Source organism: Pinus tabuliformis, chromosome 8 (assembly GCF_031772625.1).
Source record: "Pinus tabuliformis cultivar Carrire ecotype Pingquan chromosome 8, CPIR1, whole genome shotgun sequence".
Lineage (NCBI taxonomy): Eukaryota > Viridiplantae > Streptophyta > Pinopsida > Pinales > Pinaceae > Pinus > Pinus tabuliformis.
Window position 1 is genome coordinate 2051983818 of NC_142294.1, and position 144179 is coordinate 2052127996.

The 144179-nt window shown below is 38.0% G+C and overlaps 2 pseudogenes; both read right to left on the bottom strand.

Moving 5' to 3' along the window:
* Nucleotides 1–57236: 57236 nt before the first annotated feature.
* On the bottom strand, nt 57237–75915 carry LOC149244705 (calreticulin-like; annotated as a pseudogene).
* Nucleotides 71760–73855, bottom strand: LOC149244706 (putative glycosyltransferase 7; annotated as a pseudogene).
* Nucleotides 75916–144179: the final 68264 nt, after the last annotated feature.

Genomic DNA, 144179 nt, shown 5'->3' on the forward strand with positions numbered 1-144179 from the left:
AACTCCTCTCACTACTTCAACGGATCAACCAGGGGAAAAGCGACAGAGGCTAAATCCCTTCTCTGAGGAGGAAATTCCTGAAAGACCAATTGATACTATGCTCCCTCCTAGCATCGAAACATCGGCCAGCTCCTTACAGCAAGAGCAAGGAATGCAAGGAGGAGCAGAAATAAGTTCTTCAAGGCAGCGAACCAAGGCATAATCTAGTATCAAAAAGTAGTTCACATACATAAAAGCAAGAAATGAGCCGGTTAGATACCAGCTCTATAACCAACTGCTCAGAATGGCACCAACCAATCAGGAGAGACTCATGTCAGCCTATGATATTCAAGAAGGGAAAATGACTCTCAGTCATTTTAGACCTACCATGCAGCATCCTCAGTCAGCAGCGGACTACATCAGAACTAACTTGGAAGTTTTTGCCAAAGACATCCACCCCATGGATCAGATTGAGCTACACAAGCAAACCGGGGAGATGGTCTACTCAACCTTGGCTAATAAAAATTTGTTGGCACACAGGTTACAAAATTCTCTATGCAATACTGCTGCTCAACTAGAACTAGAAAAGGCATCATCTCAAGCCAAGGACAACAGAATCAAGTCCTTGGAAGAAATTATTATAGAACTAGGACATGATCCAAATGATCCTAAGGGTGTGCAGGCCTTGATGAAGAAAAAAGATGAGGATATAGCAGCTTTGAGAAAGCAGATCAAGCTACCACCTACCCATCACCCTCAGACTGAAGGGGTTGCAGAACAAAAGAAAGATCAAGATGTGGTTGCTCTACTCTTGACCTTACATAAGAGATTGGTGGAAACAGAGAGTGCTTTGGAGGCGACCCTAAAGCAAAGACAAGAAGAGCAAGCACCTCGGCCACCACCAGCAATCATAAATATTGAAGATACTCCTCAAATAATAACTCCACCAGCTCCTCCCACTGGGCAAACATCAGAGGCAGGCCCTTCAGGCTCAACACCAGCATCAGAAGTGACAACACAGGTAGCAACATCAGAACAGGTACCCAGCCTCAGCATGCAGAATATGATGAAGGAGCTTGAAGCTCTAGAAGTACAGATGGCTGAACTGAAAGAGGCTAAAGAAAAGTTAGCCAAGCTTGAAGAAAAATATGACAAATCCAAGCAGAATTTGGCTGAAAGGGTAAGAGAGATAAGAGCTCTTGAGAAAAGGATAAAGGAGTTAGAAAAAGAACTTACTCTGGATAAAACTATAGGTGAAATCAAGAAGATTCTATGGGCTAACATTGGTCAATCCATTACAGACCAATGGCAGTCCATTGAAACTATCCATGAGCAAATGGATCTCCTAAGCAGGGCAAAAGCAGAAAATCAAAGAGCCCGGGCATCCCTGGGGAATATGCCTGAAATAGCCAACAGAATGATTCAAGTCCTCAACAATCGCACTGGCCTTCAGCTAGCAGGGATGGGTATTAGAGATAGAACTGATACCATTTTACTAATAAAGAGGGTGCTCACCTTGAGAAATTATGTGCAGACGTTGGACAAAAGATGTCAAGAAATGCAGATAGAGGTAAATGAATTTATTGCAAAAATCATAGCATTGCATAACAGAGGTCTTTCCATCTTGGTAACTAGTGCAGGAAGATTACTATCACATTAACGTTATGCCAAGAGGGTCAAAAATTATGCAACAAATCAAATAACAACATCCACAAGCATTTCAGAGGAAACAGGGCCTCCATCTGGGCAAACTCTCTATGAAAAGTTGGAAAATTTGTTTTTTATTGAGCATGAGATCAAGCACCTTTTTGAAGTGCCTCCAAATTACTACAAATATACTGAAGCTAATGAGACTCTAATTAAAATACAGAGACACCAATTGCCTACTGAAGATTGGTGGAGAGGCATGATAGAAACATTACTTTGATAAATCAAATTTTGGTTAAAGTTTGTTCTTTTTTGATCATTTTCGAGTCAGCATTTTCAAATGACTCACATGTTCAATCTACCTGGGCGGCAATAGGAAGAGCAGCTGGATAACAAGGATAATGACTTGGCACAAATAAACGAGTGCAGGTGACGAGGAAAAAGAAGTCACACCGTGGCAAAGCAGCAAAAGGCGAAGTTCATCGAAATGGATGCAAGCACTCGGCCGACCCAGTTGGTTGCAAAGTCAAAGAACTCTGACAAAAATGAACAGTTGTTGTTTGTCTATTTTAATGGCAATAACTGTTGTATCTACTATTTTTGAAAGTTGGTAAGAAAGTTATGAGTTAATGGCTCATCTTTCAGATATTTTGTGAAACACTTTTGTATATATATCCCCACACATAACTTATTTGGGGTTGTTGATTTTATTCTGGAGAGCTCCGATGTATCTTCTCAAAGTTGAATATAAGAAGTTGTTGGTCTTTTCAATTTGGCTTTGCTTGGAGATGTTGTGATGAGATTGTTGGCTACTGCAGGATTCCCGTGTTATCTCATGACACAATAAGTTTCTTCTGAACTGTGTTTTGTATTTTCTCTATTTGCAGAAACCATCTATGTTATATGTTTAATAATCTTAGTAGCAAGGAAAAAGAATAGTTTAGGATTTTTCCATTGACGCACACTAAACTCAATCTTTGTTGATAATTATGTTTTCTTTAGAACTAGTTATAAATGTGGAATTCTTAAATGCTCCCATTTTCTCTAAGTTTACATGATGAAATCTATTCAGGAATTCTTAACTGCTCTTGAATAAATATTCAACCCTTCATTCTCGTCTTAGCAGTGAAGGAAATCTTCATTGCCTTTCATTGTGTTAGTTCTTACTGTTTTTTCTTTAAATCAAAAGTTTGTTTCATGAATACCTGTCTGGCTCTGCAGTGACACTATCCTTATCACATACTCCAAACAACATACAATCATGGACTCCCATTTCCCAATGGAATAAAACTCTCTGAATATTGCATGCCCCTCTTTAGAACATATCATTCAACCAAACTTCAAACAAAATTCAGTGTTTCATAGCTAGCCTAAAATTCCCAAAACAAAGCTAAATCAGAAAGAGAGAGCCCTCTCTGATTGCGGGTAGGCTAGGACCTGCAATCCAAAGATTGGTTTGTGGTTACCTCGGCCGTATTCCCTTAGGAGTCAAAGGGAACAACCTGAGTGATAACAGATAACATGGATGTTGTTTTGGGATATCCTTGGATGGAATCCGTGGGTACTATCAATATTATTGTGCAAAAGAAATTCCTGAAGCTCTGGTATAAAAAGAAGAAAATTACATTGCAGGATATTTCCATTAAGACCCAACTAGAGACTATGGAGGCAGAAGCACAAAGCTTTAAGGACACTTACACATTAGATGATGAGCAATCGATGGTTGACAATCAAGCATAAACATAGGCTGAAGCAGAAAAGGTTACAGGTGCTGCCACATTAGATGAGGGCTCAATGGTTGAAGTAATATTGGAAGATAAGACACCACATCAAGCACCACAACATGCACTAGATAATAGTCAGGCTCTAGTAAGGGGTGAATTAAGGAAAAAGACAACGTGGGTTAGTTGAACATATCATCACCCACATCAGCCCGCAAGAAAACAACCAACAAGATGGCATCCAATTAGCCACAAGGACAACAACCCTTGAATGACAGATAGAGTGGAGCAAAGATCTACCTACTACACATCAACACATAAGAGCTGCCAAGGTAAAATTCCATCTCAAGCGAGCAAGGCACTAGCGAGATCGAGGGTTCACCTTTCTCTTAGATGGCTAGATGCGCGTGCATGGTACCAGTGGACTACTCTTTTGAGTATATCTCATTACTTGTGTTCTTCCCATGTTTCGGGGATGAAACATGCTAAGGGTAGTGGAATGTTATATACCTAGGGGCAATAATATGGGGTACAAAGGAAGGTACCCAAGGGAATAATATAATAATGGGATGGGCCATAGTAATAAATAAGGTGGTTAACCCGTATCAGATAAGGGACCACAAGTAGTTAGTAATAATGTAATGGGCCCATGGTATTTGATAGATGGCATTGAGGGAACCATGGTAATGACCCATGGTATTGCATGTATGAGGACTATATAAAGGCTAGAGACCCCACATTGAGAGGTGTCAAGGATTATTGTATGAACAAGCATATGGCTTGTGGAGAGTTCTCCTTCCTTAAGGAGTGGATGTATGGTGTTGCCCTACCTTAAGGGTTTGATCAATAAAGTGAATCATTTCTATCTATATTCATATCTTGTTATTTCTTCGGTTGATTTCTATTTCTCATATATTTTTAGGTTAGATCTATAACAAATTTGTACTACTTTTGTTTAGTTCGCCTTTGTGTAACAATATCCTTTAAGAAATTAAGATTTGATTTACTAAAAGCATCATCAATCATTAATACATTCATTGTGTAAGAATATTGTGTGGACAAGGTCAAAACAGAAAACACTCTCACTCTCTTTGTATGAGTTTGAATAAACAAATGCCTTGCAAATGATATTGAGGAAGAAAATCTCTGCTTATGGGAATAAAGGAAGAAAGCAAATGACTACTAGAACCATGACCTTCCAACTTTAAGTATGATATAGATTTCATCCATCCATAAATTCTCTCAACCATGATTATAAATGATCAATAATAGAAATATGAGACTTATGTCCCTAATGCATTGAACAAATAGATAGGGAGCTTCAAAGTTGTTTAGAATTCAATGCACCCTCTTTCAATGATTTAGTTCAGAGAGAGATTATATCATAAAATGTATAAAACAAAACCTAGCATGAAGTAATTTGATTAATCTTTGAAATTTAAGTCTTTACATGGTGCAAACAAAGATCACACTCCAAGAAAGAGAGGCAGCAATCCATAGGTTGACCATACTCATGTGATACTACATTGGGATCTCCTCTCTCCCTTTGGCTCAAAGGAATATTCCAGTTTATATAGATACTTACATTACAAATCGGGCTATTAAGAAGCCAATCGAATACAGAAGTAACAGATTAGAAATTGTAATAATTTTCCATGGATACAAGTCGGATCTAGTTCTCGTGTAACTCAATGTTTAATAAAGGAGTTGAATCTAGTATATGAGAGACTGTTTTGGTAAATGGCTCCTCCCTTCTCGGTCTACGACTAATGGTGTAAAATAAGTGCAATGTTGATCTAAAAATCTTTCCCAAATATCCTCGAACTTATATTCAAACTGCTAGGGAAGTAATGTCCTCCAAATTTGACTATTTGAAGTAGTTTATGCATTCTTTGGCTCTTTTGTAGGAACTTAATACGTGGTGCAAGAACCAAATAGCATTATAATAAATTGGTGCGGGAATCTTCATGAGTGCAAGAATTTCATGCATAGTGCATGATCGAAGCAAACCGATGCAAGAATCCTCATGAGTGCAGGAATTTGATGCGTGTCATAGAAACCAGGAAAACTGGCGTGTGATGCAGGAAAGCGTTCCCTCTGCGGACAGAGGCAAACCCTCTAGCCCTAGAGTGCGTCTAGTCACAAACATGGACAGATCAACAATAGCTTTCCTTAAATAGTCATAGTTGGAGGCCTACCTCAACCGATGGTTGATGGAGTTCTGTTGCGTTGCTCCAGCTTCCGCTTCTCCTAATGAGTGATCAACCTGAAACAATGCAAAGGAAATACAACAAAGCATGTAACCAGAAAACAACAATGATCTATTTAATCACAAAGTCAAGAAGTCATGAGGTATCAAGTAAATTACATAGAATACATAGGAAAACATCATTGATTGTATTAATATTGAAATAAGAGTAAGCTTACAACCAAAGTCTTGACATCACAAACCTTCTCAGAGGGGTCTAGCCATCATGTTCCTCAAGCATTTACTCTTTGGAGATGAATCTCCCAACATACAAGATCTCTCTCACTCATAAGTTTTACACAAGATTAAGGGCACTTCACAACCTTCCACAAGCTATCAACAATCCCACACTTGTCACACTGTTATGAAACCAGCTCAATAAAAGATAGAAAAGATAGATCAACGCCTTAGAATTCAGCCTCTTCGAGGGGGAAACCTCCTTTACATTACATAAATGAACAATTCTTGGATGATACAAATTACAAAGCCTCCTTTCTATATATAAGAGTCTAAGGAGTCACAATATAATCCAGCCGACCTAACAATACTAATATAAAGCCACAAAAATAACAATAGAGGGATTCTAAGGGGCACAAAAATAACAATATGGGGGTAATAGGGGCACAACAATATAAATAAGGGGTATAACTACAATAGTAATGGGGTAATCACTAGTATTATAGGGACCCAACATGCCCCTCTCCTTCAAAAAAGTGTTGTCCTCAACGCTTGAGCAGTTCTGGATACTTCTGCATAAAATTCTCATCCTCCCATGTGGAATCTTCAGCGGATAAGTTCTTCCACTTGATAAGATACTCTGAAATTGATCGATTTCGTAGTTGTTGAGTTCTTGTTTCTGTGACTGCTTCCAGTTCCAATATAATTTTTCCTTCCTCGTCAAGTTCTGGCAATATTGTTTGAACTAGGAGCTTGTCACCTATAACCTTCTTTAAACATGAAACATGGAAAACTGGGTGCAATCGAGAAGCTGCAGGAAGCTCCAATTTGTATGCCATAGTACCAATCTTTTCTAACACCTTGTACGGACCATAATACTTTGGTGATAATTTATTATCCTTCTTAGCTTGCTTTAGGGACATTTTCTTATATGGTTGTAGCCGTAGGAATACCCAATCACCTACATCAAAACTTCTTTCACTGCGATGTTGATCTGCCTGTTGTTTCATTCTATTTTGTGCCAACACGAGGTTATCCTTTAAGAGTTGGAGGACTTGTTGTTGATGTTCGATGTGATGTTCCACTGCCTGAACCTTAGAATTTTCTCTTAAATATGATGTGATTGATGGTGGTTGGTACCCATAAAGTGCCATAAATGGGGTCATTTTTGTTGTTGTATGGAAGGAAGTGTTATACCACCATTCAGCTAGAGGCAACCATTTGACCCATTGTGTCTATTTATCAGATACAAAGCAACGAAGATATCCTTCCAAACATTTGTTTACTATCTTAGTTTGCCCATCAGATTGAGGATGATAAGATGAGCTATGAGCTAACTGAGTACCAAGACAAGAAAATAATTCTGTCCAAAAATTTCCAGTGAAAATGGGATCTCTGTCACTTACAATAATCTTTGGGTTTCCATGTAGCTTTTGAATTGTTTCCATAAATGCAGTAGAAACTGTACTGGCTTTAAATGGATGTGATAATGCACAAAAGTGTGCATACTTGGTAAGTCTGTCAACTACCACCATGATGACACTCTTTCCCTCAAACTTGCATAAACCTGTGATAAAATCCATTGAAACCTCCTCCCAACGTTGGCTTGGAATGGATAAAGGTTGTAATAGACCCGGTGTCTTAATTGTTTCAACTTTATTTTTTTGGCAAACCAAACATTCCGCCACAAACTTTTGAATATCTGATTTAAGGCCATCCCAAAAAAATTCCTTCTTAACCCTGTGGTAAGTTTTTAAAAATCCTGAGTGCCCTCCTAAGGGAGAAGTGTGCAATTCCATAAGAATCTTTTGTTTTAGCTGGGAATTCTTACAGAGGTATAAGCGATCTTTGTACCATAACGAATCATTTTGCCAGCTAAATGTATCAGAAGTACTGGAATCTTGTTGTAGCTTTCGAATAAGTGCCCACACTTCTTCGTCATTCTTCCATTCCTCCTTTGCTTCGTTTATCCAATCTGGTTGGATAATAGAAATGGCACACAACAATGCTTCCATATCCTCATCCTTTCTTGAGAGTGCATCTGCCACCACATTTTGCTTCCCTTTTTTGTAGATGATTTCAAAGTCATAACCCAACATCTTTGTGACCCACTTTTGTTGCTCTTCAGAGGATAATCTTTGTTCTAAAAAGTATTTAAGGCTATCATGATCCATTTTTACCTTGAAGTGTCTTCCCATTAGGTAGGGTCGCCATTTCTTAAGTGCATGGAGTATTGCCAACATTTCCTTCTCATAAATAGCTTTGCTTAAAAACTTTCCCTTGATTGGACGACTTTCAAAAGCAATGGGTCTTTCATCTTGCATTAGAACAGCACCAATTCCATTTCCTGAAGCATCACATTCCACAATAAAGGTTTTTGTGAAGTCCGGTGTAGCTAAGACTGGTGCTTGGCACATTGCCTCTTTAAGATGTTTAAAGGCCTTTGTTGCTTCCGGAGTCCATGAAAATGAATCTTTCTTCAATAATGTCGTTAGAGGTGCTGCTATTCTCCCATAATTCTTAACGAACTTGCGATAATACCCTGTCAACCCAAGAAATCCTCGCAGATGCTTTATGGATGTGGGGATTTTCCATTCCTTAATGGCTTTAATTTTGCTAGGGTCTACCTTAACTCCTTCATGAGATACAATATGACCCAAATATTCCACCTCCTAGACTCCAAAGAAACATTTGGATCTTTTTGCATATAATTGTTTCTCCTCCAATAGTTGTAGCACCTTGTCAACATGTTCAACATGATCCTTCCAAGACTTGCTGTAGATTAGTATATCATCAAAAAATACTAACACAAATTTTCTAAGGAATGGTTTGAAAATTGAATTCATCAAACCTTGAAATGTTGAAGGTGCATTGGTAAGGCCAAAAGGCATGACCAAAAATTCATAATGACCCTCATGAGTTCTAAATGCCGTTTTCGGAATGTCTTCAATCCTCATTCTGATTTGATGATATCCCGAACGAAGATCCAACTTGGTGAAGTAAATTGATCCATGCAATTCATCCAGTAATTCATCAATGACAGGAATGGGGAACTTATCTTTAATAGTGAGGTTGTTGAGCTCCCTTTAATCTGGACACACGCACCATGATCCATCCTTCTTGTGCACCAATACTACTGGAGCTGAGAAAGAACTTTGACTTGGTTGAATTATACCAGCCTCTAGCATTTTTGCAACCATACGTTCAATTTCACTTTTTTGGACATATGGATATCTGTACGGCCTGATGTTTGGAGGAACACTTCCTGGAATCAGATGAATAGCATGATCATGATCACGCATAGGTGGGAGACCTTTGGGAGTCTCAAATACCTTGGAATGATTGTCCAGGACTTTTTGGAGATCTGGAGAAATAGATGATTCCAATGTGGAAACATCTAGCGAACATAATTGTGCAATTACACCTCTTTGCTCCTTTTTTAGAAGCTTTGTCATGCCATTAGAGCTGATTATCTTTCCTGGTTTCCCTGCAATACCCCTTAATTCAACTTCCTTTCCTTCCACAGAAAATTTCATGAAAAGTTCTTGAAAATTAAAAGCTATTGTACCCAAGGATTGTAGCCATTGGACTCCTAGTACAACATCAGCACCTCCCATTGGAATGGAAAGCATTGGGCTAGTCAATACATATTCTCCCATGGATAGCTTGATATTATGGCACTTTCCAGAACAATTTATTGTTCCTCCATTTGCAATCATCACTTGACACTCTGGTGCTGGATATAGGAAGCAATTCAATTCTTTTGCTACCCTACAATGAATAAAATTGTGGGTGCTTCCTGAATCAATCAACACTATTACCTTTTTCTTCTTGATTTGTCCTTCTATCTTGATGGTTTGAGGAGTGGTAATTCCCGCCAATGCATTACAAGATATGGTTGGATTTATTTGTTCTTCATCTAGGCTTTGTTCCTGGAATATATCCTCTTCTTTTGACCTTTCTTGCTCCTTTTCTTCTTCCTCTTCACAATCTATGTAGAATAATTTCTTCTCAGCACACTTATGACCTTTTGTGTATTTGCTATCACAATTGTAACAAAGCCCTTTTGCTCTTTTTTCTTCCAATTGTTGTGGTGTCAACCTTGTAGGTTGTGGAAGACTATGGGCAACAACACTTCCGTCTTTATAGTTGTGAATGGTATGCTTCCTAGTTGCCATAATTTTGCTTTCCATTTTTCTTGCTAACCTGAATGCCTTCTCTAATGAATCAGGTTCCCAAAGGCGCACATCATGTTGGATATTATCCTTTAAAGAACCTATGAACACATCAATCCTATGCTCCTCTGGAATATCTTTTACCCTTATGTTCAATTTTTGGAACTCCTCAATGTGCTCCATTATTGAACCCTTTTGTTGAGACTTATCAATTGGCTAAAAAAAGTGTTGCTTTTTGTATCCTCATAATGTGCTATCAATTCTTCCGTAAAAATTGCCCAAGTGATAAATTGCTTACGAGAGCAAAGCCATTGATACCATACAAACTGATTTGGTTCCAAATATAAAGTTGCCATACGTACCTTTTGTGTGTTTTGCACATTATTGAGATCGAAGAATTGCTCCATCTGTAATATCCATGTGGCGGGATCCTTGCCATCAAACTTCCTCATATTGATTTTTAGAACATGGTGGGTCTTCGATCCAACATTAGAATCTATGGAATCATGATTAACATTTATTTTGTTCCCATCATGAGTTTCCTTTACAACCTTTTCACCATTAGTAAGTATTTCTTGTAGAAAATTTGTCAAATCTGTCTTCAAATCTGCCATGTCTGTCTTCAAATCTGTCCTCAAATCTATCTTCAGATCATCCATCTTAGATTCCATGCCCTTTATCTTAGATTCCACGCCATTTATCTTAGATTCCACGCCATTTATCTTAGCATCTGTTAGCTTTTGTGAGCGTGAAATTTGTTGCACTTGTTCTTGTAATTTTGATATATCATGTAGCATTTCTTCCTCTTCTTCATGAGTCATGCTAGAGCTTTCAGGTTCCTTACTAGGTGTTTGCATTTTCTTTTCTCGGGGCATTAGTTATCAATAATAATTCTTTACTACGCCCTTTGAATTCCTTCAAACCAAGCTTATGCAAAAATTAAAAAAAAACTACACACCTTTTTTTTACTTTGTAGAAGCCTGATATTGAATCTGATGTATATCTATAATTTCGAATCATCCAGTTCTGAAACTGTGACCTGTAGTAGCCTTCTATGTACTCTTTCCAATGCCACTAGTCCGATCCAAATTTAATTCTCCAGGAAAGACTTATGCACAATCTCCCGCAGTGACCTGATTATAGACTAGTTCAGTAGAGAGAACTTGTATGAAGTTCCACGTGTCACTGTTCCAACCTTTGACTCTGAAAAATATATACAAGAAAACTACAGTCCGTCCTCTTTCTATACCTTCTTACGAAATTTCAATCCGATGCTCAGAAAGAAAGTTATGACAATTTTCCCCAGGTCACCTATTTTGAATGTAATTCAGGAGTCTGCAAAAAGACCAACTTCTTCAGATCATATCTCCGAAAATATCGTGCAAAATAATCTGAAATTCGGACCCAAGGTTCAGCACGATGTCTTCTCAAATGAGTTTTTTTTGCGACTTCTGAAACGTCACAGAAAAAAGTTATAGCGAAAATGCCACGATGACCTGTTTGGAGCAGCGAAACCCTAGAATACAAAGCTCTGATACCAAATGTTATGAAACCAGCTCAAGAAAAGATAGAAAAGATAGATCAACGCCTTAGAATTCAGCCTCTTCTAAATGAAAAATTCTTGGATGATACAAATGACAAAACCTCCTTTCTATATATAGGAGTCCAAGGAGTCACAATATAATCCAGCTAACCTAACAATAATAATATAAAGCCACAAAAATAACAATAGAGGGATTCTAAGGGGCACAGAAATAACAATATGGGGGTAATAGGGGCACAACAATATAAATAAGGGGTATAACTACAATAGTAATAGGGTAATCACTAGTATTATAGGGACCCAACACACAGTCACACCAGCTATCTAGCAAACTCACAAACACTAACAGCATTGCTCAACTAGCCAACTATCAGAAACTAGCAATGCATAGCAATGGTGAGAGTTTAAATAGGAGAAGGAGTCTCCATGAAAGGTGGAAGAGTGAGCCTATTCCAAAGGAAGGTAGCACAAATGATGGAACTGCCATGCCAGAGAAAGGAGGGCGATACAAACTACGCCAACAATCAGGTCTGGAGTCATTCAGAAAGCTGACTGTTGGAACAAATTCGCCCAATCTGGATCATCGCGGGTGGATAACTGAGATTTAGCGCTGACATCGCTAGTGAGTAGTGTAGCTAGTCAGATCATCGCTAAAGATAATAATTAACCTCGTGCTAGAGTGTAAAATCAGACCATCGCGGGAATCAGATGTACTTTCGTGCTGGGAGCGCATCTAGACTGTTCATGAGTGCCCTTCAGTGCGTATATTTAGTCCATAGTCGTGATGAGACAGATAACTTAGGAAAAGTGGGTCATTTGGCAGCACAAGAGAGCATTTGTTCAATATGAGCATGTTTGACTTGGAAATATGACACAACAGAAGGATTGGAGTGAAGACAGTGACAAATTACTATGTAACAGATGCCCCATAAAGTATGAAGCTCGAGAGAGTGCGAGGGGTGAAATGCTTTACAAAACTGACTGAGCTAGAAGACCATATGGAAGAACCTGCATGCAAGTACAACTGATATATCTGATAATGAAGTACATGTAGTCTAGGCATGGGCGTAGCCATCCAAAAGATATACGAACTAGTTCTGTGGTATGGACACAACTATCCAACTAACGAGACCATGATAATGATAAAGGTATGGTCGCAGCCATCCATGGAGACTCAGGTATGGTCGCAACCATCCATCATCTGAGTTCGAGGTCTTGAACCTAACTGACCGTAGTACAAATTCTAGCGTGCAAATAGATATGTTGAGGTTGAGCATGATAGAAAGTCACTGGATTACCGGTCAATGATGAAAACCATTAAAAAGTGAGAAAGAAACCACCAATAATGCCAATGGTTCTCAAGGTACTAGGGGGCACAATCCACGAAGTGTGGAAAAGGAGCTGGAGTCGAACACTCGTGGTTTCACCCAATTGACGACCAATTATGAAAGTCGACTGTCAGGTGCGAAGAACTTGCCATTGAGGCATGCAAGCTCTAAGGTACCAAAGGGGATATCTAGATCAATCTCCTCGATAATAAGCTGATGTCGACAGGAGATGACCCGTCGTAGGAGGGCCATAATGCTTCCCCCATCAACGACACGAGATAAGGAACAAGCAGTATATCGTGAAATAGAGCATTAGAGAGAAGGCGAGGGTGTAAAATGTAAAAGGATTATACTCTTGAACATGTCGACGACATGACTTTGAATGGTGGCAGCATTCAGATACCTAGGGATCAGAGGCACGATGAAAATGCTGCGAATCAAATGGAATGAGGCTAAATGACAACCCAAACCGGAGGAAGGCCAAATGACAATGTATGGATGTCCCAACCCAACAAGAAGCAAAAGTGTCGGTGTTCAAGAGGGACTAGCTGCCAATGATGCTTTCCAAATTTTCCCCACCATTGCTGGTGAGTACCCCTATTATTTTTTAAGACAAGCTTGAAGGGGATAACATATGCATGTAAAAGAAGTTCGACCGTTGGTCGAATCCAACCTAGTAATGGTTTAACGAGCCCTAGGAAGGAGTAGCTCGAGTCTCGTCATGGTGACGAGTCCAATGTCATCGGGGTTTAATGAGTCCAACATAGGTAAAACTAGGAGTCTTTTTCATGTTTAGAGAGTTTAAAAAGACACGAAAAGAAAAATCCAGGGGGGTGCGTTTTTGTAGATTTGTGTCTCTCGAGCTTGAAAAAGTATAAAACGATACTTGGAAGAACCAGCCGACCGTTACGACTGATGAGTACTTTTTGTGATTAGTGAATTCGACCCGAAAAAGTAGAAAAGTGATCGAGATCACGTTGTTTCATAACCATTAACGAGCTTGAAACGACAAGGCCCCGGCAACCTTTTCGTGTTTATATGGTCACAAAAGAGCTTAAAGGTGACCGCCTCTTATTTCGTTTAATGGGTCAAGAGGAACAACTCAGCTATATTTTCACTTTTCATGTTGGAAAAGAGCGTTAAAGACGACTTTACGGATCAAGTGTACACGAAGCTGACATAACTCCACTACCTGTAGCTTTGCAAAAAGCACATCAAACGTAAACCCATTCGACATAAAATGAACAATATATGTAGAAACATAGTTAAAAAGCCAAATTTTTAATTAACCATGTGATAAAACTGAGGAAAAAACCACATTTATAAAATATAATTTTTTAATTTCCAAAAATTACTATAAAAGGGGGGTAATTCATTCATTTTAACCATTGGCACTGTTTAGTTCACCTTGGAGCATTTTGGAGCACCAAAGTTGGCAAGAAAATTTCAGCTTCATTCATTCACCGTTCATATTGAAACTTCTTCCAGGTAGATAGACTTCTTCCCACGCTTCAATTCAATGTCTTTTTTACACATTTTGATGTTAGATGTGTTAGTTTAGGCAGATTTTTTGAGTCGGGCTCCGTCGCTCGGTCATCGCAGGTATACCACTCGGGTCCGTGATGACCGAAAACATTTATACATAACATTCTCCGATCATCGTGGGAAAGTGATGTACTTCCACGATGATCGCGAGAAAATTGAACTGGCAACCTCGGGTCGTCGTGTCTGTTTGGCGATGCAAAATTATGTTTTATGAAAATTATGAATTAAAATTTACAAATGAAGTGCTAATTCGTTTCCTCTCGTTATGCAGGCCATAATGGAATTTCTCTGAAAAGAATGAACGCATGATGATAATGATGTGGAAGCCTTTTCTGATGTTGGGTGCCGAAATGCATTACGTGCATGTGGATCGCTAAAGTTCTTCTTTACTCTGCATCTTTGGTCTCAACTCGATTTACTGGAGCTACTGATTCGAGCCTCGAATCCAACAGATGGGAAGTTCATAATCTAAGGCCGAGACATCGAGTTCGATGCCACAGACATATAATTTGTGACCGGGCTGTCCCGTCATGGTGAGAGGCCCATTCTAGAGGGGCAGCAACCCTGGGGCGATTCTCTAGAGATGCTGATGGCTCAAGTGTGCCCACGGCACGCAAAATGAGGAGCAGGAAGGTGGCAATCCCGACAATGGAAGACGTGGTTCTTCGCGCTATGCTTTTTATGGTGACACGGGCAACGAGCTCCCAAACCCAACACAAGGCCTCGAAGACCCATCTTGGGTTGTCTCTCGAATGTCTCAATCCAACCATGCGTAACTGGGAAGAAGTAGTGACGGCCAATATGAAGAGACAACTTACCAACTGCCATCGATGAGAGACAAAGCAGTTTGGCTACGGGTCGATCTTATTCCTACTCATGCTGGAGCAGGTGCCAGCATCGCAATTATAGGACATTGTTTTGTATTTGCCTGTACCACGTGAGACTAGGGCCACACGGTGGGCACACATCATGCCACGAGGAGGTGGCGGATGACCATTGTCATGGGGGACACTATTTCAAGAGTGGCTGGAGTGCCAGACGATCTTGATTGAGGATTAGCCATATGCTGGCATGGACTTCCGCGGAGATCCTGACATGCAGCTACCCACTGGAGAGTAGTGGGATGATGGTGGTAAAACACTTGATCACATTATTTTTGCATTTTATTTTTTATGATGTTTTTTATATTTTTTCATGTATATGTACTAATAACAAACTCTATAGTATTGCCGATGTGGGACCAGTGAGACCTGTTGGGTTGGCTCCAGAGGCACGGAGGGATGCACAGGGCATTGCAGCAATAGCCTTGGCTCCCCTAGCTGATGATCCAGTGGAGACAGTGGCCCGAAATCTTGAGGGCCTGACAACAGGGATCCCAGATTACATGGGGATCGAGGAGGTCCCCATAGCGTTCCAGATCCACACAATAGGATTGGTACCCAGAGTGCACCATTTGTTGAGGCAAGTGGCACAAGCGATGGTGTGCTATAGGGAGCATAACCCATTGCAGTAGACACCTAGGTTTTAGTTCCTGCTGATGATTTTTGAGAGACATGTGTCTCGGATGTATGGAGAACACAGACTCTATTTCTCAATATACACTTATTTTTTGAGCGCCTTGGTGCACCACAGGAGATATATATATATATATATATATATATATATATATATATATATATATATATATATATATACATATATATATACATATTCCCATGGTTTATTATTGCGTTTTACATGCTTCTTATATGCTATTTTGATTACATGTTACGTAAATGTCTGTCTAATACATGGTTTGCCAATGCATCAGTTAATGTGTTTAATCTTCGTGGAATATGCTGATATGTGATAAAATCAAAATTCCTTTCTGACAACTTGACACATAAATACAACCTTAAAATCCAATGGTCTCTAACGGAATATCGCCCTTTGGGCTGGTGGACGACAAGCTAAGAATCCAGGTTCACAACCAATGTATGAATACCAAGATTGATTGCCTCGGCCAGTAACTCAATAACAACACTATGTGCAGTGACATTGTTCGTGGTACAACCTAGACAAACACCTTGAAGGTCCACCAACTCACCATGAGGATCGTAGATCACCCATGCTGTAGAAGACAGATTGCGGGTACTACAGCAGGCACCATCAGCGAAACTAATGTAAGGTGCACTAGACATCTGCACAAGAAGCAAAAGACACAATAAGCGGAAATATGCCTACACAGCAAGCCAAAACATGAAAACACACACACAACACACCTGCTAAAAACACACGTATGTACAAATCAGAGTGGATGAAGTTCACGCATAATATTTTTTCAAGTAAACCCCATTTTGGGGCTTATCTAGAGGATTCCCTTCATAATCAATTAGCTCGTAGGCCCCTTTTTGCAAAACTCGCTTTACAATATAAGGCCCATGCCACATGGGCTCGAATTTGCCTACCCCCAGCTTATCATTCGCTTGATCATAAAGCAGGACTAAATCTCCTTCAACAAAAGAACGAGGATGGACAGTATGATCGAAGTGAGTTTTCACTCTCTTCTTCTATGCTTCAATAGCTAGAGAGGCTAGTCAACGAGTCTCATCCAACCGTTCTAGGTAAAGAAGGCGTTCTTCTACCAGAGTAGTGTTGGGGAGTAATTCGACGGCTAATTTCAAAAGGATCTCACACTCGATGGGAAGGGTAACCTCCAATCCGTAAACTAATTGGAATGGGGTGAAACCGGTGGCATCCTTTACAGAAGTTCAGTAGGCCCATAAGGTAGAGAACAACATCAAGTGCCAGTTAGACTTGTGCATGAAAATGGTGCGTTGAAGCATCGTAACTAAAACCTTGTTGACAGCTTCTACTTGACCATTGGCCTGAGGATAGTATGGAGTCGAGCTATCATGCCACAAGCCTAGCTGGGTTGTTAGCTCAGTCATCATATGATTACGGAAATGCTTACCTTGATCAGTGACGATAACTTGAGGGACTCCGAACCCTGAGATAACATGATTAAACAAAAATTGCGTCGTTGTGTGACTGTCTTCAGATAGTGTAGGCCTCTCCTCGACCCATTTTATGAAGTAATCAGTGGCAACGATGATATAACCATGCCCCCCGGCCGAGCGATGGTTACAGGTCATATAATTAATGCCCCTTTTAGCAAAAGAGCCGACAGTAACAAGAGAGTGCAATGGAGCAAGGGGCGCGCACATCTTCTGCTGGTAGATTTGGCACTCGTGATAGGAGCGGATGACAAGAATGCAATCCTTGAAGATGGAGGGCCGAAAGTAACCAGCATGGAGGATTTTTTGAGCAGTATCATATCCAAACATGTGACTACCACAGGCACTAGAATGACAGTCATTTAAAACTTGCTAAGCTTCCTCGAATGTCAACCATTAGCGAAGAAGAAAGTCGGTGCCGAGATGGTACATGGTGTCCCAAATAAGACAGTAGGGCTGCGATTGATGGCGAATCTATCACCGAACATCCCCAGACACATCGGGACGAAAAGAGGACGTCTGTAGATAGACAATGATATCCCCGTATCAGGGATCGAGGGTGCTAATTAAGAACAGAGTGTCGTCTGGAATATGGTCCTCTAACCGAGAGGGCGTGGTAAGAGATGGCAAAGAGCAAAGCAACTCAGCAAATATAAGGGATTTCTTAGACTTGGCAGTGGTGAATTCCAAGTCGAACTCTTGGAGGATAACAATCCACTTCGAGTACTTGCCCACCAACAACTGACGTGACAGGATGTATGTCATCGGGTTGCAATCAGAAACCACTATCGTGGTGCACAATAAGATATAATGGTGGAAACATTGGACGACACTAACGGTGGCTAATGCCAACTTCTCGACATAAGCATATCGAGTTTTTGTATCTAGTAGATTGCGACTAAGATAATAAATGACATGCTCAGTGTCATCGTCATCATCTTGAATGAGGACCATGCCAATAGTGGTATCAGCGGTGGCCAGATACAGAGTGTAGTCATGATGATAATTAGGAGGATGCAACAATAGAGCAGAAACAAGGAGAACCTTGACGTGCTCGAAGGACTCTTGAGAAGTGGCATCCCAAAGAAAAGGGGTATCTCGCTTCTATAACCGTGTATAGCCTTTGGCCACTTCGGCATAGTTCGGAATGAATCGTCATAAAAAACTCGCTTTGCCCTGTAAACTCTACAATTACTGCAAAGAAGAAGGGGGAGAGAGATTCAGAATGGCCTCGAATTTAAGGGGATCCAAATGGATACCCTCTCAGGAGAGGATGAACTCTAGAGGTCTTCTTGATTCAACGCAGAAGACATACTTATGTGGATTAAGCCGGATGCGGTAGTGTCGACAATGGAGAAAGATTTCGTGAAGGTGAGCGGGATGGTCTTGGCATTCTGCTGAATGAGTTGGTAGATCATCCAGGTAAGGTTTCACAATGTGTTGAATATCATGGAATGCATAAGACATTGTGCACTGGAAGGTGGCACCGACGTTTTTGAAACTGAAAGGGAGCTTTTTATAAGTGAAAGTGCCCCATGGACAGATATAGGCGATCTTGTGCTGATCTGCCAGCACGATATTAATCTCGTTATAACCAGAAAAATCATCCATGAATGAATACATTTCACTCCCGGCACACTCATCAATGAGCTGGTCAATGAAGGGTGTGGGGTAGTTATCTTTGGGACAGACATGATTAATATCATGGTAATCAACACAAACCACGATAGTGCCCTGTCTTTTAGTCACAAGGATGATATTGGAGACCCAATTTGTGAGTGGGATGGGGTAAACAAAACCAACCTTAAGAATCTTTTCAACTTCTTCTTTAATAGCCGCAGTCTTTTGGGGGTGCACGAGGCGTAGAGACTGTCGAACAGGCTTAGCACCCGGATACATAGGTATCTCATGCACCACGATGCTAGGATCAATGCCAGGAATCTCTTCATAAGACCAAGAAAAAACGTCACAAAATTCGCGAAAAATATCAGTATAGAGCTGAATCTCCTCCGGAGTACAAGTTACTCCAACATGGATATGCTCGATAATCCCTGATTTAACAGAGATGTTGACTGGCTGGGTTTGCATGATGTTTCCCATGTTCCCTTCAGAAGACACTTGATAAACTTAAATGGGTGTCTGAAGGGGTTGGGATGGGAGATAGGGAGCACACCACTTGAGGTAGGTAAGCATTTCCCGGTGGGCAGGGAGAAACGAGGAACAATGGTGATGATCAGACCAAGGGGGTTCCTCGAGAGACATGGTCTTGATAATGGCTTCATTAGAAGGAAATATTTCCTTTAGAGGGTCTAAAGAAGCATCGTCTCCAAGCCAAGGGGAATGAGCGTACGAGTCGAGAGATCTACTCGAAGGAGCAGATTCAGGGGGGGAGCTGATGTAGCAAAAATTTCGACGTAGTTGAGCTCAATAGGACTCAACGGCACCTCATCGCCCCAAGATTCTATTTGATCAGCAGGGGGAAGAACCCAAGGATCAGAGAAAATAGAAATCATATTAATAGGAGCGACTTTGGGAGGTGGGAGTGAAGAAACACCCATAAGGGCAGGATATTTAAAGAGTCCAGCTCCCACACTCTCACATGGGATGGAGGTATGCTCCATAAAGGGCACATTGCCATTGGAAGAGGAGGCGAAAAAAGACAGCTGGTCTACTGTGACGATCTTCCATTGATGAGGGAAACAAATGACACGAAATAGAGATGAAGCCACGGCTCGCATGGCATATGTCCATCTTCGTCTCAAAAGGAGGTTGTAAGTGAGATTGGCATCAACGACTTCAACTTCCACTTCAACCGTCTTCCCTTCCAAAGTAATAGGCAAGCATTGGAGTATACCATAAGGGCTCCCATCAAAGGCTTCCAAGGTCGTAGGAGACTGGCTCAGAGTCGGAGAACTGATAACCTTCCAACAAGCAACAAACATTATGCAAGTCGAAGCACCTTCATCAATGATGGTATGTTGAATTGTTTTAGAATTAATGATGACTTGGATAAGGAAGGCAATTTGGTGAGGCAGTCTCAGTATATGGCTGTCGAGGTCAAAAGTGATCAAATCTGAGTCGGCTGGGTCAGTGCCACCGATGGCCGATAGCAAGGACTTCCTTTGAGAGGGGTAACTCTGGAGAACTTCTAAAGCAGACATAGCTGACGGAGCCTAGGCTAAGTCCTCAACGATGCTATAGTGATGAGAAGCACAAGCATTACGGTTGTAAGAAGATTTGTGAAGTACACCTTTAGGAGGGGGTCGGGTGGGCGTCTCAGTGCTAGGTCTCTCAATATGGAGCAGACCAGAACTGGATGGAGGAGCACTAGAGGGGACCTTAGGCTCTTTTCCGATAGGCAACAAATACTCTTTTTCTCGAGTACTAATGTGGATGTAAATCATCCCAGCCATAAACACTTGGGAACCAAATAGAGAAGAGGATTGAGATGGATCAGCCACCATTTGTGTTTGCTGCAAGGGAAAAGGCTCTTTGAGCATGGCAGGAGTCCCGGGAGCACCTTTCAACAAATGACTAACTTCAGACCGCCTTGGGCAGTCTTTGGTATAGTGATCCTCGTCACAAATAAGGCAAGGATACTTGGGCTTACGTTTGGCACCTTCCTCGGGTGGAGGTTTAGGGGAATCCTGCTTGGGTTGATCAACTTTATTCTTTCCTTTTCCCTTCTTCTTTCCTTTCAAGGCTTTGTCTGCCGTGGTGGACTAGACGGTGTTAACCTCAGAAGTATTACTAGAATTGGATAGAGCCTGAGAAGTATTTTCATTCGGGGCATTCGACTTTTGCTTCCCAGGGTTCGCGGAAGATTTCTTAGAGGGCAGATTAACAAAACCAACGACTCCGTCAACAGATGGTGTTGGCAGGGCTTTGGAAGTTCTGGGCCTCGGGGCATCAGGCAAATAATCATATAGTGTACCGGACTGGGAGTAAACCAAGTCAAGGTACTAAGCATGCGCAATAGCCTTCTCTTCAGTTACAGATGCCCCATAGCAACGTCCTGTGCTATCGAACTGACAAATGAGGTCGTGAACCAGTCAGTCAAAAGTTGATCGGGAATCCAAAACTTAATCAAATGGTGACGACATCTCCATTCATGGATATGATCAGAGATATGCGTAGCCGTTGTTTGTTTTAAGGATGTTAGGAGATGTGTGCCCGTTTCATATCAAATCAGCAAATGAAAATGAGTTAAAAATGCCATAGCCAACGAGTTAAAATCCTGAAAAGATCCACAAGCTAACTCAATATACCATTTAGCATCAGAGACAGTGAGGGTCCTTTGAAAAAGGCAGAGCCGAATTGAATCATCAAGCCACGAATTTGATGAACACCATAGATGATAAGTCATAACGTGGGCTTGGGGATCTTCTCCAGCTTTACCATCAAATTTGGGACAATCACTAGGAATCTTAGTTGGAACCAGTGGCCAATACATTATGAACAATAGGATCATTAGTTAGTTTGGAGACATCCAATAATTCTAACGTTGCTAAAAAGGGTAATTGAGGGTTAAAGTACATCTGAGGCCGCGAGTAGGAGGTAGCACCAGAGTTCTAGCTAGCTGCTTGTTGCCCCCATTGATTCTGTCCGGACGGATTGGGCCCTACAGGGTTCTATCCGTAGGGATTTTATCCATAGGGGTTATAGATATAACTGGATGGCTGACCCTGGATTTTCCCCCAGGCATTCCATTGATTACCAACTTGGTCTGCAGGAGCAACATACGGTTGCTGATAATTCTAATAAGGACTCACCTGCAGTTGTTGATAATATTGGTATGGGGCAAATTGGGTTTTCCTTTGGGATTGTTGGAAACCATAAGGTGTCTGGGCTCCAAACTGAGCCTTGGAGCCAGGCTGTGTTTGATAAGCAGGCTGAGATTGGGATCCAGCCTGCATTTGAAGACCAGATTGGGTCTGGAGCCCAGACTGGGGCTGAAAACCGGGTGGTGCTTGAGAAGCGACAATTGTTTGAGTGCCCAGTTGAGCAGGCCCAGATGGATGTCCTTGAGAGAACTGAGGCTTGGCCACCTGGCCAGAAGGTTGACCTAGTTGAGATTGAGATTAACCCATTTGCCTAGAAGGTTGAGCTTGCTGGGTATTGGGTTGTCCTTGCACAACTAAGGGTTGTCCTGATGGACCGGATGGCTGAGAAGACTGGACAGTTGGTTGACCTAATTGGATTTGAGGCTGACCAACTTGTCCAGATGGTTGACCAGACTTGACAGTAGGTTGGCCTTGCTAAACGTAAGGCTGATCGGCCTTCCCAGAAGGGTAGCCCTACTAGACACCAGGTTGACCTTGTTGCATGTAAGGTTGTCCCAGATTACCAGAAGGTTGCATGAAATAGGTAAAAGAGGAACCACCAGAGGCCGAAGGTTGTCCCAGGAAGGGTTCTCCTTGTGGGTCTCCAGGTTGCCCTTGATAAGGCTGTCTGTAATACTACTACCCATAGGAGGGCTGCGTGTAAGATGGCTGACCTTGATAAGGTGGTCCTTGAAAATTGGTAGGGGGTACATGGCCAACATGATAACTGGTGGTACCCCAAGGAACGGATAACGGGTCTGTGACCTCAACCACAGGATGAGATGGCAAAGGTCCGGTGTAATAAATATGAGCTCCTCGAGAATCATAATAATGAAACGGATCTTGGGCATCCAGATTCTGAAGAGTGTGCATCGTATGACCCTTGCTGGAATGGAACCAGAAGAAGGTGGAGAATTTAGTGTAGGACCCACAACTCTGAGTGTAGATGCTAACGGGCCGCTATTTACCGATCTGGATGAAGGTCCAGCAACAATGGTAACAACTGAGGATGCAGTGATGGCACCAACAACAGGGGCTGAAGAAGCCACACAGACAGTTGGGATAGTCGGGATTGAGGTGACAGACACATTGTGAATTTGAGGGATAAAAGACTCCGAAGTCAGAGTGATGGGATGAGACCACATAGAACTCATAAGGGAGGTCCTAGAACCCATAACATCCCTCAAAGCCTTATAGCGTAAAGGTAGCGTGACACCGAGAGGGGTGACACCGAAGGGTGTAGTCTCCGTTGAGATAGGAATTTCACCACTCGTCACAACAGATGCTTCACTCGTAATGGGGGATGTGTCATCCATGTTAGAAGAAGACATTGGGACCGAAACACTAGGAGGAGTAGCAGGAATATCTTCTTTGGAAGGCTCCCAAATGGGGTTCCAATTAATATCATAAGACTCATCTTCTGGAGCGTGAGAGTTAATCAGTTAGATACTCGGAATAATAGGGAGAGTATCACTAACAACTGGTATCTCAGGAGCAACAGAAGAGCGAGACCCTTGGTCACTTGGAACGAGAGATGAGATCGGTGATTCTGCCAGGATGACTTATTTCAAAAACCCTAGGAAAACTAGCAAGAAAGAACCCTACTCAAGCTAACACAAACAAGATCTAACAGGGTAAATGTGAATGTGGCCGAATAAATTTTAAGACATAGGAACAGAACTTGACCTTTTGATCTTTAAAGAGTCGAGAAAATGACAAAATGATGACTCTAGTCGCCTTGAAATATTCAATGAGCCTGAAGTGACAAGTGCTCAGATGGACCTTTTCTTTTAGGGAGTCTGAAAAGGAACGAAAGTGACTACTCTAGAGAACTAGGTAAAAGCTTTACTAGACAACCCATAAAACTGCATATACACGTTGGCATTCATATGAAAACCAAGGACTTTCCGTACGGCAGTCAATCTTCCCGAATGCTATGTTCGGTGTGTTACAGTTTGTAAGGCGGAAAAGACAGCTTCCTAGGGATAAAGGATGATAACCTAGTGGGGTCTCCCAACATATACTCAACGGTACATGGGAGCACAATTCCGTACTAGACCACTATTGAGTCAGAGAAGGAGGAATCACCCAACCTTGAGTGGAAACAAAAGTGACTAGGTTTAACAACGCCGAAGCACGCCTCTAGCCAAGACCTCTAAATAGTGTGCGATATGTTCCAATTGGTTGTTAGATTTATTTAATTCATTTTAGAGTTGATCTTGGATTATGTTTCAATTTTCAGGCCTTAACGTATGTATACAACAAATCCTAGGATGTAGCTAGAATGAATGAAAAATCCTTTTCCTTCAATGAACATCTACCTACGGAAGGGTAGAGAGATTACTCCCAAATGAAGAAAACCAAGACAACAAAGGTAGTCGCTCAATGCACACAAACATCAATTCCTAAAGCGCACAGATACTACTAATGAGAGATCTTATCATTCAATTTCCAATATGCAAACTTGAAATGCAAATTCACTTTCACTCTCGTACACTAAATGAATGCAATCCTTTTGATTTTGATGCCTTTAAATCTAGAAGAAACAAATAACCAACAAACAAGTGTGGAAAAACCCGGTTGATCCAAACAATTGTGATCTATGTTCGATAGTGACAAGAAATCGAATCAATGCCAAAGATTGGTTCAATAACAGTCACTGAACAATCAACCAAAGACAAGCAAAGGGGAAGGCTCAATCAAACCAACAAAAAGCTGCAAACGAACCTTGGGTAAACAAGCAATAAAGCCAACCGATTCAAGAAACTTGAAATAATGAACTAGGTCACATAGGAAAAAAACAAGATTCATTCAACAGAGCTGACAAAAGAGTGCCTCAACCATAAACAGCGAAAAACAAGCTACTAAGCAGGTGAGAAAAGCAAGGGACCAGCAGGATTGATGGAATCAAGAGGCAGAATTGAGAAAATCAATTCTACAACAATCAGCGTGGGTAATACACAAGCAACAAGCGCTGATAAAGAACTAGTGGCAACAATAGAGCGATGTCAGCGCGAAAGTACACGACTTTTCCGTGATGGTCAGATTTTCAGAACCGTCGCGACAGTGAGGCGTAATTACACGATGCACGGGATATTACAAAATGGTGAGTGCGATGACACCACGACTATTAAATTTAAATCTGTAATGATGTTCAAAACAATGACAGGCAAACCAAAAATCCCAAATCAAAAGCAGTCAATCCTTCAATCAAATAGAGGTACCTCCCATATCAAGCCAGGAAAATCAAAAGACTGGTAACTAATCCCCAAACTTCAAAAGAGACCAAATCAAAAATCAAAACAAGAGCAAACAAAGGAAGAACAAAGGCCAAACTCCCCAGCGGAGTCACCAATTTGTGATGTAGGAAAGTGTTCCCTCTGTGGACAAAGGCAACCCCTCTAGCCCTATAATGGGTCTAGTCACAAACAAGGATAGATCAACAATAGCTTTTCTTAAACAGTCATAGTTGGAGGCCTACCTCAACTGGTGGTCGATGGAGTTCCATTGCACTACTCCAGCTTCCGCTTCCTTCTCCTAATGAGTGATCAACCTGAAACAATGCAAAGGAAATACAACAAAGCATGTAACCGGAAAACAACAATGATCTATTTACTTACAAAGTCAAGAAGTCATGAGCTATCAAGCAAATTAAATAGAATAAATAGGAAAACATCATTGATTGTATTACTGATTAAATAAGAGTAAGCTTACAACCAAATTCTTGACGTCACAAGCCTTCTCAGAGGGGTCCAACCAACATGTTCCTCAAGCATTCACTCTTTGGGGATGAATCTCCCAACATACAAGATCTCTCTCACTCATAATTTTTACACAAGATTAATGGCACTTCACAACCTTCCACAAGATATCAACAATCCCACACTTGTCACACTCACACCAGCTATCTAGCAAACTCACAAACATTAACAACACTGCTCAACTAGCCAACTATCAGAAACTACCAATGCATAGCAATGGTGATAGTTTAAATAGGAGAAGGAGTCTCCATGAAAGGTGGAAGAGTGAGCTTATCCCAAAGGAAGGTAGCACAATTGATGGAACTGCCATTCCAGAGAAAGGAGGGCGATACAAACCATGCCAACAACCAGGTCTGGAGTCATCTGGAAGGCTGAATGTTGGAACAAATTCGCCCAATCTAGATCATCGCGGATGCATAACCGAGATTTAGCGTTGACATCGCCAGTGAGCAATGTAGCTAGTCAGGTCATTGCTAAAGATAATAGGTAACCTCGCGTTGGAGCGTACAATCGGACCATCGCGGGAATCAGATGTACTTCCACACTGGTAGTGCATCTGAGCTATTCATGAGCATCCTTCAGCGCGTATATTTAGTCGATAATCGTGATGAGGCAGATAACTTAGGAAAAACGAGTCATTTGGCAGCACAAGAGAGCGTTTCTTCAATATGAGCATGTTTGACTTGGACACATGACACAGTAGAAGGACTGGAGTGAAGACAGTGACAAATTACTGTGTAACATGGTGCAGGAGTCCTTGTGAGTGCAGGAATCTCAATTGGTACAGGAATTTAATGCATAATATAGGGGTGTGAGTGTAGGATCAATGCCTGTTGGCATATGCACAAAAATGTAATCAATTAAGTTTACACTTGTAAACACACAAACTATTATTAATGATGCGTTTAATTTTTAAATCACATTAAAATAGGGAATCATAACAGATAATAAATAATTACCTTATTGTCTCCAAGAATGCACAAAACTACCACGATAACCATTCAAACTAAACAAAAGCATGAGAGATTTCCGAGTAAAACATGGTATAAAGAAAGACAAAGTAGAGACCTCACATCCCCTCATGTTGATCATCTTGCATGTCCTCATGCAAGAAAAGAAATTGGTGTATTGTTACTCCCTTGCAAGAAAACATGATTAAAACATCTATGGATGACCTTTACACTCGTAATAGTGTTCCTGCAACATTGTGTAATCAAAATTTACTTTGCTAGGTAGAGCTTGTTCTAAAAACAGAGTGTCTGGTCAACACTTTATTGATCAAGACTGATTTTAAGAGAGTCTAACACAAGGGCTACCATAGGAACACTGAATTGCAAGGATGGTGTTATTACTCAATAAAATAGACAGCTATTATAATTTCCACAAGTATCTCAGGGGCGACCTTGATCAGAATTTTTACTTTAACACCCTCATTGTAAATGTAAGTGACATGATTTGAAATCCATGGTGTTAAGAATATACATAGTTATACCTTCCCACTGTGACCATCTTACGATTATCCAACATATAGTTGAAGCTCCTCTTGTCGGGGAAAAGTGGATCACCTGCACTAAGGTTCTCACTTCCATAAAAGAAAATTATTCCAAAAGTTAACTCAAAAGCATAATGTCGAAAGGATCTTGAAGCCATTCTCAGAGAGATATCAATGATCTTAGGGGAATGCAAAAATGACCAAGTAAATCATATTGTAAAATAAACTTTAATACCGTAAGCATGGCCTTGTTGCCAACAAGCGTCTATAGCTTCGATAGGGATGCCTTTTAGTCCCACGAAATTCCTATGTCCCATCTATAGGATATAGATTCAGATTCAACCAAAATCATTTACATTTGTCTACAAATTAATTTAAGTCCATTGTCCTTGCTTGGTAACCGGATAACGATCGTTCCATTGAGAAGAACTAATAAGAATGACCAAGTAAGCTCGTGATGAGACCTCTTGTCTTTCATATTTTGAATTGGAATTCATTACCGTAGCTTGATGACCACTAGTGATAATGTCATTCTCGTTAGGGCCCATGATCACGGTAGGTCAATTCATAATGAGACCTCCTATCCCTAAATTATTATTTTCTTTTATGAAAAAAATCTAATAATGATTAAAATTAGATAGGTTACTTAATAGGTGGGGAGGAAAATTTGCTTATTAAGAGCACAGGATGGCATGAAATTTTTTTAATTACTAATCTTTACTAGTTGGTCTTGCTACCCTAAAGACTCATTTTAAAGAAATCACCTCAAGTAATGAACGAAATATTCCTCAATTTAATCATGCTAGGTTTGTTACTAGCGATCGTTAGGGTTTTATGGCAGTGGTCCACCATAGGAGGATTTTCATAAATACCTTTGAAGAGAAACTTGAAAATATTCCTTGGATGATAGTTTGTTAAAATGAATAGGCCAGAAGTAGGTTTTTATTCTTATGAATGGAACAATACCCATAACTGACCAAATTAATAATATTGGTCAATAATTAAAGTCACTTTATAAAATATGAGGTATTAAGGATGAATCTCTTGTGACAATTCTTACCACAGGAGTGCTTAATGACATAAATTTCAATAGTTGTGCCTTAGGAATTGCAGTTTCAAGAGTGTTGTTGTAACAATTTTATTTCAAATGACATATTTATTCATTGCTCTTCAACCACCCTACCCTAATTTAGAGAGAGGAATATCTCCTTCAAGTGTCGAAGTACTTCCAATGTAACCATGTGTGTATCTAAATGCAAAATATACTCACACTTAATTTTAAAGAATAAACTTCAACACATACGAGAGTAAACCAATTGCTTTAATTGATATGGTACCAAGAGGTGTCGATTGATGAGGGAATGAGGTGTGCTGACCACTGCCTGAAACCAGGATTCAACAAAGTCCACATATTTATAATTTTCCAACTCGTAAAATTATTCCACAACTTGATGAACACTCTCTAGGAGGCATAAGCGATCTGGTGAAAGGAAAAAGAAATTTCCCTCAAGTTCAGACCCAAATATCTCCTTTTCATATTGACAAGAATGGTTGAGGGAGATTCTAGGGTTTTGAGTTTCACCAATAGTTTCAGAACATGTTCCAATTGAAGATTTCTCCTCCAATGGTATTTGAATTAGATCTTCAGTGGGTTAATGTTCTATAGTGATAGGAGACATTTCCAAACTCACCCCTTCTTCTAATATCAAAGATATATCATAGATTTTTTTATTACTATTATAGATTTATTTTATTTTCAACATGGCTCTAGAATGGATCAAATCTCTTCTAGTACAAACTTGCTTTAGAGTGCAAATTTTGAAAAGAAAATTTCACCCATCTCATTCCGTGATGGATGCCAATGAGTTTTTAATGCTTCTCTCTCTATATATAATACATAATTTCTCATCGTTTAAATTACATTTTTAAATTCCATATAGATTACATAATTTAAAATATATCTTAAAAACCTACCAAAAATGTAAAATAATAAGACTACAAGAATTTTAACCCTAAAAGCTTATTTTTTTATCTTATTTTGGATTCTTTCTATTGAGTAAAATGCTTTTACGACATTGAATTGTAATAGCAAATTTCCATAGTGAATTTGAAATTATTATAATACTATTTTTTTTGTAAGCTTGGTAAGACTACATCTTTAAAATGTCCCATATATCACTATAATTAACTTTTTAATACTCTCTTATTATAATCTCACTCTTGACTGACCAGTACTTTTGATTATATAGATTATCATTATCTATTTAATAATCAATTCAAATGCTAATTATTATTATTATTATTATTATTATTGATTTATTTTCAGTATGCATCTGGTTTGTATGGGGAGGAATCAAATCTCTTCCAGTGCAAACCTACTTTAGAGTGTAAATATCAAAAAGGCATTGTATCTATTTCATTCCTTGATAGATGGCAAGGAATTGTAATAGTTCTCCATATATAATAAGTAATTTTTCATAGCTTAATTTATATTTTTGAATTCTCTATAAATCACATAATTTAAAGTTGTAAGTCTAACCAAAAAAAATTATACTTAAAAGACCCACCAAAAATCTAAAATAATAAGACTACTTGAAAAAAAAAAAGGAACTATAAAAAATTATTTCTTTTTTCTTTTCATTTTTTTCTATTAAATAAAACATTTTTACCACATTCAATTGTAATATCAATCATAATAAAATTAAGATTTTTCATATTTTATTTTATTTTTAATTAATACTAATAAATATGAATACTCATTTTTATTATTTTATTTTAATTATAATTAAAAATTTGTTTTTATTTATAAATAAGATGAGAAACGAGTTAAACCGAGAGGAAATCAAACATCACAATCATAAGAGAACATGCTAGATTAGAATCTACTGTAAATTACTGTAAAATATACCTCTCCATACAATAAATATTTTTCATTAAAATTGACTTTTTAATACGCTCTTATATAATTTCACTCTAACGGAGCTTAGCCAATTTTTCTCCTCCTTTCTCGCTACACAAACAAAAAGGAACTTTCGATGAATATGTCCAAACTTGTATAGGAATTCGAAATTCTGAGAAGTTTCCGCGCTACGCACGGTAAATCCAATAAATGCTTTCAGAAAAGGTCAATCATATTTAATTCACATTTTACAGATCTTCTCCTATATAGGGGAGGGACGCCATTACCTGTGCGCCCTCCCCTCCACCTGGCGGACAAGCACGTGGATGGCATGTGGACTCGTACGACACATCGCCAACTTAACGAGCCACCTGTTAACATGCGTGTCAAGGGTTTAGGGTTTATTTAACGACCATGGATCTGCTCATTTCCGCCTTTACGCCGTGATGTATGCTCCGACTGTGGGTTTTTTGTTCGGGTCCGGTGTTTGTTCGAAGCCCTCCGCCGATGATGGCGCGGGAGGGCTCCATTACCTGTGCATGATGTCCTCCATGGTTGAGCTCATGTCCGCCAATTGCTGTTCAGTCTGGACCGCCGGTGGTTTAGGGTTTCCTGGGTGGTTGTTTAATTCGCGCTATTTGCCCGCCAATTGCTGTGCGAATTGCTGTTTAGTCTGGACCGCCGGTGGTTTAGGGTTTCCTGGGTGGTTGTTTAATTCGTGCTATTTGTTGTTTGGGGAGGAGCCAGTACCAATTTACAGGTAATTGCATATTTCGGTGGTATTTGTGTGGTTTTTTGGGTTTTTTTCTTCTGCATTTGCTCATTTGTTAATTTGTTCCAATTGTTGCAGCTGTGGCAGGTCCGGCGAGCACTAGAGAAGGTCCGCCGAATGTGTGGCGAGCTCTAGACTGATGGCTTCTATCCGGTAGGATTTTTATCCTAGCAGCCATTTTCTGAAGTGTTTTTCAACACCTCTCACCGTGTGTTTCTCAACACCTCACCTCGCTTATTGGAAGTTTTGTTAAATTTGGAGACAGGTTTTACCTTGCGTATTGATCTTAAGTGCTTTATAAGTCTCTATTCCCATCTCTATTGTAGCAGCCCTTTGGTTTTGTATGGCAGCTTTAAGTAGTAGCCCTTTGGTTTTGTTGAAGGTATAATTTATTAGCTGCTTTGTTGAAGGGTTTAGGGTTTTGGATTCTAATGGCAGCTTGGTTTTGGTTGCCATCTCCAAAGCTTGCAGCTAGAGTGAGACTCGAAACATAGGGAAATGATGTTGTAGCTTTTCGGTGTTCAGGTCTTGTGCTTTTTTCTGATATAATGGTAGCCCTCTGGTTTTGTTGAAGGTATAATTTATTAACTACTTTGTTGAAGGGTTTAGGGTTTTGGATTCTAATGGCAGCTTGGTTTTGGTTGCCATCTCCAAAGCTTGCAGCTAGTGTGAGACTCGGAACATACGGAAATGATGTTGTAGCTTTTCGGTGTTAAGGTCTTGTGCTTTTTTCTGATATAATGGTAGCCCTCTGGTTTTGTTGAAGGTATAATTTATTAGCTGCTTTGTTGAAGGGTTTAGGGTTTTGGATTCTCATGTGTATATTTCTTAATAGGAATTGTAAATGCTCTTCCGAGGCCAAGATATGCTATTTTTACTACACCTCTTCGCTTATCCACCAGGAGATTGTGAGGCTTCAGGTCCCTGCCATATTATAGGCTGCCTCTCAGTATTGGAGCATGAACAGAGAATGTTTCAACTGCCTTTCGAGCTTCTGTACCATTCCATATAATTTAGGCATACTTCATGAATTGTAAGACTCCTAATCCGGTGGTGTTCTAAATCCTTCTATGAGATGTAAGGTTGTTTGCTTGTAGGAAGTTTGTGAGACTGTCTTAAGGTGGCTAAGTTGTTTCTAGGGTTCTACTGCGTCTAGTCTTGTTCTGAGGGTTTGAAGGGAGTTATACAGATAAGAAGGTATGTGGATTCCTTCCTAAGCAGGTATTGTAAGGATTCAAGGTCTAGTGTTTCATTCCAAAGATCTAGCTTCCTCAGTCCTTCTAAGCTAATGTCTCAGACCATCTTCAGATTGTCTCTGTCCTTCGGAATGTTGGTTTGCTTCTTGAAGGATACTAGAGCCTATGGTGTAAGCAGCTTACGTATTATTCATATATTATGATAGCTTGTTTCTCTGTATTGGTTACTAGTAATCACAATGCATAACCTTATGGACAATGTTCACATAATCTACATGCCTTAATTACGATAAGCTCTTGTTCCTGTATTAGTATAGCTTGATTACAGTGATATCATAACTCTTACATATTACTGATATAAGCTCAATGTAAGGATATGGAATATGAAGCGTATAGTCTAATCACTTACACGGTATCAATTGATGTACCATATATAATTGACTAAGATTAAACTCCATATTAGTAGAAGCTGTAATACATTTATACCTATAACTATTTCACACATATGGCTCCGATTCCCATTGAATTGATTACAATGAGTACTCTTATTCAAGCATTGTGTTAGCTTCTCACTTCCATGGGACTAATCTGATGAATACCGATATAGTGCTTGCAGTAGTTTGGGTTAGGTTCCTAAAGACTATCTCCCATGTTTGCCTATGCCATTCAATTTTGTCTATCACATGCATTTTGTTCGTTTCCTTGGAACAATACTTAGCTCAATTATTTTAGAACTATATATGACTACATATTTGATTATATTAAAATCAGATTTGTTGGATTTATTTACTTATTTATGGTTGAGAATTTATTTGCAGCTCTGTGTCTTATTATCTCAGTGTTTCAGGTTTTCTTCAACAAATTTAAATAATAATTACTTCAAAAATGAAGAAAATGACTTCAAAGAGTCCAGTAGTTCCAATTGTAACTCTTTATGATCTTTGTGGAGTACATATGTTGTGTAGGCTTTAAGTTTAGTTCAGTTTTGGTTTTGAGCTATTGTTGTGTATTAACTTCTTTCTGTATTCAATAGAAGATGGATGTGTTTGAGAGTTAGGATATTTTACAGAAGTATGTGCTTGTAGGTAAGCTTACTTAGATCTAGGTTATTCTTTCAAAGTTGAAAAACTGCTTACAGTGGCCTGCTTTCTATGATACTTGTTGACTGCAATGAATAATTAGATCTAAAGCATATTGCTACAGTGACTGCATAAATACCATAAGACAATAATAATAAGCCCAAGACCACTGCACATTGACCATAAGAGACTAATAAAGTCATATGTTTTTCTGTTGGTGACTTTCCAAGTGTTTATCTAAGGTCTGGTATATGTTTTCTGATATCTGAAATATGCTTTTCGAGATCTGGTGTACTTGTTTTAGTAAGAAGAAATCAATTTGCTAAGGTTTAATATCCATAAGAAATCACTTATCAGTGTTGGGAGCATCATTTTGAAGCTAATGGTGAAGTATTAAGTGATTTATTTTGTGAAATATTGTTCATCTTTGCAGTGGAAAAAGATGCCCCAAGACATAATATGAATTGACATAACAATTTCAAAAGGGGAATAAGTATCTAAGTTATCATTGTAGCGTCATTTGTGGACTGATATCATTTGTGCTTAACTCGCAAATAAAACTGCTTTACAACCAACCAAGCTGCTGTTGGCTTTTCAATGTAGTGAATGCATAGCACCATAATGTTGTTAGTGTTTCAAAGAAATAAAACAACCTAGGTTGTAAGCCAGAATGTTTTTGTGACAAGAAAAAGACACAATCCATCCAAAATCCACATCATAATGTGGTTACAAACAAAAACATATGACACCCCTATTCTTTATGGCCCTGAGAATCTTGAGTGCCAAAACTCCCCGAGTTACCTTCTTGAGCCAAGTAGGTTGGCCTACCTGTCAAGGGTTGATTAGGAAATGGTTGATTTCTGCCATATGATTGACTCCAATTTGCAGCTTCCAACCATGGAGGTATTGAGTACCCATACCTCACATTTGCACTACTGGTCCCTGCATTAAGTGGAGGTGTGTAATGAGCATACATAGAATTGGAACCAACTCTGGTAGGAATAAGGCAAGTGGGTAAACCCTCAGTGGTATAGTGAGGCACTTGAATGTTTATGAGATCTTGGAATAATGGTGTATTATCTGCAATGGAGTCCAATGAGTTTGAAATAATTCTGGTTTCATTAGCTATTCTTGTATCATTGTCAACCATATTGATCATCCCTTGTTCCTTTTCAAGCATTTGTTGTGCCTTTCGTTTTTCCTTTTCCTGTCTTGCCATTTGCTTTTGTTGGTCCTTAATTTGCCTTGCTTTATCTCTTTCAATCTTTTCATCTGCTCGATGTTGTGCTGCAACAATCCTTGCTGCCTTCTTCTCCTTGACTAGATCCTTCTTTTTCTGTTTTAATTCTTGCATTTCAAATTTCTTTTTTTCAGACTCAACTAACAGGTTTATATAGTCCTCTGAGGTGAGTAACTGTGAGCTTCGGCCTAGACGAAGACTACCTGGTGCACCTTGCTTTTTTTTCATTGATACTCTCTGTACTGGTAGCTTTAGGAATCGTCCAAGTGTCTTCTCCACCCCTCCCACCTGCATGTCATTGCTTGGTACTTCCCTTCCAGTTTCTGTTGGAACTGATTGAACTATATCATTATCTTCATTTGATGCCTCATTATGTCCTTCATCTTCTTCCATTGATGTATTGGCCACAAAAAAATGAACAATTTCACTGTTCAATTCTGTTGGTTGTGAGGGCATGTTCATGCTTTCTTCATTGGTTGCTGAGACACTATGTGCATTCATATTGATCATTGCTTCTGCTAGCCATGAAGGTGGGGTTACTTGGCTTGGCAATGTCAATTGGTCATTGTCAACTGCATGTTCAGCAATAACATTAACAATATCAACAACAGGAATTTCATGTTCTTGACTTGGTGGAACAATCTCCATGTTACTGCGAATTTGTTCATTGTTATATTGTGTTTCACATACAGTTTCATCATCTTCAGCATATAAGTGTCCTTGAGACAAGGAAATCATATTACCAGCTGCAACAACATCATCTTGGTCATCTACTTCTTGCACTTCAACACATGTTTGGGCATTCCCTTCTTCCTTACCATCCACATGAAACGCTTGGCTACAACCAGTATCATGCATGAGAGCATCATAGTTCAGTGGCCAGATTCCTGTCCTCCTAAAGCCAGCCTTGATATTTGATGGTGTCAAAGCCCTTTTAAAAGCTTTACTTGCAAGCTCTGCTAGCTCAAACCTTTTCACCTCAACCCCTGGATTCTTTGCCATCCATGCAGCACGCTCCGACCTGAAATAGTTCTTGAAAGGGCCAAACACACTAACATCAAGGGGTTGCAGTCTATGAGTGGTATGAGCTGGAAATGTCAATAGGTCGATGCCTAAATTGTTTGCTTCCTCAATTGTTTGTACAGCCATGTGGCTCCCATGGCCATCTAATATCAAAAGGTGTCTGTTATTAGGCGAGACGCCGCCTGGTACCGATGCAGCAAAGTGAAAAATCCAACTTAGAAACAGTTCTTTAGTCATCCATGCATGGGGATGTGCAGCCATGCATGCACCTGGTTTGCAGTTCTGTATATAGTTTTTCAGTTGATTTTTACCTTTGAATAGATAAAATCCTGGGATTGAAGTACCAATTGCATTAACACAACAGAAAATAGTTATCCACTCCCTGCTCTTGGGCAAAATCTTTGGCACATTTCATCTCCCTCTCTTGGCAATTACCCGCATGCCACAATTCCTCCCTGCCTGTAAACCTGTTTCATCACAGTTCCATATATGGTCTGCTCCATAAGAATGTTTATCATAAGTACTAGAAAGTGTGTCATAGAATTTTTGCACAACTGCAGGGCGCAAATTTAATGCTCTGTCTTTGTCAAGGCCCTCAGCAGTACGCAATACAAGTTCTGGATGCCTTTTTTTAAACCCAAACCACCATGATTTACCAGGAAACCCATCTTTGAATGGGTTTGGCCTCCCTTGACAGATTTGAGCAACTGTTGATTTGAGTTGTATCAACTCTAGCCCATGTCCCAGTTGGGCCATCTCTTTACACCACTCAACCACCTCGGCCTCCTCATCCTCAGTCATAACTGTAAGAGGCCCTCTACGTTTTGTATGAGTCAGTCCATTTATCCAATAATGTATTGATGAGGGAGGAATACCATGTTTTTTTGCAGATGCCCGAACTGAGTATCCATTAAACTCTATGTCGTCAATTGCAACTAACATTTGTTCTTTTGTCCATCCTCTTATAGCACTAATTTTTTTAGTTGAGCTTGCTCCTTGGACTGTTGTTGATGGTGGTTCTGTGGCTGATGGTGTGTTAACATCAGCAGCTGTCACATGGTCATCTTCAACAATGTTCCCTGGTGCATTCCTGGCATCGACATCAGCTGGCCTGTCATCATCAGACGATGTGCATCGCAGCTGCGCACCCCTTGTCACTCTCCTGCCACTTCTCCTTGTACGAGCAGAGTAACTTCCTTTTGCCATAGATGCAACAACCTGTAAAATTATTGCATGCATTTAGACATTAGAATATATGTTAAATTATGCTTTATTACTTCTGCAAAAATTATCCCTATGAAGCTGATGATCGAATAATTCCTGTAAGGTAAGCAACAAATAAGGTCAACAAATTATTACAGTTTTAAAAATAAAATTAAACATAAATAGATAGCATTCTTAAATTTTCAAGGCTAACAAAAGACGTACACACATGAATACCATTTTGGAAGAATTCATACCATTTGTAACTTACAACACTAGGTAGATCTTGAGATTAAGATTTTTTCTCATCTGTGATGTCAGAACAAGTTTTTACCATGGTGGTAAACTTGTGCTTTTATTTACATTATTGGGACTTTCTTTCTCTGCTTAGCATATCTGACTACAAAAATTTAGGTAGATAAGATGTTTTCTCATCTGTGGTGTCAAAACAAGATTTTTACGATGGAGGTAAACTTGTGCTTTTATTTACATTATTGGGACATGTCTTCCTCTGCTTCGCATATCTGGTTACAAAAACTTAGAAATGCTTCCCACTTGACTGATATGGAATTTGTGAGTTTGATTTTAGTTTTTCATGTAATGTCTAAATGAGTCTTTTTCTCTATCTTTACATAATTTCAAAAGAGTTGAAATTATTGCTTCAGTGCTTAGTATTTTATTGGTGTTTACCATGCTTACTGGAAATTTGGATTCAGTGCCCTGTTTTGATTGTTTCCTTTACAGTTACTTTGTCTCTTCTTTCAATTAATTTGTCCTTAGGCTTTTTGAAACAAATGGCTTGCATCTCCTCATATTACTTCACCGATAGTTCACTAAAATCCTATTTAGTTTGTTCCATGTGCTTGTTGCATGAGCAAAAATAAGCGCAACCTTTGTAAAATGTGACTGAACTTAAAATTCGGCTGAGAGGTCTCACTTTTCATTATATTTTGATATATTTGTGAAATTTTCTCTCATAATCATGTAAGTTCACGGGTTTCTTCAGTATCTGTTTTTCCTGGTATACCACTTAAGCGCGACCTTTGTAAAATGTAACTGAACTTAAAATTCGGCTGAGAGGTCTCACTTTTCATTATATTTTGATATATTTGTGAAATTTTCTCTCATAATTATGTAAGTTCACGGGGTTTCTTCAGTATCTGTTTTTTTCTGGTATACCACTTTTGTTGCAGTTCCAAAATCTTTGCAATTCTAATATATATTCATAACATGACCAAGTGTGAAATAATAATTCTTACGCCAGGAGAACTTAAACTAGTATTTCTGAAATTGGCACCTTTAAAGTTTTGAGTTTTGTAGCTATGGCTTAATAGCGAGCTGGATTACTAATGTAGCCCAAGTATTTTTAAACTTAAAAACACCTGTTTTATTAAGCGGACTTAAAATCTAATAGCATCTTGTCCTCTTATTTGATTTGCTTTCTTTCTGAGCAAGATGTTTGATAGCTTACTGCACTAATTTGTTTGTAATCCTAGAAAAAATGATCTATTTTAGAAGTGTGAAAGTTGAGCTTACTGTATAGTGTATTGTTTCATATTGCTTTTGTTAAGTTGGTCCAATCAACATGGACACAGCGGGGCTTTCGTTGCGGAGACCCTACCGTGTATAAAGGGTTATCAGGAACGACAACAGGACGAGAAACGATGTTTAGAAGTTTCCCATTGAAGAAACTAGGAGAAACGATGTTTAGATGTTTAGAAGTTTCCCATTGTATTCAATAGGTTAACAATATAAGCTAGAACACATACATAAAATCTGTATAAAAAAGGTTAATTGTAACTGTATAGGTTAACTGTCACCACCCTATGGACAGAACTATAATGTAAGAAATCTGATAAATGAATGGACAGAACTGTAATGTAAGAAATCTGATAAATGAAAACAGAACTGTAATGTAAGAAAAATCTGATAAATGAAAACAGAACTGTAAGAAGAATGAGTTGTAATTCATATAACTAACTTGAATATATTGGCCACTGTTTTGTGATGTTGTCTTCAAGTTTGCTGAATAGTTTGAAAGCATAAGATGCAACTTCAACAGTGGGTGGACTTCTTTTATAGTTTTCGGGACTTGATTTTAATTGGTGGACATTGATGCACATGGATTGCAATGGCTTCATTTTGAATGTGTGGTATGGATTTAATTTGTTGTGATCTAATGGTTGGGAATTGTTTATTTGTTGATCCATGTGCTTTGATTTGTTTTAATGAGAAATAGAATGAGTTGGGTGTCATTTATTGCAGTTATTGGGTCTGGGTGTCATTTATTGAACAAAGTGGATTTAATTGTTATTGGGTTGGGTGTCATTTATTGAACAAATTGGATTTAATTGTTATTGGGTTGGGTGTCATTTATTGAACATAGGGTGCTTAGTTGTTGAACAACACAGCAGTTATGGCTGACATACATTCCTTTTGTTATGTGCAGGTAGGCATATTTATTTGGGATGCAAAGTTGGAGTTCTCATGAGTGGGGGTTGAAGTGACTATTGTTTTGTACTTCTGGAATAGACCAGTTTGGAAGCCTTTATGGCTCTAGCTGTTTTCTACTTGGGTCAATATGTTTTGCAATATTAAGTAGTAAAGTACTATTTATGGACAGTTGTGGGCCCAGTCAATGTATGGGTGATTTTTGGACATAATTTAAAACTTATTTATACACAATGTTATTTATTTCTGTTTAAAATTTGGTTTCAAAAGTCTTAATCACTGGTGGTTTGGTGGGACCAGTATTATATCAACTACTGGTCCCTGCACAAGAATAGGAATCCCTCCCCTATACACTCTGCAAACCATTCCAAACAAGTGAAGCCATACGGAGGACCATGCGAATTCAGTAGTTTTGTAAGTTGAGTTCTACTTTCCCTGCTTCTAGGATCAATTGATATTCCGTCCCTATCGCAGCGAATAAATTAATACGTTGCGGAAGGATATCAGTGGATGGCGATGCAGAAGAAATCGCTCTCTGGCGGAGGCCAAATCCCGACAGAAACGTGAGAAGACGCAGAATCATTATTCCACCAGAGGGTTTGACAAGTTCGAGAGCGTCTGTTCTGAGCTCTCTTCCAGAAGACAATATATTGCGAAGAAGACTGGTGTGCCAGAGGCCATGATCAGATTTGTGGATTCCAAGAACCGATGGATTCCGGTTGTTGTGAGAGACAGAGAGGGAATAGAGAAGAAAAACAACAGTGAGTGTGCTGCTAGGGTTTCGATCCCGAGACATGTGAAGAAAAGTAATGATGTCAATCATGAACACAAGCAACATCATAACTCTAAAGCCAGAGAGGTCAGAAGGGTTGCCTCTGTGGATAATAACCAGAGTATCGCACCCGTGAGACATGTACAGGGATTTGATAGTTTCTACAGGAGGACTAGTCCAGTAATAGGTTACAATGCCTGTGTGGGTGCAACTGTTATGATCCGCATGCTGTTCTGTTTTCTCTTCTATGGTTGGCTCTATGCAATCTTGCTATGGTTGTACCTACCCTAGTGGTCAAGAAAGTTGAGAAAGAATGAGAGGAATGAATAGTCAGTTGGAAATAATTAATTCCTACTTGTTTATGGTTGTAATTTTCTAATTGAGGAGTTTGTTCCTACATAATAGGAATAAGGTAGAATATAGTTTCTCCGAGTTTAGTGTGTGGTTGAGAGAATCTCTCAACCACACTACTGTAAGTCTAAGATAGAATTCCTAGCTTGAGACTATTTCTTGTATAAATATGTGTGTAAATTTCCTCATTAATAATATAGAACATATTTGAGTGTGTGTGCTATTTTATCTTGGTATCAGAGCCTGTGAGGGCCTGGCCCCTTCTGGGCTTGGCCCCTCCTGGGCTGAGGGAAAATAAAGAGTTTAGGATATGTTGTTTGTCCATCAATTATTTTTTTTTGTGATCTGTTCAAGTGCTCTCTCACTATGTGTGTTAGCGCTGCAAGGAGTGTGGTCGGTGGTGCACTGTAAGAGAGTAAGATCCCTGCAGGTGCCTGGTGCCTTCGATTGCTGCAGGTCGTGGTGTTGATACTGGTAGAACCTCCAAGATCGGCAGCCTTGGTGTGTCTACCAATCGGAGAGTGAGATCCGAGCAGTGTGGCAGCAGATCGGTTGATCAGGGCAGCCGAGCCGACGGACTGCAGATCGTAGGCTGAGTGGATCACTTGTGTGGTGGTTCGATCTGTCAGTGGATTGGATGGAAGACTGCATATGATGGCAGGAGGAATAATTTCCATCAGCAGGAATGCAATTGCTGTCACAGAAACGCGAGTAGATCGAACCTGTGTTCAGCATGCCCGATAAGCGTGGATCTAAATCTCTTTCTAGAAGTACTGCCCCAGCTGCTGATGAGTCAAGATTGGCATTAGATGGTTCAGGGGAAACCAGTGAAGGCAGGGAATTGCTAAACATAGTTTGCTCGTAGGTTCGAAGGAATTAGAACGGGATTCCATCTTCTCGCCTGATGGCTAGCAAGCCGAATGCAAAATTCGTGGATGCCGGATCGACCGTACGGGCGATGGATACTCGTGGAGGCGTGCCACAAGAAGATATTAATGACTCTTGCGTTGATCGATCGATCCGGGCGTTGCACATCCAAGTATTTAGGATTAAAAAGGAGGACAAGAATCTGGGCGAGGATCAATATCAGAGGGAGGGGCTGAGCCCCAGGGAACGTTTGGCGATCTTCAATTTAATGAGTTCTGATGCGATGATGAAGGACTTTTGCCTGAGCAATTCCAGGCCAGCTTTTCGGTCTCCTTTGGGAGCGGAAGCCGGAGCAGGCCGCCGTGCCGTCTCCCTCCGGGATTCGGGCAAATAGTGATCATAATATTATGGTTCTGTAAATTTGTGGGTCTCATCATGTATATGTACATGGACTAATCTGTTCAGGAAAATGTAGCGAGAGATGGTATCGTCTCAAATGAAACAAGTCGTTCAGTGCCAACAATGCCAGTATTGTCGGCAAGCTACCGGAGTTTTTGGGCGACGGAAAAATAGCAGGGTTGCAGACGCTAAAGCTGGCTTACAATAGTCTGAATGAGGATCGATTGCTGCATCTCTTATCAAAACACCTTGCGTTCGACTTTTGTAATCAGAGCGAGGGGAACACAAGACGAGTATTGAGATCCATCTCTTCTAGTGATTTGTTGGCGATCGATTGGCTTTTGCCGGTGGTCGTGGTCGTGGTGGTGCTGGTTGAAGGGTTAGGGTTTTTTCTGTTCTGTTATTTTTTGTAGGTGTGTCTGTTTTAGAATCAATGGCTGCCGCAGGCGGCAGTAGGAACCGTAACAACAACAATGGAGGGCGGAACCCTAATGCAGTTAATGATGAAAACCTAATATTCGAAACGAGTGCGGGAGTGGAAGCAGTCTCCAGTTTTGATCAGATGGGCATCCGTGACGACCTCCTTCGAGGTATTTACCAATATGGATTCGAGAAGCCTTCGGCCATTCAGCAGAGAGCAGTGATGCCTATCATCAATGGCAGAGATGTTATTGCGCAGGCCCAGTCTGGTACTGGAAAGACCTCCATGATTGCCCTCACCATCTGTCAGATAATCGACACCTCTATACGAGAGGTTCAAGCTTTAATTGTGTCGCCTACATGAGAACTTGCGGCTCAAACAGAGAATGAATGGGTCGATCCCGACATCATTCAATGCCTGAATGGGTCGATCCCGACATCATTCAATGCCTCGTCGAATTTACAGGTACTGTGGCTGAATAACCAGAAGGGCAATGGACTAGGCAGATCTATTGCATTGGTTGGCGCCATGAGTTAGCTCACGCAGGCCTGGTTACATGTGAATGCCTTCACTGGATCAGTACCCGACTTCAAGTCGGCGAGTCTTTTTTTTTTTTTAACTTGTCCCACTTACATAATAGCATAGCAATTGGCTTAAGAGGATTTGGGTGTATTGGCATGGCATGCACTAATTTGTGGTTCCTGTACATGAGGATGTGTCGAACCCTTGAAGAACTTGGCTGTAATTGAGATTTCCAGGGGTTGCCCATTGTTGAAAGAATGGAATCTCGCAGTCTCATTGTCAAAATGTATTTTTTTTTTAATTCTCTGATGATGTTGCAACATATTGATTAACTGTCATGACAATGAAACTAGTTGTAATTTAAGTGACAGTAGTATGACCAACTATTGTCACAATTTTGAGTGTGTGTTGGAACTGGTCATTTCAACACTAAGCAAATTTGCAGGGAATGGTGAACGCATGACAGTTAAAACGACATCGATTGAAGCTACATCAAAGATTGGAGGATGATCGAAATCGTGTTGCAGATTGTTATCGAGCATGAGGCAGTATGCTTGAAAACAGTGACTAGCCTTGATACTGTGAGTAGGGGAAGTTGCATTATGTTGCGACGCCAGGAGAATTGCATACTGAAATGCAATGGAGGATTGGACCGTGGAGTCCTGGATTACTGTTCTTGAAGGGAAAATTGGGTTCTCTTCGTGTGGCTGTGAGTGCCTATGTTCCGGTTTCTTTATCAGTGGACCCCTCACAGATGAGGTAAAGGAGCAGCGACAAAGTTTATGATGGACAGCAAAGTAGATTTTTTGTTTGAGTTAGTTTGGCTTATGGAATAGACTCCCTAGCATGTTATTATAGTCATTGTATGTACCGAGAAACTCCAAAATGTGGAATTAGATGTAAGTTTTTTAAGGCATCTGAAAGTTCGTGGTGATCTTAAAACCACTTTGTAATGGTTTATGGTCAGCCTGAAACCATCTTTTGTCACTGAATGTGAGGGTTGGTGGTGACCCAGAAACCATCTATATAGTCTTTGTGACTAAAGTGCCTTTGTGGCCAGCTTGCCTTTGTGGCTGAATGGTTGGTGGTGAGCCAGAAACCATCTATATGGTCTTTGAGGCTGAAGTGCCTTTTGAAGCTAGCTTGCCTGTGTGGCGGAATTGCCTGTGTGGCTTAAAGTGACGTTGTGGCTGTGTGTACACGAGAGCTTTGTGCTCGTAGGAGCAGGTGGACTGCAGAACACCTGGCTTAGACTCAGATGATTTTCTCTGAGTAGAAGGGAATTGGCGTTTTTCGCGCTAACAAAAATGCCAGGAAGGCCAACTGGTGCGTCTATTAGGCCATTAATCGCGCCAATGGGTGCAGGTTTTTTCATTCAGGATCACGCCAATTCACCTTCAAGGGGATCCGTGGGATCGGAGAAGTTGTGGATCTGTCCGAGGGCAGCAGATTGTGTTTTTGGAGGTTTTGTACATGCAATTCGTGTGATGATGGTGGATTTGACTATCATGACAAGTAGTCATTAGGGGGGGGAGTTGGAAATAATTAATTCCTACATGTCTATGGTTGTAATTTTCTAATTGAGGAGTTTGTTCCTACATAATAGGAATAAGCTAGAATATAGTTTCTCCTAGTTTAGTGTGTGGTTGAGAGAATCTCTCAACCATACTACTGTAAGTCTAAGATAGAATTCCTATCTTGAGACTATTTCTTGTATAAATATGTGTGTAAATTTCCTCATTAATAATATAGAACATATTTGAGTGTGTGTGCTATTTTATCTTCAATCCAATGAAGATGGTGGATCTTCAATCCAATGAAGATGGTGGATCTTCAATCCAATGAGTGCAAGAAGAAGGTGATAACAGAAGAACGCCCCTGCCATCAAAGTAATATTTGTCAGGAAAGGAACATCTGTTAAGCGTTATAATTCACCTCGGAATACATCGGTTGCTCTGATATTTCTGTAGCTTTCATAGAGTTGTGGTGTGAAAACTGGATGCGACTGAAGGCAGTAGGCATAAATGAAAACAAAGCGATCGATAACGGGAAATGGTGTGGACTTTATTTGGGAGCGAGAACAAAGGGCGGATTTCAACCTTGTTTATGACATGCACTGAGTTATTCAAATGTTATGCTTAATGGCCGTGTTTGTGTAGATGTGAATATTCAGCTAAAAAATCGGAAGGTGATATTTCAATTTGACAGATTATGATCCGTTGAATTCTCTTAGGCCGAAAAGGAAGTAGAAAACGATGCATGCAGAAAAATAGTTGTTATGAGAATGAATTATTGTGTTTATATCTTTAATAGGCTTGACATAATATAATGTTTAACTAGTTATATTTTCCAAAGTGTTCTCAGAGACTTTTTGGTTCTATCTAGTTAAAATTCAATGAAATATAAAATGATACGAAGCTACACTTTGATAGAATTGTTGGTGTGTTAGGTTTTATGATAAAATTTGATAGTGAAAACTATTTTGCTATTAATTAATCAAATATGATATTACATATATACACGAAGTGTTATCTCAAGATAGGAAAACTATCTTGGACACACAATTTGTTGGTTGAGAGAATATCTAAATCACACACAATTTTAGGAAACAAAATATTAACAGACTCCTCTAAATAGAAAGAATCACAACTGAGACAAGTAAGAATTACATATTCTAACACAACTCCTTAATAAGTACTTGTCTCGATATCAATTTGCAAAGTCTAGTTGTGGTCAAACATAACAAAAGAATATGTTGATGTCCATATAAATGACCAACCATCCACCGGAATGCATGGGTGCTACTGCTAGTCTTGTAGGATTTCCTTCACATACATGTTTCTGTCAACCATTATAACTGCATACATGTCCCTGTACTTACAAATCCCCCTCCATCATCATCATGGGTTTTTTCGGATTACCTGTAACGATGCTTTGGGTTTTATCTGATTACCCTCAACTATACCTTGTGGTCCGCTGGAGATACGCTGAGACTTGTGAGAAAATAAATTTCTTCTATGAGTAAGGTATGTCACTCCCGACCACCTAGACTCTGAAACTGTGAGCACTGAGGCTCCTATGTTGCCATTGGGGCACTGTAGCCATGAAGGATCTATAGCCACTAAGGCTGTGTAGCCACTAGGGCTCACCAAAGACCCGACTCAAAAAGGCAAAGGGTTTTCTTGGCTAAACTTAAAACATGCCAATAGGAATCTTTGTCCCACTTCACTCTTACATGTGGTTTCTAGCTTACGAGAAACCGACAATGCAAATACAAAGTGATTTTAGATTTTCATGAACTATATGTGGGTACACATGCCTTACAAAGCTTACAACTCAACTCCGACTTTTGGAGTTACCAGGTAGATATATTACAAAGACCACTACAAAACATCCTAGACATGCTTACAATTAATATGTGTGACTCATAATACATCATGGTAGTGAATCTATTCCACAAACTCACACATAAACTTTAACTTAATTTTCCATCACCACCTAATTTTCATTGTCATTGTTGAACAAAATCAATATTTGCTACACTTCAACCTTGACCACTGAGGTTCTTTGGTCTCTTATTTCTCTTTTTGGTTTAATTGTCTTGGATTCACCTACGTGATTGTTAGTGTAGCTAATTCTAACAAAAAAGCAGTTCATTGAGTTAGCTAGGCTCAATGCTCCTCATTCTAAAACATTTATAAATACCACATTTTACCATGGCAGAATATTACCAAGGAGACTCAAACCCAACTGCGATCCAAGTGTTATGGCTCATCCATCACCAAGATGACCAACCCACATTTCAAACTGATGGCTTCCATGAAGCCGCAGAATGTTCAGGCTAATGTTCTCATTCAAGCGATAAATTTCTATCATTTCTTCCATTATTTCCTAGCTTCCTAAAGCTCAAAACGGTTTGTTGGGACGATGAGGGCAGCTCATAATCTAATTTTTTCTAGGACTTTCGCTCATTTTTTCTTCTCTCTGCTGCTAAAGATCCTTATAGCCACTAGCCTAGAAAGTACCTAACTCAAAAAACGACTTGGCAGAACAATTGTATTCTATGTCATGATATGGGTTTTTCTCTCATAGAGCAGTCAAACTGGTGTGAGACAGTTGAGAAAGAAACTTATCGAATTTGGTTCCCCACTCATTCTTCCCAGATTTCAAACCCAGGAACCCCAAAAAATATAAAATTGAAAGGAAGGAAGCCACCCCATAATTGAAATTCTCAGCGTTTTCTTTATTTATTTGACTGTGAGAATACTAACATATTTTGATGCAAAACACTGAAAAGTAGAAATTTCCAAAAACATATTGGAAAAACAGGGGTATTAAGTTTTAACCCTCCAGTAAATTCAGATCCATGCTTCTTTCTCTGTCCATACTTGCCTTCGGTGAGCCTCGCTCCTGCTCCATCTCTCACTCAGTCCCCTTTAATTTTCCATCCCAGCCCTTGGAATCGACGTTGTGAGTTCCATTCTACCACGGCGCCTGACACACAACAGATTTCGCATCACCGACCTTCCCCTTCCCAACGCATTTTTGAGCAGGGTCTTGCCAACTAGTCTCACACCTCCTCAAATAGTGCCTCTTGGTGGCTTCTGCATGATTAATGGATTTCGTCTACACATGTCCTCTTTCAATGGAACTTTTACACCTAACTACCGCTTCTTTTGGACAACGAAAACTCAACCAAATCACTAGTAGAAATCGACTGTACTTTCACGTCAGGTTCGCCATGATCCGATTTCGCCCTCTATAGGTCACACAACCTAGTAGGTAGGCCACGAGACACGAAGGAGGAAGTGACCACTATCTACACCAAATCTGTAATACCACAGATCACCAGACCGCTAGATCTGTCGATTCTAGGGTCGATTTGCAGCGACGAATGTTGCCATTGTAGATTTAGCGATTTCACTAGCAAGCACTGACTCTGCAACACAACAACTCGACCTCAACTACCTATGTGAAAGCAGCACATCCAACAACGGAACCATGATGCACGATCACCATGATGCATCAGGAATTGAAGCACAATGCCTTCATTATGAGTTAGATCTGATACAATCCATGTGTCAGCAGAACTGGACTGTACTAGCTCTTCAATGGGTTCTGGAAAATCTCTCACAGCCTCGAAGGAAAGTCAGATTCCTTTCCAGTGCTTATCTTAGAAGTAATCATAACTAGCAGTTCCAACAACGCTTCCAAGAGTGTTTCCACTTGATCTTACAGTGCTTCCAAATCACTTCCAAGCCGCCTCTATATGCTTTCAGATCCTAGCAACCACACCACTGTCACATCTCGCATATATAGATGGACAAAAAAAAAATAAAAACAATATAAATATATTATGTTATTTCCTCAGCCCCTGACGTGCCATGCGCAGGAGGGGACAGGGCCTCAAGGCTCTAATACGATGATAAAATCTGATAGTTCAAACTATCTTGCGATTCATTAATCGAATATGATATTACATATATACAGGAAGTGTTGTCTCAAGATAGGAAAACTATCTTGGACACACAATCTGTTGGTTGTGAGAATATCTCAACCACACACAAATCTAGGAAACAAAATAGGAACAAACTCCTCTAGATAGAAATAATCACAACTAAGACAAGTAAGAATTATATATTCCAACATTTTATACATCACTGATTGATTGCTAAATGTCAAATGGTTTCCAACAAGATTTTAACATTGACAATTTGAGCAATGTATGAGTGATAATTTAAGGCTACAATCTCATGTAATAAGGATACAATACGACATAATAATTTGAGAAAATATAAAAATTAAATGTGTAATGTAGGTCAAACAAATACATCATTTTATTATGATGGCCAATAAGTCATTAAGTGTAACTCTGGGCTACCATGATTAAGTAACTAATTTTGTGAATAGAGATTTGTTGCACTTCCTTTTGTTTTTGAAATGCCTTTTCCTGAGGAACCAATTTAATCTAGTAGGTTTGAGGAAATGCTTGAGAGGAATTTTCAGTCGGTATGTATGCTAACTTTCTATTGGATAATGCCTACATGGGGTGCTTGACGACATACAGGTGGAGAGGTTCACATTGTCATCCCATTGTGAATTCATGGGAAAGGACCTAACAATGAGTGTGTAGATGCATAATTCCTGGCATTCATTGTTGGGTATTTTTGATGGGAAAATACCAAAACCAATCAAGAAAATACCACAGAGCCAATGCTCTGTTCCATTTCTTCCAGGACCTTTGGACAGGGAAGCTTTTAAAAACAAATTAACTCAGAACACAGCATTATGCAGACATAAAACATTTCTATTACTTTAAAACGAAAAGACTGATACATATTTCATCCTCGGTGCAGAGAAGGATTCACCGGGAGAACTCTGTCTCACTTGCTTCTGGTTCCACTGCTGTGGATATTACAAAAGGAATTTCCTACTATTCTCTGGTTTTGGAATGGCCAATAATCATTACAGTTCTCCTCTGTTCCGTTTTTACCGCACTGTTGTGCATTCAATACAGCAAAAAAAAACTCACTGCTATCCACCGTGTGCAGGCACAATACATAAAAACTACTACAACTCATAGGCCTTTTTTTGACAACGTATATAAAAAATATATATAAAAAAAACATAAAACGTATGCCCATAACCATATTAAAGGGCCTCCACCTAAATCTACGTAAAACATTAAAGACCATAAATTCAACTACGGCGGTCAACCTATAAGACTTTCAATCCACGCAAAAATGTGATTTGACGCAGGCCCGTGCACCTTCAGGAGATCGAGGGCGGAGATCGCGCGCCCAACTGATCCGACGTGGTTCACAAGCCAACCTCGGGCAAATGAAACAACCTTTAACGGTCGGGGAGCAGGCAGTATTGGCGTTTGTACAAGGGACGCATCGCGGAGTTTGATTGTGTCGGAGCCCTTCATACGGAAACAACCTTTTGCCAAAGGCGGTGCGGGGAGATCGGGGCGGTTTTACCAAAACTGCCGCGCTTTTTAAAATTACAAATTTAACACTCCCCTTTAATTTTAACAGCCGCACGTTCGGTCATTCCCAAGCATTTTCTCAAAAATTCGAAACTCTTCTAAACCAGTGGCTTTGTCAAGATGTCTGCAACCTGTTCCTGGGTCCTGCAATGTTCTAGGACGATTTCGCCATTGTTCACCAATTCTCTGATGTAGTGAAACCTTGTATCGATGTGTTTCGTTCTCTTATGAAACACTGAATTCTTTGACAAAGCAATAGCTGAGCTATTGTCACAAAAGACCACTGTTGCTTTTGCCTGCTCTTGGCCTAAGCTTCTCAACATTCTTCTCATCCATATTGCCTGACATGCTGCTGCTGTGTCTGCCACATATTCGGCCTCTGCTGTAGATAATGCTACAATGGATTGCTTCTTAGAAGCCCATGAAATGGCTCCTGAACCCATACTAAAAACATAACCGAAGGTGCTCTTTCGATCATCTACACTTCCAGCCCAATCGCTATCAGTGTATCCAACCAAATCTGAATGTTCTGAGACATTATATAATATGCCAAACATTTTGGTACCTTTGACATACCTTAAAATTCTTTTTGGTGCCTGCCAATGTGCCTCCTTTGGCCTCTCCATGAATCTGGAAATTAAACTAACAACATACATAATATCAGGTCTAGTTGTTGTTAAATACATAAGGCTGCCTACAACACTTTTTTACAAACTAGGATCAAAATCCTTGCTGTTGTCCTCTCTGCTGAGTTTTAATCCCATTACTGTGGGAGTGATCGCTACTTTACATTCTTGCATGTTAAATCTGCCGAAAACGTAATTTACATATCTTGCTTGAGATATAAAAATTCCTTTTTCATTTTGATCTACTTCTATGCCTAAGAAGTATCTCAACAAACCCATGTCAGCCATTTCAAATTCATCCTTCATGACTGATTTAAAATTCTCAATAAGATAAATATCATTTCCAGTGAAAATAACATCATCTACATACAAGACAACAATTAAAATTTTACCATCCTTTTCCTTGATGTAGACTGTGGGTTCTCCTTCACATTTGTCAAATTCATTATCCAATAGATATGAATCTATCCTGCTGTACCATGCTCTTGGTGCTTGCTTCAGCCCATAAAGAGCTTTCTTCAATCTGCACACTTTGTGCTCTTCACCTTTCTTCTCATATCCGAGAGGCTTTTCCACATAAACCTCTTCCATTAACACTCCATTTAGGAATGCTGACTTCACGTCCAATTGGTAGACTTTCCATTTGTTTTGTGCTGCTATGGACAACACTGCTCTCACTGTTTCCATTCTTGCAACCGGAGCGAAAGTCTCCTCATAATCTCTTCCATACTGCTGCTTGTAGCCTTTGACAACCAGCCTTACTTTATGCCTTTCAATCTTGCCTTCAGCATTGCTCTTGGTCTTGTAGACCCATTTCACACCAATGAATTCTTTGCCTTTTGGTAACTCAACCAAATCCCATGTTTTGTTTCTCTCTATGGCATTCATCTCCTCATCCATAGCTTATATCCATTTCCTATCTTTAATTGCTTCTTCGAAATGAATAGGATCATCAACATGAGAAAACAAGGCAAACAAGGAATTCATTCCTTCATCATAAATATCACTTAAATTTCTGAATTTCTTGCCTCTTTCATTTGGTGTGCAAGTGCTTGAAGATGCACTTGAATTTCCTCCTTGTGGTGTGCTTGGAGAAGCACTCTCATTGATTCTCAATGGTGTACCTTGCTGTTCTTGCGTTGGTGCTGTTGTTTGGGGATTCATTTCAGCCACCTCCTCTTCATTTTCATCATGAGGCAAACAACTTTTAATGTTCACTGTTTTCTCTATGCTTCCATCCCAAGCTTCCTCTTCAATGAATTGAACATCCCTGGTGACAAAAAATTTCTTGGTAGATGGGATATACAGCCTGTAGGCTTTGGATTCATCACTATATCCAACAAGGATACACTTCTCCCCTTTGTTGTCCAACTTCTTCCTTAGCTTATCTGGAATGTGTGCATAGGCCACACACCCAAAAATTCTCATGTGGGTGACTCCTTTCTTTCTCCCACTCCATGCCTCTTCTGGCACTTTGTTCATGACTGCTTTTGTAGGACACCTGTTCAAAATATAAACTGCGCAATGTACAGCTTCAGCCCAATACTCATTTGGCAAATGCTTTGCCTTCAACATGCTCCTTGCCATCTCCATGATGGTTCTGTTCTTCCTTTCAGCAACTCCATTTTGCTGTGGGGTGTACCGAGTTGTAAACTGTTTATGAATTCCATTTTCTCTACAAAACTTTAGGAATTCATTGGAGATATACTCACCTCCTCTATCAGTTCTCAAAACTTTTATATGCAGCCCGCTTTGGTTCTCCACAAGTGCTTTGAAATTTCAGAATTTTTCAAACACTTCACTTTTGTTTTTAAGGAAATATGCCCAAGTTTTTCTTGTAAAGTCATCAATGAATGTTAAGAAATATAGGTTGCCTGCTAATGACGGAGCTTGCATCGGTCCACATAAATCTGAATGGATGATCTCTAAGGGTGCCTTTGCCCTGATGCTTTTCCCTGATGGAAAACTTTCTCTATGTTGTTTTCCCAATATACAACCTTCACAAAGGCTGTCTGGTTTCTCTATCAATGGTAATCCTCTTACCATTCCTTTTCAGCTTAATAGGTTTAGACCTCCAAAATTTAGATGCCCGAATCTCAAGTGCCATAACCAATTTTCATCCTTTGGCACGCTTTGGAAGGCCTCTTGGGTGACTGCTGCCATTTCCTTCTTGTTCTTCAAGTCTGCCCTGATCCGGAGAGGGAACATCCTGTTCCTTGTGATCTTCACTTCAGCAATGCATCTTTTTTTGGGTGGTATATCCATGATGGTGCATACATCATTCACAAAAAAGACATTGTAACCTTTTTGAATAAGTTGTCCAATACTTAAGAGTTTACATCTCATTCCGGGGACATAGTAGACATCTGCTATGGTTTTCCTTTCTCCTTGTTTTGAAAATATTTTTACTTCTCATTTTCCCATAACAGACACTTTACTATCAGTTCCTAGTGTGACCTCTGACTTCAAGTTTTGATTTAAGGCTGAGAAGAGGGCAATGTTCCCTGTCATATGGTTGCTGCAGCCTGAGTCTAAAAACCATATGTCTTCACTATGTGTTTCAGCCATGTTACAAGCTAACAGGACATTTTCATGACTGTTGTTTTCTCTTGTAACATTTGCATTTTGTCTATTGTTCATATCATGCTGTTTCTTTCTACAATCACTTGCATAATGTCCATACTTTTTGCAATAATAGCATTGAACATTAGATTTATCATACCTTTGTCCTTGAGCATGATATTGTTCTCTTTGTTGGCTACTGCCTTGGCCTTCGTTCTGATTTGTATTGCTGCCTCTTCCTTGTGCATTTGATGGGCTGTTCCTTCCACCTCTGTTCTGGCTTCTGCCTCTTCCTCTTCGGTTTCCTCTTCCTTGACCTCTTCCTCTTCCAAAGGACATCTGGGTCTTGAAGGCTTGCTCAAGAGATGAGTTTTCATTCCTACTCAACCTCTGCTCATGTGTTATCAGTGATGCATGTAGCTCATCAATTGAATAGTTTGAGAGATCCTTTGTCTCTTCAATGGTGGTGACTATGGCATCAAACCTTGAGGGTAAGACCCTCAATATTTTCTCCACAATCCTTCTATCTTCAATGGTTTCTCCATGAGTTCTCATTTGTGTGATTATACCAATCACATGAGTGAAGAATGAGTCAATGTTATCTGACTCCTTCATGCACAGATTCTCAAAATCCTTCCTCAGCAATTGTAGTTTTGTTGTCTTCACTCTCTCCATGCCTTGATAGGTTGTCTTGAGGGTTTGCCATGCTTCATTGGCTGTCTTAGCTGCTGCTAACCTTGGAAACACACTCTGGTCTACTGCTAGATACAACAACATACGGGCTTTTGAATCCTTCTTCCTATTTCTCTTCAGTAGATCTCTCTCTCCCTGAGTTAATGCATTGAACTCATTTTCATCTGCTGGTTCTTCAAAACCATCTTCAACTATTTCCCATAAATCTTGAGAGGTAAACAGGGCTGTCATAGTTATTGACCAGTAGTCATATTTCTTCCCATTAAACTGTGGGAGCTGGGTGTTAAACATACCCATACCAGTGCTTGTGCTGGCCATTCCTTGCATCTTTAACTATGCTTTAAATTCTTGACTGTGTGTATAAACACTGACTGTTCCAACAGTAACAAAGAAGATAGCTATGAAGAATACCTGAATCCTTCGTTGTCTGAGTCTTTTATCTGCCTGAGAGGTTTTGCTGCAGCAACAACCTTCTCCCTTCAGCTTCTTTAACTTCTTTAAAGAGCCTGGACCCACTCTGATACCAATGTTGGGTATTTTTGATGGGAAAATACCAAAACCAATCAAGCAAATACCACAAAGCCAATGCTCTGTTCCATTTCTTCCAGGACCTTTGGACAGGGAAGCTTTTAAAAACAAATTAACTCAGAACACAGCATTACGCAGACATAAAACATTTCTATTACTTTAAGATGAAAAGACTGATACATATTTCATCCTCTGTGCAGAGAAGGATTCAACGGGAGAACTCTGTCTCACTTGCTTCTGGTTCCACTGCTGTGGATATTACAAAAGGAATTTCCTATTATTCTCTGGTTTTGGAATGGCCAATAATCATTACAGTTCTCCTCTGTTCCGTTTTTACCGCACTGCTGTGCGTTCAATACAACAAAAAAAAACTCACTGCTATCCACCGTGCGCAGGCACAATACATAAAAACTACTGCACATAGGCTTTTTTTTGACAACGTATATAAAAAAATATATAAAAAAAACATAAAACGTATGCCCATAACCATATTAAAGGGCCTCCACCTAAATCTACGTAAAACATTAAAGACCATAAATTCAACTACGGCGGTCAACCTATAAGACTTTCAATCCACGCAAAAATGTGATTTGACGCAGGCCCGTGCACCTTCAGGAGATCGACGGCGGAGATCGCGCGCCCAGCTGATCCGACGTGGTTCGCAAGCCAACCTCGGGCAAATGAAACGACCTTTAGCGGCCGGGGAGCAGGCGGTATTGGCGTTTGTACAAGGGACGCGTGGCGGAGTTTGATTGTGTCGGAGCCCTTCATACGGAAACAACCTTTTGCCAAAGGCGGTGCGGGGAGACCAGGGCGGTTTTACCAAAACTGCCGCGCTGTTTAAAATTACAAATTTAACATTCATATCTCTGGAATGGAAAGGCATGTCAGAGTATGATGATTGGATGGATTTCACTCTGTGGTTTAGTATCATGTTGGTTCAACTCTGATGGAAATTTTGAATATTAATAGATAAAATTCATGAAAGCTTCTAACCATGGGACAACCTAGTCCTTGGTGACCTTCCCATGCTTTCTTCCATTTGACGCAAATGTGGGCTCTCAAACAACGCATTAACTTCATTTCGCATTAGGGAAACTTGTATACACATACTTAAGGCATGTTGTGGAAATAATTATTTCACATCATGGCTTTGATAAACCTCATCCATATTTCTTTCTGAATGGCGTGACCTCTTTTGCTTTCTCTTTATTCTCTCCCATCTTGAGATTTTTTCTCCTTAACTCTTCAGATTCCTCAATACTATTTATGATTATTAAATAATTACACCAAAAGTGTTCCTTATATAGAATTGGCTGGGCAAGCACTATCCAACCCAACCAATCCCCTCACTCCATTTTCATCCTCCTAGCCAATACCCTCATTCTGTTTTTATCCTCCTTTGCTGAATGAAAATCTGACAAGTGGAAATGAAAATACTTTTGTATAGCCCATTTTTCTAGCTTTTGTATGACCCATTTTTCTCGACTATGTCCTGACTATCTATTTCTATTATGTGATGTAGTCATTCTGGTGAGACGATGCAAGGAAAGCGTTGTACGACCCAAATTTATCGACTATATCCCCACTATCAATTTTTGTTATGCGATGTAATTGTTTTAGTGAGCTGGTGTAAGGAAAACTTAGCCACGCTGTGGATCGAAGTACTAGATCTATAAATGTCCCAGTTCCTTCATAATCCCTCTTGATGTGTCTAAACCAAGGCAACAAATGAACCATCACTTCAGACCACTTCACACTTTAGACCGTTTCACATTCGAGACTTTGTGGCATGTTATCAAATCCATAAGCACAACTTCAAATTTTCATTCTGGCCTACTATCAACTGAGATCCATCAACAATTGTTATCAACTCCATAATCACAACTCCAAAATTTCATTCTGGCCTATTATCAACTAAGCTCCATATTAAAAAGTACCTTGTCTTCATACCGCTTCACATCCAAGTCCTTTTAGCCTATTATCAACTCCAGAATTACATTTTGGCTTGTTATTAGTTCAGATCCAGACCACAACTCAAAACTGTAAACATCTGATTTTTTAGTTACACATCGGCTAGTTGTAATAGATAAAAGAGAGTAAAAAGGACTTCCATAATTTTCCTAAAAAACAGACAGTCAAAGATACTACAATTAAAACTTGCCTTCATAACCTGGAGAAAAATATCCAAATGTGTTGGCCAATCTTGTTTCCACGGATGTTTTATCCTTAGGAGCAAGCTTTGCAAGATCAGAATCAGAGACTTTTGTTGGAAGCCTATGATAAAAAATATTCGAAAGCTTCAAGTTCCTGTGACTGGTAATTTTGTAAGCCGGGTTAATTAAGTATCATCAAAAGCAAGCGCTAAGTGGCCGATTGTTCAAATTGAGAGGCTCAATCCCATTCTACTACAAATAGAAAAGGTGTTGGCTCAGCATGCCATGAGGTATCAATTCATGAATTCGAGCAACATTTCATTGGATGGCAGACCTTTCCCGACATACTAATCTCTACCTAAAATTCTTGAGCCACATTTTCTTCACTGGAACCATCGAACCATCCTCGATTTTGGATTTATTAATCAAATCACTGCGAGCTCTAGTCAAGGGAGGCACAAATTCGAATTCACATTCACGCTCATTCTCAGTATCACAATAATCATCATAGAATTGTTAAACTATATGTTTACCCGACCTCTTTCCTTCTTTTCTCTTCTATTGAAACAAAAAGCCGAGTTACTTGCATGCAAAGAAACTAATTATATATACATAGAGACATAACACATACCTCTACCTTACCCTATTCTTCTCGTGACTTGAACACAACATCTACCAGAACTCTGTAGCTTTCGGCCTCTATGAGAGGCCACTAATTTTCATTGACCTTTGCCAGAACGCACAAAATCAAAATGCAATATACATTTAAAAAAAAAAGAATGGATATATTTTTTTTAACAAATATCAAATAGCTTTCCAAATTTCCTTTTAACAAATATTAAATAGCTTTCCAAATTTATTTCTATTGAAAATTTCTCAAAAGAGACAAGTTTTCTATGTAGGTTAACAGATTCATTTGACACTTAGTCATTAAAAAATTGATAAAATACCTGATAGAAATCAACCCAAATTTGTTCCAAATCATTTTGGAACATCAAATACGATTGTGCAGAATGTTATAATTTCTCGCTAAGCTAACAATATTTGAATTTATGTTAGAATCTCTACCCCAAATAACTTCCACCTAATGTGTATTACGTACAACTTGTTATGTTCAGTAGCCTCCTCATCTTCTTCTGGCTCTTCAACCTCGTCAGCTATCTCCCCATTATTAGAATCCTTATAGCCTTCCTCCTCATCATTGCTTTTCTCTTCTGCTTCAAAACCTTCTTTTTCAACATCTTTGTGTTATCCTCATGTCTCTTCTATCAACTTCTTCGCATATTCTAGATCATCAAACAATAAAAAACAATGTTCTTGATTTTACTTGACATGGCTCGATTCCTAAGTATTTTAGACTAGGGAAAACATATAATTACGGATCATCATTAAAATGTGGATTGTCAGTCATTGGCGCAAACCATTCTCCCCTGTACCTTGCATTCTTAATTTTATTTGGCTTCTATCATCCTTTGTACTCTGGATTTAGAGTGGTTGGTGCTTTCCACTCACCATCCTCCTCATCATCCCAATCCTCTGCCTTTGTGGCATCTGAACATAGAATTTCTTGTAGAATTTCGTCATATCCCTCAATTTTTTTGTCTTTTGTATATGGAATGTACTGTTTGTGTTCCCCGTCTTTTGTCCTTTTGGCATCAGGATCCTTAATTTGTTTTTGTGGGAAAATGGAAAAATATCCTAATCGGTGTATAAAGTGAAAGATTAATGAGAGTATAACATAGCGTACATAACTCAAAGATGCAACTTCGGTTGCTAACAAAAACTACTCATAACATTGAGATAGTAAACCAGCAGCTACAGCTGCATACCAGTACTTGGACTGTGTATCCAGATGATATATTCCTCTATCGCAGCTCAGTTATATTTATACAAAATGATTAAGTCGGTTAAGGCCTCTTCAGGCTGGAAGGGTCATGGCAGTGAGTATGGCAGTGGCACCTCTTCGATACTAGAAAAGTAAAGGCGGTGAAGTGGTGTAGGGGGCGTTCAGTGAATTGACAAATGATCGTAATTATTTCCAACACTCCCCCTTAATTACGATCGACAATATAACCATGACTCAACAAAACTTAAACATGAATGTTGGTCTAAATCTCATCTATGCTCACAATGGTTCAAAATTTTGACCTAAACTCTTGTGATCGATTTCCTTTTCCTTTTCTTCCAGATCCTGTATCCTCTGAATTGCTTCATCTTTGTCTTTTTGTTGTAGGCTTCAAATTTCAGTTTCTTCATTTGTTGTTGCAGCTCTTCCAAAACATAGAAAATCATTTCAGGGTGTCCATGGACGTCCTTTACCTCTTCAAAAATCTGTTCGTATGTGGACTGCTGCCACATGTCATCTTCTATAGTTTGTTCTTCATCATCAATCTTCTGATTATCAATTTGCTGCAACATAAGTTCATAATAGAATTTAATCTCTTCAGGGCTCCAATACATGAAAATTTCATTTTCATTTTCAATATCATCCATATTGTCTTCAATATTCATAGCTGCAATTTCTATGCAGGCATCATCAATACATGGTTTTTCAAGCCATGCTTCAAGTAACTTTAATTCTTCTTCATGTTTTGTTGCTTCATCTCGGTTGCTTCCACACACAAAATCATTTTTAAGTTTATATGAAAAAACATTTTGAGAACCATATTGGTTCTGTTCATTATGCTCTAGACTGAGAGATTTCTCCTCTTCTTCCTTCTTTAACTTTGTGGATGTCTCATAATCTTGAGTCTCCACCTTTGCTTCTACAAATAGGTTTTCTTCCACTTGGTTTTCAGACACAAGTGGGTTTCTCTCACCAAATAACAGTCTATCAATAAGATGTTTATGTTGCATCATCTGCAACCACTCGTCATGAGTTAATTGTTCTTCATCAAATTTAACATCAACAATTTCAATTGTTGGATCCACTAAACCAGATGCTTCTCCATTGGCAACATTATCTATGCCAAAATCAACATCTACTGATAACACACCATCAACATTGTGATCCACTTTCAAGTGAGATTCACAAAATCCTTCATCTCTCTGTAGATTCACTACTACAAATCCATCTTCATTCTCATCTTCAAGCACTACTACAATAGGCTGAACAACACTACTTTCTTCGACTTGATTACTCCCCCTTGCACCAAATTCTACTTTGAGGATATTCCATGCTTCATTGGAAGTTGTAGCTTCTGCTACCTTGCACAAAAACTTCTCATCCAATCCTTGTTTTATAAAATTTAATGCTAAATCATCACATACTTCATCATATGGCTTGTTAGACGAATGTTCAATTAAGTCTTTAGCTCGAAGAAATGTTAGCATTCTAATAACCCATAAATCAAAATATTTACCAGTAAACATAGGTGGTGGTAGCAGATCAAAGCTACACCAATCACCTTCGATTTCTTCTTTGTCTTCGGCTAGACTTCTCAGTTCCTTGGCTTCAGCCTAAACTTCTCTAAACATGGCAATGATATTTTCCTTTTGTTTTCAATTCATTTTCTTCATCTGCCTCAGTCGTGCTTTGCGACCCGCGACCATTGTCTTTCCTCTATCTTATAGCTGCTTTCATGATTGAATGAAGATATCTTCCATATCGCCCCCGAAAAAAATATGATTTTTAATATGCACCTCATAAGGCGCAATTTTCATCCAAAACACCTTTACGTGATTTTTGACTTACAACTTCATTCTGGTAACTTTCAGGGGACTTTTCACACTAAATTTATGCCTCCTCTTAATTTACACCAAACATACGTTGTTTATTTTAAGGAAAAAAAAACTTTCAATGATACGCTGACTCTTCAAGGCTAACAGCAACGTAGACATTCAACCACACAAAAACTGCAGCTGCCCTTTTCAGCTCAATCCACGACACCTCAATATGGCGAGTGGCTCTGCAATCTGGTGCAGAATTTACATATTCAACGACGGTTCCATTTACGCTTTTCCTTCTTCTTCCAGCGGTGCTAGTTGCAGGGTGAGGGACAATAATATCTTGAAGAATATGAGGTCGATGGAGAATATAAATATTCGATGGATTCTATTAAGAAATCGATACAAATCGTAGGCGCCTCCAAATTTGGAGCAGTCCTCCCCACACAAGGCAGTTATACGTGACCCTCACACAGGGCCATGCTACATAGAATTTACTTTTGAAATGCTGCAGAGCATAGTCAGTTATGCCATGATTTGCAAAAATCACACAACACGTTCTCCAAAAATTAGAGCATCAGCTTCATGCAAATTGCACTCATAACCAGACCTCCTTTCACCAAACCAGTGACTACAAACTTCACTGGCTCTTCAAACGAGTGATGGGTGACAGTATGAGCTTCTATAGTTTCTTTTCATAACATGGAAGCTTCAACTCTAATCAATCGATGGACTCTTATATACTCCACGTACAGAAATTACCAATTGCTCGTACCTCAGCCACTTCACACCACAATACTTTATGGTGTTCTCACACACTCACTGCAACTCAAACCCACGGGAAATCGACCTCAATGGTCACTGTATCACACGTTGACTCACGCACACAAGTAGCTCATTCCTTAGTTTCTACTTCATGCTAGCCGACACTGGCTTACACTCCAACCACACCATGACTTCACTACAACTCTACTACAACTGAGTAGGGGTGGCTTTATCTTCAGACAATCTTCTCTTCACAATAAGAACATGCTACGAACTTAATGTGGTTGGTGGTTGTTCACATAGCAATGACCATCTCTCTTTGCAAATGATTCCTTCAACAATTCCTTGCTCATTTGGCTTTGATACCAATTGAAAGATTAATGAGAGTATAACACAATGTACATAACTCAAACATGCAACTTCGATTGCTAACAAAAACTACTCATAACATTGAAACAGTAAACCAGCAACTACAGCTACATACCAATACTTGGACTGTGTGTCCGGACTATATATTCTTCTATCACAACTCAGCTATATTTATACAAAACTATGAAGTCGGTTAAGGCCTCTTCAGGCTAGAAGGGTCATGGTGGTGAGTATGGCGGTGGCGCCTCTTCAATACTGGAAAAGTAAAGGCAATGAGGTGGTGTAGGAGGTGTTCGGTGAATTGACAGACGATCGTAATTATTTCCAACATAAAGTTCCAGAATATTTCTCATTGTTATCAATGAGAACGATATAAGTAGCAGCAGGGTGAAGAATAAAATATAAACATGAGTAAATTGATTTGATTCATGCGATACATCCTTCTTAATAGGATGGTCCTTTCTAGCATAAGCAAGAATTGCATGAATCTTATTAGTCCCTGCCGTCCAAGCATGGACTATAGTAATCGGAAATGAGCACTTTAGCATTATTAGTGCTGCTTTTACTCCTCGCTTATCAACTATAAACCAAGTTTTGTAGACACATATTGATAAATCATGTTATTTGGCCTCTTCCTGAGGACCGAAGCTAATCCGAAGCTAAAGCATATGTTATAATTTTGTGTTTGCTTGATATTTTGAAACTGGTAAAAATACTACCTAATCTAATGCTGGCATTAGTCGACGACACTAAATGTTAGCTCCGCTATTTTGGATTTCCATGGACTACATGGTATAATAGAGGAAGCATCAACCCTACTTGTACGCCAGGGTATGCCTACCACCACTACTTATCACCGCTTGTACGCCTGCCACTCCTACCTGCCACAACTTCCAGGTGCCATCTCTTATGTTTGCATGTAACCAGGTGTAATCTTATTCCAAATCTTATTGCAGGACTGGCAGCACTGGAAACTCGCCATACAGGGGGAATGATTCATGAAGAAAGGAAAATGAATCATGAATAAAAAAATACAGAAGTAAAAATATAGAAGTTACTTCCTACTTCTACCCATCGCTAGCGCTCTATGATTGACCCTGCTCAACTGCTGAATGCAACCCTGCTCAACTGCTGAATGCTTTTACAATATTGTTGTATTATCCAGCCTACAGCCCTGGAATATTCCAGGGTTCATCTAATTGTGTCATTGACTAGTACAGGGTTGGCTCTGAAGGAGAAGGAAGGAGAAGGAAGGAATAAGCCTTTACCCAGGAGCCTTTCACCTTCTGCCTTCAACTTGGAACCACTTCTACAGACAAGAACCTGCATTTTCTTCGCATTTTGCCAATCTGAAATTGGTGATCTTTGCTCAAAAATTCTTGTCCAGAAAAATATTGTGGCTATTAAGGTCCTTGTGAACACAGGTGGGAGTTGATGCAGATACTCCAACCCCTCTGCGATGTCCAGAGCGATCTGCAGCCTCTGGTTCCATGACAAGTTCGAACCCCCTGCATGTGACCGTGCGCTATGGATATAGTTGCTAAGGGACCCATTTTCAGTGTACTCAAAGACAAGGTACGAGTCCTGGTCCGACGATTCTTCAATGCAGATGCCGAGCAGAGTGACGAGACTCGTGTGGTGGAATCTGTGAAGGGCATTGATCTCCTTTGATACCTGCCCTCTCATCTATTTGATCGCCACTCTGCTTCCATGCAGAACCGCTTGGAAGACGGAATTCTTGATTCTGTGCACCTCGCTGAAATTGTTTGTGGCCTCCTAAAGTTGTTTGAAGGAAAAGCCTATCAATCTGTCTAATGCCAGCAATTCCGACATGTTCGAAAGAATGCTTGATTCGATCTTAAAACCATCCACATCGCCTGCATCTAGCTTTATTATCTCTGGTTTTCTTCGCCTCTTTCTTGAAAATCAAATGGCTCCCAGAAGCCCTAGTCCAAGAAGTAGTTCTCATCCTACGGATGCAATAATTGGTACATAAATATGGCTGGAGCTCTTGTGGGAGGAAGGTGCGGGGTTATAAATGAAGGCAGGCACCTTTGCTATAGTAGGAGGAGGGGGTGGAGAGAATGGGGTAGAAGGGGGAATCACAGCGCTGTGGTCGAGGGGAATTAGCAGAGTTGTGTAGTAATGGCTGCGGGGGACATTGGGCTGATAGTTTATACTGTCAATGAAAAAGATGGAGGCAGTGGTGGTGGCGCTGGCAATGGCAATGGTAATAGCAACAGCAACAGCAACCCATCTGGGCTCAGACACTGGCGAAGTCTGTGCAGGAGAAGAAATTGGAAGTGAGGCATGCATTCGAGATAAGACAGGCAACACTTGATCTCCATACCTCCGACACCTGGGAAGCATGCTCTTGGCGTGGCAACGTCTCTTTTTAATTTAATTTAATTCACTTTATTATTTTTATTTTTTAACATTCTCATATCTAATGGCTTGGTTCAATCTTCATGGGGCTTGCTTATGGCTTCTTCTTCGGGCATGGCCTTGCTTCTGGTGGTCTTCATGCTCAGTGGGGTATGGACTTCGAATAGCCATGATTGAAAACTGGTGAGCTGCTGAATTCTGCTTTCTGTCACAAATGTAATGGCAACGGTATGGCTTAACTAGAGGGAATGAACCATTTCAGGTTTCACAATTTGTAGCATCTAATAATGCACAAATTCACATATCTGCACCGTCAAGGTCTGTGCAAACAAATGTTCCAATGCAGGTGGCATTGGAAACTTTGGAGGACATGTATTTGGCTTGCTGCAGGGGAGCAATTTCAGAGTGTCTCAGGCTGCAAGCTCACAAGATATCCAAGGCACCATAGATTTGATGCGCAGGTCCTCAGAAACACAAAATGATTCTCATGATCAACATGGTATGGTGCACCAGGGAAGTAGACAGTTTACTGATGCGCAGTTGTTGAGGTCTTTTGAATCATCTATTTACGACACTCATCAACTGTTGTAGCTCTGATCTGTTTGGTCATACGACAGTATTTTCTTTGCCGTCGGACTTGAAGCTAACTGTTAAAACTTCATTATGACAATTATCTATATTCTCTAGTTGCAAACAATTACTTTCAAGTTGCAGTTACTCTTGCTTAATTTGCTTGTTACCATGTGTGGTCCTGGTTGTTGTCTTTATCTAGAGTACAATATCATATTCGAATGGGTTTTGCTAATTTAGGTCAATATGGGTAACATCATCTATGCACATGGCATCAATTTGATGATTACATTGATAGGCTGAACTCAGGGAATGGGTTTATAAGTTGTCCCTCTATTTCTGTTGAATTTTTTAGCACTATTTTGTTTATGGATTTGATTCGACCTCATCATTTCATGGAGAGACAATGATACCAGGTAATTGACAGTAATTTGGAGTTGTGTAGGATCTTTTCCATTTTGTACGCAATTTCCAACCCAGCAATCGCCAAATCTCCTATTATTACAATATTTGGGTGCCTATTGCAGTAGTTATTGGTTATCAGTTTGGAGATTTATCCCAGCAGGCCATGATCTCTCTTCTTGATGTATGTGATGGTTTAAAATTGAGGAATATGGACTTGTGTGTATGGCATCTCATTAAATGATCAATGGTTGATCTCCCTTTAATCTTTATGTACATTCAACAATATCATATTTTGACTTGTTATACGTATATTTCATATTATAACTTGTTAATTTTCTTCTTAATCTTTATGTATATTCAACAGTATCATATTTTGTTTTGACCTGTTATATGTATATTTCATATTATAACTTGTTAATTTTCTTCTTAGATGTCCACTATGGCAAACACTATCCACCATGCAGACTCACCTGCCCGGCATTCGCAGGGCAAGTTGAAATCATTCATGGTTCATGGTGGTTCCAACCTATTTGGTGATACTTTGAGTCAGTTCCATTTAATTTTGTAGCAATCTTATCTTCCATTGTCGGAATCTGGTGATATAAGAATCGAAGTTTCTATTGATCCAAAACTTTAATTGACATTTTGATATAGGTTGGGGCAAAAGTTTAGCATAACTCAAAGTTTGGGTCAGTTCCGTCTAATTTTGTAGCAATCTTATCTTCCATTGTCGGAATCTGGTGATATAAGAAATCGAAGTTCCTATTGATCCAAAAATTGCATTCTTATTAAATTTGTGACTAGAAAAAGTTGGTATTGTCTATAATATTAACTTGTATTTGAACCTTAGTATAGCATTTAGTTAAATGATCAATTACTGATGTTTCTTAATTCATTAAGAAACCTAATTTCTTTCAATATATTTGATATATTTTAGCCTCTTGCAAATTTAGATACTAAGAGGATGAAGTATCTCATTACAGTCCATTACAACCAATTTCCTGGGAAGATGTTAAGTTTCTTTTATGGGGAAACCAGAGTTTAGAAGTCTAACTGTCATCTTCATATTCAGGGGCTCTACATGGTGAAGTAATCTTTATATTCAGGGGCTTACTTTGATGAACTATTTGCATGGTGATTCCCTGTTTGAATATTTCAATCAGATTCTTAATAAATACCTACTCCAAGATAGATTGTGTTGAACCATCTTCGAGAAGGTTTCAGCGATATCACTAGTCTATGCCATTCATGGTTTCAGCCCTGCTCAGTGATGATTCTGGCCCAGTGATGATTAATAATTGATGTCTTTTATATATTTTGATTTCTGGTTATTTAGCACCTAATTACTGGATGTTGAGAGGGACACACACTCTCAGCACATAGATGTTTAATAAATTTGGGATAAAACCAATGGTTATTTAGCACCTAATTACTGTATGTTGAGAGGGACCCACACTCTCAGCACATAGATGTTTAATCATCTCAGCCTCCTAATCCAGGTGGATATTGGTGGCCACCTGCCAAGTCCACCTGGACCCCCACCATTGTCTTTCTCAGCATTTTCAGTTTCCTTAATTGTAGCACAACATACTATTTTTAGCAGTTTTTTCGGGTCCTAAACTTCCGGAGCCAGTTTGAGGCCCTAAACGACGTTTTTTGGGGAATCCGGGGGCAACATGGGTCCATGGAATGGACCGATGTTGCCTGTTCCAACAATGATAGTGCTCGGATAGATCTTTCTAATGAGCTATTGTACGCGTCAAACAGAGATCATATGCCAAAGTTACGACCCCGGGAAGTTGATGTACCAATTTACCCCAAATGGGGCCCACAGTTTGGCGTTTCATCTCCTAGGGTTAGGTTTTGGAATGTTAAGGGTTTTTCCATTGTTTCTCAACAATAAATAGGCCTTCGAGCCTCATTGTAACACAGTTCAGAGGCATGTAGCCATCACATCTCTTCTCAGAGATAAGCTACCATCGCCCTAGCTGGTTTATTTCCATTTCTAGTTGTAAGCATATTTCAGTATTTTCCATTAATGAAATGAAGTATTATTTCCGTTGCATCTTTGTGTATATGGTTATCTCTGTAATTTGTTGCGTTCCTGTTTAAATCTGGATCAGTGGTATCAGAGCGATCTGCTTTTTCTTTGTTTTTCTTTGCATGTTCCCAACAAGGTCGGGATATAAAGCGTTAGGGCTTGAACTGGTTGAACCTTTGCAAGACCAGCCTCGCAAATCCCGACGGCCTCCCATGGCGGACGAGAAGAAAGACGAGGGGGCAGGAGATCCCATCAAAATCTTGCTCGAAGAAGTGCTCGAGCGACAACGGAACGCGATGATGGACAACTTTGCCCAGATCCTTCAGCGGCTACCCAGAAGCGGCGCATCGGCTTCCAGCAGCTCCTCTGGAAACGCCACACCCTTTAAGGTAAAAGTTAATTTTGAAATCCCCATATTCGAGGGTCAGATAGACGCCGATGCCATAGATAAATGGTTAAATCTGCTAGAGGGTTATTTTTCTTTTCATGAATTTTCGAGTCGGGAAAAGATTGTTTTTGCTCTTCTCAAAGAAGCCCCCCACGTCAAGGACTGGTGGGAAACCTACTGCAAGCAGAAGGATGAAAGTACTGGCTCACTATTTTCAGCCGCACCCACCCGGGATTCGTTCCGGGATGCCATCAAGGAGCAGTACTACCCTGTCGGAAGCTATGAGGATGAATACATAAAGTGGACCACGCTGTGGCAGGGAAGGGACCAAGACGTGCCGGAGTTCACCAATCTGTTCCATACCCTTCGCACAAAGTTGGGTATCAAGGATTCGGAGCAACATTTGATACTCAAATACCGTGGCTGCCTGCACAAGTACATCCAGGAAGAAATACAATTCCTAAACATCCCCTCGCTCGGCGCAGCATATCGGTATGCCATCAAGGTCGAGCAGAAGTTTAAACAAAAGAAGCGAGACTTTGGATCTGCGAATCCAAAGCAGGGGAAAGGTGACCCTAAACCACAGAACAAAGGACAGAGCCAAGGCGGGACAGCCCAAGACAACCAGCCGAAGCTGCAAGCAAAGAACAATGTCGCGAAGCCGAGAAAGGACACTGGAAAATGGTGCGAGTTCCATAAGAGCTCCATTCACAACACACGTGAGTGTCGGGCCAAGCAGTCATTGGTGGCTGAGCTAAAGCTTTCAGAATCAGATGCATGTTCTGACTCTGAGTCAGAACCCGATAAGGGGTGTGAAAAAGGGAAGCAGATCATTGATGCGGATCCCAGCGCCACTGTTGCTACCGCAAAGGTCCAGAAAATGAACCCGAAGATACAGAGGAGGAGGAGCGTCTCTTCCACTCCCAGATGTGGGTAAAGGGCTCCCTGATACAGTTCATTGTTGATAGCAGGAGTCAAAAGAACCTCATTTCGGCAGAGGTTGTGAAGCGGTTGGGCTTACCGACCACAGCACATCCACAACCATACACCATTGCGAGATCTTCGAGTGAGCCAACAGTGTCGCCTTCCATACAACATCAAGCCCTTCACGGATGAGGTATTGTGTGACATTGCTCCCCTTGAAGTTTGTGATGTATTACTAGGACAACCATACTTGTGGAAGCGACATGCTGTGTATGAATCAAGACCCCGTGCTGTTATTATTACATTACGAAACAAGTTGTTCAGGATACCAGAGGTAGCACCACCTGCCACCATCTCTTTGATTACTGCAAAACAATGCAGTAAGATCATTTCCAAAACTAGGAAATTTGTTTTCCTGATGATACGCCCTCAAGGGAAGAAGAAGACAGTGGCCGCGGCCTCCAAATGGGGTCCCTCTGCACGACAACTACAGATGGACAAGATTGTGGAGGAGTACGAAGACATCTTCACCTCCTCGGCAGGGGTTCCTTTGCACTGTCAAGTCAAGCACTCCATCGATCTGACCCCAGGTGCGCCGCTACCCAATGGACCAATTTATCGGCGCTCCATTCTGGAAAACAATGAAATCAAGAGGCAGATTCAGGAGCTCCTGCAGAAAGGTCACATCCATCCGAGTTCATCGCCCTGTGGGAGCCCGATCGTGTTGGTACAGAAGATGGATGGGACGTGGAGACTTTGTATTGATTACCGGGCGCTGAACAAGATCACTGTTCGTAATAGGTACCCGATCCCGCAGATTGATGACCTCCTAGACCAACTAAAGGGGGCGAAATATTTCAGCAAGATCAATCTGAAGTCAGGATATCACCAGGTACGAATCGAACCCTTAGATGTGTGGAAGACTGCCTTCAAATCCAAGGAGGGCCTCTTCGAATGGTTGGTCATGCCTTTCAGATTGACGAATGCTCCTGCAACCTTTATGAGGTTAATGGATGACATCTTGTGGCCATTCACCAACTCCTTTGTAGTAGTATACTTGGATGACATTCTGATCTTCAGCCAGAGTTGGGAAGAGCACCTCCACCACATCCGACAGGTTCTCCAAACACTGCGGCAACACAAGCTATGTGCCAATTTGGAGAAATGCACTTTTGGCATGACCGAGGTTCAGTATCTGGGATACATCATTGATGAACAGGGGGTGCATGTCGATCCAGCCAAGGTCCAAGTCATTCAGGATTAGCCCTCTCCAACCACTCTAACAGAGCTCCGCAGCTTTCTACGTCTTGCCAACTTCTACCGTAGGTTTGTGCTTGGGTTTTGTCATATTTCTTGGCCCTTGAGTCAAGTCACCAAGGGAGGGGCGAAAGCAAAATTCTTTTGGTCTGAATCTCAACAGAAGGCATTCAGGGAGTTGAAGGATCGCCTCTGCACGGCACCAGTGCTCGCGTTACCAGATTTACAACAACCATTTGAGGTCGAGACAGATGCCTCCGACTATGCTATTGGGGCAGTCCTTACTCAACATGGACATCCAGTGGCATATCACAGTGAAATGATTTCAGACACAGTCAGGAAGTACCCCACTTATGATAAGGAGATGTATTCCATTGTACATGCCTGCCGACAATGGAAGCATTACATTTTGGGGAAGGAAACGGTCATCTACACAAACCACTGACCCCTACAGTTCATACAGACCCAAGGGAAATTGCAGAATGATCGCCATCAGAAGTGGTCTACATACCTGCAACAGTTTCACTTGAATATCAAGTATAAAAAGGGCAACACCAATAATGTTGCAGATTTCCTCAGTCGACCACCGATCATGGCGCTGACCACCGTGCTCAACTCTTGTGGGCACGAGACTTCAGATTGGCCACTTCTCTACAAAAGCGACCCAGAATTCGGCCACACATACCAGGCACTCTTGGAGGGTCGGCATGTTGCAGATTTTCACCTCCAGGATGCCCTATTATGCCACCTCAGTCACCTTTGTGTTCCTTCAAGCGAGCGTGCCAAGATGATTTGGGAAGCACACTACAGTCGGGCTGCTGGGCATTTCAAGGTCGAGAAAACAGTGGCAGTACTGAAAAATTATTTCTATTGGCCGAATCTTGGACAGGATGTTGGGAAGTACATCTGATCATGTACTGCCTGTTCCATTGCCAAACCGACCATTAAGAAGCAAGGCCTCTATACCCCGTTGCCTACCCCTAGTCGACCTTGGGAATCCATCTCCATGGATTACATGTCAGGCCTTCCTTCCACTAAGCATGGAAATGACTGCGTTTTTGTGGTCGTCGACAGGTTCTCGAAGATGGCCATTATGATGGACTGCAAGAAGAATATCACAGCAGAAGCCACTGCTAAACTCTTCTTTGAACGAGTGTGGGTGCACTTTGGGATCCCACAGTCTATCATTTCAGATCGGGAGAGTCGGTTTCTCAGCACATTTTGGTCCAGTCTCTGGTCAATGCTGGCCACCAAACTCATGAAGTCCACAGCCTTCCATCCTCAAACTGATGGCCAGACAGAGGTTGTCAATAGGATGATTGTGCACATTCTGCGCATGTATAACTCAAAGCATCCCCGCACATGGGACGAGAGCCTCCCCTATGTTAAGCACAGCTACAACCGAGCTCTTCACAGCTCCACTGGCCATAGCCCTTTTCATGTGGGTTTGGGATTCCAGCCACTATGCCCCATTGATGTGGCCATGCCACTTGCAGCTACTCACATGAATTCAGCTCATGTCCAGTCCGAAACAGATAAGGCCACCAGCTTCATTGAGCGCATCCAACATATTCGCCAGTAGGTCCATGACATTCTTGAGAAATCAAATGCCAAGTACAAGCAGCGACATGATCAACATCGGGTGCCACACAAGTTTCAGGTGGGCGACAAAGTCTGGTTGCATTTGCAAAAGGAACGCCTTACTAGAGCCTATCGGAAATTGAGACCACTCCGATATGGTCCTTACACCAATACTAAGGCTATGGGAGACAATGCATTTGAGCTCAGCATTCCCCCATTCCTTGGCCTGCACCCAGTGTTCAATGTGGACCGCCTTCGGCCATACTTTCCACCATTGCTAGACACATCCGACATTGCAGAACAGCTCAAACCCACAGAATTAAATCTATATTGCATGGAACAAGCTGCAACTGATCGAATCATGGACACACAGATCAAGAACACGCGCTAACAGAATATCCAACTGTATCGAGTTGTCAAAGCAGGCCAACTCCTTCAGTAGGGCAAGTGGCTCACAAGGGAACAAGTTCAGCAGAAGTTTCCTCACCTCATGGAGGAGCTCAATGCAATGGGGACCATTGCTTCCTAAGGGGGGAGGAATGATCCAGGTGGATATTGGTGGCCACCTACCAAGTCCACCTGGACCCCCACCATTGTCTTTCTCAGCATTTTCAGTTTCCTTAATTGTAGCACAACTTACTATTTTTAGCAGTTTTTTTGGGTCCTGAACTTCCGGAGGCGTTTTGAGGCCTTAAACGACGTTTTTTGGGGAATCTGGGGGAAACATGGGTCCATGGAATGGACCGATGTTGATCGTTCCAACAATGATAGTGCTCGGATAGATCTTTCTAATGAGCTATTGTACGCGTCAAACGGAGATCATATGGCAAAGTTACGACCCCGGGAAGTTCATGTACCAATTTACCCCAAACGGGGCCCACAGTTTGGCGTTTCATCTCCTAGGGTTAGGTTTTGGAATGTTAAGGGTTTTTCCATTGTTTCTCAACAATAAATAGGCCTTCGAGCCTCATTGTAACATAGTTCAGAGGCATGTAGCCATCAAATCTCTTCTAAGAGATAAGCTACCATCGCCCTAGCTAGTTTATTTCCATTTCTGGTTGTAAGCATATTTCAGTATTTTCCATTAATGAAATGAAGTATTATTTCCGCTGCATCTTTGTGTATATGGTTATCTTTGTAATTTGTTGCGTTCCTGTTTAAATCCGAATCACCTCCTTTGGTGATAGATATGTCTGAGAGATTGAGTGCCACCACCGAGACATCCATGTTTTTGAATGGCTTAACTAGAGGGAATGAACCATTTCAGGTTTCACAATTTGTAGCATCTAATAATGCACAAATTCACATATCTGCACCGTCAAGGTCTGTGCAAACAAATGTTCCTGACCCTCTGTACCATGAGATGCTGAGGATACCGAAGGAACAGGAGTGAATTAGAAAGCCTCATGAAGAAGAGGTACTTCCAGAATATTTCCATATAACTTCTCTATTCTAAATTTGCTAAATTTGTTGTGCAAGATTTGGTAAGTTTGCTTTCTGCTATTGCTAGATTTGTTCAGCCAATATTTATTAGTTTACCTAGATCCTGATGTTAGCTTATTGGAAGCTGCCTAAGTATGTATATGAACTTGGAGCATCATTTTAAGCTCACTACATACATTTCTTTCTATTTATGACAGAATACACGAATCAGAGTTCAGTTTGAGAAGGAATTGGAAGAGCTGAAGAGATTTTATCTTTTTTTGGTGACTTGTATTATCTGCATTCTCAGTTAGCATTTGATTTCAATTTTATGTTGATTGCAAATTTGCAAACCATGTCTCAAAACTTCATCTCACATCATTCACTCCCTGGGAGGAGAGCTTGGTGAAATCCTAATCATATATTTGCCATTCCAAGCATAGTTTTCAAAACTGGCCGGTCTGAACTAGAAACCAGTCAAATCGGTCGGTTCATTAGCCCTAGCCATCAAACCAGTTGGAAACCCGGTTTTCTGAGCGGCTAGTGGATGAAAAACATGTAGGTAGTAAAGAAGCCCTAGAACTACTCAAAAGTCTAGATCTTCCTTTGGATTCTCCTTGCACTAAAAGTACCTGATCCTCAAGAAGCTGGAAAACAAAGAGAGCTATGAGGAGGTGGATGCCATTTTGACAAGGATACTTACATTCTCAAAATTTCCAACAATGTCCAACCAATAATACTGAAAAAAATAGTCATTCTCAATATAAATCTTGTTGGTCCATTTCTTCTTCTCTTTGATCATAAGATAAACAAGAGCAGACTGGTCATCAGAATCAGTTTAGGTTCTGTCAGGCAGCACATCAGTTAAAATCTTAGCAAAGGACTCATACAGAGGACTCTGAGGCCCCATCACAGCCCACCTCTCCATGAAATCCATGGACCATTCATAGTTTCTCATAAGAAAAACCCCCACATTGATTCCCAACCAGCTCCTTTTCTTATAAACATTTTCCTCCCATCCATGGACTATGAAATTGAAGTCCTTGTACTTCTCCAATGGGTGCTCAAATTCCATGTCTGTGATCACAGCATCTGAGTCCATCCACCATATCCACTCAGCTTCAGGGTGAGCCACCATGGCTGCCCTAATCAAAGGAATTTTGGCCCAGAAAGTGTACATTTTCTGATTAAGGAGGATTCTGTTGTAAAACATGTCCAAGCCATGGATCTTGCAGTAATCCTGCTTGTTTTTGAAGCACCTCAGAAGCAGATGATGATGGGCCTTCAACCATTTTTGTCTCTTGAGGTAAAGTCAGAATTAGCATAGAAATTATCAAAACTTTTCTCCCACTCATCCATTGACCGATACAAGGATTCCTCTTCTTTGCCATTCATTTCATGTTCATTGCTCTGATTCTGTTGAACAACAGAACTCACATTTTGATTTTCTTGAGTACCAGCAGTCACATTGGTATCATCAAACCTCTGGATCCTGAAATTCCATTGTGCTGAAGATTGTTGTGCTTCAATTGTGACAGCTCTATAAGCAATTCCATAAGAGAAAATTCTCCATAAACTCCAACAGAGTACCAGAGCAACAATGACCAGTGCCCAAAACATGAAAAAATCACAAAGTTTCCTCTTCTGCACCATATTGGCAGACATAATTTCAAACTGTGAAGCTTTCACCATGAACCCTCTATCTCTGTAATAGGGTTTTGCTTCACATCTGCCACAGCTCATCCACTCATCTGTTCTACTCTGTAATATAAACAAATACAACCATGGGATGAATCGAAAGCCTCATTATTCTCTCCCTTGTGTAAGTTCTCATATCAATGCCAAAGTAATCATGATGGGGACTTGTGGCCAAATTATGCAAGAATTAAAATGACAGTTAAGAGAAGAATCTTTCACTAACTTGAAACTCAGCTCTCTATATGGTAGTCGATACCTTCTGCTGTTCACCTGTAACATCCATTCACTATGTGGCCAAACGCAGCCCATCTGTAAAAGTGGCTGTGCTTTTTTTTGAGGTATGCTATTATATTTATTAAGGAATCATGACAAAACAAAAGTTCAGGTTGTGAAATCATTTTCACAGCAAGTTATGTAATGTTTCTGGCACTTTTTTATTCATTTCATCTGTTCTACTCTGTAATATAAACAAATACAACCATGGGATGAATAAAAAGCCTCATTATTCTCTCCCTTGTGTGAGTTCTCATATCAATGCCAAAGTAATCATGATGGGGACTTGTGGCCAAATTATGCAAGAATTAAAATGACAGTTAAGAGAAGAATCTTTCACCGACTTGAAACTCAGCTCTCTATATGGTAGTCGATACCTTCTGTTGTTCACCTGTAACATCCATTCACTATGTGGCCAAACGCAGCCCATCTGTAAAAGTGGTTGTGCTTTTTTTTGAGGTATGCTATTATATTTATTAAGGAATCATGACAAAACAAAAGTTCAGGTTGTGAAATCATTTTCACAGCAAGTTATGTAATGTTTCTGGCACTTTTTTATTCATTTACAAAGCGCGCTATTCGAATTAGTGCATTATTTGATATAAAGCAGTTTTGTGTTTGAAATTCATTTTATTTTAATTAGCTTCATGAGAGATTTTCAGGCCACTGACACCTACTTCTTTGTAGGTCATGACAACATTTATGCCATCCCCACCTGCAGAATAACAGACCTTATTAGCTTCTTGTTAAAATATTATGTTGTTCTTCTTAGTTTTAGCTTATTTCTATTTTAGTTATTGACTTCCTCTTTGAGTTTCCAGGAGACTGATATTGGTAGACAAGTGAATGGACTGCGAAAACATTCTTGTGCTGACATTTGAAAGCTAGTAAAAGAGCTCATAAGGTCAGTTCACTTTTGGTTCACGAAGGTTCTTGTTCGTTTTCTTGCATGACTTTGCAGAAGTGACAAATAGGAGCACCGATAATATTTCACTATATCTTAGTGGGTTTTGCAAATATTATTACATGGTCATCTGCTTTCATCATGAATGATCCAGGGTAGATACCTTGAGAGTTCATGATCTTCAAAATATCCAGTGCATATGGTCTCACCCCACTTCAGTACTAACAGCACAGCCAGTTTGTTGTCATGCCTTGTGGGCTGCCTTTGGCTTGGGTTTATTTGCTTCATCTTACTTTGTTTAAACTATAATTTTATTGTGTATGATTTCACTGACACCTACTTCTTTGCAGGTCATGACAACATTTATGCCATCCCCACCTGCAGAATAACAGAGTTTCCAGGAGACTGATATTGGTAGACAAGTGAATGGACTGCGAAAAAAGAGCTCATAAGGTCAGTTCACTTTTGGTTCACGAAGGTCTGCCGTCCCAGGGGCCATGAGAAGAATGTTGCTTCCGAAATCTCGAGGTCTATATGGGGAACGCTGCTTCAACAGCTACTTCTCTTATTGGCCCAGTCGCGCCAACGTGGAAAAGCATTCTACCCCACTCAATGCAGGGACTTGCTACCTCACAGCTTCCCTTGTTTATACAGTAACCACATATGTTTGGAAAAAACATGATGTCGTAAGGTGTATCTCCACCAAAATTATTTTGGTACACATCACCGCTCAATTACGTCAAATATCCACCATCGTAGTCAAGTTTCTGCTCATGCTTCATAGAAAATTGCAGAACATGTGTCTTAACCTTGTTGTTAAATTCTAGAAACTCATACAAAATGGCAAAGAAATGTGCATATGGATGAGATTGAATCCCTTTGTCATTGGGGTCATCGTTCCATCTTCTAGCAGTGTGAAGCTACTCCCTTGTTGCAACCTCATCCTTCTTCCAATTAGATATCACGAAACGATTTTCCCATCCATTGTTGAATCACTCTTATAGATAAACATGAGTAGAGGTTATCGTAGCACAACACACGAACAGGAGAGGGCCAGCTTCACCAATCCTCTAGATGCCATTTTGAAGGTCCAAATGTGGATATCTACAACTGAAATGCAAGTAAACATTTAGCAAACAAATCTATGAAACTGAAATATACAACTGAAATGCAAGTATACGTTTAGCGAAAAGATCTATGAAACTGAAATATACAACTAAGATGCAAGTAAACAATTAGCAAATAGATCTATGAAAATGAAATATACAACTTAAATGCAAGTATACCCATCTCCAACTTTATGAAGTTATACGCAGAGAGGTAAAATTCAAAGGAAAAATCAGACATACACATGTCACTCTCTCGCTAGATCTTGTTGCATGAAGAATGCAATGTGAAAGAGAAGAAGGTGATGAGTGTTCATTGTTCGACACAGTAGCATTGCCAATGAATCATAATATCATAGAAATAAATACAAGTATTTCATCTTATTAATTTTTAAGACGAGTTATGATTCTCAATTTACAATTTTTGTCATAAACACATCATTTTAATAATTTGTTATAAAAAACAATTAACAATTTTGAGCCAAAAAACTAATATTGAAGATTATACACCATGCTTGGATGATGTCACATCAAAATCTAGTCAATCTATGTGCCATGTATTATATGATTAGAAGTGAGAGTGACTTCATGTGAATTAAAATTAACCAAATAAAATATAATTATCCTTCCTTAAAATATATACAAGGAAAAGTATTGATCTAATTATTAAATATTTTTATCTATTTCATTAAAATTTTGAATACACCCACCCACTTGTGCGTGACAGCTTCAACAGTTAGTGCCCTTTCAGGGATACTTTTTTCCCCAATAAGTGCCTTAGGGGGATGCTGATAACTTGTTACCTTGATTTGATTTTACACAAATTATCTGAATTAAAATAAACTTTTATTTCGTGGCTACACGTATCAAAAGTTAGACCTAACATAGATATAATGAAAGTAGAAAATAACTAACATATTATCTTTGAGGGGAAAAATGTTTTGGGATAATTAGAAGGGGATACCCAAAGCATTGAAATGGTATTATTTCTTAAAGTAACTAGAACATAAACACTATAGACACTTAATTGATCACTTGTAGTGAGATCATGAACAAAGCACTAGAGATTGTTGTAGGGGAATTATGCATCTTGGTGAATAAACACTACACCATTATTTTTATCCTCTTGAATTCATATGGATATCTTTCTTAAATCGACTTGTTTCAGGTTCGATTAGGTCATTTCCCCTCCAACCCCTTATTTTTTTATCTTGAAGAGTTTGATAATTTAGATCCACATAAATATAATTTTTATATAGCCCAATATGAAAATTGTCTATGGATCCATTCTTTTTTGTCCCATCCTGCTATTGGTTGTGTTTAAAGGTATCCAATCACAAGTAGTAATATCTTAGTTTATTTTACCCTTTCAAATTGGGCTACAAAGAAATTGTGATGTTAAATCACAGCACAATCATTGGGTGTTGTGCTTTGTCATACATAAATCTTTTTTTCCTTTTTTCTTCCAAAGTGATTAGTGATAACATTATGTTATTATGTCTTACCTAACCACCAAGCCAAATGTAGGTCATTCATTGAAGCACTAATTTCATTTAACCCAGACCCCTAGTTTGGGGCCAAATAATAAAGCTAAGCATTTGTATTTCCATATCATTGTACATAGAACATCAACGCCGTGATGAGTAGTCTTATGCATAGGTTGCGGGTGGTGGGCTAGTCTAGTAACATTTGCATTTGAGAGTTTGGAAAATCTTATGTTTGTGCATTGAATAGTGGAATCTGTTCGTGGAAATATAGACTTCCCAATATTTTATTCCTTCGGTGTACGTTTGCACCTTTAGGGGCAATTGCTAGTTTTATTGCCTCTCTCTCTTTAGCTCTGTTCCTTGAAGGTGTCTCTCTTCACTTCCACTTTTCTAGGTTTCAATTGCTTCCCATATGTTCTCCTTCAATCCTTGCTACTCTCTCTGTCCTTGCCTCACTCGATTGGTCTCCAATCCTCAATCCCTTGCCTCTTATCATCTTCAACTCTAGCTTTGTCTATTCATTTATGCTTTTGATGCGTAAGTTTCAACTTGCTGTCAATCAGTGGACTTAATGTATTGACTTCTAGCTAGAATATCACATCAAAAGGTAGATAGTAGGAGAGGGACTTCCTATTTTCATGATTATTGTGGCTGTCACATCCAACAAATGGAAGGAAGCTTTACTCAAAGCTATTGTGAGCACACCCATTAGCCTATTAATGTGGAAATTGAAAAAGTGGAACATGAGATAACAAGGTAATTAAGGTGTCTCACTAAACTGAGACTATATTGGATATTGGATATCTAATATGGGTCATACCCATGGTATATAAAACTAGTACATGTAGGTAATGAATATATATTGGATACAATTAGCACATGAATACAATGAATATATATTACTCGGGAGAATCTTGTTGAACAAAAACAAAAGCAGAGAAGAATTTTATTGATGCTAGAAAAAAATAAATTACCACCACAATCTACTTTCTCTCTTATTAGTAGAAAACAACCCACTATAGTGGCAGCGTTAGGACCTAATTAGTCTAAACAATGGTGCCTCTCCAATACTCTATTTTAGGTTATGTATATCATTTTTTGTTTTTTAAGTTAAAGATGGCCTTAAAAGCCTAGGGTTGCAAACTAGTTTTTCCATTTCTATATTAGCCTTTTAAATAGATGCTCATAAAATGTGAGTTTTTTTAGTCTTAGTTTCTCTAGTAACAAATTAAGATGAATATTTCTATATTAAAAGAATTATTTTAATAACAATAATAATAATAAAACACAAAACATTTTATTAGATTATAAAATTAATTAATATTCTTCAATTGATTTTATCAACAGAGTGGATTTAGAGTAATTCTTTCTATCTCTTTTCAATCATTTGCAATATTCTACCATAACCCATCTTATTTCAAAACAAGATTTACATCTTAGGAGACTCTCACATAGTCCATTTTCTAAGTCTATGAAAAGTTATTATCCTATTAAATAATTAAATTATGTTGGGAATTATTTTTATCTCCATTTCTATATTTAAGTATAATTTAATATATTATGCTTTCATTTTCATAATTAATAATAATCCATTTCTAAATTTATCAATATTTATTTTCCTATTAAATTAGAAATATTTTTTATTTCCATATCTAGGCATAATTTGATATATTATGTTTTTCATTTTCATGAAACATTCTCATCGCAAACACAATGGCCTAAAGAGTGGCTAAGCCCAAAAAAATGCAATAGAAGATTTGAGAGTCTCACTCTAAAAAAATTTGAAGAAAGAATCTTATTAAAAAAGAGTAATGTTTCTTGAAAAAAAATTATAATTTTCCCTACATAAATGAAGAATAGGGTTCTTCTCTTCCTCAATGTCAAACACTACGGTTAAAACCCCTTACCTCACACGGTAGTAGAAGCAAGAGTGTGTTCCTTTCTATGGTATCAGTGGTGCGAATATTTTTAACCGCTGAAGCTTGCACCATATTGGCAATAAATCTCAATAATGGAGCGGACCTTGTCTACCCTCGATAGGAATACCTTGGCAGTAAAAAAAGGAAAACATATCCATTTCAAGTGTCTGCGTGAGGATCCTAAAAGTTCATCTACAGTAATTCGAGGCACAAAACAATAGGCATACCGTTTTAGAAGTTTCCTCCGGATAGTGTATCTCCATGACCATACGAAAGCCAACATGTTATAAATTTTATATTATACGATCTGGTAGTTAAAGGGAAGCGAAAGGGTGCAATTCTACAATATGACGAATTGTTGGAGGCCTTGTGTCGTTTGGACACATGTTGAAATATAATTTCAACTGCGTTCGTACAACGCCCAAAACCGCCGCAACGAAACCATAAATCCCCTGACGCATTTCGGACCGCCTTTTGGTGTGAAGTGGTTTCTAGACAGTCGACTCCGATGCAATGAAATCTTGACGCGCGTCCAAGGCATTTTTCTTTCCGTATAGTTTTATCGGAGCCTAACGTTCAGCATGAAGTGGGCTCCCGAAATCTTTGTCCAGCGTCTGATTGTCTTCATCCTTCTCCGTCGTCCATCAATCAAAGTTGCATACGAGCCTGCATTAAATCCATTGCGTGGAGTAAAATCAATTTTGGTTGACCGCAAGTTTTGTTATTAAGGCATTTAATAAAAATGTCATAGTGGTAGGTAGAAATTCTTAAGTTTTTTTTACGGCACGTAAAACATAATGTCTTCGCTGTAGGAGTCGTTGTTTTTTATATATGTTTTGTTTTGGGTTTATATGATATAACGAAGAAAAAAAAGTTTGTTGCTGCGAAAAACCTGTGTTGACTTTTGTGAAGAAAATCGAGGTGTTGCACAACAGTGCAAGGAGAAAACAAGGGGAATGCATATGTATTGGTAACGTTTTTTTATGAGTTGACCAGTGTGTGTGAAGCAAGCAGTGTAGAACGCACAGCAGTGCGATCGTAGAAGAAGCAGGGGAGATTTCTTTTAGAGGAGCATATAATGTTTTTTTGGAGCAGCATATGTAAAAATTGTTTTACAGCAGAATATGTAAAAAGATTTTTACACCAGTAAATGTAAAAGGGATTTTTACACACGAGCGGTGTAAAATCTCAAGAGGAGACAGAGTTTTTTGTTGATGGTTGAAATGTATTTTTGGTAAATCCCTCTGAGTGAAAGAGGATGAAATATGTATCAGGCATTTATTTTTAATGAATACAAATCTTTTATGGGTGTGTAATACTCTGTTCCCATAAAAAAAAATTAAGCTTCCCTCTGTTAAAGATCCTGGAGAGAAACAGAGCATTGTCTTTGTGTTGAGTTTGTTTGTTTTTGGGATTTTACCAGAAAAATTCCCCAACAACACAGAGAATATTGGTTGGAGTGCAAGCAGAGTGGTGGAATTCTGTAATCTGATGAACAATAAGGCAACGTTTATTTGTATTTGATTCTGAATCCAATGTTGTTGTCGATGCTTGTGTATTTTGTGCATAATAAGAGAGTTAACAGACGTCGTTGAAGCTACTTAACTGTGTGGGGATTCTTGTTTAGAGGCCGCTGCAGAAGACCTAGTGTGTTAAGCTTGGAGCGAAGATGTAATTTTGTACTTTGAAGTTGAAAATAGTTAAATATAATATCATATGGTTGATGTGTTGTTGTAGACGAAAATAATAAGCCAATGAGAATAAACGATTATAAATATATTTATTTATTGGTCGTTTATTGGATATTGCTTTATGAATCTTTTTGTGGAGGGTTGGAGTCGTCACCCATAGGGGCATCAACTATAGGAGTTGGTTGTTGGTGTTTGAGATTCTTTACTAGGACTAAGGAGTGTGACCATACAAATGAATAACTAAATGCCTTTCTATTGCAGATTGGTTGATGTGTGTGGAAATAGTGGAAAATGAGTTTTTTAAGAGGTGTTTATTTTCAAGTTTTGATTTTGATTTTGTTGAAGTTTATATCATAAATTTCCCGATATGAAATTAAGAAAGAATAAAAATGCATTGTTGTTAGAAAAAACCATACAATTACATTTGTCACATTAAATGTCACAAGTTCAAATCCTTGTGTTTAATAAATTTTACAAAACAAAAATGGAAGTTGATCCGAATTGGATCCATAAAGAACTGTCAAAGAACCATGACTGTATCAGGTCGGGACAAATTTCTAAGAATTCAAAACAGCGATCAAAAACACCCCTGAAGTAGTGGCAATGGCAGCCAGCGTTGAATGACGAAGACCTCGGTGAAAATGCACTGACCGAGGCCCATGGAGACTGCGCGAGAGGGAAAAATAGCCCCTAGGAGGCCTAGATCGTGAAATACAGGTGATTTTTGATGCGCGATATCGCTAGGAAAATAGGGCTAAAATGGAGAATCCCTGAGCACTCGGACGCATGGGGAGCAGAAGAACGACGGGCAAAAATCGAAAGAGCGCTAAAGGATAAAGGCGAGACCCACGCCCTGGAAACTAATGGTATTGATCGGGGTGCCCTCAAACGATAAGTGGTTTTGGAGAAATTGGAGTGATCCCATTCAACGATCGACGTGTGGAAAGCAAGTCAACCGTGTGAAATGAGTAAATGGCATTGGATCTGGGGGGCCTAGATCGAACGATTGAGATTGTGCCCGAAGGGGGAAGTGGAATCGACGCAGTAATGAGCCGCGATTTAGAAGGATTTGAAGTGTGCTTGACTGCCACGGTGGAGGAAGAACTCATTCCACGATGTAACTGAAGAAACAAACCGACAAAGTAGGTTGGCGCCGTTTAGAGGAGGACATGTGGCCACTCCTTGAGTGCTGATGATGACGCCGAATAGAGAACTCCAAGTGCTGCTACAGAAGGTAATTCAACGGAGGTGGAAGAGAAACCGAACAGTCTTGGCACGAATGGCCTAAACACAGAGAGACAGAAAATAGAGAAGAGGGCACTAAAGCAAAGCAGAAGAAGACAAAGGGGCTGAGCTGACCAAAGCCAACATTGAGCATCCGAGAGCCTGAGAGATTCAAGCCAACCCAGAGAGGATCTGTCCAAACTAAGCACCACATTGGGCTCTTTCCATTATAGACCAGAAGGTTACAGAGCTGGTAGGCAAGCGAGTCTATGCACTCCAGTGGCTTGGGGAATTCAAGAACCACCCTGCCAAACAAACCTGCTTCAGGAGAACTCACACTGAGTCCCTATATTGTAATTCTCTGCTTAAAGACACAATAAAACAAGGCCACCATTGAAAGCTGGACCGGAGATGTAGCCCTGGAGAATAGGGTGAATTCCTTATCAATTTCTTGTGTTCTTGTATTTGCTTACTATATTTCTCTGCTATCTTTCCATTTAATTGTCTATGTATTGGCAATCTAATCGATCGGTTGCTTCAGTAACATAGAACACACACCAACACATGAGTTTGTAATACCTTTATTCAACAAATCTTTAACCGAGGTCACTCATAGGGTAATTATCAGATCAAGTGGTATTAGAGCTTTAGGCTGTAAGGTTAGACAAGCTTGTGTTGGTTTAGCCGTTAATGCTCACTAAATCAAAGATTAGGAGAAGGAGAGTTTGTGGAAACTAATCTTGAAATTGGGAGAGTCTATCCTCGGAAGACAATGTTAGAGGAAGGTTTTGTGAGGCCAGACCCTCAATTCATAGAAAGTTTCCTAGTTATAAAGTCTATGGTAGAAGAAATGTATAGGGACTTTAGAAAGTATAAGACTGAAGACTCCTCATGTTCTAAACACGATAAAGAAGAATACGAGTCTCACTTCCATGACCACTCCAAAGGAAAAGGGAAAGAGGAAAGCTTTCTCACACCTCCTAATAGCCCTGTGCATAATAAGAAAACGTCTTTGATCAAGTTAGATGTTAAATTCGATTTTCCTATATATGATGGAGAGCTAAATGCTGAAAAGTTGGACAACTTGATTAGACAAATTGATGTGTATTACAGGGTACAGAACATAGACTCAGACAAGAGTAAGATTCAGCTGGCAAGCCTACGCCTAGGAGGCATTGCCTTGGTTTGGTGGGAAGGCAAAACCCAAGCTCATATGAAAAGACATGGTAAGACCATCTCTGTCTCGAGTGAATTTTTTGCTGCAATCAAAACACAGTTTTATCCATTGGCCTACATGCAACAAACCATGATGAGTTAGCAAACTCTTCGACAATTGAAAGGGCAAAGTGTGCAAGGGTATACTCAAGAATTTAAAAAGAGATCATTGATGTTGGGTATCTCATTAGACTAACCAGAGACTCTTTTGAAGTACATTGGTGGTCTACACAACGACATGAGGCATACCATCCTCATGTTTAATCCCACTAGTATAGATTAGGTATATGTACAAGCTACTCATCTAGAAGCTAGAGGAAAGAATGGAAATCCAAAAGTTGGGGTACCATCCCAACCCACTGTAAGAAAGAGCAAGGAGAAAAGAAACTAGAAGTGGAAAGCAAGGAAGGCTAACACTGCACAGAAAAGAAAAGCTTCATGCACTCACTCTAAAAAGTATGGGCATGATGATGAGTATTGTTAGATTCTGCATCCAGAGATGAGAACTAAGAAGTTCGAGGGCAAGAAGAAGAAGATTGCTACAGCTATTCAAAAAGATTTGGGGTTCAACTCACGAGATGAAACAACTATAGCAGCCACAGGTATAAAAGGTTGTCTGCTTTAGACAATACTAAAATCAAGAAGCAGGTGCAGGAGTTGCTCGAGAAAGGTTTCATCAGGCCTAGCACATCATCATGTGGGTCACCAATCGTTTTGGTGAGAAAGAAAGATGGCTCGTGGAGAATGTGAATTGATTACCGAGCACTAAATAAGATAACAGTCAAAAATCGTTATCCCCTTCCTCGCATAGATGGTCTTTTAGATCAATTAAAGGAAGTTGTTTATTTCACCAAACTGGATTTTCACAATGGATACCATCAGGCCAGAGTTGCAGAGCAAGATGCATGGAAGATTGCTTTCAAAACAAAGAAGGGATTGTATGAATGGCTGGTTATGCCTTTTGGCTTGACCAATGCTCCTGCTACTTTCATGAGGTTAATGAATGATGTACTTAGACCTTTTCTTGATGATTTTGTTATTGTGTACCTGGATGACATTCTGATTTTTATTAAAACGTGGGAAGAACATATAAAGCATGTTAAGCAGACACTAGATGTTTTGAAAAGAGAAAAACTCTATGTTAAACTCTCGAAATGTGAATTTGGCAAAACATCCCTAAACTACTTGGGTATTATAGTAGGGGGAGGTGAATTGAAAATAGATCCCTCTAAAGTGGCAATCATTGTAAACTGGCCTAAACCCAAGTCTGCTACAGAAGTGAGAAGCTTCTTAGGAGCATCAAAATATTGGAGGAAGTTCATTTCTAACTTCCCCTCAATTGCAGCTCCTTTAAATGCTTTAACAGGATTGAATAAGGTGTTTTAGTGGGGAGGCAAACATTATAAAGACTTTGACACCTTGAAAGAAAAGATTAGTACAACACATGTACTAGCACTGCCAGATCTACAAAGACCATTTGAGATCCAAACTAATGCCATTGACTGTGCCATGGGAGCAGTGTTGACACAACATGGTAAACCCATATGTTATCATTCTGAGACTTTTAACCCGCAGTAGTTAACTATCCTACATATGATAAATAATTGTATGCATTAGTTCAAAGTGTGAAAAAGTGGAAACATTACTTAATGGCCAAAGAGACAGTAATACATACTGATCATCAACCACTTCAATATCTACACTCCAAAACTAAGTTGCAGTAATCAAGACATTACAGATGGATGGGTTTTCTACAATAGTTTCATTTAGTCATCAGATATAGAAAGGGCATACATAACAAGGTTGCAGACATGTTATCTAAACCCATTATAAATGCATCTACCGTACTTAAGCATAATTTTGTGTTACATGAAAGCTACATTGAACAATATGCTCAAGATATGGAATTTAAAGATGTATATGCAACTTTGAGTTAAGGCAAAAGCATAGAAGAATTGGACTATCATGTGAAGGACTGACTCTTATATCATTGTGGGAAACTTTTCATTCCACAAACTCAGAGAGTAAAGATAATTAGGGAAGCACCCACTTCTCTGATATCAGGTCACCTTGGGGTAAGTAAAACAGTTGCACAACTGCAAAGGTTCTGATATTGGCCGAAAATGAATGAGACAGTTTCTTGATATGTAAAAGGGTGTACCATGTGCGCTAAAAGCAAGCCCAACAACAAAAAACTAGGCTTGTACACTCTATTGCTAGTTCCTTCTCACCCTTGGGAAAGTGTTTCCATGGATTTTGTTGGAGGACTTCCTAAATCCAGGAAAGGTCATGATTATCTATATGTTGTTGTGGATAGGTTCAGTAAAATGTGTATTTTGATACCTTGTAGTAAACAAATTATAGCTGAACAGACTGCAAAATTATTCTTTGAACATGTATGGGTTCATTTTGGATTACCCACTTCCATTGTATCTGATCGAGACACCCGATTTGTGGGAATGTTTTGGTCGAGTTTATGGGAACTGATGGACACCAAATTGAAGAAAAGCACAGCTTTTCATCCACAAACAAATGGCTAGAGAGAAGTAGTTAACAGGATAGTGATCCAGTTACTGAGAGGTTATTGCAGCAAACATCCTAGGCTTTGTGATGAACACTTATGTTATGTGCAGCATGCTTACAACAGAGCAAAACACTCTTCTACACATAGATCTCCTTTTGAGACTCGTTTTGGTTTCACACCAAGGTCTCCTTTGGATTTTGTCTTTGGTAAAGATACCATGGTTGATGGACATAGTGATGTGGACAGGGCAACTAGGTTCATTGAACAGATCTAGGAGATCCACCAGGCAATACAGGAACAACTGGAAAAGATCCAAGCGAAGTACAAGGCTAGGCATGACAAGCATCAGATGGAGCATAGTTTTCAAGTTGGTGACCAAGTCTGGCTATATATCAGCAAGGACATGATGCAAGGTGAAGGTAAAAAGCTAAAGCCTATCAGGTATGGACCCTTTAGGATACTTGATAAGATTGGTGAAAATGCTTTTCGCCTTGATCTACCAGCTTACATGCACATCTACTCAGTCGTAAATGCAGAGTGTTTGAGATTGTTTGAACCTTCAGTGATTGAGGACCCTGAAGAGCAAAGTCAATTGCCTTCTATTGATGACCTGCTACTTGAATATCTTAATGAGTTGCAACAAGATATAGTGCTGGACAGGAAGGTGAGGAAAACAAGCAAGGGAGATGTTGAGTACCTTAGGATTGGGCTCAAAGATTCAAAGCCAAGCTATGCAAAGTGGATTGAGATTGGGCAAGTGAGAAAACAAGACCCTCACTTATTCAATGCTTGAAAACCAGCTTTTGGTGGTCTAAAAGCTTTTTCAATGGGAAGGCCGTGATTCGAATTGGATCCATAAAGAACTTTCTAAGAACCATGACTGTATCAGGTCAAGAAAAACTTCTAAGAATTCAAAATAGCGATCAAAAACACCCCTGAACCAGTGACAATGGCAGCTAGCGTGGAACGACAAGGACCTCGGTCAAAGCGCACTGACCGAGGCCCATGGAGACTGTGCGGGAGGTCAAAATAGCCGCTGGGAGGCCCGAATCAGGAAATGGAGGTGATCTTTGATAATCGCGCATTATTGGGTGAATAGGGCCGAAATGGAGAAGCCCCAAGCACTCGGATGCATGGGGAGCCGGAGAATTGTGGGTGAAAATCGAAGGAGCACTAAAGGACAAAGGCGGGACCTGCGCTCTGGAAACTGGCAGTATTGATTGAGGCGCCCTCAAACGGTAAGCGGTTTTGGAGAAATTGGAGCAATCCCATTCAACGGTTGATGCATGGCAAGCGGAGAAGAGAGAAAACCGCTATTGATCGCGCGCTAATGGTCGAGCAAGTCAACCGCGTGAAATGAGCAGATTGCGTTGGATATGGGGGACCCAGATCAGACAATTGAGATTGTGCCCGATGGGGGAAACAAAATCGATGAAGGAATGGGCCATGATTTAGAAGGATGTGAAGTTTGTTTGACAGACACAGTGGAGGAAAAACTCATTACATGATGTAACCAAAGAAATGAACCGACGAAGCAGGCTCGTGCCGTTTAGAGGAGGACATGTGGTCACTCCCTGAGTGTTGATGATGATGCCGAACATGGAACTCCAAGCACAGCTGCAAAAGGTAATTCGTCGAAGGTGGAAGAGGCGCTGAACAGTCTTGGCACGAATGGCCTAAAATCCATAAACAGGGACAGAATACACAATCGGAGTCAGTCAGAGTCAACCCCGAGAGGAGGACTGAACACAAAGAGACAAAAAATAGAGAAGAAGGTAGTAAAGCAAAGGAGAAGAAGACAGAGGGCCAAGCTAACCAAAGGCAGCATCGAGCATCCGAGAGCTTGAGAGATTCAAGCCATCCCAGAGAGGATTTGTCTGGACTAAGCACCACATTGGGCTCTCTCCATTGTAGACCAAAAGGTCATAGAGCTTGTAGGCAAGTGAGTCTGTGCACTCTAGAGGCTTGGGGAATCCAAGAACCACCCTGCTAAGCAATCCTGCTTCAGGAGAACTCACATTGAGTCTCTGCACTGTAATTCTTTGCTTAAAGACACAATGAAACAAGGCCACCACTAAAAGTTGGATCAGAGATGTAGCCCTAGAGAATAGGGTGAACTACTTATTAATTTATTGTGTTCTCGTATTTGATTACTGTATTTCTCTGTTGTCTTTCCATTTAATTGTCTGTGTATTGGCAATCAAATTGATCCATTGCTTCAATAACACAGAACACACACCAAAAAATGAGTCTGTAATACCTTTATTCAACAAATCTTTAACTGTGGTCACTCATAGAGTGATTATCAGATCAGAAGTTAATTTTGGAGGTTTTGATACTCACTACAATAGTTGGGTAGCAAGAAGGTGACATTTTTTTGCAGCAATTCCACTTTTTTGAGTATGTCACTATTTTTTATTTGGTGTTTTTTTGTTTCTATTGTAAAATGGGTGCATTATTAGTTGAACCCGACACGTGAGACTAAAATTCAATTTAAAAATGTATTAGAAATCTTAAACGATATCATTAATTCCACTATTGATGAAACTGTAAATCTAAGAAAAATAAGTCTTATTGATATCAAAATATGTTTACATGATGCATTGGAGATAGTAAAATTTCTCCAAATTAAGTCTCATGTACAATGAGACGATCATAATTCTAAATAATAGTTGAATACTAATGAAGTCATTTCAAGAAAAAAATTAGATGCAGTTAAATTTTATGATGTCAAACTTGTTATAAAACCTTGGGAAGAAATTACACATAACAAAAAAGAACTGGTATTGGATACGATAAAGATGTTTCTTTCTATGTGCCTAATTTTTGAAACCTATACAATTTCTAGTGCTGGATTTATGGATGGTGTTATTAAAAAAGAAGTTGATCGACGCCAACATTGTGATAGAGTTGGACATGTGAAAGACCAATGTTTTGATCTTCACCCATGTGAATATTGTAGAAAGCATGATACCCATTATAACACATATTCCAAAAAGAAGACTACTACAAGAGACAGAATTAATTTTGGATGGATTTTCTTCTTGGGATTGACGCCGAGAAGATTTACATGTAATACGCAGGATACATTGAAGAGTATTGAATAGCCTTGCAGTGATGAAGAATACTTCATTTTCTCACCATGTATTCGACAAAGGGCGAATTGATAGAGTTGTGATGGCTTTCTACAAGTTTGAAGATTTGTCAAGAGAGCCTAAGTATGATATCAACAAGAGATCTTGAGTGAGAGACCCACAAGTGAGCCTAAGCCACAACCCATACCAGTTAGAGCCAAATTTGTAGCCAAAGAGACTTCAATTTTTGTGGAATGAATTGTTTGTGAATGAGCACTTCCGGATTTATAATTGTTCGAGGAACTACATTGATGGCTCCAAAGATGGTATTTTTGATTCGTTTTGAGAATTTCTATGAAGGTTCTAGACGTGGGTATCATTTGTGATTTTCTCTTACAAACCATCATCTTCAGTTTGTGGTTATCCTTGAAAACCATTTTGGAGAGACATTAAGCTCTTAGCTAAGATGCATTTTTGCATTTTGAGCTATCATTCTTGGACTTTGATACATGATTCCCTTTTTATTAAGTGGGGAATGTTAGAAAACTAACCCTCGGGATTATGGTTGTGTTATGGTGAGTGGTTATTAGAGTCCAAGAATACCAGGGAATTGATTCAATGGTTTCTTGTATGTATTTATATGTACACTATGTATATCGTTCATTGACATCAATAATTAATATAAGTTTTAGTTTGGTTTCCAATCTATGTGTTTTACAACTTAGTATGTGTCAGTGAAGTGGAAATTATGCTTTCATCAAAATTACAATTGATATATAAAGTGAAAAAATTAATTTCCTACTGAGGGGTAAGGACTTGCATAAATTTTAGTCAGTAGTAAGTATGCATGTTTACCATTTTAATCCTACTTATTAAAGTGTTAAAGAGCAAATAAATAATGGTGGGTGGTAACTCCAAGTAATTATATTTATTTATATCTTGTTCTTATCCCTTTTTTATGCAAATATTTGCTTAAATTATGGTGAGCATGGTAAATATTTTATTTACTTGAATATGGGATATTTACTCATGGAATTGTATTTGCAAAAGTTGCAATAAAACCTTCAATTTATGGTTTAATCAATTTTTTTTTCTCAGAAATATTGAAAAATACAACTTTTCAAAATTAAACATTATGAGTTGCATTACACAATTCTAAACCAATAGTGGTAAACATACAAATCGATTGCTAAATTCATACCATGACAAAGACTAATAATAATAATAATAATTTAATATACAATCATAACTTAGTTAAGTTTTTTTTTATATGGGCAATGTGAAATGTATCATTGGAGCTAAGTGTTATAACCATTTAATTTATATGGCTTCCAAAATATAATTAACTAACATGTAAAAACTATTTTTAAAAATTATAACCTAATTTTTTATGATTTTTTTAATGAATATGTATTATAGATTTGTTTCCTTACATAAATATTTTATATATTGGTTAAATTATTCATTTTAAATGACAAGTAGCTTAGATTTATTCTAAGTTTGGATCTACTAAGGGTTGAGAGTTATGAATCTCCAAAGGTATACATGTTTTTTGAGTATAAAATTTAAAAAAGTTAGCACTTTGTAAGCTTTGATTCCTCTTAATACTTAGTAAATCCAAATTTTACATAAATCTATGTTGATTCTCAACAATATTATTTATACTTTTATAAATTTCACATCTTACCAATATTCTTATTTTTATCTTTTATTAGAAAGATAATGGACTAAGCATTTTACTTTTTAATATAATATGCATAGGTTTAAAAAGGAAGATAACTCATGATTTTTTTTAATTAAAAGTATTATGTTAACTCAGGATTTTTTTTAATTAAAAGTATTATGTTTTTATATGTTGGTTAAATAAATTTAAATATGAAATATAATGACTTTAAATCTACATAATTGTTAATTTATATAGTAAATTAACACTTGATTTTTTTTATTTCACATTTATATATATAAAAATAGCATTTTTATATATACAAAGTATTCTTGTATCTAATTATAAATTTATTAATTTTTTATATAATAATTAATAATATATTTTGTAATATTTATATAATAATTAATAATATATTTTAAAATATTATAAAATCAGTTGATTATTATTATTATTTAATTCAGTTAACATTTAATTTAGTTAAGCAAGGGTTCCCTAAACCTTGGACTGAGAACATTATTATCCCTATTTATAAACGTGGGGATACAAATAGCCCCTCTAATTATTGGACAATTATTATCAGTCCTCTCTTAGCCAAGTTATATGGTAGTATTTTGGAAAAGAAGTTAAGCATATGGCTTGAAAGTGAAAGTAAGCGGGCTAAAGGCCAAGTAGGTTTCAGAAGGCATCACTCAACAACAGACCACCTCATTACACTTAGGATCATTGCGGAGGAATGTCGTAATGATAAATCCAATTTATTTTGTTGCTTTGTGGACTTTAGAAAGGCTTTCGATACAGTTCCTAGATACAACCTTTGGAATAGATTAGAAGAGCTAAAGGTTCCTCTCTAGTTGAGAATTGCCGCTATAAGGTTATACCAGAATGTAATTGCCAAGCTAAAGAGCAATGAGGGGTGGTCGAAAGATATTAAGTGTAGCATCGGAGTTAAACAAGGTTGCCCCCTCTCCCCTACCCTATTTGGCATTTACATTGATAAGCTCGAAGGCTATTTAGAGGAAGCAGGATGTGATGGCACGATCTTGGCTGGGATAGTCATCATCCTTCTTCTCTATGTTGATGATATTGTTGTTTTGGCAAGGTGCCCATCTGATCTTGATAAGCAACTCAGGCTTCTTAAGGATTTCTGCTCTACCGTGGGTATGACTGTTAACAATGACAAAACAAAAGTTACGATTATCAAATCCAAGAAGGACACTTACGCTAATTTTATGTATGACAATAATAACTTGGAGGAAGTGTATTCTTACAAGTATCTAGGAATTGATATTCATCACAAGCTCAATAGGAACCATAGCATTGAGAAAAGGATTAATGGGGGGTGGAAAGCTTATCTTGGTCTTGAAAATGATTGTGAAGCAACAAACCTTGAAATGTGGGATAAAAAGAAGTTCCTCTTTGAAACTTTAGTCACTCCTGTTATCTTATATGGCTTTGAGGTTTGGGGTTGTAGCATCTCCAGAGAATCATCAAGAAAGATTGAGCAAATCCAGAAACATTTTATAACTTATAACCTAAATATTAAAAGTAAAACACCTATCCTATTCTCCTTATAGAAGCAGGTATTTCCCCTATTGAGAGCCTAGCTATGATTATGTTTCTATTGTACAAGCACAAGCTCAATAACATAGATGAGCATAGGCTTCCTAAGCTAGCTTTAAATTCGAGCCAAAACCACCTAAGGCTCAATCCGGGGTGGCATAAAGACACAAGGGCCTGGTTAAACTATTGGGAGATCAAAGAGAATGATGCATTGCAAAACATAAATAGCATTAAAGATATTGTTACGTCTAAGTTCAAAGAAAAAATGCGGTGTGAGAAAGATTTAGTGGCTAAAAGAAAATTAAGTTATTATAAGACGGTCATCAACCACACCCTAGAAGATCAAAAGTATCTCTCTATTTTAACTAGCTCAAAGAAGAAAATTAATATAGCAAAGATTAGAAAGAATTCTCATGAGCTCCATAGTGAAACAGGTCGTTGGGCAGTTCCTAAAACGCCATGGATGGGAAGGATCTGCCATATATGTGAGAATAGGAACATCGAGGATGAAAACCACTTTCTCTTAGAGTGCCCCGCGTACAACCACATTAGATCTCAGTTTCACAATCTTTGTTATAATAGTGAACTTCCTAGCCTTTTACAATGTCAAAATTATAGTGAGTTCGGGAGGCTTCTCTCTAAGCTTTTTGACCATAGAAATAAAATCTTAAATCAAAATAAATAATTTGTTTCTTATGTCTAATAAACCAATGTTTAATCTCAGCGACGTTAACCACCACCATCATCATCATATACCAATATTGTTATATCTAATTATAAATTTATTAATCTTTTTATATATTTATTAATAATATATTTTAAAATACTATAAAATCAATTAATTATTATTATTATTTAATTCAACTGACATTATATTTTATTTAATTCGATTGACGTTTATAGAGTTTAGGCTTCTGTGATCCATATCAAGTTTACAAAAGATTTTTCGGCGAAAATAACATGAAATGTCATTTGTCGACGCGTTTCGAACCAACCAGTGTGGTTCATCGTCAGGACAAGTTGAAGAACAGATCCAACTTAGCATGCTTAAATAGCTAGAGCAGAGACACCAACGGTTACCTGGGCAAAAGGTTTACTCAAGGAGCAAGGTCAAATTTAGTTAAATTGGGTAAAAATAAATAAATAAATAAATATATAAATGATAAATTATAATATAATAATAGAAATAAATAAAATTTTAATATAAAAATATAAATTCAGTTATATTAGGTGTAAGAAAAATAATAACAAATTATTTATTTAATATATAAATGAGGAATAATAATAAACTACTTATTTATTAATTAAATAAATGATAAAATCTATACATAAAAATATATAAAATTTTATATAAAATATAAATTTAGTTAAATTCGGTGTAAGAAAAATAATAATAAATTATTTATTTAATATATAAATGAAGAATAATAATAAACTACTTACTTATTAAGTAAATAGATAAATAAATGAAAAAATATATAAAATTAATAAATATAATAGCAAAAAATAAATTAATTATTTAATTTAAAAATGAAAGGTATCATTAGTAAGGTAAATACATTCATATTTAGTTATATTAGGTATAAGGTAAATAACCAATTGAAGAATAATAAAACTAATAAATTATTAAATTTAAATAAATAAAAATAAAAACGAAGAATTAAAAAATAATAAATTATTTATTAATTAATTAAAAAGGAATAAATATAAAGTAAAATAAAAATAAATAAATAACAGTAAAAATAAAAATAATAATAATAATAATAAATCAATAAAATAATGAATAAATAATAATAAAAATAAATAACAATAAAATAAAATAAATAATAATAAAAATAAAATAAATAACAATAAAATAAATAAATAAATAAAAATATAAACCAAAAATAAAAATAATAATAATAATTAAAAATATAATAATAATAATAATAAATAATAATGAATAAAAAATATCAAAATAAATAAATAAATAAATAAATATAGATAAAATAAATAAATAAAGTAAAATAAAATAAAATAAATACAAATATAAAAATAATAATAATAGATGAATAAATAAATAAATATTATTAATAAAAATGCAAACACAAGTAAAAGGTGAAGGAGGCGGAAAAATGACTAAGAAAGGAGAGCCGGGACCCAACACCTACTGATTTTCCAGCCATCATCTCTGTTGAGATTGTTAGGCCTCTTTTCAATCTCAAGCGCTTCCCTAAATTTCCGATGATGGAAGTGCGCAACCCTTGCAATAACACTAGCCTCCTCAATACAGACATGATGATTGGTTTTCTCAGCATGCTCAGCTAAAGCGGAAGACTTAGTTCTTCTATGTCTAAGGTCCGCTGAATGCTCACTAATCCTTTGATTAATGGAGCGACCCGTCTCCCCAATATAGGGGGTCCCACAGGAACAAGGGATCAAATATACACCTTTCATATCTTTAGGGTCGATAGGATCCTTCACTGATCTAAGGGATGCTCGAATGGTGTTCAAGGGCCTAAAGGTCACAGGAACATTATGCCTCCTAAGAATCCTTCCAATCTTATCAGTAGTCCCTTGAACATATGGAATATGGACACCTGGGACCCGCTCCTTATGTTCCCTTTTTGACAAAGAATTCTGGAAAGCTTTACGGAAAGCCTTCAGACCCATGTATCTACTATAACCATTCTGGACAAAGACATCAAGGAGATGGGATTTCTCCTTTTCAAAGCTCTGCTTATCAGAGATTCTTAGGGCTCTAGTAGCAAGGGTATTGAGAACACCCATCTTTTGAGCCGGGAAATGATGGGAACTGGCATGAAGATACTGCTCAGTATGGGTTTTCTTCCGAAAAACTTGGTGGGCGAGGGAACCATCACTATTCCTAGAAATAAGAATATCGAGGAAAACCCACACTGTTCTTCAACTTGTCCTGACGATGAACCACACTGGTTGGTTCGAAACGCGTCGACAAATGACATTTCATGTGATTTTCGCCGAAAAATCTTTTGTAAACTCGATTGACATTATAAAACAAAGGCACACATCATATCGCTATGAAAGAGAATTAAAAAAATTAAAAAAATCAAACCGTGTAATCTTTGAACAATGTTATCAACATGGTTAGAAGGTTGATGAATTCAAAAATAATAAAAGTTGAATAGTCTATATTGTTTTTAGTATAATTTTTTTGGAAAATTTTTGGTCTTATTTTTAAAAAATTTAAATTCTTTTAAAAACGCTTGTTGAATTTATATATATAATTAAAAAATTAATTAAAATAACATAAATTAAAATTTAATTTCAAAATTTCCCACCAAATTCCAACACCAAAAAATCTAAAAAATAAAAAAAATAATAAAACAACTCCCTATGATAATAAAATGGAAAATGTGGATTAATCGAATCTCCACCAATCCAATTTCGATGCTAGTGCTAATCCAAGAAAAAGGTATTGATAAAACCATTAAAAGTCAAAGTTTAAAATAATACTTCATTACAGTACGAGCGCGGGGTTTTGAAGGTACAAAGACAGCTGAAAAATACTATATATATATACACACGAAAATTTCAAAGTTGACTTACATATTGTGGGTTGGTGATAAAAAAAGGGCTTACTTTAATGAGGCAGAGGAGTCGCTTGAAAAACTATGGGAATTCTAGTCATATTTATAGAAAATTTGGCAAGGATTTTTGTAAATGCAACTTATAGTTGTTAAACTTCAAAATTTTAGGTGTCTTAGACGTTTTCGATGGTGCTGAATCCATTTCCACCATAAAAATACGATTTAAACACTGCATCTACAAGATTTTTTGAAATCTTTTTGCCCATCTATTTTTGGGATTCAGACAATTCCTCTGCCTCCTTAGACAACTCCTAAAAATTTGATACACGGTTTAAAATAGTAATTAAATTAATAATTTGTTTAGTAAAACGTGTTTTTATAGTTCAAGCCGATTTCAAATATAAAAACAGGCTTCCCATCCAAAGTTATCAATTCAAATTTAAGGGTTAGTATATCCAGGCTTCCCATCCAAAGTTATCCATTCAAATTTAAGGGTTAGTATATGCACCTTAAAAGGAAGTATGGTAAAGGATCTTAAAAAATTAAGGTTAATATATACACCTTAAAACCAGTATTAAAAATAATTATTATGTGATACTAAAAGAAATTGCAATGAATAAACAATTTGTATGTCGAAGAAATTCGAATTTATGAGGAGTTTCCAGGATACCCACCAGAAAACAAGATACGATAATCCCAATAAGTGCTTATAGACAACCTGTTAAATGCAATATGAATCGCATATTTGCGGATTCAATTTCATAATTCATTATTGCTCACATTTTGTCACCTGGTTGCCTATCCCTCAATGCAAAACGAAACCCTTCCAAGGAAGGGAAGTTGGTATTAGAGAAAATACGGCGGCCTACGCAAGATTTCAGGTTGGCTAAGGTTGGGAGCAGATGAATTTAGTAGTTTTGTAAATTGAGTTTCAGTGATCCTGGGGAGCAGATGAATTTAGTAGTTTTGTAAATTGAGTTTCAGTGATCCTGGGGAGCAGATGAATTTAGTAGTTTTGTAAATTGAGTTTCAGTGATCCTGGTTCTAGGACCAATTGACATTCCGTGCGTATGGCCTGGGAGTAATCGATCCGCTGACGAATATCAATAGAGGGCGAAGGAGAAGAGATATAGTATTGTTATAATTAAATAATTATTGGATAAATCTTGAAATATAATGAGTATTGGTTTGCTTTTTAAATGGAAAAAAAAAAAAAAAAAATTGAACATTTCAACAGATTAAGAAGGGATAAATGTAATTTTTTAATTGTTTAAAATCAATTTTCCATGGATATTTTGAGGGAGTAACTCTATTTTTTTATAAATTTAGATCTCCAGACTCGTTATCGATTTACTGAACAGATTTATATAGGTCAATTCCGAAAATATTTATATTTTTTTATTTATATTGATATTGGGTAACTTTTAATATTAATATTATGTATTATAATTTATGGAAAAGGTATATCTATATTCGAGATAAACATAAATATATTTATTAGGTGTATCAGGGCTCACATTTTTAGTTCATAAAAGAGCATATGTCATATAAAAAGATTATAATTTCTATAATAAGATTATAATTTCTATAGTTACAATCAGGCATAATATTATAGTTACAATTATTGCATAGCTTCTTTTTTACAAACTCATGTTTACTTACCAAATTTTGATGAAAAAGTACGGTAAGGATCGCACTGCTCCCAATAACTAAAGAAAAAAAAAGAAAAAAAAGAAAAAGGAAAAAAGAAACAAAGAGAAGAAAAAAAGGAAAAAAGAGAAAAAGAAAAAAAGAGAAAAAGAAAAAAAGAAAGAAGGATAACAAAAAGCCACTTTTGTTCAAGGACCCCCAAAAAATGGGGTCCTCAAATAAAACTCAGAATAAAGGTTAACAAAGTAACTTTGTTACTTTGTTAAACTTTATTCTGAGTGTTATTTGACGGCCCCCCATTTTCTGGTTTGAGATGCTATTTGCACCAGTGATCATTTGTTTATAAATGTGTTTTTACAAGACATTTTTCACATTTGTTTTATTTGGATAATTAGAGGAAGAAATATGATATTGTGTACTCTAAATTAGATTATTATATTATCTGTCATTTATCTTGAAATTTCCATAGTGAAAAAATTAGAGGAATTACTTTGTAGGGTAATTTTTACTAGTCGGTGTCAATTTTAAGAGTCGAGCTTAAAAACTTCTTGGGAAGTTTTGACGCATTAAATTAATATTAAGGCATGTGGAAACTCTCATTTGCACCATACCTCCTACCATTGTTCTACACTTGAAGGCCTTTCCAATTGTGCAAGAAATATACCAATTGGAATTTGTAAGCAAAAGTTGACCTTCCGATCTGGCCATCATGGTTCAAGACAATGCCATGATATGCCCCATTACTCATGCCCCTATTGGTTTGTCCATCATGGTTCAAGAGGATGCCATGCTATGCCCCATTACTCTTGCCCCTATTGGTTTGTCCATCATGGTTCAAGAGGATGCCATGCTATCCCCATTAATCATGCAAAAGGGGCTAGCCAAGTTTGGACTATGAAGAAGAGTTTAGAAGGGTTAAAGTTGTAACTCTAGTTTAGAATTGAAGGAGTCAAATATAGCCCCTATTTGGCTATGGACATATGTTATAGACTAGGCCACTAGGAGGAGTAGGGGCTCCATTCTATGATATTTTTCATGTCCCATAATAAACAAGAACAACTAGGAGTAGGCATTAAAGAGAATAAAAAAAATAGTTTTGTGTTATGTAGAAGCCTAATAGGCGATATATACCAAAGAATTGCATAGAGAGTGAAATTTCCTTTCTACTTGCATTATTTCCATATAGAAAAGAGAATAATGTAGTGTCACATTCCAGCTAGGTGTTCTCCTATAAGGGTTTCTTTGAGTAAATTTTTGTGTTCATTGTGAGTTGTGTATGATTATACTTGTTGTTCTCTATTTTGCACATTTCATCTACTTCATGCATAAGAATAAAATTAGTAATTAACAAGTATGGAATGTAAAGGAATTTAACCTTCAACATATAGATCTCAAATTAGTTTATTGTATCTATTGTGACAAACTATCTAATGGATAGCAATGAAAATCTACTTATTATTGAACAAGTGGAATTTGTTTGATAGAGCATTTAGTACAATATGGGAATCTTTCAAAGCCTAAAATGGAAACAAACTTTCCTTCTTAATAAAATATAAAATTAGGTAGTAGTTCATGAATTCAATGAAGTTATTTCTCCCTTGTCCAACTCTTAAAGATAAAAATAGTTTCTTTCGTATAGATGAAGAACTATTCCATAGTCATAGATGGCATCATCGTAAGACCCATCAAAGAATGTCCAAGGCAAGGGTCTATTCACATTTAGCTCACTAATATATCTTCCGAGCTTTGTTCCTATAATAGACTTACATAAATGAAGCAATCTCCAAACATGTGCCAAATGCTTAAAACTAAGCACAAAATTTACCTTCAAATAGAATTTAGTTGTGGGAAAACAATATTAACCCAAAGGGAAAAATATCTAATAGCCCTTAGGAGCTTTAGCTCCATTTCCCGAAACCAAACTCAAAATAATCCTTTGAAAGATTCCATGCCCCATAGGCATTGAAGACATAAATATTCTTCGATGTCATTCTAGATTTTCAATGAGAAGGTGCAAAATAGGAAAATCTTCAATTGTCTGATCCAGATTTAAATAGGAACGCAATAGATTACAGAGATAACCATAAATACAGAGATGCAGCGGAAATAATACTTCATTTCATTACTATAAATTACTGAAATATGCTTACAAATAGAAATAACCCAGCTAGGGCGATGGTAGCTTATCTCTCAGAAGAGATGTGTTGGCCACATGCCTCTGAACTGTTTCGAACTCTGTTACAATGAGGCTCGAAGGCCTATTTATTGTTGAGAAACAATGGAAAACCCTTCACATCCCGAAACCTAACCCTAGAAGATGAAACGCCAAATTGTGGGCCCCGTTTGGGTAAATTGGTACATCAATTTCCCGGGGTCGTAACTTTGGCATACGATCTCTGTTTGATGCGTACGATAGCTCGTTAGAAAGATCTATCCGAGTACTACCACTTTGGGAGGCGACATCAATCCATGGACCCATGTTGCCCCAGAATCCCAAAAAAACGTCGTTTAGGGCCTCAAAACGGCTCCGGAAGTTCAGGACCCGAAAAACTGCTAAAAATAGTAAATTATGCTGCAATTTAGGAAACTGAAAAGACTGAAAGAGACAGTTGTGGGGGTCCAAATGGTATAGGTGGGTGGCCACCAACATCCACCTGGATCATTCCTCCCCCCTTAGGAAGCAATGGTCCCCATTGCGTTGAGTTCCTCCATCTGCTGAACTTGTCCTGCAATCTCTGATGTGTCCAGTGATGGTGGGAAGCATGGTTGACAATGGTCCACATTGAACATTTGGTGCCGGCAAAGGAATGGAGGAATGATGTGCTCCAAAGCATTGTTCCGCATAGCCTTGGTACTGCTGTAAGGACCATGTCGGAGTGATCTGAGCTTCTGATGAGTTCTGGTAAGGCGTTCTTTCTGTCGATGCAACTAGACTTTGTTGCCCACCTGAAACTTTTGTGGTACCCATGTGGGTGAGGAGAAGTTGTTCTTGTGTTTTTTCATGACCGTATCCCTTTGCTGCTGCTGCTGCGTGGAGGAACCCTTTGCAGGGGTCATGGATGTAGCAACGATCTTCCCCTTACTTTGGGAGTGAACCAGACAGACGAATTTCCTGGTCTGTGATATGAGCTTGCTGCCTTTTTTGGTAGTGATCAAAGATGTGGTGGTAGGTGGGGCTACCTCCGGTATCCTGTATAATGAATTATTCAAAGAAATAATGACACCACAAGGCCTGGACTCATACACAACATGTCGCCTCCACAAGTATGGCTGGCCTAATAATACATCACAAACATCTAGAGGTGTAACATCACACAATACCTCGTCTGTGAAGGGTTTGATACTGTAGGGAAGGCGGCACTGCTGACGAACTTTTAGATCTTGTCCTTCATGAAGCCACCCGATACTGTACGGCTGTGGGTGAGGTGTAGTCGGTAGGCCCAACTGCTTCACGACCTCTGTTGAAACGAGGTTCTTTTGGCTGCCACTGTCGACAATTAATTGTAGCGGCGAACCCTTCACCCACATCTGTGAGTGGAAAAGACGCTCCCCCTCTTCTGGATCTGTAGGTTCATTCTTCTGGATCTTGGCAGTGGCAACAGTGGCGCTGGGATCCGCATCAATGATCTTCTTCCCTTTGTCATTCCCCTTGTCGGGTTCTGGCTCAAGGTCGGAACATGCATCTAATTTGGAAGCCTTCAACTCGGCCACCAGCGACTGCTTGGTCCGACACTCACTTGTGTTATGAGTGGGACTCTTGTGGAACTCACACCACTTTCCTGTGTCCTTCCTCGGCTTCGTGGTGTTGTTCTTTTCTTGCGGCTTCGGCGGGTTGTCTTGGGTCACCCCGCCTTGGCTTTGTCCTTTGGGCTTTGGATTTGCAGATCCAAAGTCTCGCTTCTTCTGTTTGAACTTTTACTCGATTTTGACAGCGTATCGGTATGCGTTGACGAGTGAGGGGATGTTCAAGAACCCCATCTCTTCCTGGATGTATCTGTGTAGGCAGCCGCGGTATTTGAGTACTAGATGCAGTTCATAATCTTTGATACCCAACTGTGTGCGAAGGGTATGAAAAATGTTTGTGAACTCTGGCACATCTTGGTCTCGTCGCTGCCGCAATGTGGTCCATTTGATGTATTTGTCCTCATAGCTTCCGACATGGTAGTACTTCTCCTTGATGGCATCCCAAAAGTCATTCCAAGTGGGTGCGGCCGAAAATAGTGAGCCTGTACTTTCATCCTTCTGCTCGCAGTAGGTTTCCCACCAATCCTTGATGTGGGGGGCTGCTTTGAGAAGAGCGAAAACAATCTTTTCCTGACTTGAAAATTCGTGAACAGAAAAATACCCATCTAGCAGATTTAACCATTTATCTACAGCATCTGCGTCTATCTGACCCTCAAAGATGGGGATTTCAAAATTAACTTGTACCTTAAATGGCGTGGCATTTCCAGAGTCGCTGTTGGAAGTTGATGCATCGCCTCTGGGTAGCCGTTGAAGGATCTGCGCAAAGCTATCCATCATCGCGTTCCTTTGCCGCTCGAGCACTTCTTCGAGCAAGATTTTGATAGGATCTCCTGCCCCCTCGTCTTTCTTCTCATTCGCCATGGGAGGCCGTCGGGATTTGCGAGGCTGGTCTTGCAAAGGTTCGACCAGTTCAAGCCCTAACTCCTTATATCCCGACCTCGTTGGGGACATGCAAAGAAAAACAGAGAAAAAGCAGACCGCTCTGATACCACTGATCCGGATTTAAACAGGAACGCAATAGATTACAGAGATAACCATAAATACAGAGATGCAGTGGAAATAATACTTCATTTCATTACTGTAAAATACTGAAATATGCTTACAAATAGAAATAACCCAGCTAGGGCGATGGTAGCTTATCTCTCAGAAGAGATGTGTCGGCTACATGCCTCTGAACTGTTTCGAACTCTGTTACAATGAGGCTCGGAGCCCTATTTATTGTTGAGAAACAATGGAAAACCCTTCACATCCTGAAACCTAACCCTAGAAGATGAAACGCCAAATTGTGGGCCCCGTTTGGGTAAATTGGTACATCAATTTCCCGGGGTCGTAACTTTGGCATACGATCTCCGTTTGACGCGTACGATAGCTCGTTAGAAAGATCTATTCGAGTACTACCACTTTGGGAGGCAACATCGGTCCATTGACCGATGTTGCCCCAGAATCCCAAAAAAATGTCGTTTAGGGCCTCAAAACGGCTTCGGAAGTTCAGGACCCGAAAAACTGCTAAAAATAGTAAATTGTGCTGCAATTTAGGAAACTGAAAAGACTGAAAGAGATAGTTGTGGGGGTCCAAATGGTATAGGTGGGTGGCCACCAACATCCACCTGGATCATTGTCTCATCACTATTTCAAGATAAAAGGAAAATGCTTGGGCTATATATACCAATTTTCTTCATCATCTCCCATGTGAGATCCTTATTATTTAGTGACAATCACATTCCTAATATAGATTTAGTTGTTTCTTCCACTTCATATATATTTTTCCACCAAGAGAATTATTCCCCCAAGTCTTCTCTAATTAGGTCTTCTTATAGTGTAAATGCATCTCATCACAATTTCCCCTTGAAAATTACATTTTCAACTTGGATGAGACTAAAGTAAGCCCTCCAAGGAGTAAATATGTAGTTTTTCTAATCAAATTCCATAGAAGCTACCACATTAATATCTTTGGTGCCCAACCATCCGTGTACCTAAATTGTAGTAACCCCTAGTTTGTTCATAGTGTTGATGGTAGATATTGTAATCAAATGAAGGTGATGAATCAATGCTTTAGAAAGGAAAAAATTTTAATCCTAGCCCATGATGGAATATATTCCCACTCTAACCTAGGAATCCATCCCTACATTCCAATCCAAAATATTCTCAATAATAAGGAAATACAAAACTAGTGATTTCCACTAGTTTCACATATTTTGTAGCTTTTTCTTTCTAAATTTATCCAATCCAAGGTAGCACCTAGTGTTACACAGTAATTTGTCACTGTCCTCATCTCAGTCCCTCTGCTGTGTCATGTGTCAAATAAACATGTTCATATCTTCCCACTCATGTAAGAAGATTAATCAAATGCTCTCTAATGCTGAAGATTGACCCTTGTTTTGATTAAGTTCCTGCATCGTCGCTAGTAAACCCTTAAAATCCGCGACAGTTCTCTGTCATGCACTGTATCATTGCAACATCATCGCTAGTCCCTAGTTCATGACCCACGATGATCCGGATTTGGCGAATTAGTTCAAACAGTCGGCCTTCTGGATGTTTTTGGAGCTGGTTGTGGGGTCAGTTTGGGTCACCTTTCCACCTCTGGGATGGTGGTTCCACTTCTTGTGCAACCTCCCTTGAGGATAAGCTCCCTCCCCCTCATTTCATGGAGGCTCCTCCTCCTATAAAATCACTCACCATTGCTATGATCGGCTAGTTGTTAGTGTTTAGTTCTTTTGGTTGTACAGTGTTGTTGTTGTTTTTAAGTTTGGTAGATAGTTTTGGTGTGAGTGTGACAAGTGTGAGATTGCTTTATAGTTTGCAAGAAGGTGTGGAGTGCCCTAAAGCTTGTTTTAGAGCTTGTGAATAAGAGAGAGAGATATATATTGCTATTTGGGAGACCCATCTTTGAGAGTGAATGCTTGAAGAAACACACTGGTTGGACCCTCTGAGAAGGCTTGTGACGTCAAGACTTGGTTGTAAGCTTTGATCTTGATTTATTATTAATACAATCAATGATGATTTCCTATGTCTTGTATGTAATTTACTTGATAGCTCATGACTTCTTGAATTTACGAGTAAAGAGATCATTGGTGTTTCTCAGTTACGTTCTCTGTTGTTTCTTTGTGGTGTTTCACGTTGATCGCTTGTCAAGGAGAAGGAAACAGAAGCTGGAGCGGCGCAAATGGAACTTCATCGATCACCAGTTTGAGGTAGGCCTCCAACGAGGGAATTAATTGTTGTTTTGTCCTTGCTGTGACTATACCCACTCTAGGGCTAGAGGCGTTGCCTCCATCCACAGAGCGAACACTTTCCTGCATCACACCTAGGAAGATGTACTTTTGAGTTAATATTATCCTCCATAAGTTGTCTTTGGTAATCATGTTCCAAAGAGATTTTCTTACCATTATTTTCCTAAATATATTAATGTCCATCAAAACCCATCCACCTAATGACTTGAGAACTACAAATATCCTCTAGCCAAGCTAGTGTGATCCACTATAATCACTACTTGCTTGTTAGAGAGCGTTGAAGAAATGACTTGTGATATTTTCTAGAATCCCTTTACAGATGTGACTTGAAGTATGCAGGTACACTAGGATGTCCTCCAAATAGTATTAATAAATACTAAATTCCATAGTCTTTACAATCAATGGTTGCAATATTTTGATATATTTCCTTCAAATTTTCAATAATTATTACGTAAAAATATAAATATTTTACCCTAATTACTAGACTATATTTCCAGTGTATTAGACTCTTTCTACTCTATGTAAGCTCTTTTTCCTATGTTCTATGCAATATTGAAAAATCCGAAATAGAGTAAAAAATGTTTTCTTAACTTTGTATGCTCCTTTCCATACATTCTATGTGGTCTTGATGAATCAGAAATAGAGAAAGTTCTTGCATTCTTCGAGCAATACCAAATAAAGTCAATTAATTCATTTACTCCTTACTTTTGGTTATTACCAAATCAAGGATTGATTGTGTTCCATTACTCTTCATAAGAAAACCATAATCTCTCTAAAACTTGATGCCAATGCCAACTAAGAAATACAATTGCTAACAAGTAGCTCAGGATAAGGCCTTGGATTAAGGGAATGACATAAAATCTCTAAATCCACAAAAGAAAGCATAATATCTTGAGTTACGGAGAGAAAATCCATTTGTAGTGGCACATTTCTTGGGAATACCTTCTAACATAAGGGTCTCATGAGGTCAGATTCAGGCTAGTGGAGTGATATACCCCACTTTGTTGGTGGCATTAGTCTACACGTATCCTTAGTTTCCATAGTCCTAGGGACCTTACATGGGTAATGACTAGGGGGACGCCCTTGTTATACTTGAAGTAGATGTTATTCAATACTCACTAGATTCTCCTAGAGGGTATCCGCGCATATTAAAGGGAACTTGTACTGGGTGTAAGAGACATTAAGCAAGAGGCTACTGTAACTATCCCAAATGTTGCCTCATATATGAAAACAGAGCAATCGATAATGATAAATGGTGTGGATTTTATTTGAGAGTGAGTACAAAGGGCAGATCTCAATCTCAATCTTATTTATGACATGCATTGAATTATTCATTTTTTTTTCTTAATTGTCATGTTTGTGTAGATGTGACTCTTGAGCTAAAAAATCAAAAGGTTATATTTCAATTCGACAAATTATCATCTCTCGAGCTCTCTTATGTTGAAAAGGAAGCATAAACCAATGCATGTAGAAACAATATTTGTTATGAAGCATAATTCTATTTTTTTTATCTCTTGCAAAGGCTTCACTTAACATAATATTTAACTAAATGTTTAACTAGTTATCCTTCGAAAGTGCTTTTAGATATTTTTTTGTTCTATCGGGTTAATATTCAATGATATATAAAATGATGTGAAGCTATAGTTTTTATAAAATTGTAGGTGTAATAAGATGTAAAGGGATTTATGCATTACAGATTGATTGCATGATGTCGTGCATGATGTCAAGGGAACTCTAAAAAGATTTTAACATTTAACAATGAAAATTTGTTGTTGTAATTTGAGAAATGTAAGAGTGATAATTTAGATTACACTCTCTCATAATAATTTGCACAACTATAAAAATTAACAATGTAAAGTAGGTAAAAAAAATGCATCATTTATTATTCTCACCTATAATTGATTATGTGTAACTATGACCATCCATGACTAAGTAACTAATTTTGTGAATATAGAATTATTGAAATTCCTTTAGTTTTTCAAAAGCCTTTTCTTGAGGAACCAATTTAATGTATTAGATTTGAGGAAATGCTTGAAAGGAAATTATTGGATAATTCTTACAAGGTGTGCTTGACGACATACATGTGGAGGGGTTCGTTTTGTCATCCCACTATTCATTCATGAGAAAATACCTGGCAATGAATTCGTACATGCTTAATTCCTAACATTCATATCTCTCACATGGAAAGCCATGTCAATTTATGAGGATATGATGGCATTTTCTCTGTGTTTTAGTATCATGTTAATGGTTCAAATATGGTGGAAATTTGGCATAACTATATATCAAATTCATGAAGGCTTATTTTCCATTTGATGCAAACGTGCGCTCTCAAACCATAAGGTGACTTCATTCAAAATGAGGGAAACTTGTATAGATATATTTAAGGCATGTTATGCAAATAATTATTGCACTTCATGGCTTTGATCAACCTCATCCATCTTGCTTTCTAACAAGTGACCTCTTTGGCTTTTTCTTTATTCTCTCCATTCTTGAGCTTTTTTCTGTTAGAATTAATGGAGATTAGGTGAATATTGTTACTTAGTTATGATTAAGTTTTTTCTTAGAGATTTAGTTTCTATTATTTAGGGATTTTTTTTACTATCCCTAACAAAATTTATCTATTTATTATTAGAGTTTAATGTGAAGCCCAAGCGGGTGCATTTGCTTGTAGGAGCTCCTGGTGATCTGCACCTTTGAGATCCTCCTATGTTGTTTGCCAAATTTATGTCTTCCATGTGCAACTATTGACATGGTATCAGAGTTGCAGGAAAAAGAGGCCTGTAAGCTGAGTTGAGGGATGGTACATCGTCGTTAGGAAGCTGAAGAGTAAGTGCGACAAGTCGTAGAGAAGTTGAAGGGTAATTGTGATGACACTGTTCATTACTTCATGCAGATTTTATTTTCTGCTTCGTCGCACGATTGTGGTGTACCTCTACGACGATGGTCATAGGAATCAGATGTATCTCTATGACTAGTCACAGATGCCTAGCTTAGGAGCTGCGACAATCTGAGTTGTTGCGTTTTTCAAGGCTGCGTGTGTGGAAAACAGTGAGTTGCTGCGTTTTTTCTTTTGAGGAGGTTGTCTATAGAAGGAGGAGATCACCCTAGTTTTCCCACATGAAGAAGCCAGCTAAGACGACTTGTGGTTGATCGTTGAAGAGAAAGTGCATGGATATTGAATCTCTCAGCATTTTTGTGTGAAATCCGGTGATCTTGGTGGAAAACATTGCCTGTTGCCATGAAAAGCAATGGTTGCATGTGAAGACTACGAGTGCTCTGCTGTTTGCGTAGAGGAAGTTTATTGATCGAGAGAAGCTCGGTGACTGCGGCAACATTGAGTAAGAGGTTTGTTGTTCTTCATCCTCCACACGATGGTGAAGAAATAATCTTCCCTCAGACATTTTTTTTTTCTGTGGTGTGATCTAAAAGGAGATCTAGAATTGAAATTTGAGAAACTAGTATTATTGAGGGCAATTTTTTGTGAAAAGAATTCTCAATGATCAGGGCCTTTTTTTTTAACATTTGAGGGTTGTTGAAGATTTTATTCATCTAAGATGAATAATAAAATTGCCGAAGCTTATCTTAATGAGAGTAATAATCTTGATGGTTCCAATTACACAAATTGGAAATTTAAGCTTCAGGCTCTGCTTGAGGGACAGAATTCTTATAGCATTGCCACTAGTGATGAAGTCAAGCTGACTACTGCAATTGGTGGATCGAATACAATAATTCAATATTGGGAGAAAAGGGATATGAAGGCAAAGGTGCTACTCAAGTTATCAGTTAAAGATTGCATCATCCTGCACATTCGAGATTGAAAGAGAGAGAATGACATCTGGATAGTTGTCAAAGATATGTATGAGATCAAGAACACCAGTCAAAACTTGTACCTCAGGAAGAATTTTCTCTCAATCAAGATGGAGGATAATGAGCCTGTTTTTTGGTAGAAGCTATTAATATTGCAGTGTATTTAAAGAATAGGAGTCCTACTAAAAGTCTTGAGTATAAAACTCCTTTTGAATCATTGTTTGGCTTCAAGCCTATAATAAGTAACCTTAGAGTATTTGGTAGTAAAGCTTTTGCGTATTTTGATATATTTCCTTCAAATTTTCAATAATTTTACGTAAAAATATAAATATTTTACCCTAATTACTAGAATATATTTCCAGTGTATTAGACTCTTTCTACTCTATGTAAGCTCTTTTTCCTATGTTCTATGCAATATTGAAAAATCAGAAATAGAGTAAAAAATGTTTTCTTAACTTTGTATGCTCCTTTCCATACATTCTATGTGGTCTTGATGAATCAGAAATAGAGAAAGTTCTTGCATTCTTCGAGCAATACCAAATAAAGTCAATTAATTCATTTACTCCTTACTTTTGGTTATTACCAAATCAAGGATTGATTGTGTTCCATTACTCTTCATAAGAAAACCATAATCTCTCTAAAACTTGATGCCAATGCCAACTAAGGAATACAATTGCTAACAAGTAGCTCAGGATAAGGCCTTGGATTAAGGGAATGACATAAAATCTCTAAATCCACAAAAGAAAGCATAATATCTTGAGTTACGGAGAGAAAATCCATTTGTAGTGGCACATTTCTTGGGAATACCTTCTAACATAAGGGTCTCATGAGGTCAGATTCAGGCTAGTGGAGTGATATACCCCACTTTGTTGGAGGCATTAGTCTACATGTATCCTTAGTTTCCATAGTCCTAGGGACCTTACATGGGTGATGACTAGGGGGACGCCCTTGTTATACCTGAAGAAGATGTTATTCAATACTCACTAGATTCTCCTAGAGGGTATCCGCACATATTAAAGGGAACTTGTACTGGGTGTAATAGACATTAAGCAAGAGGCTATTGTAACTATCCCAAATGTTGCCTCATATATGAAAACAGAGTAATTGATAATGATAAATGGTGTGGATTTTATTTGAGAGTGAGTACGAAGGGCAGATCTCAATCTCAATCTTATTTATGACATGCATTGAATTATTCATTTTTTTTTCTTAATGGTCATGCTTGTGTAGATATGACTCTTGAGCTAAAAAATCAAAAGGTTATATTTCAATTCAACAGATTATCATCTGTCGAGCTCTCTTATGTTGAAAAGGAAGCATAAACCAATGCATGCAGAAACAATATTTGTTATGAAGCATAGTTCTATTTTGTTTATCTCTTGCAAAGGCTTCACTTAACATAATATTTAACTAAATGTTTAACTAGTTATCCTTCGAAAGTGCTTTTAGATATTTTTTTGTTCTATCGGGTTAACATTCAATGATATATAAAATGATGTGAAGCTACAGTTTTTATAAAATTGTAGGTGTAATAAGGTGTAAAGGGATTTATGCATTACAGATTGATTGCATGATGTCGTGCATGATGTCAAGGGAACTCTAAAAAGATTTTAACATTTAACAATGAAAATTTGTTGTTGTAATTTGAGAAATGTAAGGGTGATAATTTAGATTACACTCTCTCATAATAATTTGCACAACTATAAAAATTAACAATGTAAAGTAGGTAAAAAAAATGCATCATTTATTACTCTCACCTATAATTGATTATGTGTAACTATGACCATCCATGACTAAGTAACTAATTTTGTGAATATAGAATTATTGAAATTCCTTTATTTTTTCAAAAGCCTTTTCTTGAGGAACCAATTTAATGTATTAGATTTGAGGAAATGCTTGAAAGGAAATTATTGGATAATTCTTACAAGGTGTTCTTGACGACATACATGTGGAGGGGTTCATTTTGTCATCCCACTATTCATTCATGAGAAAATACCTGGCAATGAATTCGTACATGCTTAATTCCTAACATTCATATCTCTCACATGGAAAGCCATGTCAATTTATGAGGATCTGATGGCATTTTCTCTGTGTTTTAGTATCATGTTAATGGTTCAAATATGGTGGAAATTTGGCATAACTATATATCAAATTCATGAAGGCTTATTTTCCATTTGATGCAAACGTGCACTCTCAAACCATAAGGTGACTTCATTCAAAATGAGGGAAACTTGTATAGAGATATTTAAGGCATGTTATGCAAATAATTATTGCACTTCATGGCTTTGATCAACCTCATCCATCTTGCTTTCTAACAAGTGACCTCTTTGGCTTTTCTTTATTCTCTCCATTCTTGAGCTTTTTTCTGTTAGAATTAATGGAGATTAGGTGAATATTGTTACTTAGTTATGATTAAGTTTTTTCTTAGAGATTTAGTTTCTATTATTTAGGGATTTTTTTTACTATCCCTAACAAAATTTATCTATTTATTATTAGAGTTTAATGTGAAGCCCAAGCGGGTGCATTTGCTTGTAGGAGCTCCTGGTGATCTGCACCTTTGAGATCCTCCTATGTTGTTTGCCAAATTTATGTCTTCCATGTGCAACTATTGACATGGTATCAGAGCTGCAGGAAAAAGAGGCCTGTAAGCTGAGTTGAGGGATGGTACATCGTCGTTAGGAAGCTGAATAGTAAGTGCGACAACTCGTAGAGAAGTTGAAGGGTGATTGTGATGACACTGTTCATTACTTCATGCAGATTTTATTTTCCGCTTCGTCGCATGATTGTGGTGTACCTCTGCGACGATGGTCATAGGAATCAGATGTATCTCTATGACTAGTCACAGATGCCTAGTTTAGGAGTTGCGACAATCTGAGTTGTTGCGTTTTTCAAGGCTGCGTGTGTGGAAAACAGTGAGTTGCTGCGTTTTTTCTTTTGAGGAGGTTGTCTATAGAAGGGGGAGATCACCCTAGTTTTTCCACATGAAGAAGCCAGCTAAGACGACTTGTGGTTGATCGTTGAAGAGAAAGTGCATGGATATTGAATCTCTCAGCATTTTTGTGTGAAATCCGGTGATCTTGGTGGACAACATTGCCTGTTGCCATGAAAAGCAATGGTTGCATGTGAAGACTACGAGTGCTTTGCTGTTTGCGTAGAGGAAGTTTATTGATCGAGAGAAGCTCGGTGACTGCGGCAACATTGAGTAAGAGGTTTGTTGTTCTTCCTCCTCCCCACGATGGTGAAGAAATAATCTTCCCTCAGACATTTTTTTTTTCTGTGGTGTGATCTAAAAGGAGATCTAGAATTGAAATTTGAGAAATTAGTATTATTGAGGGCAATTTTTTGTGAAAAGAATTCTCAGTGATCAGGGCCTTTTTTTTTTAACATTTGAGGGTTGTTGAAGATTTTATTCATCTAAGATGAATAATAAAATTGCCGAAGCTTATCTTAATGAGAGTAATAAGCTTGATGGTTCCAATTACACAAATTGGAAATTTAAGCTTCAGACTCTGCTTGAGGGACAAAATGCTTATAACATTGCCACTAGTGATGAAGTCAAGCTGACTACTGCAATTGGTGGATCGAATACAATAATTCAATATTGGGAGAAAAGGGATATGAAGTCAAAGGTGCTACTCAAGTTATCAGTTAAAGATTGCATCATCCTGCACATTCGAGATTGCAAGAGAGAGAATGACATCTGGACAGTTGTCAAAGATATGTATGAGATCAAGAACACCAGTCAAAACTTGTACCTCAGGAAGAATTTTCTCTCAATCAAGATGGAGGATAATGAGCCTGTTTTTTGGTAGAAGCTATTAATATTGCAGTGTATTTAAAGAATAGGAGTCCTACTAAAAGTCTTGAGTATAAAACTCCTTTTGAATCATTGTTTGGCTTCAAGCCTATAATAAGTAACCTTAGAGTATTTGGTAGTAAAGCTTTTGTGCATGTTCCCAAAGTGAACAGGAAGAAGTTAGATTCTAAGGCCATTAAATGTACCTTCATTGGATACTGCAGTGAGTATAAGGCTTATAAATATTTTGACCCTTCTACTCACAAGGTGTTTGTCAGTATAGATGTAATGTTTCATGAAGAGGTTGATGATGGAAACCCTGTTAACACAATGAAGAATGGCATGTACCCTTACTTCCAGAAGAGTATTGTGAATCAGGAATCGGTCAGCAATGGGAATACAAGTAGGAACAGCAATAGCAACACAATAATGTGGAAGGAATCAAGTTCAGTGCACAAAGAGAAGAAAGCAGTGGAATAATTGAACCCCCACCGCTCAGGAGATCAAGCAGACCAAAAAAATTACCAGCTCAATATAGGGATTATGCGCTCATGACTGGTATGTTAAACATTGCAGAACCTTCTAATTTTTATGAAGCTAGTAAAAGTTCTGAATGGAAGGAAGCAATGAAGGAGGAATATGAATCAATCATTAAGAACAATACTTGGGATCTAGTAAAACTTCCTAATGATAAACAACCCATAGGTTGCAGATGGTTATTTAAGTTGAAATTTAAAGAAGATGGGTCTATTGATAATCATAAAGCAAGGTTGGTGGCAAAGGGGTATTCTCAGAAAGAAGGTATTGATTTTGAGGAAACATTCACCCCTGTTGCAAAATTAAATACTATCATAATGATTATGGCCACTAAGAATCATTGGAAAATACATCAACTAGATGTTAAATCTACTTTCTTAAATGGTGACTTAAAAGAAGAAGTATATTTAGTGCAGCTTGAGGGGTTTGTTAAGAAGGGAGAAGAGCACTCAGTATGTAGATTAAATAAATCTTTATATGGTTTAAAGCAAGCTCCTAGATCCTGGTACGAAAAAATTGACTCACTTTTCCTCATGCATGGTTATAAACGGAGCAAAAATGATCCCAATTTGTATACTGTGTTTAATGATGAGGGACAGATAGCATTGATTTCTTTATATGTAGATGATCTAATCATGACAGGAAGTGCAGACAATCTCATTGAAGAAATCAAGGAGAAATTATCACAGAAATTTGAAATGAAGGACCTTGGAGAAATGCATTACTGTTTGGGTCTAGAAGTTTGGGGAGATTCAAGCCAAACTTTCTTGTCCCAGGGTAAGTATGCAAACAGTCTGTTGTCTAGGTTCAAAATGGATGAGTGTAAGGTTGCATTTGTGCCTTTACAGCAGAATAGCAAACTTTAGTTGAATGATGGTTCGAGATATGCAGATGCAACACTGTACAGACAACTGGTTGGTAGTATTATTTATTTGACTACAACAAGACTAGATTTAGCTTATGCAGTGAGTGTATGGAGTTAGTTCGTGTCTCAACCTCATGACAACCATTGGCTTACAGTGAAAGGAGTATTAAGGTATCTGCAAGGAACATCAGACTTTGGTATTTTGTATTCTGACTCATTTGATGTTAGTTTGACAGGTTATACAGACTCTGATTGGGCAGGAAATTTAGATGATAGAAGATCAATTACAGGTTATGCCTTCAGAATTGGTTCCGAGACATCTCTTGCTGCAGCAAGAAGCAACATATTGTTTCCTTATCCTCGGCAGAAGAAAAATATCAACCTATGTGTGCAGTAGCATGTGAGGTAGTTTGGTTGTGTAGACTTCTCCAAGATGCACGAGAGGAACAGACATAAGCTATGAGTATTAATTGTGATAATCAAAGTTCCATCAAACTGGCTTACAACCCTGTGTTTCATAAAAAAACCAAGCACATAGACACTCAATTTCATTTTGTTAGGGAGAGTGACCTGGGTATACCACCAAAGTCTACTTGCTCTCTCAATAGTAGAAAAAACCCCATGGAAAGGAAAAAAAATTATTGATGTTGGAGAAAATGCAAATTACCATGTAGTCCCTAGATGGAAGACTAAGTAATGTGGAGGGTGACCTCGGTATACCACCAAAATCTACTTGCTCTTTTGATAGTAAGAAAAACCCCGTTGTAATGGCAACCCTGGACTCTGATTGGTCGAAACAATGGTGTCTCTCCAATACTCTATTTTTGGTTCTCCATATCAATTTTTGTTGTTTTAGTTAGAAAATGGCCTTAGAGGCCTAGAGTCCCAAGCTAGTTTTTTCAATATTATATTGAACATGAAAAAGCTATTTAAATAGATAGTCATAAAATTTGAGGTTTTTCTTATGGTTTTAGTTTCCTTAATGATAGACTAGGATGAAATTTTGTGTGGTAGAATAGGCGTAAACATTTAAGAATAGGCCTTCCATAATTTTAATTTAATTATCAACAATTATTAGCTAGATGAGAGTTTTAACCTCCATGGAATATGTTTGAATATTCGTAATTGTATTCTCAAATCAAAGGTTAAGATTTATCTCCAATTTAGTTACGCTCTTTCAAATATATTATCTAGAATTAATTAATTAACGAATATGTCATATCAACATGTGTCATATTGGACATGTGTTGTTTATAAAGTATGGTATTTGCCCATGGTATTGTAATAAAACGTATTTACAAGTTAAGAATTCCCAAAGTAAAGTCGGGGTGAATATTTGTCCCTAAACATATTGCTTAACTCACATATTGATTCTTTCTACAATTAAAAATGTTACATGGAAGCTTAGTATGTGCTACTTAAGTGGAAATTATGCTTTATAAAAATTGCAAATTGATATCTAAAGTGGAAAAATTAATTTCCTACTAAATGGCAAGGACTTGCATAAATTTTGGTGGGTAGTAACCCCTGGTAAGTCTACATGTTTGCCATTTTACTCCTACTTATTAAAGTGTAGACATAAATAATGGTTGGTGGTAACTCCTAGTAAGTATATCTATTTAAATCTTGCTCCTATCCATTTCTTATGCAAATACTTGCTTAAATTTTGATGAGCATGGTAAATATGTTATTTACTTGAATATAATCTATTTTCAAGAAATTTAATTTTGGGTGTTTTCCAATGAAGCTTAACAATGGAAAATCACTACCAAAATATCTAAAATTCATGGCATAATTATTGCAACTGCATCAAAAAATTATGGCAGAATAATATGAGGTAGTTCTCCACATGGCATTGTATTGTGCAAAGACTACAATAATACCTTCAAGTTATGGTCTACCCAAAAATTCATGGCATAATTATTGCAACTACATCCAAAAATTATGGCCGAATAATATGAGGTAGTTCTCCACAAGGCATTGTATTGTGCAAAGGCTACAATAATATGTTCAAGTTATGGTCTACCCAAAAATTGATGGCATAATTATTACAACTGCATCCAAAAATTATGGCAGAATAATAGGAGGTAGTTCTCCACATGGCATTGTATTGTGCAAAGACTACAATAATACCTTCAAGTTATGGTCTACCCAAATTTTTGAAAAAATCTATTTTTCAAGAATAATGAATTTTTTATTTTTTTTTTCAAAGTTAAACATTATGAATTGTGTTTGTGAATGTTAAACTAATAGTGGTCAACGAACAAATTAATTGGTAAAATCTTATCTTGACATAGAATAATACTAATAATAATTAAAAATAAACTCATAAGTTTTTTTTTTTTTAATATGGGCAATGATTGGCGCTAAATGTTATAACCATTTAATTTATATGGCTTCCCTAATTTAGCTAATTAGCGTGTAATAAATATTTTTAAAAATTATAATACAAAATTTGATGACTATTTATTACAATTTTTTTCACTATATAAATATCTTATATATTGGTTAATTTATTGATTATAAATGAGAACTTGAATAGATTTATTCTAACTTTAGATCTACTAAGGGTCCAAAGTCATCGAATCTCCTAAAACTTAAACTTTTTTGAGTGTAAAATTTAAAAATGGTTAGCACTTTGAGAGCTTTGGTTCCTCTTGATACATGGTAAATCCAAAGTTAAGATGTATCTATGTTGATTCTTAATAATATTATTTATATTTATATATATTTCACATCTCTCTATATAAAAAGAGATTCTTATCTTTAACTTCATTAAAACATTGATAGATGCGATATACCTATAAACTTCTTTTAGATTGACATTCACAATGGAAAATGTTACTTTTACCATGTTTAGCATGTAAAAGGAGTAAGAGTTGGAGAAGGAGGTGGGCGTATTAGGGGTAGGATACAAAGGACGAGATGCTAAAATGAGAGGTGAGAAAGAATGATGTTTGATAGGAAAAGGTAGGAAATTCAATCGGTATGGGTAGGTCCATGTGGGGGTAATAACATGTAATTAGGAAATTCTGTTGAAAACAAGAACTATCATGATTTAGTTGGAAACTAAATTGAATCAAATAAATAAAATGATAACTCATTGAGGTAAAGAAAGTTTTACATGTTCTTTAAATTCATTAGCAAACTTGAAAAATAAAGTTTATGTTCATCCACTTGAGTTTTCACCATGTGAAGTCTTGAGGCATTCATCAAGGCAACGTTTTCATCATGTGAAGTCTTGAGGCATTCATCAAGCCAACTTTGTGAGTAATGTTGTGTCTCCAATGAAAGGTATTCATAAACATGAGGGATGAACATGGGACTTCATGGTTATTGCGCACAAAAGATAAGTAACCATGACTTTCTTTCTAAAGAAATTCCAAGTGTTTTGTGAAAGGAATGATAGCTTGTTTTATTAATTGGAAACTCTTTAAAGTTGCAAGGATTTTAATTGTAGAGGAATTAATTATTTCATTGGAAGGTTCTGCATGGTTTCTATGCAATAATTTTCTAAAAACATGCATGAGAACTTTACATATTAAAAACAGAGAAACCATGTAGGTTTATTAAAAAAAAAATATTGTAGGAATAATGTTTCTCTTGAAAAGAGAATGCACGTGAATCTTGCACACAAAAAGATTTAAGAAGTCATACTACTTTTCATAAAGAATGCATGTGAACTTACCATGGTAAAAGATAAAAAAAATCATATTACTTTCTTGAAGGAAAATTTCATGGTAAGAGATAACGAAATCATATTACTTTACTGAAACAAAAATTGCATGGTAAAACTTAAGGTAGGGATGATTTTTTCTTGGAAAGAAAACACAAGTGAAACCTGCACACAAAAAGATTAAAGAAATCATGATATTTTTCAAAAGAGAAAGACAATAAGTTATTTGATTAAAGAAAATATTACCAAGAAATTATGAGAGAAATTAGATTATTAATTTCCTTTGAGATATTAACATGATTCCTATATACTCTTAATGGGAATATGTGCACAATAATAATATCCATTATATAAGAATTCTTTAAATAAATTTCTATGTTAATTCTTGAAAATAAAATATTAATTGCATGGATCAATGTAGTAGATTTCGAAGTGAAATGCCTTTTCATACATTACCACATTCTTGGAAGAGAGAAACCTTAATTAGATTAATTTTCTTGGAAGGGTTTTCATGAATTTGTATGCATATATTATTCATGTTGTTTATTTAAACACTACAAGGATTTCAGTGCAAAAAGACTTGCATAGGAGTTTTGTGAATGAATTGATGAAAAATAAATATTGTATATGAACAAGAAAACATGCTTGTTTCTTCAAAAGATTATGTGCATTGAAGTAAGCGTCATTGTGTTAAGAAAAAACATTTGTTACGTGCACAAAATGGTAGTAATTGTGATATAGAAAATATGCGTCGATAGAGAAAATTATTTTGTTAACTTTCCCTTGAAAAGATTGTTTGGCTAGATGAATTGCACTAATTTCTTGATTTAGGTGCATAAAAAGTTAAGTTAACCTTGTTATTGTTGGCCGGTTTTTATGTATAAATGATGGTTATATATGGCAATTTCTTGAAAAAGGAAGCATGAGAAACTTGCATGTAGAAAGTTAAAGAAACGAGGTTATCTTCACTTCCGTTCGAAAAAGAAGTATGTATTTATTTACATGAAAACAATAGTTAATGATGGTAGAAATTTAGAGAAGGGAATATGTGTTATGTACATTAAAGAAGGGCTATTATGATAAGCCCTTGCATGCACAAAGAATATTCATTGTGTTATAGAGATATGTTCTTCACATACATAGAAGAACTATTAGCTATATTTATTTAGAAAAATTTATATGTGATTGATTGTATGCTATCATAATGATTATGCTTGTTTCTTTCGGAATAATATCATGTATATGCATGCAAGATTTGTATTAGATTTTTTTTGGAAAGAATGTATATTTGTATGTGGAAATGATAACATGATTTGTTGCCTACATTAGAAAATATTCTTTGGGAAAGAAGATGAATTTACATTCATAAAAACCATAATAATGTGTTGGTTTATATATATATATATATATATATATATAGATATATATATATGGGTAATGTTTGTATGCTTTATTGCATTAGTTTTATGGAAAAGAGAACATGTTTTTGCATGCCCTATTGTGATAGATTTTCACGCAAAGAAAACATGTGTGTGCATGCTCTATTGTGTTATGCATTCTTTTGGGAAGATTCTTTTCGAAAGCATATGCATTTTCATGCATAGGAACAACATTCGTTGTGTTAGCTTTGTTTACGTATTGGCATGCACCAAAAATAATCGCTGAAGGGCTAGTTATTTTAATAAATTTTATGTAATTAGCATGCACTAAGATCACAACTAATGTATTAGTTCGCTTTAAATGAATGTTTGGACAATTGTAGTGATTTGACTTGCAAGAAGTGTTCTTATGTTAGGGGAATATTATTTAATGTGGTATTTGTTTATAGAAATGCATTGATGGTTATGCGCTTATAATTAATGCATATGAAATGTTGTTAAAGGAAGCATGTCATAATATTTTGCTTGCATTTCATGAATGTACCTGAATAGATAGTGAAACGCCACTATTATATATTAATGAATTGGTTTGACTGTTACTTGATTTAATCATGATATCAAAGGTTGCTAACAAAAACAGTTGCAAGAAAAAGGCTATGACATACAAATATTGATTAAGTTACCATTACGAAAGGAAATAAGGTAGTGTTCTATGCAGATTCAAAGAATATTGATGACAGGATAATCCACTGATGGAAAAAACCAGGCCCTAAGGTCACAATTCTGAAGGGTTTGCGGGTAAATGATGTCACGAGGATTGTAATAGCTTATAACATGTTATGTTGTTTTTGAGATGATATTCATTGTAATATTTTATGATAATGGTCGAATGATGTACTCCCTTATAACGATTGAGTGAGGGATGAACACCCTAATAAAATTAAATGTTTGTTGGTTTTCACCCTATGGGGTTTCTAAAGTATATCGGTGTCTAATGATGTGGTTGTGTGTTGTGTCATTTTTATGATGTTGATTCCTTGCATTATGTGACTTTTATATTTTCAAGGATATGATTAACTAACAGGGTTAAAATAATCATGGAATGGATGCAAGGTTACATCCGAAAGTTTATGTTAATATGTTACAACATTGGTCGTTAATGGTTATGCAATTTATTATTCCCTTACTAAAGTTAGGTTATGTAATCATTAAGATTCTATCTAATGGTTAATGAGGAATGTAGGATAGTGATTTGGATAGTTACTCAAGGGTAAATTGTGTAAAAATTGTATAACTCCATATACTTTCATAGAAGGTTACGAGGGGATGTTACAAGTGGTATCAAAGCCAGGTTGTCGCACTAGCACGTTTTGGGAATTTTTAAGGGGAAAATAAGTTGATGTATGATACTAGTTGGAAATATATCAGGTATGATTCCAACAAATTACATATTGATATATGCAGTAAACTAAGTTTGACCTGAGATGCATGATGAATGTTTATAACCACATTGAAGAGTAGTAAGTAATAAAATTTGCTACAAAATTGTGCTCATGACATTTGAATATTGATGATGATAAAATAAAATAAAACCTTTATTGCACCTATAAAAATTCCTAAGAATTCAATAGTAAAAGTGAGAGTTGACTACAACATTTGCAAATATGAAAATATTAATGATACATTTAATGAACATGAATAAACTTACAATGCACTGCTTTTAATGAGTTAATGCATGAACGGAAAATATGGTGACTGTTATTGAAGAGGATGATAGAGTGTTTTAAAAGGACATTGGAAGAAACCTTTTATATGTAACAAATAAATAATGAGTCGAGCAGTGAGACTTGATTGTAATAGCTAGTTGTTATTTGAGCCTTGTTATGGTTGCATTAAGATAGTTGTTAACATTGATTAGTTAGTGTTGCATGACTAACTATTAAAAATTTTATGCATGAATTGGATTTGACTATAGCTTATTTCAAGTTGTAAATAAGTGTTTATGGTAGTTACTTCGTGTTTTGATTTGTTTGTAAGTGTACACTATGGGAAATTGGAAATGTTTGGAATGTTACCCTAATTGTTAATGACATTTACACGTAAATGAATATTTTCATATACTTTTATGCATGATAGTATTGTATGCATGAAACTAAAATGATTGAAAAAGTGAATACTTCCTTAAGTAATGCATATTTATGACTAACATTATTCATCGGATTAAGAAGGGGTAGCTTAATGACAACATGAGAACTTTGAAGGTAAAACGTTACAATGTGATTTGCAACAGTAAATAAGAAAGTATAATGTTATGATATGCATGATTGTTTTATTTGGAAAACCATAATGTATACCACTTATATGTATTCTCATGAATCTAGATATTGTGGACACATGTTGAGAGTCAAGTATGAATGCATGATGTACATAAAATTTTCTTTTCGTTTATTCATAACACACATATTTTTCATTATGTAAGTTACTGTGGGATAGAGTGCGAAAAGATAATTTCACATGTCATACAATTATGTACATTTGTGAAAGTCCAAAAGGCCTTGGGTTGATGGTGGTTGCCTGCTAAGAAGAAGTTGATGGCAATTTCCTACTTGGATTTTCTCTCCCCCAGATAAGATGATATCAGCAAGGGTAAAGAGTTGGCCAAGATGGTGAGAGGGGAAAAGCCTGAGGGAATTCTATAGATATTGGAGTATGTTGACGCAGGCCTAAAATTCCTCATAGATGGGACGTTGTCAGAGGAAAAGGAAGGATGCTGCCAAGTGGAATATTGTACTAGATTGTGTGTGGTCATCGGAATTATTGAGTTGGTTGGCTAGTGGAATTACATTCTCGACCTGGTATCATCTCTATTAAATAACTATCTATATGTGACAATAACTAGATCTCGTTGTGGAAACTAGTTCCCATTGGTTGGGAGTAGCATCCTTTTTCCCATTGTGCTTCTCATAGTGAAAAAATTTAACTAACCAATTATGTGTTGTACTAAAATGCATTTTATATATGATTGTGTAAATATTTTATGTACATCTTGACAACAAAGGATCCTAGTACTTGGGAAAGAATTACTGGAAGTATGAATTCCTTTATTGTATTACTAATCTTTTGAATGTCTTAGCAAGGGCTAAGACAATATGCACTTAGTGCATTTATTGATCATTTTCATGATTAGAGAGCTAGGTACTCTCTAAGTACTTTTAAATGTATTGTGTGGATATATTTAGAGATAACTAAGACAATGTGCACATGGTGTAGTGATTTATCATTTTGATGATTAGAATGTTTGTGCTCTGTACTTGTGGATTTACCATGGTAAAAATATCTCTTGACATTGCATGAATGATTGATAGTTAAAAGTATTGCATTTGATTTAAAATTTTCCGACTAATGTGACTCTCTTGGATTTGTTGATCATATATTATAGGGTGCTTGCCATGGAGGCTATGAAACCACATGCAATTGGAAATTATTACGTAAGGTAACGATGTTTTTCAAGAGTAATTGGTAAGTATTGGTAAGTTGGTATAGACTTCATATTAAACCTTAGGAAGAAGAGCTCGATCATTAATATTAGAACTACAAAACCAATGGGTTAATAAACCCATTAGATTAATATTAAAAACTCATGGGAATATAAACCCAAGGGAATAACATTAAACCCTAGGATTAATCTTAAACCCTAGGAATAAGAACCCTAACATTAGTAATATAAAACCAATAGATCAATATTAAAAATTGAATGGATGAGTATTAAAACCAATGGTTGACCATTCTTGTTTGTGGTTTACCTAGGTTGACCATGGTCAATATTATAAACTCAATATTGAAAGGCCATAGTATTATAAACCTAGTATTTAAACCAAGTTTTGTAGTGTAACAATGATACATTGAATACATTCCAATGTACTGTAACATTACAACAATCACCGTTAGATTGATTTCCATATAGAGACAATAATTGTCAGAATATGACATTGGCCAAAGGTTGACCACCATTGACCATGGTTGATGATGGTATACCATGGTAGACCTTGGTTGACCATGGTTCATTTTCATATTGAGACAATGTGATGTTGCACCATGGTTGACCATGCTTGCGCATGATGAATTCTCATGTCGAGACAATCTTTGCCATAATGTGAAGTTAGACCATGGTTGACCATGGTTGATTTTCATATTGAGAAAATATTTGTCGCAATGAGATGTTGGATCATGGTTGACCATGATTTATTTTTTAAAATATGCTTGACTATTGTTGATATTATAAACCCAAGCGAATAATAAGCCCAATCAATTACTACTAAAAACTCAAGGGATTATAAACTCAATAGAATGATGTTAAACCCAATGAAATAATATAAACCGAAGGTATACAAACCCTAAGATAAATATTATAAACATGGTTAACCATGGTTTATTTTCATATTCAGATAATCTTTGTAACAATGTGACGTGGGAACATGCTTGACCATGGTTAACCACGATTGATTTTCATATTGAGAAAATCATTGTCACAATCAAACGTTGGACCATCGTTGACCATGGATGATTTCCGTATTGAGACAATCTTTATCACAATGTGACATTGGACCATGGTTGTCCATGGTTGTCACAATGCGACATTGGAGCATGGTTGACCATGGTGGACCATGATTGATTTTCATATTGAGACAATCTTTCTCACAATGCGACGTTGGACCATGGTTAATTTTCATATTGAGCTAGTCTTTGTCATAATGTGTAATTGGAACATGGTTGACCATAATTGACCATGGGTGATGATGTTTGACCAATCTTGACCATGATTGATCATGCTTGATAGTGGTTGACAATGGTCCAACATGATTGATTTTCATATTGAGACAATATTTGTCATAATGTCATGTTTGACCATGGTTGACCATGATTATAAACTGAAGGGCTTTATATTAAACACTAGGATTAATATAATAAACCCTATGAATAATATTATACCCTAGGAATACGAACTCTTAGAACAATAAACCCAAGGGATTGATATTACAATTCGAAGGGATTAATATTATAAACCCAATGTATATAAACCCTGATATTACTATTATACACCCTAAAACAAACATGGTTGACCATGGTTTATTGTCATATTGAGACAATCCTTATCACAATGTGGCATTTCATCATGGTTGACCATGCTTGACTATGTTTGATTTTCATATTGAGAAAATCTTTGTCAGAATGTGTCCTTGGACCATGGTTGACCATGGGTTATTTTCATACTGAGACAATCTTTTTCACAATGTGATGTTGGGCCATAGTTGACCATGATTAACAAATATTTACCATGATTAGTTTTATGGTCGAAGATTGTAACCATTTGGAAACCTGTTTCTTACAACCTGGATTTCTTAAAAGTTCACATAAAGGAATTGGAATTTGACCATTTCTAATTCTTTTTCCACATTGAAAACAGGAGGGACAAATTTTTATGTATTAGATTCGTCTTGTTGATGGATTTGACATTGAATAGATGAGGTTTCAACAACTTTATCTTATGGTACATTAAAGGTAACCTTTTTTTGCAGGTCTACCTGGGCCTTGTTTGGGTCTTAAGTCATATATTCCATTCAATTCAATAATCAAAAATTCAGAAAAAGCTTGATATTTAGAAATTTGAGAGGATTATTATTCTAAAACAAAGGTTGCAATTGATTGATAATGACAATAGCATTTTCAGATGGTCGGTGAGTAAAATAACTGATTTCATTGGTCACAAATGGCATTACTTTGTTAGGATCTTGATCATAAATCATTAATGGAGGTTGAGTTTGTTGGCCATTATTTGGTCTCTCTCTCTGAAAGATTTGTGGCAAAAAAGGTCTCTTGTATTGTCCTGGAGGTCTATTTACATTTTGTTGGGCTACTCTTGGTTGAGTTTCCAGCCTTGAAATTTGATCGGACAAATTTATCAATAATGAAGTTATTTCATCAATTTTATGTTCCTCTTATTTATTCTTTGATGAAGAACCACATTCTTCATTAGCTTTCAATTTCCTCTCTACACTTTTTGCCTTGCATTTCAATTTACCTCTTTTACCTTATCAGATTCTACCTCAATTGAATTAGTTTGCATATTTGCTAAAGTTTCATATTTTCTTTCTCTTAACATTAAAGAAAAATCATCATCAAATCCTTTAGAAAATATAAATTTAGCTACAGTAACTAGTGGCTTACAATCTGGTGGCATCTTATTGTAAATCTTATTAAACATTTTGATAAATTCTACAACAAGTTCACGAGAATTCCTTTTTAAATCTTCAAATTCTTTTAGATAATAAACATGATCTTTTTTAATTCCCCATTGGTTTATGAAGATGGTTGTGAATTTTGCCCATGAATTTAAAGAATTTAGATGTATTTTCCTGAACCAATTATTGACATTTCCTCTAGTGATTGGACAAACATTCTCATATAAACATATTCATGCTTTATGTTCATATTATCAACAAAATCAAGAAATGTAGAAAAAGATATTTTGTTGGTGGTCCTACTTTTGCATTAAATACTTGTAGAGGTTTCAAATATCCTTCTAGAAAGTCATGAACATGATTTGTTGGTGAAGGTACTTGTGGAGTACTAAAGAATGTATGTTTTTGGTAATTATTTCAGCATCTTTTCATTAGAACTTACAAACCTTTTTGCATCATGAACTCAGAAAACGATAAGGAATTGTAATAAAACATGTGAGATTAATATGCAAGATGAAAACACTCACAATTGTCATTTCCTTATGCAGGAAGGAGGAAAAACGAGAAGTTGTCATTCCAAAGGAAAGGACAAGGACGGATTAACCATTGTGCCTTTGTCGAGAGACCGTATGCAAACAAGGCAAAGCAAATCAAAGCGAATTAGCCCTAGAAAGGAAGTGGAGATATCGGCTCCATGCAGGAAAGGAAAGAGATGACGAAGGACTAATGGTTCGACGAATCCCTCAGGATCCTTGATCCTAAGGGATCGCTGTTTTATCTATTTCCGCACTTAGATATCTCCGCCTTCACCCTTATAAAAGGGGCAGCACTGTTAGCTCGAGAGGGGTTGATTATGTTTTATGTAATTTTCTCTAAGATCAAAACTTTGATCATCGAGTCTCGTTAAGAACCGATCTATTGTAATTTCTCTTTATGCATTAATACAAACTTGGTTGCTATTTCATCCGTGAGTCTAGAATAACTTCGAGTGGTGTACCCTTGGAGGCTAAGGGCTTGGCCCTGGAGGACACTTGCTCCTGTACTATTACGTTTGGTTTATGCATGGTTTGCTTATCAGTGTGATTTGGTAATCTGATGTGTTTTGTTAGTTTACATCACATGCTCTGTTATGTTTACTTTACTGAGAAAGAACTATTGCATTGACTCTGCAATGTATCACTGTTCTTCTAAGTGTTGATACAATATTGTCAGCCTTTACAGAATATTGTTGTTGTTCAATTACAGAGCCTCTGTGTAGTGCACTTATTCATTGGTATTACGGAATTAATCTTAGCGATTATGTTCTTTACGATTGTGGATCTATAGACATTGTTGTTCCATTCTGAAATGCAGCTGTAATACTTTATAACTAAGAGTGATAACTAGTTTACCGAGATCCGGTTACTATTAAGGTGTGCCGTCTACATATATGGTTTTCAAGTACTGTTCTATAATTTATCATTAATCAGTGTTGTTCCATTTTGGTGTGTTGTTCAATTCATCCTTAAGAGTGAAGGATTGCCATTCAATTCCTGTAGATCACGATTCGTGCATTTGATATTATAGACTAAGTTGTTACTGCTTGCTAGACTTAGTTGCTATTACAGTTTCCTATTTGTTGTTCTATTTCAGATTTGCCGTTCCATTTCTTATTTTGTTGTTCCATTTCTTACCTGTTGTTCTATTTCCTGTTCTTTGTGGTTTTGGTGTGAAGAACGATCCAGGGTTGTAGTGAGCACTGACATTTACTGCCTGGCTCCCAGATCCACGATCTGTTCTCCGATTTACCTTAGTTTCATCAGTTTACAAAGGGATGAGTTACTGCTACTGAACCCTTGACTGATAACTTGCTTAGTTTTCTGAATGAGTAGTTTAATCTTTTGAAGTAGTTTACTGTAAACAAGCATGAGTTTACTCTTGTATTTGTGAACACTATACTACTAACATTACTCTAACAAATGATAGCCTCAGACTGAGACACTCTTTGAAATAACAAAATGTTCCTAGATTGACAACTAATGTGAGGTAATTAGAGGTGAAAGAGACCCTTTTTATAGCTCCACATTTTGGCGCCATTGTTGGGGAAAGAGTGTAGCCATTTGTTCTTTTTTTCAGAGTAGTGTACGAACCAGTTGGGGAAGAATTGGGTTTTGGAAACGGAAGGTAAGAACCTACGTGTGGAGCATGTAACAACCCTACTCCCCTGCCCGCTTTCCTACAGATTTGCTGCTGTTTTGTTTGGGTAGAATCTAGTAGTTGATTTGTGTGCATGAATAAGTAGAAAAAGCCATAAAAGAATTCCAAACCTCTACCCAAGCCAGAAAAAGCTAAGGGGCCGGTGACCCTTGGCCGATCAACCTTCATAGACGAAATCATCAAGAAAGCAGAATCTCAGCCTTCAGTAGGACCCAGGAAAGTTATTCCTAGACAGCCTACTAGTTCCCTTCAGGCCACAAGATCACCATCTATAGCCTTTGCTGAGGTGCATAGTCAAACTAAAGAGCAGGACTTTCAAGAAATTGAAAATTCTACTCCAAAACTATTGCAAGAAGGGAATTTCAGCAATCTTTGTGAAGGAGGAGGAGAAACAAGGGAGACTGAGGAACCAAGGTCTTCTCTTGGGACAACTCAGCCATTAAACAGCCCAGACAAGGGAAGTGCCGCAAAAATCATTGTTGAAGAAACTCAATCTCTTCAGACATTAGGAACTCTGATTATCCCAAACAGAGGAAGTGTTATTAAAACCAGTCCTACTAAAGCCATTCCTTCTCAACCTAGGAATACCCTCCGAGATATCCCAAAAGGCTATTGGCATATATTCGACCAAATGGCTCAAAACCAGCCAAACACCCAAACCTCTACACTGCAATACCCCATAGTGGATACTGCAGCAAATGCGCCCATGAAAGCAATCCCTCTTCAACATATCCCCACATTCCACGGTCTTACATCAAAAGATCCGGATGAATTTCTATTTGAGTTCGATGTGTTGTGTAGGGGATATGATTACACCACCGACCCCCAGAAACTAAAAATTTTTCCCTCTACATTAAAAGGGGTTGCCTTAAGATGGCTTATTGGATTAGGTGGTGGGGTTATAAATAATTGGGATCAAATGAAAGAATCTTTTCTAAAGAAATATCAGGACTATTGCAGGTCTAGAGAACTAAAGGATGAAATATTCCAGATGGTAGCTAGACCAAATGGAACATTAGCGGAGTATGTGGAACGTTTTCAGTATAATCTTCAAAGATCTCCTTATGCATCACTACCTTTACCTAATAATGTGTTAAAAACAACATTAATTAGGGGTATGAAGGAACAATGGATCGAAACATTAAATATTATGCGAAAAGGAGATATTTATTAGGAAAATTTTGTTGACATTATTGACTTATGTATCAGGAGTTCGACAGGCAGCACAAGATTGAAACCGACAGAACATGATCGGTTTGTAAGAGATAATACAATTTCGACAGAAGGAGTAACTCGTGCAGAAATTGGAAATCTATTTGAAAATTTTAAAACTGATATACTAGGGACGCTAACTACACAACTTGATGTTATGCAGGCCAATCAGAAGCAAATGGAGGCAGAACAGAATTTGGCAATCTTCTGTCCCCGAAGCAGGAAGAAACATAGCCATAAGGAGTGTCCACTAGATGCAGTTCAAACATGCGCCATCTACCCAAAACATCACCTTACGGAAAGATGTCCCTCACTTCCCGGATTAAAAGCTGTATATAAGGAAGCAGAAGAAGAGCTAGAATCGATATATTTGCTCAACCAGCGCCGTCAGTGGTAGCTGCGACAATCTGGTATGTTTTTGGACCCGACCTCTTCTTTTCAGTCTCCGTAGTATAATTCTCAACAATATAATATGTGGCAAAGTCAATCCCAACCCCCGCCCCTAAACTGGTCACCTCAGTCGTTTCCTTCATCAACCCCGTGGCTGAATCAGGCAATCCCATCTGGTTGGCCGAATTTTCCCTATACTCCACCATATTGGCAAAGTAATGCATACCCACCACAATGTACTCCGCCTACTTCACAAAGTTCAGCCTAGAAGACAAACTGGCAAAGACCGATGCATCGGGTAGTAGGAACCATGACGCTCCCTCAACCTACACTGCCAGCCCTACAACAAAATCCCCAGTCTAATCTGAGACCGCAACTCCCACCCCAACCCTACCCCAACCCAAATAACAGACCAGTCCAATCTGTTCAAATAATAGAAACATCAGAAATAGGAGCTGATCTGAGGGAGTGTAATGATCTTCAGTCAATATCTAGGCATATTATTGAAACTGAGGGAGAAAGGACAACCCATGTTGAAAATCAGTTACCCAGAGAACATCTGTCACAAGAAGAGGATGTGAACAAACAACAAGCTCATAATCAAACAACCACAGCCTCTCCCCCATTCCCAGAATGATTAATCATACCTCGACCTACACAATATCCTGATTTTGACATTCTGGGAGAATTACAAAATTTGTACATAAAAATTCCATTCCTCCAAGCCATTCAAGACATTCCAATATATGCAAAGACCATCAAAGAATTTTGTGTAAATAAACCAAGGAGGAATGTAGCAAACAATCCAAGAGTCCAAGTAGTTGGCACTCTATCTAACTTATTATCAGGAAAAGAAACGCCCATTGAATACAAAGACCCAGGAAATCCAATAGTCACCGTACAAATTTATGGTCAAGCCTTCCCTAATTTCTTAGTTGATCTTGGAGCTACAATCAACATCTTAACAACTACTACTTGCCAAAAGCTAGACATTACATCTGTAGAACCCACCTCTACCTTGTTAGAGCTGGCTGACCGATCTATGGTTAGGCCAGAGGGCACGCTACATGATGTCATGGTATCTATTGACTCCTAGGAATATCCGACTGATTTTCTGGTAATAAATCCCAAAAGCCGACTTGATGGACACCCGTTGATTTTAGGTAGACCTTGGCTTGCAACTGCCGATGCCTATATTGGCTACTGACAAGGCAATATGACCATAACAAGGGGAGCGAATATCAAAAACTTAGCCTTATATCCTCCAGCACAGCTAAGTGTCACAATGATCAAAATTAATAAGCACCCTGTATCATACCTTACTGACAATATTAGATCTCCATTAACTATACAAGAGGCACTTGATTTTAAAGATCAGACAGAGGACGATGCCATTAATAAATTTATTAGTCAAACTGAATCCAGATTCCGCACACAGTGTCACATGATAGGGGCAGCATTCGACAACGAATTAGAAGAATATCCTCTTAAAGATACACATGATCAAACAATACCTGCTACCTCTGTTGCAAATAGTAAAATTGTGGAAATTGAACCGGGAAAAACCTTAAACATTAATGCCAACCTCACATCCGAACAAGAAATGAAGCTCATCCATCTGTTGGGGAAATATAAAGAATCATTTTCATGGGACTATTCTGATATGAAAGGAATCGACCCTCAATTATGTACCCACCACATTTACATAGAAAAAGATGCGAGACCTGTTCACTAGCCTCAGAGGAGACTAAATCCTCATCTAAAAGATGTGGTAAAAGCTGAACTTCAAAAACTTTTAGATGTCAACTTCATCTATCCTATCTTCGATAGTAAATGGGTCTCTCCGCTTGTGGTGGTACCAAAAAAGAATGGGAAATGGAGAATTTGTATGGACTACAGAGAACTAAATAAAGCAACACAAAAATACCACTTCCCTCTCCCATTCATCGACCAAGTATTAGACACTTTGGCAGGAAAGAAATTCTTTTCTTTCATGGATGGCTTCAGTGGATACAATCAGATCCAGATTGCCCCTGAAGACCAAGACAAAACTACTTTTACTTGTCCTTGGGGAACATTTGCCTACAGAGTTCTACCTTTTGGCTTATGCAATGCTCCTGCCACATTCCAAAGGGCTATCCTCAGCGTTTTTGTAGACTTAATAAGTGAAGGACTTGAAGTATACATGGATGACTTTACATCGTATGGAGACAATTTCGATCCAGCATTGGATACACTGGAAAAGGTCCTACAATGTTGCATTGCTACCAGGTTTTGTTTAAGCCATGAAAAATGCTATATGATGATGACTGAAGGACTTATTCTCGGACACTATATTTCAGCAGCTGGCATTTAGGTAGACCCAGCCAAAATCCAAATAATTTTGCCTATTCCCACTCCTACCACTCAAACGGAGGTACGCAGTTTTCTTGGATTTTATGGTTATTATAGGAGGTTTAAGAACATTTTTCGCATATTACTGCACCTCTATATGCACTAACTGGTAACATTGATTTTCTTTGTACATAAAAATGTGAACGTACTTTCCAGGATCTAAAGAAGCTTGTGTCCACAGCCCCAGTCCTTTTCGGACCAAATTTTGATTTTCCATCTCAGATATCATCTGATGCCTCAGATACAACCATTGGAACAGTCCTTGGGTAGGAAGAGGATAAAAAACGATATGCAATTTATTATATTAGCAAAAATTTATCCCCTGCTGAATTAAATTACATTGTTACTGAGAAATAATTTTTAGCTATAATACATGCTGTCAATAAATTTAGACATTACATTACTGGATACCCCGTTATCTTGTATACAGATCATTCTGCCATCAAATATTTAGCAAACAAGCCTATCACAAATGGCAAAATAACTAGATGGCTAACTTTATTGCAGGAATTTGATATTACAATCAAGCATCGACCTGGAAAAGAAAATCCTGTAGCCGATTTTCTCTCAAGAATGCCCAAGCCAATCGATGCAGCAACAGTTGAAGATCAATTTCGGGACAAGCATCTGTTTGTTGTTGCTGTTCAAACACCCTGGTATGTTGATGTTGCCAATTACCTAGCAGTAGGTAAACTACCGAAACATCTAACCCTTAATGAGCGGAAACATATTGTTCAAAAGAGTGCTCGATTCTCTTGGGTTGGAGGCTACCTGTTCCACACATGGAAAGACATGCATATCAAAAGATGCGTTCGAGAGGATGAAATCTTTGACATTTTAAAAGGCTGCCATGATGGACCATGTGGCAGACATTTCGTCGATCACAGAACTGGACATAAGGTCTTGCAAACAGGGTATTATTGGCCCACGATTTTCAAAGATGAAAAGAAATTCATCCAAGCTTATGATAGTTGCCAGAGAGCAGGACGCCCTGGTCAGTCCGATGAGATGCCCTTGAACCCACAATTAGTCATTCAACCATTCCAATGATGGGCCCTTGATTTCGTCAGACCAATTAACCCACCCTCAAATCAGAAAACATATATCTTGGTGGCAACAGAATATGTCACCAAATGGGTTGAGGCAGAGGCGTTGCCGAGAGCTACAAAAGATTCTGTCATATAGTTCTTGTTCCATATATTTGAGAGTTATGGCCTTCCAAGAGATATAATTACAGACGGTGGACCACAATTTGCTGGGAACAAAATAGTTGCAACACTCAAAAACTATCATGTCCAGCACAAAATCACTACTCCATACCACCTACAGGCAAATGGTCAGGTAGAAAGCAGCAATAAAATAATAGAAGCAATCCTAACAAAAACAATTGCGTCACATAGACGTAATTGGGCTGCCAGACTACCAGAGGCACTTTGGGCTTACAGAAGAACATGGAGAAGTACCACTGGTTGCTCACCTTATCAATTAGTTTTTGGCAAGCAACCCATTTTTCCCATAGAATTCGAAATCCAAACACTGTGAATAGCACAGGAAGTTGGATTAGATTTAACGGAGGCACAGATTAATCGATTGCAGCGGATCAATGAGCTCGATGAAATTAGGATCTCTACAATCCAAAATACTGCACTTATCCAACAGCAACGAGCTAAATGGCATGATGCTCTCATTAAAAATAAAGTCTTCCACGAAGGAGACTGGGCACTTTTGTATGATTCCAGGTTTCAGGACTTTCCCGGGAAACTCCAGACTCGTTGGTTGGGACCATACGAAATCCAGAAGGTACATGACAATGATACTCTTACTCTAATCACTATTGATGGTTCTGGATATGCCTTCAAGGCAAATGGCCACCGAGTTTGCCTTTATCACAAACCACTCACTCGAGAGTCCTTCTACCAGCAGCTACGCCAAGACTCTAATATGTAAATTTTGGGGGAGGGATAGAAGTGTTCCTCACCTAAGATTCATTAAGTAATTTATCTCTTTTCATAGTTTGTACATAATTTCTTTTGTTTTTGTACATATTTTTGAATCAAATGCTTTTCCGTTACTTTTCGAACCAGCAGCAATGTTATTATTTTTGTTGTTCCTTTTCTCAAAGGGACAACATTTTTCGTTCTGCTGTTCTTTTTTCAAAAGAACAACACCTGTTGGATCGACCTTCATTTTGCTTTAAACTTGTTCTTTTTCTTTATTTTTTGCTCTCTGCTATTCCTTTTCCAAAGGAACAACATTTTCGATTTTTTCTGTTCCTTTCCCAAAGGAACAACACTTTTGCTTTTTGTTATTCCTTTTCCAAAGGAACGGCACTGGCATGTTTTGTTGTTCCTTTTCCAAAGGAACAACACTTTTGCTTTTTGTTGTTGCTTTTCCAAAAGGAACGACATTTGTGTGCCTTGCTATTCATTTTCCAAAGGAAAAACATTTTCGATTTTTTCTGTTCCTTTTCCAAAGGAACATCACTTGGATGCCTTGTTGTTCCTTTTCCAAAGGAACATTTTCGATTTTTGTTGTTCCTTTTCCGAGGGAACGACATTTTTGTTTTTTGCTATTCCTTTTCCAAAGGAACAACGGTTTTGATTTTTGTTGTTCCTTTTCCGAAGGAACGGAATTTGTGTGTTTTTCTGTTCCTTCTCCAAAGGAACAGCGGTTTCGATTTTTGTTGTTCCTTTTCAAAAGGAACGACATTTGTGTGTTTGTTGTTCCTTTTCGAAAGGAACAACATGTTCGATTTTTGTTGTTCCTTTTCTAAAGGAACGACATTTGTTTGTTTTGCTGTTCCTTTTTCTAAAAGGAACATCACTTGTATTCTTTTTATCTTCCTCTTTCCTCGTATTCCTTTTACTTATGCTTGTCCCCCTTGCTGTTTTAAATTAAGGATGCTTACTGTTCTTGTTCTTTCAAGTCTTTTGGAATACAGCTATGCACTTATGCAATGGATACAAAATCACAACATACTGAAATCAGGTGAATTATAAAATCGTTATTTTTATAAGAGATTGCTTTGAATTGGTAAAAGGAAAGAGGGAATGACACACTTACCTATTATCTTTTGCTGTCATTTCTTCACTAACTCTGCTCTAATTGGTTATCTTTATCATGTTGGTTCCTTTTAAATCCTCTTTTATTATTATTCAGGAATAAGAGCAAAGGGTTTATATCTTCCTATTGAGATGTTAAGACTTCTTCCACTGTTTCCACTCTTAAGGAGTGTTGAACCACCCTTTGTGTATAATGGGATAGTACTTTATGAAAAAGAAAAAAGAAGAGAAAAAAAGAGAGCGAACTGAGTTGTTTATATAAAGTTTTCAAATGCAGGATAGGGGGTTTCACCAAGAGCCAGCCTACCATGATCATGAGGGAGAAAGCGAAGTGGCATTCCCACTATGGCCACCACACCAGGGATATGGTCCAAAAGGTATATCAAATAAAGAACCCTTGGAACAGGAGGTCTCATCGTGAGCCGGCCCGCCCACCTTTCGATCCTTCCTCGTGAATTGCATTATGGCTAATTGGTCACCAGGCCAGCATAATGGCCTACATTTCGACATCACACAACACTTCCTAAGCATACACAAAGGATCATGGTTCCATGGGTGAAATAAACAACTCTGCCAAGGTTATGGACACCTGTTGGCAATAGAGCACAGTTAATGGTATTGAAGTCACATTATTTACACCAATAGGTAGTTATTACTACCCTTCTGTTTCTTATGCCTTAGTAATAAATCACATAAGACGAATGCATATTATTTTTCGAACCATACAACGCATGTAAATCTATTATCACCAATCATGGCAGAGCAGTTGAAAATGACCGCATGAGACTCGAAATGTATGGCAGATGTCCTATCCTCCCAGCCTCGCATCATATCACAGCAGTCTCTTACGTATTAAGCGATCCAACTTGATGCCTCGATTTCGGTAATCTGCTACTTGTGTAAACATGGCATATTGCCATATGTTGTTCCTTTATGACTCTGCTTCAGATCAGACCGGCACGCCGCTCGTTTATTTGACGGCCGGGACAGCCTATCACATTGCGGGGGGCAGGTTAACCTCATCATTCCTTAGATGACATGTCAGACTACTATTCGGGAAACTGCGTACTTGGGAATAGCACGGTTCAACGGTATACTATTTTTTATTTTTTGCATGACTTGTTGTTCCTAAGCCATTTCCATTGTATATCCTACAACATTAGATTTTGAGCGATTCTCGCGTCCGTCAGCCTCTCTATGTTTCTAACAGCGTGAACAACTTTCGTTCCATTGTTAAAATTCTGAGATTTCACAGTAAAACCATAAACATGGGAGGGAGATCGATTTGGAGAGAACCGCTGGTGTTAACAATCTCTGATGCCGCACGAGAAATCTTGGTAAGAGCCGGGTGGCTAACTTATTTCAATCACTTACAGGAATCCAACGAGACTGTAGCAATTGAATTCTTGCAGAACTTGTAAGAGGATCACTCCATAGTGAGGGGGAGATGCATAGCAGTCACTGATGACATAATCGTAGAGGTCTCGGGACTGCCAACCACTCGGCCTGTGTGGACGCTAAAGAAGGAGAGATTGCATAAGATTATAGAAACCTTCCAGGACGAAGGCCAGAGCCTGACAATTAGAGGAAAGGGGGTTCTGCCAGCAGCATTAGGAGAACCATGGGCAGAATTGGCGAAGACCATTCAAAGCTACATCACCTGTGAAGGCAGAAAAGACGTGGTAAGACCACGACATCTTAAACTCTTAGTTGTACTAAAGCAAAAATGCTCTGTAAATTTACCTGAATTTTTGAATTCATTACTTCATGACGTTGCATAGAGCATAAAAAAGGCACAGCATGTAGAATCAGTTGTTAGTCACCATGGGTTGATATGGTTAATAGTCAGCCATAGCCTTACCCATCAGTAGAGCAGCTGGGAAGAACTAATTGCCATAATAGGAGGAAGATTGACCGCACCATCCCCAAAACGTAAACATGCCACCAGTACACCCGAGCGTCTAGAAAAACACAGGAAATCGGTCTGGCTAGCACGGATACGAGGGAGGCTGGAGAAGCCCCAAGGAAACACCAGCCAGCTGGTAGAAATAGAAGATGAGCAACCCCCACGATTAGAAGGGGAAAACGATGAGAAAGGAGTGTAGGAAGAAGAGGAAGGAGAAAAAGAAGAAGAAGTCGAGCAATCAGAAGAGGAAGGAGAAAAAGAAGAAGAAGCCGAGCAATCTGAAGAAGAAGGAGAAAAAGAAGAAGAAGTCGAGCAATCTGAAGAAGAAGGAGAAAATGAAGAAGAAGCCGAGCAATCTGAGTAGGAGGAGGAAACGGAACAACAGGAAGGTAGCCCATTGCAGGACCCATTGGGAGAAGATGAATTGGCCAAATTTTTGGCCAATATGGGCAAATATGGCCAACCTTCCAGTCCATGGGACCTCCATGCCAAAGAGAAACCTTAGAAGGAAAATGCACCTGAAGAATCACATGCAAAGGAGGCAGAAGAAGAGAATCTACCCATTCATGATGAAAACATGACAGGAGATGCAGAACAGGGACAACCCGTTCCTAGCCAGACGACACCAGAAGAAACTCCAGAGGCAGGGTGGGCAGAAAAGGAAGTCACCCAAGAAATAACAGAACCATCTGGGGTTCTTGCCCCGGAGCAGCCAGAGCAGAACAACAAAGAAGCACCCTAGGAACAAAATCAGGAAGTTATTCAGAGTCCAGGCCGCAGTGAATAGCCTGTTGTTCCTTTTAAGGAAATTTAGGAAATTAAGGAATTGCGAAAGGAACATTAGAGATTACTGAATATAATAGTCCAACTCCACCAACAGATTAGGATTCTAAAAGCAAGGCAAAGGGTAAAAAGGACTTCGGGAAGGAAAAATTCAACCACTCCAGTAAAACCCCTCGAGACAAAGGGGCAGAGGACTAGAGTCCATCCTGCTGTTCAAAACCCTGTCAAAAACCAGGCTTCTGTTCCAAATGATGCTCGGAAGCAGACTGTTGTTCCAATTGAAATGGAACAGCAATGGACTGATATCCACGTTAAGATAGAAATGGATGAGATGTTGACCCACGATAAGGAAATTCAGACGGAGACACCACCTTTGGGAGTGATAAGAGTCATGAAATCAAAACAACACAATAGCAAAATTCAGGTAAAACTCCTAGCCTCCACTGTCGCATGGAAAAGAGTTCCAAAAACGGTAACCCTACAAAAGGGTTTGAAGCAAGCTCAGCAAGCAGCAGAAAAGCTTAGAGAGCAAACGGTCCCTCGAGAAAAGTATGAAGAGCTACAGCAGTAGCTTAGGAACGTCAATCTATCCGAAAGCCAGGCCTTTGAAGAGTGGCGAAGGGAAGAAGAAAAAGTCGCCAAGGTAGCTCGTAGGTTAGATATAGTTATACAGCAGATGGATACCTTATGTTCCTTATACAATGACGTCCTAGCATGTAGAGCCCTTGCTAAGAATTATGCCTTGTTTTTAATGGAACAATATTTGCAATTGAAAATAAAGGTTGTTAAAGAAGGTGCTCCCATACAAATTAACACCATTGATGATTTTATAAACTGGTGTAAACACTACGGGGTAAAAGTTCAGACACTATTGTGTGAGTTTTATTTTCATAACCTTGTATTAGACCAGGAGACCGAGCTGGACCATGGCCCTTTTGTTGGGGATATCCAATTACAGGCATTTATTTCATTTGGGGTTAATCAAATTAAATGGCTTAAATCCTATAATGCTTTCCAAAGATAAGAAAACGGATTAGATTTGTGGATAAGAGCTGAGCCTAAGGATCCAGTACAGTTGTAGAGAAAACATAGAAACCTCATGGAGACTCCAGGTGTAATTGAAGCATTAGGACCCATGCATGAGGCAATCATTCAACAGGGATTACAATACTTTTTCTCTACCAAATACCCTGCCATTGATGCGGCTAAATTTTGGTATCAAATCTCTAATCTTAATATCCAGCTCAGGGAACCATTTAAGTATCAAAATTTTAAATTAGCCGCCAACCACTTGCACCTCTATGGCGAAGTCATTTTGAGGGCAGGGCCATCCTGGTTAGGATATAGGTTCCAGAGTCCAATTATTGGGCACCCTGCACCTGGGTACCAAGCCCTGTATGAGATGCCTGAGGGTCAGACAGACTGTTTCTTTGAACACCTAGTTATGCATCATGGTTGTAGGCCTTCACATGAGATTCCATCTCCAGCCTACTCGCTCATTTCCTTACACGTCAACTACAATGTTTTTATGAGGGCATGAAAAAGGGTAAGCAGGGGGTGTGTGGAGTACTAAATAAGGTATGTTTTTGGTAATTATTTCGCCATATTTTCATTAGAACTTACAAACCTTTTTGCATCATGAACTCAAAAAACGATAAGGAATTGTAATAAAACATGTGAGATTAATATGCAAGATGAAAAAATTGACAATTGTCATTTCCTTATGCAGGAAGGAGGCAAAATGAGAAGTTGCCATTCCAAAGGAAAGGACAAGGACGGGTTAACCATTGTCCCTTTGACGGGAGAGCGTATGCAAACAAGGCAAAGCAAATCAAAGCATATCAGCCCTGGAAAGGAAGTGGAGATATCGGCTCGGCGCAGGAAAGGAAAGAGATGACTGAGGACTAACGGTTCAGCGAATCCCTCAGGATCCTTGATCCTGAGGGATCGCCAGGGAAAATTTTAAGAACCCCCCCTAAATTTATAAATATAATAAATGGGCGAATCTCCATGGTATATAGGAAAAATGGAAGGCGATTCTATCAATAATATAATATGTATATATAATTTTTTGGCGAATCTCTCACCAGGCATGGCGAATATTTTACTCAATTATAAAATCTTGTAAGATCTTGGCGAGTCTTTCACTAAATAATAAAACTTTGTAAAGTCCTAGTGAATCTTAGCATAGGCTACATGCTGGTTTAATTCCCCCATTTAAATAGGCTCAATTATAAAATCTTGTAAGATCTTGGTGAGACTTTCACTAAATAATAAAACTTTGTAAAGTCCTAGTGAATCTTAGCATATGCTACATGCTGGTTTAATTCCCCCATTTAAATAGGCTACATTCCAAGTGAATACCATGGGTCAATACCATGTGCAATTTTGGTGAATACCGTGGGTCAATACCATGTGCCATTTTTATTTTTATTAATTCTAATATTAGGGTTAATAATGGTTTTTTGCATGGTATTAATAACAATCTAGTCCATGGTATTTGTCCCATAGTATTTTGGCCATAGGTTTCACCTAAATATAACCCATTTTCTGAGTGTTCGTAAATATAAGGTGACTTATGGAGCAAATATAAAAAAAAAAATATTTGTTTACCATACCTCTCGTTTATTTATATTTTTATTAATTTAACATACCTCTTTTACAAATATGGTATTTGGTCCATAGGATTCACTTAAATAAAACCTCTTTCTTGAACCTTCATAAATAGAATGAGGGCTATGGACTAAACATAAAAGGAGGTTTTACGATACGCCTACTTTATTTATATTTTTATTTATTTACCATACCTTTTGAGTAAGTATAAAAAGATGTTTTATTTATTTACCATACCTCCACTTTACTTATATTTTTATTTTTTTACACCCTTACATGTATATAAGGTGACTTATGGAGTAAATATAATTATTTATTTATTTATTTACCATACCTCTCATTTATTTATATTTTTATTAATTTACCATACCTCTTTTATAAATATGGTATTTGGCCCATAGGATTCACTTAAATAAAACCTATTCTTGAAAATGGGCGAATGGAAGGTTGTAAGTCCTAATTTCAAGGGCTAAATTTACCTTTTTTACCCTCTCCCTTAAAATAAGGTAGGCTATTTGAGGTGATTTGTAAAAATGTACTATGATACAAAATATTCACCCACTAAAAATTTAAAACCCCTTAATTTCGCCAAAGGGCGAACATTCGCCCCTAAAATTATCCTTGGGGATCGTGGTTTTATCTATTTCTGCACTTACATATCTCCGCCTTCACCCTTATAAAAGGGGCAGCAATGTTAGCTCAAGAGGGGTTGGTTATGTTTTATGTAATTTCATTTAAGATCAAAACTTTGATCATCGAGTCTCGTTAAGAACTGATCTATTGTAATTTTGCTTTATGCATTAATACAAACTTGGTTGCTATTTCATCCCTGAGTCTGGAATAACTTCAAGCACTGTACCCCTGGAGGCTAAGGGCCTAGCCCTAGAGGACACTTGCTCCTATATTATTATGTTTGGTTTATGCGTGGTTTTCTTATCAGCATGATTTGGTAATCTGATGTGTTTTGTTAGTTTACATCACATGCTCTATTATGTTTACTTTACTGAGACAGAACTATTGCATTGACTCTGCAACGTATCACTGTTCTTCTAAGTGTTGATACAATACTGTCAGTCTTTACAGAATATTGTTGATGTTCAATTACAGAGCCTCTGTGTCGTGCACTTATGAATTGGTATTACGGAATTCATCTTAGCGATTATGTTCTTTACGATTGTGGATCTATAGAAATTGTTGTTCCATTCTGAAATGCAGTCGTAATCTTTTATAACTAAGAGTGATAACTGGTTTACCGAGATCAGGTTACTATTAAGGTGTGCCGTGTGCATATATGGTTTTGAAGTATTGTTCTATAATTTATCATTAATCAGTGTTGTTCCATTTTGGTGTGTTGTTCAATTCGTCCTTAAGAGTGAAGGATTGCCATTCAATTCCTGTAGATCATGATTCGTGCATTTGATCTTGTAGACTAAGGTGTTACTACTTGCTAGACTTAGTTGTTGTTACAGTTTCCTGTTTGCTATTCTATTTCAGATTTGCCGTTCCATTTCTTATTTTGTTGTTCCATTTCTTACCTGCTGTTCTATTTCCTGTTCTTTTTTATTTTGGTGTGAAGAACGATCCAAGGTTGTAGTGAGCACTGACATTGACTGCCTGGCTCCCAGATCCACGATCTTTTCTCCGATTTACCTTAGTTTCATCAGTTTAGAAAGGGATGAGTTACTGCTACTGAACCCTTGACTAATAACTTGCTTAGTTTTCTAAATGATTAGTTTAATCTTTTGAAGTAGTTTACTGTAAACAACATCCGTTTGCTCTCGTATTTTTGAACACTGTACTACTAGCATTACTCTGACAAATGATAGCCTTAGACTGAGACACTCTCTGAAATAAAAAAATGTTCCTGGATTGACAACTAATGTGAGGTAATTAGAGGTGAAAGAGACCCATTTTATAGCTCCACGGTACTAGTGTTGCATACCAAGTTGTCGCAACTGGTCTAAATGCATCTATTTGTTATTGTGGAAGAATCATTTGTCTGCAAGATAATTCTTTACCAGAAGTTGATTGATCTAGAATTAAAGGCTTTTGTAGAAATTGAGGATGAACAATTAACTTTTGGACTTTAGAAACAAACTTTTCTTGATCTTCAAAATCTAAAGTATTTGTGTAGATTTTGAGTTCCTCTTCAGGTTTGGAAAAAGTAGAAGGATAAGTATGTATGACAAAGGAAATAAAATAAATAGGATTAATTTTAGGAAACTCAAGTTCAAGTTCTTCTTCTGTGTCAGATGATTATGAAAGGGGAACAAGAATCTCAAAAAATTTAAGTTGATGAACTAAAAAAAATAATCGTAGATATACTCCATTAGAAAATAGTTATAAGACTTTAGATGGTAAATATTATAATTCATTAGGGATAGGAATTTGTTGAAAAGGCTCAAGCTGTGAAGTTGTTTCAGGAGGACGAGGGGTAAAAGTAGAATCTTCAAGTCTACGTCTAAGAGAGGAAATTATCACAAGTATTTCTGGATCAGATAATGGAGTGAAAAGTTGAGGATCAGATTGAGACCTAATATGCCTGCATGAAGCCAAATTTAATTTATGAAGTCGCCAAGTGAAGGATTTTAGCCTGATAACATCTTATTCACCATTAAGAGTTAAGCTTTATCATTGTCTAAGGGAAATAAACTTCAAAATCTGTTCCCCAACAATGGCGCCAACTTGATGTTATATATTTGGAGGAAGTTCTAGGCTCGAGAACTATGACAAAGCACCTAAGTAAGGGATTTCATTTAATTTTATGACCAATGAATCAAACCATTAACACTTTTACAACCTAAAATCATTTGATATTCTCAGTGTGTTGATTTTCACTCCTAACAATACATAATCCTTCAATTCATTTTGACAGAGGAAAGGAGAACATACATGATAATTAACCATTCATTTTGCATACTTAATCAATCATATATAGTAGATGCATGTAGAGAGACATCTGCATCCAACACATATACATTCAAGAGATGACAAATGGCAACAATTAAATGATGCTTACGTACTAATTTAAACAACATGTTCAATTAGCTAGTCTTAGTGATGATGATAATTTGCAGTGGGTTATCATGGAATATATTTAACTTAGCCTTACTCTAAATACTATGTTACATTGAAAATATGATGAAAAACATAAATTACTATGCCAGAAAAACTCACATGAACACAACTATTGTTAAAGATGAAGTCATAATCCTTTGATTATCTTCATAAACTTCTAGGGAAGTACAATGATGTTCCTTAGATATCACAAAGCTTCAACCCTCCTTATTTTGAATGACAACATATACATATAATGTAATTCAAAAATATATAATTTAATACAATCTTTTACAAAAAGTAAAGTCTTATCCAAAATAATTTGGATATATCTAATTAATACAATTTAAAAATATAAATATGAAACTAAATCTGGAAAATCAACACACTATTTGAGGGTGTTGTTTGCAACCGTTACATCAAAATTTCTATCTTCTCTTTGTGCTCTTGTCTTTGTTATACTCACATTTGAAAAACTGCATGTTATTTATGCTTTTCCGTGTTGCTTCATAAAATTTTGCATTCGGTTTACTCCATAAGTTCAAGGAACTTATCACATTTTTAATTGGATGGACATGAAAATTTAATTACCTTCCTTTAAGTTTCATTGAATTATGTATACTTCTCAAAAGGTTTCTTAGTAATGAATAAATGATGGACTTCATGCAAGATAAATAATTCATATTCTAAACCTTCTAGAAAAGCTTTACCACTTATGATTCCTTTTACCTTAGAAGATATTAACATATGTAATGCTATTTCATGCAATTTGTATTGGTAATTCTCAAGTGGAATCAATTGCCCATTGGAATCCCAAAAATATGGAAGTCCATTTTGTTAGAAGATAGAAAATGTTATGAGGAATTTTTTAATTTGAGCTTCCAAGTTCCGACATTTATTTTCTAGCTGCAATAATAAGTTCCTTTATGTTAATACTTTGATGACCTCTCGGACCATGTCTATCCTATTTTTGATTCCCAATTCTTCAACCTCATGTTTGGTTTCTCCTTGGAAATGTCTGCCCCCCCACCTCTAAAATTCTTCCTTCCTCTTCCTCTTCGGTCATGATCCAAAATGGATCCTAAAAACCCACTAAGTCTTCAAAATAAAAAAACTATCGCATAAGGAAAAACCTTTACAAATGGTAGAAAACACTATCAGGCCTGAAAAACATGAAGAAACAGTGAAAAACAGAGCTATCAGAGGCTTGAACAAAGATGCACAGGAGCCGTCTGATCTTGCCGATAAATAGTCCAGATCTAATCGGCATATCGCAATCGGAGATGCCAAATAGAGGCTATTGAAGGCTAACATATGAAAGTTGTGACACCGATCAACGCGAGTCAACGAGGATTGTCAATCAAGCATGTAGATTGACGGCCTAGGTTAACCCACAATATTGCATTGGCAAAATACAAGGGAGAGCTTACCAAAGGCTGGGGGACTATGCGATATCGTAATATCACATCGGAGTAGCGGGGCTGATACTTACGTAACTTTTGATAAAGCCGGACCCGACAGGTCTTATGGGTAGAAATATATATCTTTTGAGTTACGTAAAAAGGGGTTTTTTTGTGTAAATTTTTGTTTTCGTTAAATAAACGAAAGTCAAAGGTAATGCGAATGGGGAGATAAAACAGACCTAAAAGGGTTTATACATGCAACGATATATGTTTTGAGTTCCATAACGAGTGTGATTTTGGTCCAACCTTAGGCGGTAAGTGGTATTGGCTAAGTTTTACCCGAGGCCATACACTGGCCGACATGTGGCTGGGCATCGGAGAGAGAAAATTGC